At 40.6% G+C, this 130,862-nt stretch overlaps 6 protein-coding genes and 9 non-coding genes across 20 annotated transcripts; 11 read left to right on the top strand and 4 right to left on the bottom strand.

Moving 5' to 3' along the window:
- The first annotated feature begins 5,483 nt into the window (after nt 1–5,483).
- LOC136375673 (high affinity choline transporter 1-like) lies at nt 5,484–13,449 on the top strand. The gene is made up of 8 exons (XM_066341325.1): nt 5,484–5,661; nt 6,648–6,761; nt 8,329–8,484; nt 8,943–9,091; nt 9,599–9,742; nt 10,698–10,851; nt 11,689–11,906; nt 12,334–13,449. The coding sequence occupies exons 1-8, from the start codon at nt 5,484–5,486 to the stop codon at nt 12,853–12,855; spliced, it is 1,635 nt and encodes a 544-aa protein (XP_066197422.1). The 3' UTR covers nt 12,856–13,449.
- A 10,753-nt stretch (nt 13,450–24,202) lies between these two features.
- Nucleotides 24,203–29,574, top strand: VSTM5 (V-set and transmembrane domain containing 5). The gene is made up of 4 exons (XM_066341324.1): nt 24,203–24,412; nt 27,408–27,737; nt 27,835–27,975; nt 29,487–29,574. Exons 1-4 carry the CDS (start codon nt 24,328–24,330, stop codon nt 29,528–29,530), a joined length of 600 nt encoding a protein of 199 aa, XP_066197421.1. The 5' UTR covers nt 24,203–24,327; the 3' UTR covers nt 29,531–29,574.
- A 3,456-nt stretch (nt 29,575–33,030) lies between these two features.
- MED17 (mediator complex subunit 17) lies at nt 33,031–45,668 on the bottom strand. Of its 2 annotated transcripts, XM_066341328.1 has the most exons (12): nt 45,355–45,668; nt 44,883–45,049; nt 44,340–44,559; nt 42,834–42,970; nt 42,651–42,735; nt 41,409–41,561; nt 40,491–40,621; nt 39,246–39,430; nt 38,597–38,734; nt 37,510–37,627; nt 36,104–36,263; nt 33,031–34,143 (listed from the first exon to the last, which is right to left on the bottom strand). In XM_066341328.1, exons 1-12 carry the CDS (start codon nt 45,584–45,586, stop codon nt 33,938–33,940), a joined length of 1,932 nt encoding a protein of 643 aa, XP_066197425.1. In that variant the 5' UTR covers nt 45,587–45,668; the 3' UTR covers nt 33,031–33,937. The 2 variants fall into 2 exon arrangements, with proteins under 2 accessions (XP_066197425.1, XP_066197426.1); XM_066341329.1 differs by lacking the exons at nt 44,340–44,559; nt 44,883–45,049.
- Nucleotides 45,669–46,040: 372 nt separating this feature from the next.
- Nucleotides 46,041–57,497, bottom strand: C2H11orf54 (chromosome 2 C11orf54 homolog). Of its 2 annotated transcripts, none has more exons than XM_066341322.1 (9): nt 57,382–57,497; nt 54,808–54,930; nt 52,697–52,795; nt 51,672–51,745; nt 51,000–51,101; nt 49,900–50,076; nt 49,020–49,169; nt 48,333–48,449; nt 46,041–46,317 (listed from the first exon to the last, which is right to left on the bottom strand). In XM_066341322.1, the coding sequence occupies exons 2-9, from the start codon at nt 54,863–54,865 to the stop codon at nt 46,144–46,146; spliced, it is 951 nt and encodes a 316-aa protein (XP_066197419.1). In that variant the 5' UTR covers nt 54,866–54,930; nt 57,382–57,497; the 3' UTR covers nt 46,041–46,143. The 2 variants fall into 2 exon arrangements, with proteins under 2 accessions (XP_066197419.1, XP_066197420.1); XM_066341323.1 differs by having other exon boundaries at nt 57,461–57,484.
- Nucleotides 57,498–57,829: 332 nt separating this feature from the next.
- TAF1D (TATA-box binding protein associated factor, RNA polymerase I subunit D) lies at nt 57,830–70,579 on the top strand. 2 transcript variants are annotated; one of them, XM_066341320.1, is made up of 16 exons: nt 57,830–57,966; nt 58,177–58,249; nt 59,855–59,914; nt 60,094–60,348; nt 60,441–60,888; nt 61,131–61,306; nt 61,883–61,940; nt 62,265–62,553; nt 64,145–64,200; nt 65,406–65,538; nt 65,893–65,940; nt 66,792–66,828; nt 67,152–67,219; nt 68,921–68,984; nt 69,772–69,844; nt 70,465–70,579. In XM_066341320.1, exons 4-8 carry the CDS (start codon nt 60,107–60,109, stop codon nt 62,418–62,420), a joined length of 1,080 nt encoding a protein of 359 aa, XP_066197417.1. In that variant the 5' UTR covers nt 57,830–57,966; nt 58,177–58,249; nt 59,855–59,914; nt 60,094–60,106; the 3' UTR covers nt 62,421–62,553; nt 64,145–64,200; nt 65,406–65,538; nt 65,893–65,940; nt 66,792–66,828; nt 67,152–67,219; nt 68,921–68,984; nt 69,772–69,844; nt 70,465–70,579. The 2 variants fall into 2 exon arrangements, with proteins under 2 accessions (XP_066197417.1, XP_066197416.1); XM_066341319.1 differs by lacking the exon at nt 59,855–59,914.
- Nucleotides 63,921–63,992, top strand: LOC136358295 (small nucleolar RNA SNORD5). The gene has a single exon (XR_010743056.1). It is a non-coding gene; the product is annotated as a small nucleolar RNA SNORD5 (small nucleolar RNA).
- On the top strand, nt 65,177–65,304 carry LOC136358292 (small nucleolar RNA SNORA40). The gene has a single exon (XR_010743053.1). It is a non-coding gene; the product is annotated as a small nucleolar RNA SNORA40 (small nucleolar RNA).
- Nucleotides 65,631–65,769, top strand: LOC136358283 (small nucleolar RNA SNORA8). Its single transcript, XR_010743044.1, has one exon. It is a non-coding gene; the product is annotated as a small nucleolar RNA SNORA8 (small nucleolar RNA).
- LOC136358287 (small nucleolar RNA SNORA1) lies at nt 66,172–66,303 on the top strand. The gene has a single exon (XR_010743048.1). It is a non-coding gene; the product is annotated as a small nucleolar RNA SNORA1 (small nucleolar RNA).
- Nucleotides 66,996–67,068, top strand: LOC136358282 (small nucleolar RNA Z40). Its single transcript, XR_010743043.1, has one exon. It is a non-coding gene; the product is annotated as a small nucleolar RNA Z40 (small nucleolar RNA).
- On the top strand, nt 67,747–67,878 carry LOC136358289 (small nucleolar RNA SNORA18). The gene has a single exon (XR_010743050.1). It is a non-coding gene; the product is annotated as a small nucleolar RNA SNORA18 (small nucleolar RNA).
- Nucleotides 68,628–68,767, top strand: LOC136358284 (small nucleolar RNA SNORA8). Its single transcript, XR_010743045.1, has one exon. It is a non-coding gene; the product is annotated as a small nucleolar RNA SNORA8 (small nucleolar RNA).
- Nucleotides 69,888–70,017, top strand: LOC136358285 (small nucleolar RNA SNORA25). Its single transcript, XR_010743046.1, has one exon. It is a non-coding gene; the product is annotated as a small nucleolar RNA SNORA25 (small nucleolar RNA).
- A 1,076-nt stretch (nt 70,580–71,655) lies between the features above and the next one.
- CEP295 (centrosomal protein 295) lies at nt 71,656–111,107 on the bottom strand. 3 transcript variants are annotated; one of them, XM_066341318.1, is made up of 27 exons: nt 110,956–111,101; nt 110,031–110,231; nt 108,124–108,248; nt 107,244–107,337; nt 102,333–102,446; nt 101,281–101,421; nt 99,972–100,155; nt 97,996–98,187; nt 96,894–97,118; nt 95,493–95,623; nt 93,449–93,661; nt 92,308–92,399; nt 91,094–92,165; nt 89,962–90,130; nt 89,670–89,822; nt 88,064–88,285; nt 82,589–82,695; nt 80,980–81,094; nt 79,200–79,360; nt 78,809–78,968; nt 77,130–77,758; nt 76,312–76,485; nt 75,054–75,171; nt 74,069–74,275; nt 73,434–73,542; nt 72,827–72,926; nt 71,656–72,016 (listed from the first exon to the last, which is right to left on the bottom strand). In XM_066341318.1, exons 1-27 carry the CDS (start codon nt 111,061–111,063, stop codon nt 71,969–71,971), a joined length of 5,364 nt encoding a protein of 1,787 aa, XP_066197415.1. In that variant the 5' UTR covers nt 111,064–111,101; the 3' UTR covers nt 71,656–71,968. The 3 variants fall into 3 exon arrangements, with proteins under 3 accessions (XP_066197415.1, XP_066197414.1, XP_066197413.1); XM_066341317.1 differs by having other exon boundaries at nt 110,952–111,039; XM_066341316.1 differs by lacking the exon at nt 89,670–89,822 and having other exon boundaries at nt 110,956–111,107.
- LOC136358291 (small nucleolar RNA U2-19) lies at nt 81,341–81,424 on the bottom strand. Its single transcript, XR_010743052.1, has one exon. It is a non-coding gene; the product is annotated as a small nucleolar RNA U2-19 (small nucleolar RNA).
- Nucleotides 111,108–130,862: the final 19,755 nt, after the last annotated feature.

Here is a 130,862-nt window from a genome sequence, read left to right as displayed (position 1 = left end):
GTGCATCCAAACCTGCCAGGTGGCTTAAAAAGCTCATGCTTATTGCCAGTACTGAAGCATGGACAGTGCAACCACATACAGCAGACAGCAAACCAGGAAAAGAGTTAAAGAGGCAGAGGGAAATAAGGATATTCACACGTAGTCAGGTGGAGAGAGATTGCTTCATCAGAACAGGGTCTCTATGAACTCTAAATACCTTGCCCATCTTCATCCCTTAATTTTGACTCCTTGACTGTCTCCTTTGAGATAAAGCCGACTCTTGGCTGTGCTAGAACCAGGAGAGGAATAGATACCCACTGGCACACCTCCAACACAGAAAAATAAGTGTACTGTGCTGCTGCCATCTGCTTGTTCCAGGCTGTCCTGCCCTGGGGATGTCTGTGTGGTCCTGAGAACACCCTCTGTCCTGCCAACTGTGTGACCACTGGCCTCACTGATTTATGTAAATATTAAATACTGCTATTCTGAACTTATTTTCTGGTCTAATTTGTGTGGTCTGAAGGACTTGTGAGTTCGATCTACCTCCAACAGGAAGGGAAATGGAGAAACAGAGAGAGCAAAGTTAAACTATCTAACTTGAATCAGCATGAAGAAGTCTCTTCTAGGGTAGGCATCAAGATACATGTGCTATAGGGAGAGGCAACCTTCCCCAGCCCACACTGAAAGAGAAGCCTAAGGCAAGTGGGCAAGCCTTTATGAGCAAGGTTCAGTTGTCCACCATGGACAGGAACATCTGGTGCCATTTGAAATGCAGCAAAGAACCCACTCACAGATGTCCAGAGATCCAAGAGTCTTATCTGGAGCTAGCCACACAAAGGTGTGGAAGACCAAGGCAAACAGCTGTCTCTTGCACAAAAGGATGATAAAAATTCATGTACTGAAAATACATAAAGGTGACTAAAATTAGATGAAATTATGTCAGCTCACACTTTTTTGGATCCCTCAAATCACTTTTTACATGAGTCAAAGCCTGTCCTCTCAGAAGTGTCATCAGAACCTTCTCCAGATGCCAGCCTGGAGGGCCATTGCAACAGGGGCAGCTCCTCATGCTGAGCACTGCAGGGAGACCTGTGAACCCAAGCTCTTCTGGAGGGCAAGGCTTCAAAAGAAAACATCTACATAATACTAAATATAATAAAAACTTTGATTTGAATAGAGAGTTGGCTTGACTGAGGACAAGATATTGCACTTCAGAATTAAGATTACTACAGATTTGAAGTTATTGGTTTGGGGTTTATTTCCAAAATTGAAAGAATTCTTTCAGGGAAATCTCATAGCAAAGGAAAAGAGCAATTTTGTCCTTGAAATGTTTTTTATTGTATACATTAAGAACTTAGTAAAACTAAGGAACTCATTCTTCTATATCTAACTTTTCTCTGTATACTATCTGTCTATCTATCTATCTATCTATCTATCTAGCTATCTATCTATCTATCTTTTCTCTATCTATCAACTTGAAATAACTAATAGTCAAAAACTACCAAGACATAAAGACAAAAAAATTTGTGTAATTTTGATATTAATTCACTGTGCAATCACACTACACGGACTGAAGGACTTAAATATGCTTGGTTTGCATCAAATTATCCCTCTCTGTCCTGCATTTTAAACTCATGCAGGAGATCAGTCACTTGCAATTAGGACTAACTTGGGACAGGAATAAAACTTCAGAGCAAGGATATCATCTGAAAAAATGTAAATGTCTGGAGACCAACAGTCCTGTGTTTTAGCTGACAGGATCAAGGACACAATCCAAATACCTGGGCTGGACACCACAGATTAGTTCATACCCTCTAATTTCAAGAGGAACTGCCAGTTCATTTTGATGCAAATAGCTTAGATGCCTCAGGCCCTGGCACTCGATGTTCTCAATTTTTTTGGCTTGCAGAGCAAAGTAAACCAGTGAGAGGTCGATCCTTGCAGACCTCAGAGCACCATGGCCTCTGCTCTACTTTCCCAGTCCTGTGCCTCTGCTCCTAGGTGAACTCTTCCGTGCAACCAAACTTTAAAAATTCCCAAACGGAATTTAACAAACCCCAAACCTTTCCAGACTCCCAGAGTGCTTTATTTCATCTCCTTCAGAGCACTAGCCCTTCCAGCTTGTCCCTGTCCAGAGGAGAGACACCCACCCTTCAGAGATGCCCTTCCTCTCACCTGGAAGCACTCCGTTTCTCCCGAGCCATGAGCCACAGAGAACCATCTAAAGCCCATCAGCAATAATGCAGCACATTTAACTCAGGAAGGCAGAGTATAGGTGTGGTCTTAGGCACAGAGACCACTGCTTTGACCATTTTTATTTTTTCCTGTCAGTCAGCATCAAAGCTGAGTAGCTGCAGCCCTCTCACTACAGTGCTTACACTTACAAAGCCGTAAAGTGCTCACTACAGTGCAGATAATTTCTACAATACATAGAAAACTTCACTGGTACACAGCACTCCTCACTTTCTTTCAGGTATTCCTCTGTTCTTATCAACAACCCAGGTCAGAGTCTGTTCCATCAAGGTCAAGTAATAAGGTGTAAGAGTTAAGAGGTCAGCTGAGTATCGTAGAGTCACAGAATGGTTTAAATTAGAAGGGATCTTACAGCCAGTTCCAACCCCTTGGCACAGGCAGGGACACCGTCCCATATCGGGTTGCTCAGAGGCCTGTCCATCACAGCTTTCAGCATTTTCAGGGATGGGGCATCCACAACTCCTCTGGGCAACCTGTGCCAGTGCCTCTCCATCCTCACAGTAAAGAATTTTTTTGTGATATTTAATCTAAACCTGCCCTCCTTCTGTTTAAACTCATTATTCTTTGTCCTGTCACTACATGCCCTTGTAAAAAGTCGCTCTTCAGCTTTCTTATTCCCTTCAGGTACTGGAAAGAACTTGTATCCCCTAAGCTCAGAACTGTTGGAGATACACTAGAATATCTTGGCTGCTATTCCAGGAGGGCCAGATGTCTCTAACAGGGACTGTAACCTCTGTTTGACCAAGTGGACATCTCATAGGTCTTATAGCATCTCATGTGACACCAGCCTATGTGAGCATTCAAATCAAGCTCTGAAACATCTTCTGGGTACAGTGGCACTGCTCTTAGAAGCAACCGTGAGTTTATCAGTCTGAGACTTGTCCTGCCTCACAAGACTAGAAACAAGTCAGTCAATCACCTCCTAAGATTGTGCATTTCTCCCCATGGGTTACTCTGGGAGCTTGAAGTGAACAGCACAGAAGCTGGCACCCAAAGCTGCAGCCCTCCTTCGTGAGCAGGGAGTGAAGCCCACCTCAAAAGTCTCTTCATTGGTGAGATTTCTTTTTTCCTCCTTAAAATAGATGCATTAGCTGAGAGTCATTTAATTGCAAAAGATAACACATTCAGGGAGGAACTGGTCTTCTTGGTATAAGCTTGTATTTTTACAATCTTGGTATAAGCTTGTATTTTTACAATCCTTCCTTTCATTCCACTGTATATCAGCAAAAACACTCCAGATTCAGATGAACTACCTTATACATCCTCTTTCTCTAAGTCTCCTTCATCCCATCATGCAATGCTTTCACTTACATTGTGTCCTACCACATCTGTCCTCCACCCCTCTTGGTCTTTAAATGAAGTTTCTTCTGGAGAATTTTATGCCTGACAAGTTTTTGGGGTTTTTTCCCACGAGATGAAAAACAGCAGGGTCAGTCCAGACATTCTCTGCACATGTCAAAGAACAAATTCAAATCTTGCTTTGGTATGCTGAATTTAGTTGACCCTCACAGGAAGGGTGCAAGGTCAGGTATGTCCTCCCAGGAGTGTCTGATTGCAGAGCAAACTGAGACCTGGCTGCATTCACCCTCAGACACATGCTCCTTCAACCTTTTCCTATTCCTGCCTACAAAATATGCTGCAAAACATTTGTTCATAGAAAAAAGACTCCGTACATGTAAGTTGTTTTAAAGTTTGTGGAACACCCATTTTGAACAAGGAAGGCAAATCAGAGAAACCAATGGCTCCACTGCCACTGGCAATGGAGCTGCAGTTTCTAGGACCTTGTAGCAGGTTCATTTAAGGTGGAAGGGAGTGTTTCTAATTACCATCCAAAGAAAGTGCCTTTAAAATGCATTGTGTCCCTTTCTGTATTTAAAATAATTGGGTCAAATTTAAAAGCCATTACTCAATGAAAATAGCATTTGATTATAAATATAAAATATAAATATTTCTCCTAAGGCAGGTTAAGTAATCATCTGGTTGTCAGACTTTTTCATATCTTTTAATTTTCACTTCTTTTTAAACACTAATTATAGAGTCTTCCCACTAGATCACTGCATATCTTACCAAAGCCTTTATTTCCCCTTGTACAGAGAGGTGTCACAGAAAATATGAAGTCCCTGCACTTCTCTTTTCTCCTCACAGCCATCACCTATGTGCCTATGTGTTCCTTCCCATCCTGCTGATGGGATATGCTTAGCCTGTGCCACTGCCACTTCCATGCACAGCTACTCCTGTCTGTCTGCAGGAGCTCGTGCACTGCAGAAAACCTTCCAAAAGATTTGGCCTTTCAGTCAGAGAGCATCTGAGAGGAAGATGTCTGAGACTTCCCTGTGGAAGGGAGCTACCCACTCCACAGAGGAACAAAGGTATCCAGGAAAGGATATACATGTACCCTAAAAAAGGCAGATTTAACATAGAATTAGTTATAAAGATCCATATGTGGACCATATATGGTAAAGATTGACAGAGCAACTAAAAAGATATCAGTGTGGCAACTCTATAATAAATGTACAATAAATGTAACCAACTTAATTCTGTAATGCATATATAAGGATTTTTTCCAGAATTATTTCTGTTTACAGAGAGCTTCACAAAGTTAAAAAGTCTATTATCATTCCTATAGTTTCATTGAAGAGTCCAACACCACCTCACTTTCCTACCACTTTCCAATGACTGCTTTAAGAATCGTCATGTAGCTCCTTTCATTGGTCAGTGGTAAATCTTTTTTTCTGTTTCCTAGGTTTATTTTGATCACTGCTGAGAGTTTAGTCTAGTCACCTTTAAACAGACAAATTCTTAGCCCTATCTGCTGCTTTAGCCTTGTGCCTAGAACCCACAGAAATATGGAGTACCTTCATACCATTTCATATCAGACAAAATATAACATTTCCCCTACTTTAAGCCAATCTAGTAATACCCCTCACATCAGTGTTCCATTATGCATATCAACACTAATTCCTATGCTCTTAATCTTTGCTCCTCTCAAAAATAAGATTGGATATCTACTGGAGAAGGGGGAAGGCTGCAGAACTGTCAGTGTTTTTCCAAAGACTTACACTGCGCATCTGGTTCTCCAGACCTTTGGGTTTGTCACTCTGTGTCATACTGCTTCTTTCGTTGCAAAGTCCAGCAAATACTCAGCAGTTTCTTTATAAGGCACCGCTATTTCCACTGATTTTTTTCTGATTGTGTACTCAATCAAAGAACATTATCATCACGCCTCTATAACCTAAATTAAGTAACAGAAAATGGCTCTGAATATACCAGGCTTAGTATCTCTGAGTGTATTTTTTACATTAACTTTTGCTACTGGAATTTGGGCTTCTTGGAAAAGCAGAAAGGATCAGCAGAACAGAAACCCAACAGAGATGGCCATGGTTGGAGGCAGGAATATAAATGTTTTCATTGGATTGTTTACTGCAACAGGTAAGTTTTCTTAAAAGACTTTAAAAGATTCTTCTTAAAACACACTGGGTGACTTTTCTTTCAAAGGAAGTGAACTGCTTTAATGTCAGGGTAGATTTTGCCTAAGTGTGACTTTAAAGGAGTATGGTTTCATGAATCATTTTGGGATGGATTCTTACAAACCTCTTCACACTGAGCAGAACCTAATGTTTATGTAGATTCTTTTAAATTAAAGAGATTCATTTAAGAGTTTAGTTAAGAGTTAAGAGTTTAATTTAAGAGTGACAAAAGAATACAACACTTTTCATTAAGGAGGACTGTGGTCTTAATGGTGAACCAGTTTCTGATATCCAACATAACAGAAGAATTTTACTCACAGAGAAGACCAGTTCTGTGTGAAATAAGTTGTCACTCATGATGAGCATTGGTCTCTCTCTTAAAGAGAGAGTTCCCCTCAACTTCTCTTTTCTCTCACTGCTGCCTGGCATAATCTGAAATTTGCTTCCCTGACCTGTTTTTTGTAAAGGCATTCCCCAGTGGCATTTGCCTGGCTAAGACACTTAAATCATTGTTGTAGGTTTGTTATCTGACTGTATTGCCTGTTTGCATTTATTTCCTGAATGTCTATTTTCTTAGACCCTGTATTGCTCTTGAAGGAGGGCAATTATCCAAAGGCAATCCCACTTCCTCTAGCAAAAGTTTTCCTCTGAGAAAAAAATGTAATTAAAAATTACTATATTCAAACTGCCTCTAAATGTTTAAACATTGAGCTTTTCCATGCACACACAAATATCCATTCTTGAAGCTGAAAAATTATTTAGAATGAGATTCTAATACTATTACCTTTAGTCAGCAGCACATCTCTGTATGGCAGAAAAATGCAAATAAAATAGAGGTGTGATTAAATATTTGTATGATAAAAATGTTTACAAGTTCTCAGAATGTTCTGCACAGTTAGTTGAGAACATGTCTCTGAACTCTGACCTTTTCATCTTCCATGATTACAGCCACCTGGGTTGGAGGAGCATATATCAACAGTACAGCTGAAATCGTCTACCTGCCTTCAAAAGGATTACTGTGGATCCAGGCACCTGTGGGATTTGCCTTGTCCCTTGTTATTGGTAAATAATTCATGCAATTAGGACACATAAGCTTTAAAAATATCATAGGAGTATATTAAGATATGTAACAGAATATAGGGTACATTTTAAATATGATTTTGTTTTTATCAGTCTCCCATATATTGAGAACAAGCATTTATAATGCTATCCTCTGAACTGAAACATCAGTTAGGGTAGCTTGAAGTTAGTGTAGAATTTTGTCTTCTTGTAGTAATTTATAGAACAAAAATCATATCCGAGGATTTAGAAGAATGTGTCTATGTGCATATTGCTCTTTTCACAAGGTCGCTAATTCACAGACTATTGAGAATATTGGTATCTCTTTTTTTCCTTGGAATTTCTGTGTAATGAAATAATAGTATCTTGATTTTTCCACTAAAATGCATTCTTCTGAGTAGTCTTGTCTCAGGATGAACATGTCGCGCCTCCAGCTTATGTCACTTTATAGCAGGTCGTTTTTTTGTTAAAACTAAGCTAAGTGTGCAGTGTTCTATACCTGAGCTGCCATTTCTAACTCTGAGAATTACTGGACTCATGCTGAGGCTCAGCTCTCTTGCCAAGACAAAAGTTGCTTTCAGGCCACATTGTGTTATACCATAACTCTCTAGGGACAAAGGATGATGAAAGCAAGGAGACCTGTGCAGACCTTACACAGGAATTTCTAAAAGAACAATACCCTTTATTCTCAAGTCAAAGAAAAGAGTCCAACTGACGTGAATATGAATCAGGCTTGGAAATATATTGCCAGCACTGCTTATGTGAGTAATTTTTACTAATGAAACTGAGGAGTGCAGGTCTGATCCTGCAATCTTTGCTCAGGTCAGTGGTGCCCAGACAAGCAGTCCTGTTGGCTTCAGGGTTAGACACCATATGTATTCTTTGTTTTTAATGAGATGGCTGCACATCTGAGGTTCAATATTTAGGTGAAGGTGAGTGGGACTCAGCTCAATGCGCAGATTAAAACAATATAGTTCTGGGAAGAGACAATGAAGCCACCAAATGAAAAATGTAATCAGAAAAGGACCATATATTAACAGGTTGAATCACATGACCAAGGACAAATCTCTACCTCCTTTTTAGCCAAATCTGAGTCTTCAATGCCTCTCTGTCTACTGACATCTTTCACAGGATGTTTTTCAGAAAACTTTATGTCTCAGATCGGTACGTCTTTGAGAATGCAGAGGAGATTATGTATGGTTATCCACTGAGCTAAATTCCTCTTAGAGTCACACAGGTATTTTGTGCCATTTGGGGTACCACAGGGGGTCCTCTCTGGCCTCCAGCAGCCGCTCCAGAAAGATCTAGGTGTGTCAAAAGTATTTGGTCACATATATCAGCTGTAAGAATATATCCTTTATAAGAGGGGACCTCTCAAATGGATGAAACCTCACGTTTAACAAGTGAATTTAAACTCTGGTGTCTGGTTGGATGAATCATTCTTTAGGGATCATTAAGTACGAATTCACTAAGTGGGTATGATACATATATACCATATTACTCTTACCTTTTTTTTTCCTGGAATATAAAACATGCAAAATTCTACCAAAATGTCACTACTTTCTGATAGGTGGCTGCTTCTTTGTAAATCCAATGAGAGCAAAGAATTACATGACAGTGATGGACCCCCTTCAAGAAACTTATGGGAACATGATGGGAACCTTACTCTTCATTCCACCACTGCGAGGAGAGGTGTTCTGGTTTGCAGCTATCCTGGCATCCCTGGGTAAATACTTACGCTCCTGTTATATTTGTTAAAGGACTGACAGAGTGTCATACACATTTGGGAATTGTGGAAAGCTGAGCTTCATGTCTCCTTTTGTGAGAGGAGCAAGCATTTCTCACTTCTAGAAAATATGTTTTCAGGTTTAAAACAAATAGTGCTATATATTCATTATATTATAAGAGAACCCTTTCAATGCGAGTTTGTACCTTCCTCTTGCCTTTAGGAAAGCAGATGTAAAAAGGCAAAGTGCCTTGGCAATGGCCATACAGCAAGGTGAAGCAGTAAGAGCAGGAAGGAATCATGGCCTCTGGAGTTCCCACTGTGCACACTCTCTGTAGACCGCATTTTTCATACCGTATGTTGTACTGGTGCCAGAGGAATAACATATCTTTATTTATCCTGTATTCTGCACATATGAAATCTGTCTTAAAATACTTGAATGCTGTCCTTGTCTACAGGAGCAACAATGAGGGTCATCTTGGATATTGGAGGCTCTTTGGCTATCACCATCTCGGCATGCACTGTCATACTTTACACACTGCTGGGAGGCCTCTACTCTGTTGCCTACACCGATGTCATCCAGATGGTTTTCATCACCTTCAGCCTGGTAAGTCCTGTGCATTTCTTTAGCACCAGTTTTCTAACTAAAGGGAAAGGTCGTGTTCTTCTTTTCAGCATGTCTCTGACCAAAAATAACTTCCTTGACCTACAGTTCCTCTTTAAGACAACAGGTTTCCTGAGAATGTTACAGTCTTTATAAGTCTTTGTACCTTATGCATTTAAGATTGCTCACACAAGCCACTGGCCTTGCTGGGTGAACACAAAAAGGTCTGCACAAAAGTGAAGTTTGCAGAACCTGTGTAGAAACATTTTGAATGGAAAGTGATCTGTCTACAGAAAGGATTAATTAACCTGAATTACAGACTCATGTTCTTGATGATGCCACGAACCAGAAACATATAGATTTATAGTAAGGAAGGGAGAGAAAGGAAGACTTTAAGGCTAGCCTTAATCTTATGTAACTCTACATTCTACATCTACCTTAACTTAAATATATATTCTCCCAAAACAAGGACACCTGGAAAATGGTTAACAAGTTCCATTTCTATCCTAGTGGATCTGTATCCCCTTTGCCCTGGTGAATTCTGCAATGGAAAGTATTTATTACACTGCAACCCATCAATCTTACCAAGACCCTTGGATTGGGAAGACAGAAAAACAGTATCTTGGAAGGTGGCTGGATGACTTCTTCTACTTGGTATGGAGTATTTCTTGGACAAGTGGTTGGGAGGAGGAACTGTGGGGGGACTGGAAAGCTTGTGAGTTCTAGCAGCCAGTAGCCCTACATTGCAAGGTCAGCTGGCATGAGCTGGAGGTGTAAGACTGTCTCTCAGCACCCCCTCCAGCAATCTAAATGGACTGGGGAGACCCAGGACTAAGCTGTGGGATGAAAAGAAACAGTAGGGACACTCCATCCTTTACCCACATGGAGGAACATACCTCTTGGGTAAGACCATCCAGGTAGCCAGGTCCTCTTCTGGCACCAAAATGAATAATTTCCTACCCTTTGAGATACTGGTCTTGCAACCTCAATAGTGTGCTTTTAACATAAATACGTAAAATTCCCTCTATTTGGAAAAAAAAAAAAAATTACATGACTGCAGGTCATCAGCAAGCACAGTGCGATTGGCTCCACAGCACAACACAACTTTTGAGTTACCAATATAGCCAAGACTCCAGGAGGTTGTTCTGCTCTTACTAAACGGATAATAAGGACACACAGAAGCTTGTTTGGTGAGGACAGAATCTTCAGATTTTATCTGATTATTTTATCTGCTAAGAAAGTGAAAATTATGGTTTTGTTTTTCATTTTAAATGCAGAATAGCTAATTTGGATAGATTTATTTAGAAAAGCTGCATTCCTGAAAAAATTTGCTTTAACTTCCTCTGTGCCTGATTCACAATTCCAAACAACCATTTTTCAGCTTTCTCCATCTGCCAAACCATTAACCTTTTTTCATTAAAATTTCACATCCATTGCAATGAAAACAAAGGAAAAGGGAATTCTCAACTATCAGAAATATTATCCTCAAGAGTTAGAGCTAGGCAACATTTATGCATTTGAAATGAGAACTTGGTAACACTAACGATTATTATGGATGATGCCCTACAGCAGCCTAGTGGGTACCACTGGTAACAGATAAATGTTTCAGGTGCTTGGGAGCATCCCGTGGCAGACTTACTTCCAAAGGGTGCTCTCTGCTGCCTCGACAGGACAGGCAAGGCTCATCTCCTATCTCTCTGGACTCGGGTGCTTTGCAATGGCCATCCCCTCAGTGCTCATTGGGGCAGTCGCAGCATCAACAGGTAAAACAAATTGTTTGTCTCTGAGCAGTCAGTGTGTTTTCGGCAAAGGTGATTAAAATGGGATCCAAAGAAGTCCTGATGGAGACTCTGAATTACCCCCTTCCATGGTCCTTGACACCAAGACAGGTGATCCGTACCAGAAAATGTGGAGCCCTCTGAGGTACATTGCACAGCTACTAACAGATATTGAAACAGCCCCAAGACCTTTTTTAAGCTATTTCCTTATGATGAAATGACTTTTCCCATACTTTGTGTTGAGGAAAGATGAAGGCAGACTCCATAAAACCTTATATAATCCTATTTTGGAAGAAATTTTATGCTTCCTTCTGCTCATGCCTTAGACATGTAAGGCCCAGCAATATTACTACAGTTGTTAATAAGGTTCTTGCTCAAAGGAATCAAGAAGTTCAGTCCTGTAAACTCATGTAGGGAATCAGTCCTGTGTTGACAGTGAGCAAGGGTAAAAGTGCAGCCAGATCACTGAACATTCAAGGAAATCAGGTGGAGTGATGACTTCATCCAATTCCCTTTTTCTCATGTGGAGTGTCTAGAGGTTGACCTTTAATTAAGCCAATTCTGGAATCACACAAAGCACACCTATTTCTGTAGACACTACTGAGGAAAAGGGAAATTTTTGATCTGGTGGGAGGTGCAGTATGCTAAGGGGAATCAGAAAAGTCCACAAAATAACCCAAAAAATCAATCTAAGTCCTAAAACACTGAGTAGATCTCAGTTCTTAGCCCTTATGTGACTGGCCCCTGTGAAAAGGCAATTTCAAAGCTAGCAGAAGTGTCCACAAAGGATTTGTTGTGACTTTTCCTTGTTTCGTTTTAAAGACTGGAATCAGACAAGCTACGGTCTTCCAAGTCCATTTGAGAGAGGGGAGTCAGCAATGATATTACCACTTGTTTTACAACACCTCTGCCCAGCATATATCTCCATTACTGGTCTAGGAGCCATCACTGCTGCTGCAATGTCTTCTGCAGATTCAGCTCTTCTCTCCACTGGCTCCATGCTCGCTCACAACATCTACAGGAAAATCCTGAGGAAAAAGGTACCTGGCTGCAGCATTCAGTAGTTTTGGTGTCAGGAAAAACAGTCATGCTTCAAGGTCATTTCTAAACCGGTCTGCGAGTAGAGGTGTGTGTCCTTCAGCTGCCAAACTGATTTCTGCAGATACAGCTCCAAACATAAGCCAGGGGTGTTCATATCCTTGGAAGGGGTACCAATACCCACACTGGTGAGCTTTGCTCATTCTAACATGACTAGTATGAAATTTGGACTAAGGAATTACTGGAAACAGCATAAAACCATGACCATTAAAATCAGAGGGCCCCTCCAGGGATGCCTGCCTTGCCTGGCTGCTGCCGGCAAGTAGTGCCTGAAAGCATCAGGGGCCTGGGGAAAACCAGCCCAGGCCAGGGCAGCGCTGGCCATCCTGAAAACACTGTGTCTCTAATGCTGCAATCTCTGCTTTACAGGCTTCAGAGAAAGAGGTGTTGTGGGCCACGAGGACTTCCATGTTTGTGTTTGGGGCTGGGGCTGCTGGTCTGGCTTTTTACTCCAGCTCTGTCTACGACCTCTGGTTCCTCAGTGGGGAGCTGGTGTACGCCCTCCTCTTCCCCCAGCTCTGCTGTGCCCTCTTTGCACCCAGCACCAACACTTACGGATCAGCTGCTGGCTTCCTGCTTGGGTTCCTGCTGAGGCGACTGGCAGGGGAACCTGCCCTGAGCATTCCCCCCATCATCTGCCACCCAGCCTGCTCCCTGGTGAATGGGGCCTACAGTCAGCTCTTCCCCTTTAAAACATTCACTGTGCCTCTCACCTTGGGTACAATCCTTGCTGTTTCACACCTGGCCAAGGCTTTGTTTCAGAGAAACCTCCTCCCTCGCAGCTGGGATGTTTGCAATATCATGGGGGGAACTGCCATCCTCATCCCCTTGCAGCAGGTGGAGAAACAGGAGCATTTGCCAACCACTGCACTAGAAGAAAACCACGATTAAATGTGAGGCTTAATTTGAAAGACATGGTGTGTTCAGCAGTTAGAGCATGGCACAGACAGCATCACTCTTTGCCTTCTTCACTAATGGTTTATTTAAAGTCCTCATCGAAAATAAAGAGGCATTCAGTTCATCCAAGCAGAATATGTGAGTTTGAAGTCAGCAGCGATTAAAGTCACACGGTGATGGAGCACAATCTTGTGGTGGTGACCACAGCACACCTTGGGCCCCAGCAGTGGTTGCTTCGAGGTGCTCCTGGTATTCCAACTGAAAGCAAAGCTATAATCCTGCTCCAACTCTTAGGGTGTTCCCAAGTCACATACTTTTCTCACCACAAAGAAAACAAATTAATGTCTGATAGACTGGGTATTCTTGATTTAAGGAAAAAAAAAAAAAAAAAAAAAGTGAGTAGGCCTGTTTCCTTTACACAGAAAGGGGTTTAGCATAATCATCCCTGAAAAAAAATCAAACTTCTGAAAACACAAATTACTGAAAGCAGTGCAACTGCCACAGCAGTGCAGCGGTAATATCAGTCCTGCACCATTCCTTATATGCTTTACAAAGCTTTTTCGTCATACTACAAAAGTTTTTGCACATCTCTCCCCACTGCAGTAGATCCCTCAGCCTGGGAATGTGTGACACCCCCTCTATACAACCTGGTAGGGCTGCAACAGGTAAGCAAGATAAACCAACAGCCCTTAACTATTCACTAACGGAGATTTACACAGCCACTACTTACAAAAATGTAACCAGATAGAAAAACAGAGGTGCCAGACAGACTATTGGATGAATTTTGTCTAAAATCTGTTAAATCACTTCTGTCAAGGTTTTACCCTAGCACAGCAACAGGATGGTGTCTGACGCACACAAACTGGTGTGTGAGAACTCAGAGGACTGTGATGACAGAAGGGTGCTGGAAACTGATCCTAAACTTTCCTGCAGGGTCACAAAATCCTAAAATCCTGAAGGCAAGATCCCAAAAGATTCAAGCCACAGATGAGTACAGAAAAGCCCCAAATACCTTGTTTGCATAAATTCTCAATGGCTTGGAAGACAAGAAATCCAGATAAATAGTGAATTTGGACTCTAGCCTGAGGTCTGATGGACTGAGAACAGTCCCCAGTGAAACGGGATGATTAAGATGTGAGCTGAATTAAAGATTCAGGAGGATTCTATAGCAATGGCTCACAGATGGCTGTTACATTTCCCTCAGTAGCTGTGCAGGATCTTACCAGGGTCAGTTGCAATCCACCCACAAGAGCCAGCAGGAACCACACTCACAGTACCTTTTCAAAGTGATTGTGGGAGCTGCTGTGAGTGGAAACACCTGGCACTATTGAAAGCAAGATATTTACTGGCATAAACAAAATATCCTGCAGCAGAGTAACCCTCACAGCCAAGTCAGCTGCTGAGTTGAAAACAAGGTGCTGGGCTGTGATTTACTTCCAGCATGTGCATGCACAAGGTGAGAAGCTCCACTGGTGCCACTGCAGCAAGCTCAGCAAGGAGCCATGACACTGAATTTTACCAAGGCAATTGCCTTGGCTTGGGAGGAGGACTGTCAGCCCTGCACTCTAGATAGAGCTTTGAAGACACTGCTCCCTGTGGGGAATCATTTATCTCTTTTAAAATATCCATCCACACACCACGGTGGAGTTTCTGCTCCCCATCAGAAAAGTATCATATAATCTTCTGTTTTGTACTAGTGTTAGTGAACACCTGGGCACATTAACCTTCATATGCACAGCAGTCCTGTTAATACACTTTGTTAAACCAAGACCAGAAATTCTCTCCTGTGTCTCTAGAGACTGCCATGAAATATTAATTATAACATGTCTAGAAAAGGGAAAAAAAAAATCCTTGGTTTAAAAAATCAAAAGCTTTGCCATTGACTATGGCCCTAGGCAGTCACCCACGGGAATCCTTCCCACATTTGAGTGGGAGCATGTGAGGTTGTGCTTAGGCAAGGGAGGCACCAAAGCTATCATTACCTCAGCGCCAGGAGAACAGGGCTCTTGTTAAAATCACAGCTGCTGGATGCTGATTCAAGCATACTCCCCTGAGAGATTTAGGGGTGACCTAGTTTGGGGACCTGTCCATCCCCCTATGTGGAGCAGATCAAAGCTGACATGCTGCATTTGAACCAGGGCACCGACCTGCTGCATGACCCAGATAAGAGTGAAACCCGAATGTCCTCATGACAAAGTTATCACCTACTTCCTGACCATAGAACCATAGAATGTTAAGGGCTTGGAAGAGACTTTAAAGGCCATCTAGTCCCAAGCCCCCTACCATGGGCGGAGGTGCCACTTACTATGTGAGGTTGCTCAGGGCCCCATTCAACCTGGCCTTGAACACTTCCAGGGACTGGGCATCCACAACGTCCCTGGGCAACCTGCTCCTGTGCTTCACCAACCTTTGAGTAAACAATTTATTATCTAATCTAAAAATATCCTCTTTCATTTTAAAAATACTGTGTCTTGTCCTGTCACTATCTGTTCAAACAAAAAGTCTCCATTCCCTCCTTTTTATAAGCCCCCTAAAGGTACTTGAAGGCAGCAATGTGGACTCCATGGAGCTTTCTCTTCTCCAGGCTGAGCAACCCCAAATCTCTCAAACTGTCTCTATAGGAGAGGTGCTCCATCTCTCTGACCACCTTTGTGGCTTCCTCTGGACCCACTCAGCACATCTTTCCTGTGCTGGGAACCTAGAGCTGGATGTGGAAGTGCAGGGAGGGTCTCACCAGAGCAGAGCAGAGGGACAGAATCCCTACTCTCACCCTGCAGCCACATTGCTTTTGATGCAGCCCAGGATCCAACCCACACAGCAGCTCTGACAGGCAAATGCCTACATCTGGAGGTACCTCTTCACTCCACTGTTAGGCTCAACTTCTGCTTTTACCCTGCAGAGACACAAAGCTTGACATTGAAGCCTTTCTGTGCTAACAGGCTTGGCATGGCAGGCAATAGATCCACAAGTTCCTGAGAGAGCAGCAAAGGATAGCTGTAGAGTGTCACCACCGCCACCATGTTACCACCCAGCGTCACCACAGAAACTCACAGAGACTTCAAACACGAGAGTCTTTTTTGTCAGTGGTATCTGGCATACTCAGCCATACTTGGCCTTTGTAAAACTTCCCTAAATTTCATACTACTAACAGCGCTCTGCTTTGTGTGAATAGAGGAAAATGGTGAAGACACAATTACTGTAACTCTCATGAATGTTTACCATTTTCCATCCTTATATGACTCTCTCCTCTGAACATCTCCCCAGCAAGCTTAAAAAGAAAACATTCATCAAGGTTGGACAAAGTTTTGGAAGCAATTAGCTGTAAGTAAAATAAATACAAAAGTACTTCTGTCCTATACTTAATGCCCAAATGCCTAGTTGTTCCAGTCCAGCAGACCCAAGGTCCTTGAGGTGTTGCTAGCATTGGGGATAATGACCCAGCTTCCATGAAGTCATTCTGTTCATGGATTACAGCCTCCAGTTCAATATTCTTTTATTTTTCTTTCCCTCCTATATAAAAAATTCACTTGGGCACTGAAGGGCCCTAGTTTACCTCTCCACATGTGGTTTTACCTCCTTTGACCCTTAGAAATGTCCATGACAATGATTCTACACAGTTTCAGTTTTCATTAACTTTTCTCAACCTAGACAGCTGCTATACAAAGCTGCAAACACCAGCATCCAGCTGGTTTTGCCTGGGCTGGCAGGATCCACTGAAATACCCTGAGGCTTCCATTGTCCTGCCTTTCTTTGACATTTTTACAGTTCATCTTCGGAGCATCTGAGATGGTATCAGACTGAAATTTGATTAAGAAAGAAGAACCATACAAAATCAATGTGATGTGCATTAGGCAGATTAGCAACTGGCAGGTTTGAAATGTAATTACAAATAGGAAATTACCATCCAGTACCAGAACCTCTAGTGAGGTGATTCTTGGCATCGTGCTATGGAACTGCACTTACCAGTGACTGGGTGGGCAATGAGAAGCAGTCCACATCATGTGCTCAGCTGGTCAAACGAGCTGCAGGTCAGTGTGGGGTCACAGACAACCTCATGCAGGTGTCTACAAACAGATCAAGTGTATCACACCCTAAAACCGTCCTCAAAGCAAGGTCTGAGTGATGCTATGCACTTCAGTCAGGATTTAGGTAAGATCAGTGTGATACTGATCATGCCCCAAAGCATGCTCCTGCTACTTTGTCTCTTCTTTTTTTTTTTTTTTTTTTTTTTTTTTTTTTTTTTTTTTTTTTTTTTTTTTTTTTTTCCCCCCTCACGGGGAGGGTTTACGACAATATTCGATGTCTGGAAGTTACAACTAGACAAATTAAGACTATAAATGAGGCTCAGCATTTTAAATGTAAAATCCATTAAGTAGAGCAAGTTGGCAAGGGCTGAGGTGGATTTGCCATCACTGAAAATGCTACAGTGAAAGTGGAAGCTTTTCTCAGTTATCCCTCTGTTTTAAGAGGAATCCATTCAGTGTAGCCCTAGGGCATCTGATGTCTGGCCCAGAGTTCAGAGTGACAAATGCCAGTAATGCTGTTCGTGCCTTACTTCTCCCAGCCCTGCTGGAGATGAGCAATCAGGAACCACTGAGGTAATCACAGCCACTTCTGTCTTAACACTGACACTGCTCAGAGCCCTACTTGCACCCTTGAACTCTAACAATGAGAAGTCAAGAACACAGTGTGATTTGGATTTCTAAATCTAAACTGGGTCCTCCATCAGCAGACTCTGTATCCTGGAACCCAAGCAGTCAGTTCAAAGATGAGAGAAGAAAGTCTCCTTCTCTAAGTGGTGGTGCTGCATAACCTTCTCCAGCAGGCACCTACCCATCCTGCACTGAAAAACCAGGTTTTCATCTCTGGTGTGTTGGGAGCAGTTTTAAGTCCTCCACACACATAGGCTGAGGTGGGGCATAAGGCCAATGCTGTAATTGGTGTTGTGACGTCAGTGTGTGGTGTGCCAGGGGGAAACCACCCACTGTGCCTATGCAAGGGTCTGAGTGTGCCTGCCCTAAGTCACCTGTACTTGTTTCCACGGGTGACACCATAATTACACCACCATTGCTCAATCACAGTCATTATTTGAAAGGCCACATGCCTGACATGCTTCAGCAGCTGTTCTGCAGGGCCAGGCCGGCTCAATTCAATTCACTTCAGTGCTCTGTATTCCCAGCTGCCTTCCAGGTGCTGTGTCCAGGCACAGGAACCAGCACAGACAAGGAGGTTGCATGCAGCGAGGATCATTAAGTCTGGCTCTCTAGAGAGCCCTATGGCAGCCCCTGCTTGGTGCTTCAGCAAGCCCATAGTGAGCCTAATCAGTGGTAGAAAAAAAAAGAGTTCTGGTTTTGGCTGTTCAGATGCGATGAGGACACAGCTGTGTCAACAGCTGTTGCTTTTCTTAATTATTACTCATGTTTAATTTTACTTGTTGCCCAATCTGTACATATCAGATTAAGATATAATGTATATGTCCTGCATATTAGGACAGTGATCAAATCAGAGATGAGAGACAGGTTTGAGCACCTGGAGCATCCCAAGATTTGAGATGAAAAAAGCTTGTGCTATTCTAGTAATGGACAGCAATGAAAAGGAAAAAGGGGGAAAAGAGAGGGGGAAAAAGAAAAAAGGGAAGAAACCCTTTTGCATTTATCCCTTCCCTTTTTGAGATTGTTTTCATTCTGCACAAAGTGGACAGACGTGCCATTCACTGTGCTGAATTCTGTAACTGAAAGTATTTATATTGATAATGAACAACAGTGAAAAATACCATGGATCAGCAAAGTTGAACTAGAAACTTGGAAAATGGTCAGGTGAATCTTCCTTGTGATAAAGGCTACTCTTGTATATTCTTTGTATGGTATAACACTAACCAATAGACACTAAATTGGAACATTGATGTGAAGTGAATGGTTGGAGGAATGACTGACCTTCTGGTGTCCAAAGTGGAACATAATTATTTTATTTAATTGGAATTATTATTTTACTTTATTTTTACCACTACAACATGAGTTAATCAGTGACGTCAAGACTAGAGGCAGCCCCGGCTGCAGTGATAATGCACTAGCGGAGTTCACATCCTGAGGGATAACGGTCAGGCAAAGAATAAAATCAGGACCCTGAATGTTAGGAAAAATAGCTTCCAATCCTGCAAAGAGTTAGTCAATAGGACCCCTGTGGAAAACTGCCCTCAGGGGCAAGGGAGCAGAAGAAAGCTGAGAGATCTTAAAGGGCATTTTTCCTAGAGCATAAGAGCTTTCAATCCCCAACTATAAGAAATTAGGAAAGGAAGGCAAGAGATCATCATGGCTGAGTTGAGACCTGCTAGAGAAATTAAAGGGCAAGAATGAAATGCACAGGCAGTGGAGCAGAAACAGGCGTCCTGGGAAGAGTATAGGGACACTGCTCAGGTGTGGAAAGATCGGGTGAGGAAAGCCAAGAAGCAGGTGTAGTAAAAGGAAAAGGGGTATTGGTTTTCAATTGGTTTTAAATTTCTATTAGATATAAGGAACAAAATCTTTACAGTGAGGATGGTGAAATACTAGAACAGGTTGCTCAGAGAGGCAGGATAAAGACCACCTCAGAGACTCAAGATAGTGAGGATTTATTTTCTCTGTTTTGATATAAACTTCCTAGAAAAAAAGCAACATTGTGCTTTGGTTTCCATTGAAAGAACATGGGGATATTCCACTCTCTGTGAATACAGAGGGAGGATGTATTGTCTAGGAAGATATTTACTACCTCACCAGCACCCCGTGGGCTAATGTCAGCCATCCCTGTTCAAAGGTGTGCACCTCCCATTTGATAAAAGCTGTTTCCAAAATGTCTCTATGCTGCAAGATGTTTATCCATGCTGAAAATGTTTCTCTGAGAATGCACAGGTGCTTCTACTATGCATCTGTGCATTCTCAGATAGACATCTCAGATAAACATTTCTGCATCATCATTTGATTTCTTTTTCCCTCTATTTCCCTAATCTGCAAACACACAAGAAGATTTAGGCAGTCTAGATAGCTTAAAAAGCAGATGAATGCTTACAGACCAGAACTGCCCACTGTCTTTCTTCTTAGAGTTATTGATTGATTTGAGGTAAGAAAGGGGCTTTTCATACTCTGCCTCTGCAGAAAAAATAAAAAGCAAAAAGAAAACACTGACATGCAAAGGCAGATTTGACCAGGTTCTGCTTCAGATGCTGAAAAATCCTTTTTCACCTTATACAAATGGAAGACATGTTTTTACACACCAAGACCTCACAACAAATATTCTTCTTACTTCTAGAAGACCAGAATAAGCCAAGCCTGGATGCCTAACCTCATGTGAAAGACGAAGGGCCTGCAGAATGTTACTTATTTTTTAACTAATCCTGTGCCAGGTGCACATTTCTTTGCTGGTTTGGAAGCCTGCAGCTCTCTCCTGCTCTCTGCCAGCTGTTTTCCAGCTCACTGCATCATCAACCAAAACCAATGGTGAGCAGCCTCTGCAGCCCATCAGACCAGGCAGATGCAATGCCCTGCAGTAGCTGTTAACATTTCTTCACTGAGTTTTCTCCTACGGTTTCTTGCAGGATGAAATTATCTCTAAAGGGCTATCTCAGGTCTGTAATCTCTTTGAATATTTAACTCTGGTGGGTTTTATAATTTCTTCAGCAAAAGACAAGGTCAAACCTTTTATCAAGTCCAAAAAAGACATCAATGCAAAAGGGTGAGAAAAAAAGTGCAAATCCTCTGTAAGAAGCACTTCAGTGTACTCACGCAGCATATTAGAGAGCAAAAGGAGCTTTCTGGCTCCTATCTGGCTGTTGTTGCAATCGTTAATGTGGTTTTGTTCCATTATTAATGGCACCAGAAAGAGAAATCAGGCCCTCCAGACAAACTTGAGAGACTGTTGTTTCACATCTGGAAATGAGAAGAAAGAAAAAAAAATTAAAATAATGGAAATAAGCAAAGAGAAGGGGAAGAAATATTAAAATACTGAGAATGTAGCAGTAAAATCTGCAGATGCTTACAGCAGGGTAGGAATGGCAAACTAAATCTTTTACAGATCTTGGAAGTCATTCCCAGAGCCTGGTAGCTAAAGGCCACTTTGTAATTAAACAAAGACAACCTAATTTTTTACTGTGTGTATTATATAACTTGGTACATTTATGTTTCCTAGAACTCTGATTGACAAGCAGAGAAAAATAAAATAAGAAGAGTGCCATTAATGGATAAAAACCCTACAACCTGGAGTGGCATATTATTAGCCTAACCTGAATGTGGTTGGACATGATTTTAATAAAAAACTTTGTTAGGAAAATATATCATTAATATGCCAAGGTAAGTAAAATTAAGAAAAACACTCCAATCTGGCTTTTCTGTAAAGTTACCCTGAACTAGCTACCAAATCCTGCAGAAGAGCCAGGCAGGGTGCATCCCTTCACTCACACCTGGCAGAAAGAGTTTCCTCACTGAATCCTTGCACCAATGCCCAAGCACCAAAGCTCAGGATGTCCACAGCATCCTCTTCCAACTCCAGCCCAACAGCAGGTGCTATCTGTTCAATCTCATCCCCCATTGCCTTTGGGGTGCTGGGAGGCAGGCAGGTGGTGAGGGAATTCAGAGGGGTCAAACATCAAGGTTAAATTCAGTCAGATTGGTTGCTGATCAACAATCCAGCCATCATCAGTACAAGAGGAAATTACTTCAGGTTATACTGAGAACATTACTAAAAATTGCTTCTCTGAAAGGACTGTCAACCACTTGAACGGGCTGCCCAAGAAAGTGGTGGAGTCACCATCCTGGAGATTTTTAAAAGACATGCAGATGTGGATCTTATGGGCATGGTTTAGTGGTGGACTTGGCAGTGCTGGGTTAGTGGTTGGCTTGATGATCTCTTCCAGCCAAACCGATTCTATGATTCCTTGAAGCCAAGTAATTCTCTCTGTAGTCACCTGTTGGGGCTGCACTCCATGGCCTCCAGCACCAGTCCCCACAGTGCAGCTTATAGGGCCACACTTCTCCACAGGTTGCAGGCAAGAAAACTGCCCTGAAAATTGCCCCTGCCCTCTGCTGCTCCTCTGCCTTGCCAGCGGGCCCCCACCCTGCCCAGCTCTCACCCAGCACTGCCATTTCACACCCCAATGCATTTCTGCTTAAGAGAAACCTCCTCCCTTGCAGAGGGGATTTTGCAGCACAGAGGGAGGAAGCACTGCTTCCAAGGGGCTCTCAGAGAGAGAGGAACCAGCCAGCTTTCAAATGCATATGGTTTATAATAGCTGGTTTAAATGCTTTCTTAATGCTGAGCACTTAGTGATATCTATTTCTTGAGGTGCAGTTTTTATTTAAAGAAACCAAACCTCTAGATATTTTATCATTTTCCCTTTAAAAAGAAGGAATATAAAAGTTCTTTGCTCTTAATTATTGATGCAGAACATAAACACAAGACTTCTTTTCATCACAGGACTGAACATTTGACCTATGGTAGCCAAAACTGCAAAATTTGAGAGGAGCTCCAAGCCTGATTTTCAGTTTCATTACTAACACCTGCCTTTCCAATAGAGTGCATTTACTCAATGCAGACAGTTCGACACATTTAAAATATACAGGGTTCAATTAATTTTATATGAGAATATAGCTCATAAGTTGTGCTGCCAAAAGAGTTCACTGGCCCACAAGCTCAAAAGTAGTTTAAATAAAGGCTGAAAGAAATAAAAAAGGAAAATTACACCAAGTCACATCATGATGAGACCTTCTTAAATGCTCTGAAGAATAAAACTGCCATAAAGTGATAGAATCAGGAAGAAACTTTGTCTGACAGAATCACTCCCAGGGGAAGCAGTACACACTTTTTAATGCAATTACATTTTCAGCAAGGACACCCAGGCACACTGTTGATCTGATGCAGCAGAGGGGATTTGGCAAAGCACAGGAGCAACTCAGACAGATGAGATGGAAGGGAAGCACTTCATGGCCTGCATCGGCAGATCAAGTGCAAACACACTTCCAGGCAACCCCAGTACCACAGCAGGCTGCAAAACCTATGTGAGATCAAACACTTGGGCAGTACGTCCTCACTGACCTCTCTTTCCCTGCCCTTCATCTGGATATCATTGCTGAAGCTTCAGGAGATGCACCAGAAGTTGGTGAGCCTGGATATTTTTTTGCACCTGAACAAAATCTAGGCCCTGGCATCCATGAGGATTGCACTGTCTCTTGTCAAGGCCTGACTTAAGTCCTGGAAGTGCCCCCTGAGGTGTGCATGAAAGAAGCTGTAATGCCATAAGAGCATGGCAGCACATGATAGCATCACACTTGATGGAAAAGCCCCAGCAGGAGTGGATTCCCTGAAGCTGAGCCCTGCACAAGCCTCACTCCTGCTAAGCCCCCTGCCCAGAGCTGTGCTTCAGCTGTCCAGAGCCCGTGGGACTCGCCTGTTCTCCTCACAGCCAGTACATAAGGAAACTTGCATTATTCCATACACTGCAGGGGAAAGTGGCTACTCAGTGCAGGTGGCAGCTGTCCCTCGTGGCCTGGGTGCCGGCCCTTTCCTCACTCACCGTGAGGAGCCTGTACTGACCAGCATGCTGAAACACCTCTCTTTGATGCACAACTCTACTAAAGAAAACCTGAGGAGAGGGAAATCCAAGAATGGAAAATCTGCAAAAAGGCTGATCTAGTGTTTAAGTCTTTCCTTGGTCAGCGGGGCAGATTATCTGGGGGTTTATATGGCTTCTGGTAACCATGTACAAGGATGCCTCTGAGCAAGGATAGAATTTCAGGATTTCATGTTTTCTGATCCTGTTTCCCACTATCTCACACTGTCCGGTTCTTTTGAAAGAAGAACAAGGACTGCTGGGGACCTCCTCTGGACGACAACAGAAGGGAGAGAAGAGCACCTAGTGTATGTGCCGGGTACAATGGGATGGGAACCAGGTTCATTTTCCAGAGTGGTCATCTGAGAAAATCGCTGGAGACACAGAGATGCTGCTCTCCAGCCCTCGCCCCATCCACGTCTCACCCGCAGCATCACCAGACTTCTTTAAGCAAAAAAGTCAGTATTAACAACCCGAAGAGAAATTTTCCTTGCGGATGCCAAATGACACTTAAAACCAGCTGCTCGGGCAGGTGTCCCGATCCCGGGCTTGGCTCCAGGCTCCGGCCGGGCATCGGCAGGGCCGGGCAGGGCTGCGCGGCTCCGCGGCCGCCCATCGCGCCCATTTCCCGGCTGGGCGATGGCCGGCGGCCGGGCAGAGCCTTCTCTTCCTCAGCCAATTGCATCTCCAGCCCGGAGCGGAGATCGCGGAGTGTGAGGCGGGGGAGCGCCCGGGGGCCGCTGCGGGGGGACGCTGCGAGCAGCTCCGGCGCCGCGGCGGGAGCGGGAGGAAGAGAAGCGGGGAGAGGCCTGGGGCAGGGAGCCCTCGGGGTCGGGCCGCGCCGGCCGGCCCAGCCACTTAAATGCAACTCCCGGGGCACCGGCTTCCCGCTGATGAGACCGCTGCAGGGCTGTCCAAGTCGGGGCGTCGTCGTGGGGACCGTCACCCTATGCCTGGCCGCCGGGTGGGCTCTGCAGAGTAAGTGTCCCACTCCGTCCCTGCCTCCCCCGCTCCCAGCCTCGGCCCCTTCCTCCTGCTCCTCGCCGCGATGCCCCGGCTCAGCCCCAGCGCCCGCCGACCCCCGCCCGCGGCCAGCGCTCTGCCAGCCCGTCCGCAAACCGGGAGCGGCTGGGGAGGGGCTGGGGACGGGACGTACCGAGACTCGGGCAGGCATCGCTGCTCTCTGAGGGCTGGACACGGTCAGGGGAGGCTCGTTCCCGCTGCTGCTGCTCGGAGGGAGCGGAGGAGCCGAGCGGAACCAGCGCGGCCGCGGGGGGAGCGCCCCACACCCCGGCCTCACGCCCGCTCCGGCAGGGGCGGCCCCAGCAGCCGCCGTCCTCCCGCTGCTTTCCCAGCAACTGAGGGGACGAGGGGTGGAGGGGGAAAGAACTCCGGTTAGAAAACAGCCCGAGGGGTGTCCGGTCACGCTGGGAAACGCTGCGGTGAGGAGGGAAGGTGGGTTCCCACCCGGCACCTCACGGGGGCGAGTGGGGATGGGGCAGCAGAGAGCCATCCGGTCGTCTCCCAGAGGGGCCCGAAGGAGGCTGCTGCCAACCCCACCTCGCCTGAGGACCGAGGTGTCGGGGCCGCCGGTGAGTTCGGTTTGGTCACGGCACTCCACCAACACAAGTGACGCACAGGAGGACACCAGAGGGTGGAGAAACAGTCCGCAGGGTATCAGATAGCCGTTTTGAGCTGTCCCCCTAGTTTAGAGCTGGTGGGTGGAGGCCCCTCCACGGCTGCCAGCCTTCTTCTTTCCCACTAACTGCCCAGCACACTGCAGGCCCGGCTGCGTTGCCACGGCCAGGTCTGGTACACAGAGCCGCACTTCCCGCTTTGACTCTTGGCCAGGCAAATACTTTGGAGTAGAGCAGCGTGCCAGGATGGCAGACTCAGTGAGTGAGCTCTGAGCAGCCCCTTACGCTCTTCTCCTGGGTGTGAGTTTTACTGGGTGTGAAGGAGCTGGTTTTGTGAGCAGCAGAACTTTGTGCAGATTGCTGCATGTGGGTGTGATGTTTGCTCTCCAGCCTGGTGCAGCTCTGTTGGATTAGACTGATTCAGGTGATCTAGGCACACTGCCTACCAAAAATATTTTTGAATGGTTAGATACTGCACTGCTTTTTTTAGCTTTGCATGCCAGATAGGGACAGAACATGTTTGCAAATCATTTAATGGAAAGATCTGAATTTTTTTTTTTTAACCTTGCAATCACATATTTAAAAGAAAGCCTCTATAAAAACATGAAAGGGTCACTGAGGGGAGATACTCAGCTCCTGTCTGGTCAGAAACAGTGGGAAAGGCCTTTAAATAAACACATGGACCAGAAAACAATTGGAACAATTTGCAGCGATTACCAGAGGTTCCCGGCTGTTCTGTTTCTGTAGCTGGCACAAACCTCGTTTTCACAGCTCTGGTTAGTCTCTCCTGCACACAGGCTGAACAGCAGATCACAGCTCAGCTGAGGATGCACCGAGCTGCCTGGAAAACATAATGTTCCTGCAGGGGGACTGAGCAGCATGAGTATGAAAGTGCTCATGAAGGAGGGAGCCCAGGAGTGTTACTTGGAAAAAGACTAGATCCTATTTGCTACTGTACATGAGGGCCTGGGAAATGAATTGGTGTCTTGAGCTCCTCTACCTTAATGCTGACCCGAAGAGTCAGTGAATTCTGCTACAGATCCCAAATACAGTTAAGTCAGGTTGTACTTCATCCATCTCTTCCATTTGCGGTCCCTGTGGAGTTTTGGCCATAGAGGGCTCTTACTTTAAGACTTTTAAATTTTTTTTTCCTTGGAGACTTTTTTCTTTGCTTTCTTAATCATTCTTATCCCTGAAGACTCTGCAGAACATCCAGGATCATCCCCAGGTGTCCTGCTTTGTACTTGGGCAGTGTAGGTGAGGGTCTCATTCTCACTTCCCCACTGGGTTATGGACATTTACAGGTCAGCTTTTTTTTTTTTTTTCATTTTCCTCTTGCAGTCAGCCTGTTCCTACAGTAAGGGTGAGCTGCTCCAAACCAGGAAAAGGCATTCACCCTTACTCTGTGCTTTATCTTGCCTTTGGTCTGCTTTGATTTTTATGGGTAGATAACAGGATTTCAGTAGTTAGCCAAGGGTTTCAAACAAGCCACTTATAAAAAGAAAAAAATGTATGCCAATTAAAACTCCTATGTTGGGATTCATCCAAACCTTTATGCAGAAACACCAAATGTAAGCAGAAATTACTGCAGTTACACATTAAACTAAGCCATTGGTTCAGTTTCACATTGTCATGAACAGCTCTGTAATCACATCAGGAGGAAGTAGATGAGAATTAAGTATTTTTTTATATGCATTTTTGCCCAGATATCATCAGGAACATGAAGTCTCTGGCTTCTCATGAAACTGCGTACCTTTGGTTACATGATTTATCTGCACTGGCTTATTAACTGGCCGCCCTTAAGAAGCTGATATTTCTAATGTTGATTACACATCCTGAAAACACGACAAAGTCCCTGCCAGGACTTGAAATACTTATGCCTACTACAATTCTTGCTTTTGGGGGATGGTAGTTAATGAATATGATAGATTACCTTGGACACGGCGACTAAACTTTCCATGTAAATGCAGGATATTTAAAGAAAGCCAGTTACTGATGAACAAAAGAACATTGCTTAGTTTTCAGAAAATGTTATGCTTATCCAAAGTCCCTTTCTATGTGGGTGTTAAAACATTGAAACTCATGCAATTATGTGTCCTCTATGGTGGAAGCATTTTTGCTATCACAAAGTATAAATGTGTATTTAGTCTTCAAGTATGTACATTGCTTTTATGGAAAGCAGAAAGAAAAAGGTATTTAAAAGCATAACCTATCCTGTCTTAAAACAGATCACTGAGATAGATAGGATGAATTACCAGGATCCAGGAGGTCCCAACCTGCCCTGGACAGCTGGTGCAGCATCACCTCTAGACTCATCACTCTCCTTTGTCTTTCAGCTCCTGGAGGAGTGTCCTTAGTTGTCCCACAACCCAACATCAATGCAACAGTGGCACAAAACATCCTCCTCTCAGTTGAATACTCTTGCCGAGGCGTGGCCACCATTGAGTGGAAGCATGTGTCAAGCTGGGGCACCACCAGCATTGTTGAGTGGAGAAGTGACAATTACGTCAACATATCCACGGTCTACAAGGACAGAGTGACTACTTTTGAAAATGGCTCTATACAGCTTCGCAATGTGGGCATGAGAGATGCTGGCTACTATTTTGTCACTGTAATGGATGAGCATGGAACCAATGCTTATGGCACCATCATAGTCAATGTTTACGGTACAAACTAGACGGGACTTCTTGCCTTTACTGCGTTTAGGCATCACTTTGCTTGTAATCAATTTTGTAATATTAATTCTTTTCATTTTCCCTACAGAGATTATCTATGAAGATTTGCATTTTGTAGCAGTTCTCTTTGCATTTCTTGCTGCGGTATCTGCCATTCTAATCTGCTTCATGTGGCTGTGTAATAAATCTCTGCATCTGTTTCAGAAGAAGACAACACACAAACTAACAGGTATTTCTCTAAAAATGTAGTCAGGGTATAGGGTCTTCAAGCCTGAAATTTGAGCCTAAAATTTGTACCATAAAGGTGTTAAACAGGGCCACTGAGAAAAAAGACTGAAGAGCTCAGATCAGTTATCCTGTAGTAACTCCTTACTAGCTGAGGCAACTGAGTAACAGGTGTTTAGTTGAAGAACAATCCACAGGACATACATCTTATATGTTTCAATAAAATACTTCCCAACATCACTGACTGCAAAACTTGGGGAGAAAAAGCCAGAGCTGCTATAACCCCTGCCATCAAAGGGCAGGAGACAAAGTCAAGAGCATCAGCAAATCTAAGAGAGTTCACATCAGCAGGGTGTATCCTAGGGGAAAATATTCAAAAGACCCTTGGAAGTGGCCCCCGCCCCAGTTCAATCCTCAGTGGAGGGTTGCATCTTCTCCTCTCAAACCCCCTCTTTCTTCATCTGTTCACTTTTGATCCAGTTGCAGACTCCAACAAACACTGAGTAATACCAAAATCTGACACCAAAGACAACAGTCATGAAAAGCAGGTCAAGGGAACACAAGGGCTACAGTGAAGGGACCTATTAGAGAAGAAATTTCCAAGCCACCAGCAGGGCTATCTGGCCTAGGCAGAAAGACTAGGTGCATTTTACAGGCCTGGGATCAAGCTCTTAGGCACATCTTTGAAATGGGAGGTTTCCTTTACCACTTCAAAATATTTCAGATGTTTACCTCCTTTTGTAAGTGGTTGGTTGCCCTCTAGGTAAAGGTCTGTATTTCTTCTGTAATAAATGTTACATTACAACAAGCAGCCTAGCTATCAGTATTTTACTAGACCAACACAGACACTCAAGCATCCTAAGACTCATGGCCCAGACTTTGTGTCAACTCTGCAAAACCTAATAGAAATTAACTTGGTTTGAGCTGTCTCTTCCTTTCTGTCGCTCACCTACAGCTCTTAAGGGTTGCTGCTGTTTTTGTGGTGCATATACCACTCAAGCTTCTGTAGCTAATAAAAACTTTCCTATCATGCCAGAATATACAGGATTTTGTTTAGATAAAGCCTCTTCCTCCAGTTGAAGCCAATCTTCCCACAGAGCTGAATTGAATAGACATATTCATGTAACATACAACAGAGTTCAGGAAAGCAAAGTTCTAGAAACTTGTTGTGTGATCTCCCAGGAAACGGTCCAAAGCAGAAACATAATTTCTGCCCCAGTTCTATCTTAGAAGAGCCCTCCTTTCAGAAGTCATGAAGAGAGTTATAAGAACAGGCCCCATGGACCTAGTTTTCTTAGTGCCTTTAGCCTTGTACTGGAAGAAATCGTCACTTTAAAGATTGTGAGAACCTCTTTATGCAGTTAAATATTTTGAAAAGATGTATTTAAAACCTAATTTTAGATGAGCAAGCTTGAGCTAATATTAAAATGTTAAAAATGTCTTGGTACAGTTAATTTTGGAACGTTGGCCTTCCAATCCATTTGCCAATCAATAACAATATCCTTTTATTTACAGCAAGTACAACAGAAGAGATTGAACTGGAAACCATTGAGTGTTAGCCAAGGACTGTATCATAATGAAAATAACAATACTACCTCAGAAGAAAGTAAGAACAAACCTAGACAATATAATGTCTGTGACTACTGCAGAAACATCCTGACTTGCAAAGTTAATTAAATCAGCAGTGTCTGATGGAGCTGTTTTGACCTGGTAGTTTTTTGGTTCTGCTAGTCAACATCAGAGTAAAAAGCAGTATGCTTTCATGCTGAGCATGAACACATTTTTGTGGCTAGCTAATAAAATCTACAGCCTCTACCACTCTTAAAAACAACCAACCAAGCCTCTAAGATCAACCCATAAAGGAAATTATCATGGTCTTGAAGGACACCTGCATTTTGGATATAGCAAGTCTCCTATTACAGAGTGGTCATTAGCATCCATCAACAGAATAAATTAAATGCCTAATTACAGTATTACATAAAAAAATTAATTGCAAGCATTAAATCCTGTTTATTGCACCTATGCTGCTACTTTTGGGTGTAAGGAATTTCCTGAAGCTCTGAAGATAAACTGCAATTTTTCATGAGACAAAACTGACTTTGAAAGAATGCTGACCTGGTCAAAGTTCTCCCACTTGTGTTTCCAGTTGTTCACACTGCCCCAGGATGAATGTTAACACACATTTTATGACATTACTAGAACAGGTGGTTGTACAAGGAACAGCGCAGGCAAGCACTAAAAAGGACAATGTCTGTAAAGATTAGAGGGAACAGATAAAATACTGACACACAACACCAGTGGAGTGGTGAAGTACTAAATGGTTTTGTTGTGAAAGATGTCAAGTCCTTTGCAAATTTAGCCCAGTGATGAAGAATCTATCAGAGAAGAAAAGTTAAAACAGCATTACTTTGAAATACAGTATCTACAAATACAGTTCTAAAATTTCTCTTGTTGAGAAGCCACCTTTGCTTTCCCTATGTTGTAAGAAAACATGATGTGACCCAATTAATGTTTTCTTGAATCTGTATATTGCACATTTTGCAATTCTCCCCTTGTAGTTCTGTTGGGTAAAATAACATTTGTGTTTGTCAGTGAGAAAGCAGTTAAGTGACCAAATTCCAAATTATTCTGTGTTGCTTTTGTAATGAGTATTTTGCAGTGTGAAATAAAGTTTGAACTTGGAAGACACCATGGACTAGTCTGTGCTTGTAAATTGCCATGTGGCTGTTTGAGTCAAACTGCTGCTACTGCCTTTTTCACACTTTGTCTCACTTGTTTGCAAAAACCTTTTACAGGACAGGCTGACAGAGCTTTCCCTCTGGTCAGGGACTGGGATGCTCAAGTGCAGAGGTACTATGGGCTCCATTTGGATAAACACTCAGGGAAGTTCTCACCAAGTGAATAACGACGCAGGTAGGTGCCAGACAAGCCAACCACCCTGTGCACAATACCTGTAAGCTGGCCATTTGTAGTAAAAATGGACTCTCTCCTACTCATAAATAGATTCAGCTGTTCACTCCTTCCTACATCTGGAACAGGTCAAAAGAGATGAGAAATTAAATAAGTATCTGATACAGGACAGAAAAGCAACAGTTTATTCCAATTCTCTGCTTTAAACATATGTTGCCCATATTTTGTGTCTTTGAGTGAACTAGGCTTTGACAACAGGGAAACTGTAAGTGCATCTGTTTCAATCAGCAAACTCGAATCACTTGGTAGAGCATGCTTATAGAATATGGAAAACATTGTTAGGGGTTCTTTTTGAGCCCCTAATCTTAAGACTTTGAATGGATCTTAGACTTTTAATGCAAAAAGCATTAAAGCACTTTGGATGTGAAGGTAGGTATTAGGTTGAGCTGAATATATAGCAAGTGCTCTGTCAGACTTAGAAAGTACTGGAAGTGCAGCTCACACCTAAAACCGCTATCATCTACTAACACTGACCTGAAGACACTCATTGCCAGAGGAAGTCAGGAAACTTATCCAGACATAAACGGCCATTCCAGTGCATTGCTGTGACTGCAGAGGTCATGCACACATTTAAACGTTTGAAAGCTGGGAAGAAAGTGGGAAATAAACACTTTAAATCCTTCAGTTTAAAATGTACTACTACAAAAGAAGTTTACAACTAGCACAGTTGTTCTACCTCTTTCAGCTTGGCTGAAGTCACTGCAACTTCAACCACTCATCCTTGGCTATTGAACCTAGTGCCAACCTCACTTTTGGGCAGTAACATCCCGTATGAACAGCAGGGACTCAAACAGTATTCAGCAAGAACATCCAGTACAGTCAGCCTGTATAAAGCTTTCTTCATAGACAATTCTTCACCTAAAAATTTTACCCACAATTTAACATGCTTACTCTATACAGGTAACATTACTTTACTCCCATTTTCCTGAAAATTATCTTTGTCAACATGCATTATTAATGTCAATATTTGAAGTACAGAATGTGAGGATAAACTGTAGCAGTTTCTTGCTACCCTAGAGCATCTAAAGTCTTATGGAAGGTTGTTACAGTAGAAATTCAGAAATTAAAACTGTTCTTAACTATACTTAGAGCATTCTAGATGATCAAAGGGATTAAGGCATTTTACTTTCAAACTTGAATTAAAGAGACATTCAAGTTCACCAGACTGCTTTGGCAATCAGTTGAAAAGGTCTTAATCATTCACTAATACTGCAGTTTCATATTCAAAGATGCACTACCAAGTTTCAAGACTGTCTGTTAGATGTCTAATCATTCTGTTTTCCATTAAAATTAGGAATCCTCGTGTATTCAACACCAACATACACTCTCCAGGTCTCTAATAATTCTTTGTTGTTGTTGTTGTTATTATTTCAGCTAGATCTGGCAGTCTTTACTCGTGTTTTCATGCTAACATGCAGAGCTTGCCCTTCTACACAGGAGGTGTCCTTCTTTTCAGGAGGTCCTGCAACCACAAGACTGTAGTACCTCCAGTGATCTGATTACTTGGCAATGAAGAACTTACTTGATGAAAAGGCTATTGCAACATGCAGACCTGTCAATTTAGGTGGAAAACAATATAGTGTAAAAATATGTTGAAGTTTCATAGCCTCATCTTCTAATTAAGAGATTTGTTGTGTTGGCAGGAGTCAGAACAACCTCATCTAGTTGGATGCATGAGCAGATGCATCAGGCTGTTGGCTGAACAGTTCACCAAGGAACAACGCCCCCTCTGCCTGTGATCACAGTGTCTGCTGGCACAGCAATACAGGACCTGGCATCATGGGGGTTAATTAGGCTCAGTCCTGTTTCAAGATCAGGAGACTATTTTCAACCAGGGCTTTTGATTTTCATCAGTTGTCCTGGGTAACACATTGGCACCTGAAAGGAAAACCCTTTCTCTTTCTTAGTTAGGTCACACAGAAGCAACTACTTCCAGGAACTGAAACAAGACGTTCCAATGGCCAACACCAATGTAAGTACAACAACTGCTTTGGATACAGGCTGAGCAGCAGTTTGCTGCTCATTTTCCTACAGTTATTCTTTATACTTGAGAATACAACAAAATAACTGTCACCATGGAAGTCTGATATTCAATTCAAACGTATTTATGTGCAAGAAGTTCATACATATACATATAGACAGACACCTCATAAGTCAATATGGACATAAATATGAACCAGTGCACACAGGTTGCAAAAAGACCCTTAGCACCGAAGTACCAAACAAAATGAAAGCTTTGTTGAACACCATACTGTAAGTTTCAAGAAGGCTACAATTACAACCAAAACTATAAAAAACATGACTTTATTTTGAAAGAATCCAAAAGAGCTGATATTCGGGAAGATATTATTTCCCTGAATGATAATCATGGAGAATGCAGGAGAAAGGCCCAGATGTGCAAGTGTGGAGGTTTACTGCACAAGAGTTAGCTCCTTCTATCCAGTCACTAAGTCATAAGTCACCCAAAACCTCAGATTGTCAGAACTTTGCACGTCAATTAAGACCCTTTCCTCTATATTCTTGCAAAAAACAAGCAAAGTAGTCGACATCACACAGGCCATCAGAGAGAAAAGACTTTTGCCACAGGCAGTGACTTTGTAACACTCAAACTGGCAAGTAAACATTTCTCAAAAATAATGGGGTCACCCTGAATCCCCATCAATGTACAAACAAATTCCAACTCAAGAATGCTTCAACTTAAGGACTACCAAATTTAATTTTATAAACAAAAAATACATTAATTACTCATCTATGTCACTCTGGACAGAGCAATTTTCAAAGATACAGCTGAAAGGAACTTTTACAAAAAATTGTATATATTTTATATGCCACTGAAAAAGGCTTAATTACAAATACCAAAATGGCTATTTCTGTACAGCAAATAAACTTGATTTTGCTTTCTTGTATTGCCCGCAGTTCCCATTTCCCTTTGCTGCACTGGAAGTTATCTTTGCACAGAGACACTTCAAAGCCCTCAGAGGGAGGCTGACGCTTCACTAGCAAGGAGTTAGGGCAGCCATGAGGAGTTCCATTTTATACACAAAGTTACGCCCTTCCATTTTATTCCACTGCACTTCCTTGAATGGTCCCCGGAGGTGATTCCACTTGCTGTCCTGCAGGACATCGCCCTTGGGGAGATCCTTGCACTGGCTCCGAGGAAACTGAACCATGACTTTGCTGCCACTTTCTGGACCGTTGCGGACTGTGGCGAAAGGAGATTTCAATGAGCATTTTTACACTGCATGAATTCCTCATACCAAATATTCTTCCTTGTGTATTCTATACTTTACTCTTACTCAATTCCAAACATGCTGAAAGCAAACAAGGGGAATTCCCTTCCTTTGTTTTTCAAAGCTTTTTCTCTGGATTTTCTCTCTCATCTCCCACTTCTCTATGATTTTGTTGCTTTAGCACACTGCATATTCTTGGTTAGATCAAGACAGAGCAACTTTTAATAAACCCCAAAATGTAAACCTTACAAATGCATTTCTTTTTCCCCAATGATGCCAAGAAGGGCAAAGGCTTCATTGCTCATTCTTTCCTTGGATGTATTCCCCACTATTTTGTTGAAAAATGTATTGTTTCTAGTGGATTTATCTCAAATAGACAGGATCTAAGTCACTGGGCAGTTACTTTTAATCACAAAATTCTGCAAGACTGGTGGAGGGATGGTAGTGCTCCATTAGCTTGGATGGGTTTCTGTGTTTTTATGTTGGGGAGTGGTGTGTGTTGGCTTTTAAATTAACAGTTAGAGGGGTACCACCTAGCTTATCCCTCACCTCCCAACCCAACCTTCTATAAAAAGACGACTATCAGGCTGATTGAATATAATTTCTCTTTCATAAATTGATGCCAACTACTCCCCATCATCATGTTCTCCATAATATGTTCAGAAAATTCTTCTGAGACTATTTTTCTTTTTCCTCCTCATCTTCTCAGTAATTGCAATGAGGCTGATCAGACTGTATCATTTGCCTTCTGTCCTCAGGAGCCCTTCCTGAGCCTGGATCATCTGGATCATCTTTTAGAGATGATCAAGAGTGGCCTTGCAATGATATTAATCAACTCTTTAAGCAGTCATGGATATATATCCCACCTGGTCCCACGAAGTTGTGTATGTCTAAGCCTGTTCAAAGGTTCTCTAACCTGGTGTTCCACTACTGAGGCTGAATCTTTGCTCCAGAATTTCCCATGGGTCTCATAGATCCATTTCTGAAGGCCAGTCTTAAGACCAAAGTAAAGAAAGTACTCAGTACCTTGGCTCCTCCATGTCCTGTGCCACCAGGTACTCTCTCTTTTTAACAGCAGCCCCACATTTTCCCTAATCTTTCCTTTGCTGGTGACATACCTGTTGAAGCTCTTCTTGCTGCCCTCTACATCCCTCATCAGATTGCTATCCTATTCTTAGCTTTCCTATCCTTAGCAATGCATGCTTGGATAGTTTCTCTATATGCCTCCCAGGTCAACTACTTATAATCTCTTGGAGCTTCCTTCCTGTGTCATGAGTTCAGTCATGAGCTCCTTGTTCATACACACAAGTCTTCTGTCACCTTTGCAGAACTTTGTGAACTTTAGGAATGACCATTCTTGAGCTTGAAAAAGGTGACCCTTGAAAACAATAATCAAACAGCACTCCTGGACCCATCTTCTTTCCATCCCATAGGATCATATCCCATAGGATTCTATCAAAAAGATCCCTAAAGAGACCAATTTCTGTTCTCCCTAAGTCTGGGGCTGTGATCCTGTGGTTTATCTTGTTCTTTTCTCTCAGGATCCTGATGGTTTCTGTAATCTCTTTTTTCCTATGCTAATAATAATAATACATATTATTAACTACACATATTTATAAATTATACAAACAAATATTTATAAAATATATAATTATAATAAATAAAAATAAATATATTTCTATGCTTAAATAATCTATTCATATAATACATATTACAGAACATATATAAAATTTTCCATAACTATACAAAATATTTTCAAGCCTGTGTAAGTTAAGTGGCTTCCTGGGCAAGATGTTGATTCTATTTAGATGTCAAGTCTATACACAAAAGAGATTGTCTCTAGACTTTTAGAGCATCATATCAATTTATAGTAAAATATTCTACGAACAGTCTTGGAAAGATCTGACTTCTATTTGCAAGAGGAAACACTACCTGAAATGGCATAGTCTCCATTTGGTGATGCCACAGTTATTGCTGATGCATTGCCAATGCTCTCCACCGGCCCCAGACCAACATGATTACTGAAACTCAGCACATGCCATCCCATAACTTTTGCAAGCTGTTGAACTGCATGTACTTGGTGCTGCGACATCTGAAACATAACAAGAGGTTTGTTTTCTGTTCAATATTTGCAGACCACAGGAAGAATTGCTTATGGTGTTTAGCAAGCCTTTTTTTGTACAATAGTTATTGATAAAAGTGACTTATGTTCTCTAATTCCAGAGGAACTTTTTTTATGACAGTAGAGCTTTGTGTTACTTGAATTTAGACTAGTTCCTCTACAGACAGAGAAGACCACTCTATTGTGCAGTTAAATTAATTTTTCATAGGTATATGCACTGAGTAATTTTATTTAAGTATTGCTTTTAATTTACAAAATTCTTTATTTAGGTGTCAAAAAATTCATTTGTAAACAATCCTGTCTTCCAATAGAAATAAGACTTCTGTTGTAAAATATATAAAAATATGAGAAAGTGTTAGCAAAGAAAATACAGGAAAAAAGTTGAGGTTCTCACATGCATGATTATCATCATTAATGCTCAACTCACATGCATGATTATCTTCATTAATGCTCAAGTGTAAGCACTGAGCTCTAACAGCTTAGGAGTTTAAATGCTACTGTTTTCCTGTATCATGACTTATCCCTTGTAACAAGGAAGTATCCAGCACACTTCAGCAGTTCTGTGTGAACAAGTCTGACAACACTTGACCAAAAACACACGACCTCAGCATGATCTGTTTCGACTTGTCTTCTGTGTCATGGAGTTTTATATAACTGCAACAGGCCAACCACTATTATTAATGACCTGTATTTTGACTGTTTGTAATGCATAGTGGGGAGATTGTTACTTCTGAATAAAACCAGCAGGTTGTTCTAAGCAATTAAGAAAACAGAGTTCATTCAAGTATCAGCTAATTTAGTAATGACAGATGCAAAGTGAGCATCAACAGACAATGTTGAAATGACAGTAATTGTGAGTTCATTAAGAACTTGGCTACAGTAAGATTCATACATAGAATACCTTATTGTCTGCTAGGATTACCACTGATTTTTTCTCCCATAATGAGCAGCATAAAGAAATGCATTTTAAATAGGAAGGAAAAATTATTACGACTACTGACCCTAGTAAAAAAAGGGCTATATATTTTAATTACAGTTGCTAAAGACTCAATATAAACATAGTGAAAAATCAGTCATCCAGCTTCCCATCTTCACTATTTGAACTTTTTTACGTTTTCTAGATAACATTAGATAACACATAGATAAAAGTGAAATTCTAACTTCTTCTGTTTCCCAAACATCATGAGAAAGGGAAGAATAACATACGTGAGTCTACCTGAGATAAAAGGAAATCCTGCAGTTCTTGCTCTTGATGGGACAGTGTAATAACTCTTCCATCTCTATGCACAACTCTGATTTGTTCAACTCCAATATTCAGCTGTAGTTGAATGGATCTTTGAAGACAAGAACCGTATTTATTTGAAAAGCATTAAAACACTTAAAACAGGAAACTAACAACGCAGAATCCCACCCAGTCATTGACAAGAATTCCTAAAACAGATGTTGCAAAGCTTACAGAATATGACAGCAACTCCAAACATTCCAGTTTCATCAGTCAGCACAACAGCTCCCTCTATATGGCAGGTGACATGTTCTGTGGCATACTCCCAGACCTGGCCTACCATTTGCTCAGGTCAAGGAAGCCTCGCAGCTCCCTGCCTGCCCCTGTGCCTAAGTTTCCCTCCAGTTGTGTAGGGGAAAATGGTGTGTTCTATGCTACAGACAAGACTTGGGCAGCTTACGTCCTCTGGAGCCAAGACTGGCAATGTACCAATGACTGCAGGTTGTCCCTCACTGTGGTCACAGCCAGAGCACACTGCTCCAAATGGAAAAAAACACTGTTGATGCATTAATAAATGCACTGCTGGCCAGTTTCCAGGCATTTATTTCTGGAACATGAAATCTCCTATTTCGGTAACAACATGCTTAGTAACTGAATGAATTCCACATTTACATGAGCTACACATTTCAGAACCTATGCAACCAAGCTAGGACTGAGCATTGATTAGCTTTCCAAGGCCAGAATGGAAGTTAAGAATCCAGCACATCAAATGATGTTTAGTATTCAGTCATCTATACCCAAAGTAAATTCCCTCCCCAACTGTCCACTCTCATCTTAATTTTCTTCTTTGAAAGGAAACTATATTAATTAAAGATGTACTAAATATCTTCATTGAAGGGTAAAGTGGGTGAAGTTTTCTTAAGGTGACTGTTCACCCCAGTCAAGTCAGAAAAACAAACACACACAAATCACAGACTCCTACTTGCCTGAAGAGAATCTAAACCTTTAAAGCACAATGTGAATACACACTGCCTTTGCTTCACGCTTCTACAACTGAAAGGACATGCATTCTCATACTTACTTGCATATCTGCTCATATCCTTGAGAAGTTATTAGAACTTTAACACTGGATTCATAAACATCATTGATATTGGACCAGTGAGCCTGAATCTGAGGATCCTCAATACGACTCGCCAGACTGTCAATGGTTCGAGCAGTTCTAGAAGATAAAGCCATATTCCACACACAATAATCCAGGTAGTGTGTGCTGTTATCTTGCTTACAGGAAGCAAGGAGGTTATTAGATTTAACAGAAACATAGGGATTGAAATTCTATTTCAGCACTGTTCTGGTGCTAATGAAGTACACCTGCTTATTCTGGACATTTTTCATACATTCTGCAGCAGTACTGAAGTGATATTACTAAGTTTCAGCTACTGCACTGCAAAGAATACCGAAAAAGGATTTATGCCATTTGAAATAAAAAGGTACAATTATCAGCAGCTTATTTTGAAACGGTCAGAGATCTCAAAGAAATCTGGTATTTTTTCTTTTTACTCATTGAACATTATTTGCTCATATTTTTTTCATAATTCTGGTTCTTAGTACTTACAAAAAAAAGACTGTATTAACCATGAAGGAAACAGCAGCTAATTTTAAGAACACTTTGATTATTCAATTGTATTCTACATAAAGATATATTACTGTAACAAGTGTATCTTGTGACCCACCTTCGTCTCAAAAAGATATGCTTTGCCTGTTTTATGATCTTTTCCAGGAGTCCTTCATTTGACTGTAAAGAACTGATTTCATTTTTATCAAAAGCCTGGGGCCCTGCAAGTCTCATTCTCTTATGGCCAAAAGGTGCACTAGCTGGATGTGGCATCACTGTTGAGCTCAGGGTTTGCTTGTGACACTGCAACAACCAATAGATGTTATAAAACAAAGAGACCAAGTAACATATCTGCAAGAAATACTATGTATGCTACAATATGTTGCTTCACATCAGTTTTTTTGAATGTACATACTTTCAAAAAGTGCAACTTTCTAACTTTATCAGCCTGACAGCACTTTAAGGACAGTTTTTCGTACTTTGCCTCCCCCATTTATAGGTGTCTTTCAAACCTTATAGAAAGCAATTTAAAACGTGCTAGCTAACAAAAATTTGATACTATGGCAGTAGCTCCTACTAATAAGTCTTCTTTATATACATCTATGGAGACAGAAAGAATGGTCACTTAAAAACAAAGGAAGGATTTTAGACGAAAAAAATTGAAGTCCAAGAAGTTTTAGCAACATGTCCAAAGTAAAGAAAGGAAATCCACAGGAAAGGTGGGCACTGAGCCAAAGCTTCATGAACCCTAAATCAATGTTTGAAATATTGGACTGTTCCACATGACTGCATGACTTGCAGAGCTGTGCTCTAAGGAGGTGAACACTCTCTGGAATATGGTTTCAATTCTACTCAGAGATGCAAAACTGTGCTTCTTTCCTGAAGAGAGACAGCCTCAACCTCATACCCTAGGTTATTCTGCTAGATTATACAAGAATCTAAAATGCTGAAGCAGAGAAGTGGACCTTAAAATAAACAAAGCTATTATGGTAACTGACTGTTCCTTCAAGAGGGTATGGCCTGACCAGGTGCTCACTGACAGTGCTTGGTAAGCACTATTACACACGACAAAAAAAGACAGGACTGATGAACTCCACTGGAAAAGCTTTGCATGTCTTTTCTGAAGTGAGTAGCCTGGTCTGATGTTAAGTAAAGAACTAGCATTCCATGAAAGCATTAACTGCAACTCCCAAACCACCCACACCCACAGAAACCAAGCAGTCGGCTGCCTTCCACCAATGGATGGAGAAGGACTGTCCTCTAGTGGCACTCTGCTGTTATACCAATGCCACACACTAGGCAGAAGGCTGAACAAAATCCCAAAAACTCTTCAGTCCTTCAGCCATAGATGATCCTGATGTACCTCTCTGATAAGTTGATGTAAATTATGTTCCAGAACATAGAGATGATCCTCTGGATTCTGTTTTTCAGAAGCAGCCTTTTGTGACTTTTTATCATTGGAAGAGTGACACAGAGAAATAGACAACTGCAAACCTGTACAAAGCAGATGGGAAAAAAAAAGATCTTAAAAAGTGAGCACTGATAATTTTCAAGATTGCTGCTGAGAACTTTTTGTTTTTTTCATGTTTTATACTCCATAGTTTAACAATGGGCAGTCACTGTATCAGAGAAAAATCAAAGAATGATGGTGGAGAGCACAGCACCAAAGGCAAGTAAAACTTGATATTTACTGAAGCACTGACAGGCCAACTGTGAAATCACCAGGTGCATTTCACATCAATTTCTATGACTCAATCCCACACAAAAAGAGAAGTTGCCAGGACTCCACTCCTTTCTCAGAGGAGTGATTAACCATCACACACATTTTAAGCAATCCAGAAATATATTCTTTGCATGATACAATCAGTTGTGTACTTCTTGTAAGAACAGAAGATTCAACACTGACTCTAAGCCACCTTTATGCTGTTTAATTATCCTCATTTAAGAGCATTTGCTTTTGTTCTTTTGAGGACCCATAAAGTCAAGTCCTAAATTTATTCTTACATGCAATTCAGGAGCAATGGCTTATGCACAGCTCTACACTGCCACATGCACGTGGCATTACAGCTTACATTTTTAAGTTCTGCTGAAAAAAAACATAACCACAAAGGAAAGCAGAGTAAATTAGAAACTACTGTGCATTAGTTGAAATTCCATTTTTCAAAACCTTTGAAAATCAAGGAGTTTTTTTTCTTTTGTAAGGACAGAGCATTAAAAAAGGTGACATCAAACAGTATTTAAGCAAATAATTGTAGGTCAAGAGTCTTAAAAAGCTTCCTACCTGGGAAAGGCTGGGAGATTATCTGATTTTTCACTACAATGTGAGGAATCTGTGATTTAATTTGAACAGCTTCTCGTGACAACTGGGCAAATATTTCTTTACATAGAAGAACATTCTGTGCAGTCTCCAACTTTGTTTGCCAGTGTGCAGAACCTGAAAAGTATAAATCAGTGTTTGAGGAGAGAAAAGAAAGAGAAGCCACCTTTTTGTTCAGATGCCAGATACTATGCAGTAGCCACGTGTGATCACTAAGATAAAGCAGTCAGTACCTTATACCCAAATTCTGAGTATTATCAGAATTTTATCTCAGTTAAGCAAGCACTTTAAGGTAAAACTAAAACCAATTTTGATTCAATTTTACATACGTGTATATTGTGAAGTGCAACACCCTTATGGAACAGTGTGCTATACTCCCAGGCCTTTTGTGAATTCCCTTTAAGTTGTAATTTACTTTCAATGATACTTCTGGCTTTATTAAATTCTATGATGAACTACACAATTATGTCCAGTGCATGTATGTGCTTTCACAGGGTTTATAAGCCAAAATTCTTGGGAGATTCCAGAGTGAGTAAGCACATACGCTGTATAAGGTACCCTCAATACCATATGAAACACCTCATAGTACAGCACTCAGTGTTCAGGACAGCACCAGCATCCATATCACAGACAACTGTGAAATAAAATTCTGTCAACTTTAAACTTTGTAACTTTAAAGAGTAAAGGATGGCTTTTTAATCCAAAAGGTTACATCTTCACTTACTGGCACATATTAAATGAATCAATGTACTATCTGCCAAGTGAGCTGTTGGTAATTAACACACCGACCACCAGCACAGATTCAGCTTCAGATAAAACATATGAGCAACAGACACAAATTATGCGTTTTGGGCAGAATTAGGAGTGAACAATCATTAGTTCAGCTGAATTAATGGGATGTACACGACACCTTGGTTGGATTTCAGTTATGGGCTCAAACTTCTAATGTCTAACAAAAGGGGCTCCAGAATACTCAAAATACAACCCTAATAATTTTTTTTCAGAACTGAATAAACACATATGAAAAAGTGAAGGAGCATGCTTCAAAAGTATGATTTCCAAAGCCCAATCAGCACCCAAACAGAAAAATAATAAGGGAAGTCTCATTCATTCTTCTTCCCAGCTGTATGATGAAATTTTAAAACAAGCATCATATGCAAACCCATTTCTTGGGAACTTAGCCAAAAAACAACATACAAGCTATACCTGGCTTTGATTTTGGCAAGGGTCTTTTAAAGAGATTGACTGTCCCAAGGTCACCGATGTCTGGTGCTTGTTTTTGAATAGAAACCTAGGCAAGAGAGAACAGTATTTAATGGTTGTTCCCTGTTGCAATCAGACAAATCCGAAACAAAACTCCACTAGGTTATTGAGGTTTCTCTGACATACCTTGATGTACGCTGATCCCTCTAAATCACTTGGAATTTGAACATCCAAAGGACAATAATCCTCAGGTATCTTTTTATCCAGGTCAATGTCAGTGTTCTTTATCACCTCAAATGTGCCATGATGAAGAAAAAGGGAGCCTGAGTAAAGAAGGACAAAGATATACACATTATATATTAAGCATCTTCTGCAAATAAAAAAGCTCTTATCTCTGTTTTGGAGAAATATGTATGTCTGAATCTCCCAATCTTCAGAGCAGTACTTGACCATTATTTTGTAGTGACTTCTTAAAAAAACCCAGGTCAAACAGAAAGCTCATGCCACTGTATCACTGTATCTCAATCCTCCACTGTGCAATGTGTAGTATTTTACAGTAAGTTAACACAGAGTATTCAATAATTATGGGGGGAAGTCAAGAGTTTTTTTGAAATTGAGTCATTAGGTGCAAGGACGGAGGAAAAAAAAAAGATATTTGGTTAAAAAAAAGACAAAAAGTAAATATGTGAAGTTTTGCAAGCAGTTGGTTAAAGATATAACACCCTTATTGATTTAAAGGAATTCTGATGATGTTTGGCTAGAAGTCTTAAAACTATGAACATGTTCTGACTGTAACTCTATAGCAAATCATTCAGAGACAGATAGGAGAGATGTGGGTATCTGCTTTTTTTTCATCCTGCACACCTTTTTCATCCAAGACACAGTCCACCTAGGTCAGGGTAAATCAACTAAAAAAGAAACATAGCCTGGGGTACATCTACAGCTTTTTCATGAACAAATCTAAATCTGTCCTTTACCTCCCTCACCAATGACAACAGGAACCCAACACATCCAGTCCTGATGCCTGCTTTGTACCTACATCCTAAGTTTTGTGTGATTCTGTATTTACCTCATCACTCCATAACAGCCTCTAGAACCCTGGGCTGATCACTTCCTTTAAATGTAATCCATAAATTAAGGCATATTCTCAGCCTCATTTTTCTGCTGCAGGAATAGGTAAAATTATCTACAACCAATGTCACTCTTCAGCCACATGGTTTACTCTTACCTGGTGTGAATTCTGGGGAGCAAGGGAGTTAGACATGATAAGCCTTTTGGGTCCTTTTCAACTTGAGATATTCTAGGATTTTCTGATCTTTGATTAAAAAAAAAATGTAACCCACTCTTCCCTTTTTTTTTAAATGCTTTACACACCAAACACAGATAAGAGCCAAGGATTTACAAAATCTGCCTGTCAACTGATCACCTACATTGCAAATGGAGTATTGTCTTTGTGAACAAATTCTTAGTAAAATACTACTCATTTAGCCTTTAAAATCACTTTCCGGACTGAAGATGGCAAGATATTTTCCCTGATACTAAAACAAGACTTCTCCCTTTATAAACTCATTTCATAAATATAAAAAATTCACATTAAAATTATTTATTATGAGATAGTCCATCTTTTATTCCAGTTACAAAAAGACAATTTCATAAAATATCTATTCTTGTGAAAAATATCCTACAGTTTACCTGCACTTCTGTAGCTCAGATCACCAAGAATTTTATCTCCCACTTTTCTCAGCTTCCAGTGCTGTCTCAGTCTTAGCAGTTCAGAGTTGAAGTCTCTTTGTCGCTTATTTTCCTGATTTTCAGCAACTGATTTGGATAATCTTTCTGCACCTTTCAACAGGATCTGAGCTGCTCCAGCTAATGACTTCTTTTTTGAAATCAGCTGTAGAAACTGAGGATTCTAGTACCAACGACAACAACGAGATACTTGCACTTTAATTCACAAAAGATCATTATTATTACTATTATTATTATTACTATTATTATTACTACTGTTACTCTCATACCAGCATTATACAACTGGGAGTAGCGTTTTGACTGAGGCTTCTGAAATTGGCATAAAATCCCATTCCCAGCCTTACTCTGACCATCAAAGCACTGCACTAGCACATCAAAAGGAAGATTTTGATAAATTATGTACTGATTACTTGTGAAAAAAAGAATCCTCTGGAATAAAATCTTTAGCATCAAGCCAAACAAAGTGCTCAACTAGGTACAACATACTTGTTTTGGAGGAAGGGGATCCTGCCCGACTGGGTCTAGAGTCATGAACTTTTTATCCTTCACAATGCTAAGAACATCATACAACACACACATCTCAGTCAATGCACTTCTTAAGTTGTTCCTCACTGAATCCCAAGGCCAGAGGGATGGCTGAAACTTTACCAACCCTAAAAAAAACAAAACAAAGGAAGGAAAAACAAAGAACTTTAAAAAGGTACGGCGTAAGGCTCATTTTTAAACCACAGAGAGATCATGACGACAAGAAACACAACACGATCTCATATCTGCTGTTGTCCTTTCCCACTAGAATTTACTGCGGCTCGGTCAGGAATACTCAGACCAGCCCACCACGGGAACCCCTGGGGGAAGGCAGGCCAGGCCCAAGCACCCGCGGAGCTGCAGGCCGGCACCGCCACAGCTCGGCGGGCCTCCACCAGCTGCACCCCGGCGGGAGAGCTCGGGCCCTTCTCACCTTCCTCATCCTCCGTCTCGCCCGGCTCGGCCCACGCGCGGCCCGCCGAGCCCGGCTCGTCCTCCTCGGAGCCGGAGCCCTGGCTGAAGTCGATGCGCTGCGCCAGGCGCGCCAGGTTCTGGGACATGGAGAGCGGCTGGAGGTAGGTCTCGCTGCCATCCAGCCCCACCTCCTGCACCTGCTTCTCGCACGCCGACTCGATGCTGATGCGCACGGCCGGCACGCCCGCCATCTTGGCGCGACCCCCGCCCGCACTCGGCAGGGGGCGGGCCAGCGCCGGCGGGCCCGGGAGGGGGCGGGGCCAGGGCCGGGCGAGCTCGGCCGTTTCCGGAGAGAGCTCGGAAGTGGCCGGGGCCAGCGCTGAGTGGGCTCGGCTGCCTCCGGAGGGGCTCGCGAGGGGGCGGGGCGAGCGCGGGGCGCGGGTGAGGGGGCGGGGCGAGCGCGGAAGCCCGGAGCTGGTCCCGTTTTTTCCTACGGCCTTATTTTTGGCCAGAAGTTGGTTCTGTGTCTCGTTCTAAACCTAATTTCACCTCCCGTCGTCAGCTGTGGCCACGTAGGAAGCTCAATCAAACAAATGGAAAACGTACAATAACATTGCCATTAAATTATAGTTTGATTCGGTCATAACTCCCAGTGACACGTATGCTCCGAGTTCTGCCCTTTGACACAACTAAGAAGGCGGCAACTTATTGTTCTCATATTTATTCTTAAATCTGGAAAGTGTGCATAATTGAAAGCATTACAAAAATCAGCATTTGTCCTTGAGGAAGATTCCTCGGCCCGCGGGGCTCAGTCTCTCCCGACCAGGTGCGTCTCCTGCGGCCTGTCGATGCGGAAGAGCAGCTCGGCGGGCTGGAAGTAGCCCAGGTACTGCACGCTGTCCGGGCTGGTGTCCTGGTGGTAGTGCCCTCCTTCCCCGTGGTGGCTGAAACAGTGCGTGTGCTCCACGCGCAGATCGAAGCCCTGGCACCAGACAGACGCCCGTCAGCAACACGTTCATGGGAACAGCATTTAAAAGGCACGGGATAGTCTATCCTCGTGTGTATTTTCACACATCTCCAAACGTTAAGCAGTGAAAACTTGCAAGAAGCTTGTGAAACCAGTCAGACAAAGGAATTGAGAAACCCTGTCAGCTCCCAGCTTTTGGAGTTAATCTGACCAAGGTCTCCTTTTTAACCTTTTTTTTTTTTCCCCACCTTTCTTTCCATTGGGATTAAATAATGCAGTCACACCAAGGAACCCCTACTGGAAATCAATTGCACTGAATTGCCACAGGCCCATGTGATAAAGGGACTGTCTCTGCTCCAGTTCTGAGAGCCAGCATAGATGAATATGGGAAGAACAGTGACTAAAATAGCAACTAACACCCTAAAGCACGAGATCAACACCACCAGTTTTATGTACCACAGAATGGGTTGGGGTCAAAGGGACTTTCACAGATCATCTATTCTAACCACCCTGTCATGGGCCGGGACATCTTCCATTCAACCAGCTTAGTCAAAGCCCCATCTAATCCAGCCACGAACACTTCCACGGATGGGGCATCCACATCTTCTCTGGGCAACCTGTTCCACTGTCTCTCCGCACTTAGCCTAAAAATTTTTTCCATATATCCAATCTAAATCTGTTCTCTTTCAATTTAAAATCCTTGCCTCTTCTTTTGTCAGTACATGTCCTGGTAAAAAAATTCTCTCTATCTTCCCTTAAAAGCTTCCTTTAAGTACTGGAAGACGGCAATAAAGTCCTTCTGGAGCCTTTTCTTCTCCAGGCTGAGCAATGTCAGCTCCCAGTCTCTTTTCATAGGAAGAGAGCCCTGTGCTCATTTTCATGGCCCTCCTTGGGCCCTGCTCTAATTTCACATCTTTCATGGGATCCCAAAGCTACATGCAGCACTCCAGGTGGGGTCTCATGAGGGAAAGAATGATCTTGCTTGACCTGACCACACCTAGTTTGACATAGCCCCGGACAGGATTAGTTTTCTGGGCTGCAAAGGAATACTGGTGAATAGTGCTATGACATTGGAATGCCATTGTCTAATGCTCTCTTTGTAATGACACTCAAAGATTTCCAAAACCACAGGCCTAGCCAAGTGCTGTTGAGCTTGCAGTGGTTGCAGACAGGAGAAATCCAGAGGCATCCACCAGAAAAGTTGCATTGGTTCTGAATGGAGCAGCTGCTGATGACTGCTTTCAAAGGATGCATCAGTGGGTTATGGGAACATACACACAGTTTGGCCTTAGGCCAGAGACTGCCACATAATGACACAATAAAATCACACCCTTCAACATATTTAAGGCTACAGTATGTCCCACTTACCTCTGGAAAAAAACGTTTTTATATTACTTATGACTCCATTGTTATTTATAAAATAGTCATTTTCATCTAGGGTTTTCTGGTTACTTTTAAACAAATAGTTTTCCTAATTACAAGTACCTTAACAGTTTTTGAAACCAGATTGGGTTTTATCCTGAATTATTTGCTGTTGAATTTGATGCTTGTGAAAGATGCTATGTAAGTTTCCGACACGCGGCTTTGCAGACTTCAATTTACATCAGCAATGGGACACATGCTTCATGTCTTTTGACACAGCATTAGCAAAGGGAGTTCTTATGAAAGCAAACTACATAAACACATGGCTGAACCACCTTCCATGCTCTTGACATTTCTCCCAGTGTGGCCAGCAGTGAATGTAAACCGTACTGTTGGGTTTGGGATGCAAACGCTTGCACACATGCAACTGGAACAGAATGATGAAGTTAATCCACTATGAACAACCACTAGCTTTCAGAATAGATTGACCTGTCCTCAATGATGCAAACAATTCACAGAAATGAGAAGCTTCTCAATCACTGCCCCAGCTCTGGAAGAGTCGAACACAATATATATACACACTCCCATTCTTGAAATGAAAATCACATCCAAGACAAAATTCGTTACAGGTCTCAGTCTATACCTAGATATGAAAAAAAGAGACTCACTGGATCTCTGGAAACTATTACTGGCTGACAAATCAGTGGAGCCTTCATTTCAAAGAATTTGAGCCAGTTATTCACATCCTCATCAGTATTCAGGGGACAGGCAGAAAATTCTGGAGGCTAGAGCAAAAATAAAAGCGTTTTAAGTAAAAGGAAGACAACTGCATCAGGATAGTTTTTCTCTAGCAACTTCGCTTTTTCCCTCCCCACTATTCTGTTCATTTTTCTTCTTGACTGAAAGAAACTCACCAGTGTCCATCGCTCTGTTTCTGCCAGAAACAGAAGCGACCAGAATACTGCATCTTTCATTGCACAGGTAGTGGAAGAACTACTGAAGTGAAAATGCTCCTGTTGCTGTTACATTTTAGAAGCTCAGTTATTTTTTCTAAAGTTTAATGCTTCTTATAAGTATCATCTGAGTTCATGTATTTAATTTCAATTTGTTTTACAATAGTTCAGTTCTTTAGCTGCACACAGATTTCAAAAGATGATAGCATTAATGCCAACTAAAACAGAATTACTAGTTTTGCAACAGTGATTTTGTAATGTCAACTCCTTACTTTAATGCAGTGCTGATCCTAATAGTTTATGCGCACATTTAAAAATACAAAACAAAGTGAAGGAACTAAGATGTTACATCCTGATTTATATTTCTGTTTTCAGGAGTTACATGCATCGGGAACAACGTACCATAATGTGAATCTTCGCTTTCCCCTTCTGAATGACAAACGTACCACCCATCCCAACTGGCTTTTCTCCATAGTGTTTCTCTAAAGTTTGTCTCAGACAGGACACAAAGTTAAGCTCCCCAGTTCTTCCATTGGCTTTCACTTCAATGACCTGGAAGATAAAGTCAGTTTGTCACTGCCATCTCCTGCTGCAACAGTCTAAAAAGGTCTGTGAAAGCTGTTCTGAAACTCTCCCAAGCTGTTAACACAGGATCACTTATTGAAAAAAATAAGCTTCCATGCAAGTCCTGCTGCACTTGCATCTTTCTTTCCAGTATGTGACCAACTCTCTTTTCCTTAGTTGTGTTCAATGCTAGCTTTGCCTGTAAAGGGAGCTGGGCAGTAAAAGATTTACCCATACATGAGAAAGTGACTTGAGCAACTCCCTTCTGTCCACCAGCTGGCTTCCGCTCTGTCAGAAAGAAACACTGGGTAACCCAGAGGACTGTTCAGTTTCCATGCAGCAGTCAGGCTTTCAGCTATTCTGCTAGCACCTGGCTGTGTCAGGAGAAGCACTTGTGCAAAAAAACTACCCAATTGCCCAAGTCTCATTTATATAAGTACATTGCACCATTATCTTAAGTCCCTGATAGTTTGGATTGGATTTGGATGAATGATTTATGATGGAAAAGTTTTAATAAACTAATACCTATCCCTCAAAAATTCAAGTGCCTCTGTCTCCGTTAATTTTTCCCCTCAATCACTGGCATCAGCTCCTTGTTTTTGCCTGTTTCTCTTGTGGAATTACTACCTTACTATTATCACAGAACACTGACAGGAGAACCATGAGTTTCCATTCAGTCACAAAGCACTGCAAAGTCACCTTTGGTCAAAGTATGTACCTTACCGGGTTGGCCCTCGCTGGCATAAAGGTTGGCCAAGAGTCCAAACTCACAGTCAGTGTATTTACTGCTGTACTTCTCAAGCAGGCACCCTTTATCTGCAGGATTTATCTGAGCAACGTAGCTCCCATTTACAGCAGGCTTTTTTTCACTCTTAGTTTTAACAATAGGGATAAACTGGGAAAAAGAACATGTAAGAATAAGTCATTAAGAACATGTAAGAATCACCCACATGAACTGAACTCAAATGAATGTGATTTAAGCTTTGGACCATGATCCCAAGAAAAACAGCTCTGTCTCTCAGGACAAGGTCTGTACTGGTAAGAAAATGCACTAATACTATAATGTAAATTGAAAGGTCCAGAAAACAGGTCTACTTTTTCTGGACAGTTAAACTTAATGTTATATAAAGATGAATGCTAGTATTATAAAAAAGAGGAAAAGCATCTATAGTCTGCATGGAAGTATTGGAATTCTATGTAATATTCTCTCAATGTACAGTAACAACCACTATTATAGTGGCCTAAATTTAATGCTGATATAGACTATCTCATCTGCCAATAAATCCATCAAAAAGAGGCAGCAAGACTAAAGGTTTATGCCCGAAAAAACTGTGACTAACCAAAGTCTCCATAGGCAATGGAGTTTTTGTCTCCTACTCCTCCTGCAGTTTATAATTTTCTATGTGGGATCTTAAAAAATTCACAACAGTGAAACAAAGTCATCCAAGAGGGCAAAAGACAGGAAATATTTCAAAGGTGTTTACTAGTAAGTTTGAGAAGCATTTCCAAGTCTTGGAATTAAAACCTCTAGTTAGGTCTTTGTCAATCAGTTTCAAAAACCATGTTTCTTGCATGCTTCAAGGTAATCACATGCTTACTGAAGAATTACAAGTTAAAAATTAATCTTTTATTATCTCAGAAGTATGCACCTCAGCAGATGCCCCTCATCTCAACTCCTTCCAATGTGTTTTATGTGTTGGTGGTGTAAAAGTGTTTATTAAATACATTGTTGTAAATGGGGAATACCCAGCATGAGCCTGCTCCACTGTTATGATGCTTCCATGTATTCATTGAGAACCATCACACTTACATACTGACCTCAGCATTTATTCCAAGAACTCTGGATGAAACAGCTCCAGCTCCAAGAATGAAAGCTCCAGGCAGCTCTATGTCCTTTGCAACTGTATTTAGATCATAAACCTGCAAAAGAAAAACAATACTTCCATCCCTGGAAGTGTCCAAGGCTCAACTGGATGGAACCTCAAGCAACCTGACCTAGTGGGTGGCATCCCTACTCACTGGGGATGGGTTGAAACTGGATTATCTCTAAGGTCTCTTCCAACCCAAACCATTCTATAATTTTGGTGTGGTGCTCTGATCTGCAATTGTCATTCTGTTCACTGTAGTCCTGGAGGCATTTAATTCACAACACCCACCCTCATGAAAATTTTGATAATTAGGTTGAATATGGCTTCTGAACACAACATAACATTTAGTAATAAAAAACCTGGTAGATTTCCATTTGTTTGCTGAAAGATACATTCTACCTGTATGTTTCCTGCTCATTTTATTCAAAGACTGTGTTATTGTTCTTATTAGATTTTGTGACATACAACATACATCAGAATCAGTCTCATTAAACACTGAAAAGTGTCTTCCAAAAGTGTAGAATCCTAGTATCTAGATCCTAGTATCTCTTAGTCCTTAGTTTTGTTTATTTCTTTTCTTTTGCAAATGTATTAAACCCCACAGTTAAAGAGAAAAACTCACTTTTTCTTTCTTTGCAATAGGTATGAGGTAAGGAACACCTCCCACATCTGCTATCCTAGGCTTTCCACAGATTCCTGGAAAAATACAGCCAGTTAGCTTGGTAAAATCTTTTTTTCCCCAATAATCTTCAATAAGAATACATTCTAATCAACGAAATAACTGGTTCCTCAAACTTCTCAAACCCTTGAGAACACTATTTCCCTAGCATGCTAGATAAGGTGTTGAACTATTAAGAAGTCCAAGCCCTAAAATTATTCACAGTAGCATTTAATGCTATGCAACGTATTGTAAAATAAGATTTTCTAAGCACAACAAAAAAATTGCTAGAGTGAACAACACCTTCCATTTGCCAACTCTCCCATAACACCCTCGCCACACAGTGGAGACCTCTGCTGAGACTCCACTTGCAAAATTTTAGCAAAGCTGAAAGCTGTCTCAGGACAATCATCCCACTTATTTGGATATGCATTTTAATAAGGGATGAATAACTGTCTGGAGGTGTTTCTTTCCCATTGATGCCAGAGGGAACTCAGATGACTAGCACAGATGACATGTCTGTCTTCCAGACAGCTAGTGTCAAAGAAGATTAAACCCATTCAGAATAAGATAGTTTCATTTCATTGACATACATGAATGCCAGGAATTAGAAAATTAATGGAAGCACAACTTAGGTTGTTGAACTTAGGTTCAGATAGTAATTGGCATGGTTCTTAAAAATTTCTCCATCTGAAAGGTAACAACTTAATTTCAAAATCCTTTTAGTATAAATAAAGCTTATGAAATAAGTAGGTACGCAATGATAGGTTAAGAAAAAAAAAGACAAGTACTTAGTAATGACTTGTCCTTGTTCAAACATCAACTAGGAAGCAAATCCAGAAATAAAATTTAGCTCTCCTCTCATGTATATTCTTTACATGAGAGGAGAGCTAAATTTAAAAAAACATTTAAAGTTCTCTCAACATCTTTAGAGGATTGTGCAGAAAGAACTGGAGAAGCCTTAGTGGAAGACAGGAATGCTAGGTTACCTTTGGCAGGAAAATTGAAGGGTTCCTGAGTCAGATCAGGACAGTCTACAACAGAGACTTGAGCATCAGCAAAGTTCTCTTTAAGCCCTTTCTGCAAAACTATAATAAAGAGTAATGGAGAAATTATTGACAATGAAAAATTACCAAGAGTCTGACAAGTTTCTAACAACAATAAACGTATCTGTTTGGGCTTTATTTCTGCAAGATACATTACTTACGCTTACCCTAAATAGCTCCTTTGATATAAATGTCTGCAGGCACTTATCATATTACTCTGAGCTTCAGAGGGGACCAAAACTGTGTTCAGATAATGGCTTGCTACATTAATTAATTTTCAGAATTTATAAAACATTTTCATTGAAATACAGTGACTGCTCCAAGCAGCACTAAGAGCAGCACAATGTGAAGTAACATGGGTAAACTTCCATCATATTCAGCAGTGGTTTTGCTTCGAAGAACAGACAATTACGATCACAGTCAAATATGATGCAAGAGCAAAGAAGGAAGCAAGATTTCGCTGAATCAGTTCTTTACATACATTAACCAGGCAGTTTGCAATAGCCTGATTATAATCCCAAACCGTCTCTGCTGTCTGGAAATTTCTACCACCATGGGATACTGCCTGTCATGTTTATGCTCTTGTTGAGATTTTTTGGCAAGTGCCACTGTCACAGCAAGACAGATAGTGAATGATGTTGGTGATAATGAATCAAATCTAAAAATTTTGGTTTGCGTCATAGCAATGTTTTTTAGGCTCAGAACCTGCAAAGTCACTCAAACAACAGGGAGGATTTGATGAGTGCATTATTTGGAAACAACTTCCAAACCTTTAGTGTGAGACTGTCTTCACATACGCTGCTTCAAATACTATGTTGAAAATTCCGTGTTCTTTCATGCCTGGGGGTCTGCTTTGACAGATGCCTCAAACTAAAGAGCAGAACATCCAGTCTGCGATCTCAAATCAGGTGGTTCCTGATTTACACAGAGGACTTTCCTGTGCCTTTGTTTCTTCCACTTAGGGTTTCAGCCATACTTTACTTCTCAAAATCAGATTTATCAAGCTGTTGACCAAAAGGGTCGGTAGCTGGTACTTGGTACATTTCTAAATACATCTCAGTACCTTCTGATATGTGGACAAGGACAGTAAAAGGGCACTTCTCAAATTATACCCAAAATCTGAACAGCAACACAATTCCCAGCTTACAGGAGATCCTCAGGACAGACGGAGGAAAAAAAGGAAAATTCTGCTTTGTGATGAAATTTTTCTGATACTCTTTCAAGCTGTTCTACTGCATAGCTTACAGGTCTACAGCAGCCCTGGCCTACTGCCACAGTCTGACTGGATGAGAAAAGCACTGAGAACCACCCAGGGCACTGCTGGGACCACACGTTCTCAATACATGGAAATGTCGAAGTGACACAGATTCAGGAAAGTGGCAAACTAAACTTGAGGATCAATCTGAAAGACAAAAAAAACCTTTAGTATATCTGCTGCAGTGGAGAGACTGCCAGAAGGAATAATGTCTTCTTACTAGGGCAAGAAAAGAAGCTCATGAGCAACTGGATGGAATCCAGAAGTCCCTTCCAACCTCAACCACTCTGTTATTCCAAGCACATCTTGCGAAGGCTTTAGAAAGAAGTAAAGATGTTTCCTGCAGCCCTGTTCTAAGGCAATCACCAAAGGAGGAGCCAACCAGGCTCCTTCAAGCAAGAGGATCTGCCATGCTACACTGCATCTTGTCAGTTATGTTTTGAGCAGTCTTGAAAAAGAAATACTAGAGGATAGAGGAGGATAGATGATTCTGTATGTGTGAAGTGATGTGTAGAGGTCAAATATTCATGACCTGCACACAAATCTGCATATGCAGCAGTTTTAAAGGGATTGGGAGCCTGTCTGTGTGTTTTAATATCTTGGGGCCTTTGGAGAGGAGTCACTGTTTGCTTAAGAAAATCATCACATATAGAGAAATAGTGCTGTTCTTTACCTCTCAGTGTGCTTAAAGCAGGAATTCTGTATGTACTGGCTCTAGAAAGACTTTGGTATTGAGCTTTAAGGTAAGTTTGAAGAGTACATTACAAGTTTGTGTAAAGTCACACTTTGCAATACTTACCCCCAGCAAGCTCCTCCAGACTGGGGACATGAAAAGCAAACTTTTCGACTTTGGCCATTTCCTAATCAGTGCTGGTTTCTTCAGGGAAGAAGTTACAGTACAGCACACTGCAGAGTGGCTGGTCTGCCAACAAAGATAATAGTTTAACAATTTAAACATGCTCCTTTCAACATGTTAATTATTTTTCAATTTCACTCAAGAATACACAGAAAAAATAGAACTGTAGTTCTGCCATCACAGGAGAGACTGACAGCTTCAGCAGTAATATTAAATTTCTTATGCACTTTGGAAGAAAATGTGTCTGTCAGCCCTATAGCTGGCTCAGACATTACACGTATTAGTCCTCAAGATGGCAACTGAGTGTAGGGAAAACACATCCTATGCTGAATGCAATTCAAGGAACCAGGGAATTTGGGTGTCTTTTTGTAAGCCTGGAGTCACAAGAAAGTTTTGAAAGAAACCTGAGATTTTTCTGAGCACATCAGCTGCCTCCTAAGGTCTTCCCAACATTAATGTTTACTTTTCCAGCATTGGCTATGGTGGACTTTCAACCCCAACTGTGACATGGTCTCCAATTGATTCTGGGCATGTGTTTTCCCTTCCAGAGAGGAACAGGCTAGCAGCAAAATAGACATCAACAGCAGCAAGTTCTGCAGTATCAGGCTCTGTATGGGTACAGAGCATGTAACAAAAAGTTTTGAACATGAGTTTGAGAGCCTCTTCACAAATGAACTGCACTTCAGTCAGCCTTGCAACAGCAAAGCCAGCTGGAAAGGCAAGTCACTAGCTCAGGGCAGAAACAACTGATTGTACACTACCTAGAAATCAGTTGCAGCAATCATTAACTCCTTGGGCACATACTTGCTGCACACAGCAATAAAAAAATAAAATGGGCTCCATCCATTTACCCAGACCTCAGGTGTTGAAGAAAAAAGCCAAAATCCTAACTGCATTCCTAGGCCTGACTGAGTCTTTGTTAGGAAGGACTACAATGTGAGACAGCTTCTTATGTATAGTTCTTGCTTCTGTTTTTAAAAAATCCTTCAGAACTTTTATGACTGTCAAAAATGTAATTATCCTTACACCATCAGCCTCTTGAGTTTGCATAAAGGAAAAAAAATCCAGTGGAAAAAAAAAAGAAATAAGAGTGGGGAGATCACAACAGTCACTTAACTGAAACCTTTGAGCTCAATGCTCAGCCACCCCAAATTACTGCAGCAGAGAAAGGAACAAACACTGCAACCTGTGTATAGTAATTCCCATCTTAGTTGGTCTTATCTATCTCCACAGTTGACTTCATCCCTCCTCTGGCTCTGGAGTAGAAAGAGCAGGGTGGGTTTGGTGTCCCCGGGAGAAGCCTAATGTCAGATGGAGTGAATCATGCCCCAAGACTTCTAGTGTGCAGAGTAATTAGCCATAGGCAGAAAGTGAGAACACAGCTTTGGCAGCATTGTTTTAGACAATCCTCACCCCCTCACGAACCTTCTGCCACATTCAGAAGGAGGTTGTGCCACCACTCAACACATTAGCTGTCCTGAAACACTCTGAGAAGACAAGCTAGAACTGCTCTTGTACAAAAGGCAGAGGCAAGACTTGTACAGTATTCAAAAAAGTTAGCTCTCCACAACCAAGAAAGGAGGGAAAGACTGTGGAAAAAACTGATGTACCATAATAAACCAAATCTGATTGATAGACAGTAGTTCTACCAGGAAAGACACAAAGAGAGATCTGTGGCCCACCACCGCAAATATTCACAGGGGAGTCAATTGTGTGGTGTGGGCCAGAGAAAATCTGAGACAACAGCACACTATGAAGATCCATCATGGAGGGGTGCAGTGACACTGAACTGCTACAGAAGACTTTCAAAGAAAGAACACAAATGCTAAAAGGATTATAAAATTATAGATTTGGGATGCTGCAACTAGAATGGAGGCAACAAATATGTAAAGACTTAAAAGTCTATCTTGGAAATGGGAAGGAAACATCGGAGAGAGTAGCAAGGTGCCAGGAGAACACAGCTGAAATGTGAACCATGCGATTATGTGTGTGAGTTGTCTAGTATCAAAGCTGAATTGATGGTAGCTTAGAGGGCTAAAGCCAAAAAGGAGAGATTATAGACAGGCTAGACATGATTCGGGGAGGGGGGTAGTGGGAAAAATTGAAGATGGCAGTTGTGAGGGAGAAATGTAGCGATGACACCAAGAAGAGCAAGACATCGACGGATGCAGAAGCCGAATTTCTTTCCTGGGGCGGTGCGTGGAGATCCCGTACGGAGCAGAGGAAGGCTGCGGGGCAGCAGAGGCAACTGCTTGGGCGGCTGGGATTTGGGGAAGGGACGGGTGACGGCAGGGTTATCAGCCGTGCCAGGCAAGGCTGGGTCCGTAGGGACAGAGAGCATCCCGGCAGGCAAAGGCAGCGAAGAGTACTGGAGCAAGAGAGCGCTAAAGCCGGCAGCAGGCTCGGCATAGCTGCGAAGGGAAGGAAGGGGCTGCCCAGGCTGGAGCAGCCGCTTCGGAAGGAGCCCGCGCAGCGCGGAGAACGACAAGCAGGACAGCAGGAACAGGAGCCTGTCACCGGGCGGGAAGCCGAGGGAGCCGGGACCTGCCCGATCTCTGCTACGCACCGACCACCGCTATGGCCCGACCGCACGTACCTACCCTGCCGTCCGCGACTGGCACAGCACGGCAAGGCTCGGCTCGGCTCGGCTCAGCTCGGCTCGGCACCGCCCCCGGGCGCGGCCCCTCCGCTGCCACGCCCAGCATGGCGCCACTCCCAGCATGGCGCCACTCCCAGCATGGCGCCACTCCCAGCATGGCGCCACTCCCAGCATGGCGCCACCCCAGCATGGCGCCACCCCCAGCATGGCGCCACCCCCAGCATGGCGCCACTCCCAGCATGGCGCCACTCCCAGCATGGCGCCACTCCCGCCTTCCCTCCTTCCCGTCGGCCCGCGCGCCTCTCGCGAGCGCCCGGGGCTATTTAAGGTGCGGGGCGGCCATTGTGCGCCCTTTGCGGCCGGGCAGCGGGCGGTGCGGTAGGTGTGCCCGGGTGGATCCGCCGCCATCCGCGCTGCTGGGGCCCGTGACCGCGGCACCGGGGGTGCAGGGACAATCCGCACGGTGTGGAGTCGTGCCCTGAGGACTGGGGCGTGTTAAGGCGGTGGGTGATGGGCCCCGCGGGAGCGGTGCCGGCGGGCTGTCCCCGGCCCGTGCTGACTCGGGTGCGTGCCCGCGTTCGAAATGCCTTCCTGTGGCGCTGCTCCCAGCGCGCTGCTGGCAGCCGAGGCTGGCGAGGGGGCAAGCTCAGGGTGTGCCTGGCGCCTTTGTCGGGTTCTTCAGCGAGTTTAGATGGATGTTTTTCTTCCCTAAGGGATCCGCATGCTGTGCCAGCGCACCAGGCCGGAGCTGCGGCAGAGGCCGCGAAGGATGCTGAGCTGCGACCTGTGAGTACTAGGCGGGACCTGTGCGGTCAGAGTGGCACTGCTGCCTCTGTCCCGGCTCTGGCGTTGCCTGATTTTGTTTCTGGGTATTGTGTTTGTGGGTGGACCGTGGTTCAGGTTCAGGCCGTGGGTGAATCAGTGTTAGCAGCGTGTCCGCATGGGCATAGTGAATCTATTGAATTCATGAGTTTGCGTCTTGCAGGGAGGGGCCCAGAACTGACCACAGGATTTGAAGTGGCCTCAGCAGTGCCCAGTACAGGGGGACGGTCCCTGCCCTGATCCTGCTGGCCACACTGTGGCTGATCCAGGCCAGGATGTCATTTGCCTTCTTGGCCACCTGGGCACACCTGGATCATGTTACGCTGCTGTTGACCAGCACCCCCAGGTCTTTTTGTGCTGTGACCCAAGTGCAGAACCCGGCACTTTGCCTTGTTAAACTCACTAATTTGGCTTCAGTCCATCCATCCAGTCTGTGCAGACACCTCTACAGAGCCCTCCAGCAGATCAACATTCCCACCAAACTTGGTGTCCTGCAAACAAAATGAGAGTGCACTTAAACCAGTTTTTGAGGTCTTCAGTGAAGACATTAAACTGGTCTGGCCCCAGCACTGATCCCTGGAACATCACTTAAGAGCAGCTACCAGCTGGATGTAACTCCATTCAGCACCACTCTCAGGGCCCAATCATCCATCAAGTTTTTAATGCAATGAACAGTGCACCAGCCAAGCCATGAGCAGCCAGTTTCTCCAGGAGAATGCTGTGAGAAATGGTGTGCAGAGCTTTAATGAAATGCAGACAGACAACATCCACAGCCTTTGCTTAATCCACTAAGAGGGTACTTGGTCATAGAAGGAGATCAGGTGGGTCAGGTGGGACCTACCTTTCCTAAATTCATGCTGGCTGGGCCTGATCCTTTGGTTGACATGCATGTGCCCTCAGATTGATCTGCTGTAGGTTGTGAGGACATTGGATAACTTCTGTTATAGTGTCTCCAGATGCTGAAGTGTGTGTAATTACATTTGAAATCTTGTTTGGTATGATGATGAATTTGTAAAATTCTAAAAAAACACAGTAAAATTAGAAAAACAGAGGTCTACAAGGCCAGTAAATGACTTGACAAGCAGGTAAAATAACTTAGGCTATTACAGAGGAAAACCAGGTGCCTTTGCTATATGTTCCAGTCCATTTTGTATAGCCACTGAAGATTTGGATTGTGTTGACTTGTAGATTCAAGTGAAAATTAACATTTTAGTTCTGGGGCTGGTCTCTATGATAGTTAATAACTAGTAAACAAAAGGTGATGGATTGTTAAGAGCAGGAGATTTTAGGTATCTTACAGCTTACAAAAGAAGAAAGGTGGCATTGCTTCTTATGATGACACTGTCTTGGATTAATTTAAAGGTTTTTAACCACAGGGAAGTAAGTATTGATATACGTCTTAAAACTGCAATATCCTTACAAGTAAAATAAGGCATTGGGTACTTGTATGTGTGCTTATTTGTAGGAAAACTTAGCCCTAGTAGGGAGAGGGTTAGAATACTTAGAATTCATCTCAGTAAGTCTCTGAACAATCTGTTGCACTGCTGAAGTTTGCCTTCCTTTGGGCAGGAGCTGGACTAAAAAGACTAAAAAATTTTCAGATCTCTGTTATGCTGTGAATATCTTTAGGTGAGTGGCTGTGGCTTAAATGTTAGTATGAAGAATATAACTAGTCATGGTTCATAGGAAAATCTCTGCTCAAGTTTGCTCAAGATTGATCTTGTAAATTCACCCTGTGATTATGAGAGGAGTAGAAGAAAGTTTGTTACCTGTTTTTTTTAGTTTCTTGTATTCTCATTGCTTTTTAGAGCAAACTGAAACATGACTGATACAGATGAACCCCAGGCTTCTGGCTCTGATTACCCTGATGCCCAAGAGCTGATCAGTCATCAGCAGGAGCCGTCTGAGGTGGTGTATTCATGGCAAAGGAATACAGGAACAGAACATTCCCAGTCAAGGCAGAAGGCAGCTGCTCCTGGGGAGTCTTCACATCGTCCTAACAGCATGTGTAAATCATCAGCAGCTTCAGATGAGGTTTTACTGATCAGCAGTGATTCAGAAATGTGAGTTTTTATGTCTAGTTCAGAATTTTTCCTGTGTAATGTATCATAAAAGTGTACCTTCTTTTGAAAGTGGATACTTTTTTCTTCTTCAGCGATGTCTCTGCTGCTCATCCTGAGTGCTCCATTGCACCTTCAAAGCGGAAAAGGAGATCTCAATCTTCAAGGCACCAAACTGAATCTGTTGCAGGACTACCTGACAATGAAAGCTCCTCAGATTCTTCTCTGTCTCCCCAAAGTCCAGGGAAATCATTGGAAGTTTCCAAGCAGCAGAAGTCCAAACTCAATTTGAAGGCCATTTTTGCCTATCACTTCAGGGGAAGGAAGTTCAAAGCAGCTGCACATCGAAAATTCAATCATCGGGCACAGAAGAAGAAAAAGAAAAAGTATGAGAGGACACATATGCCCACAGGGAGGCCCCCACTGACAGCCTCGCCTCAGGAGCAAAAGAGGCGGCTTCTAGACAGAGGTTTTCAGTTCCCTTTTGTTGAAAAACACTATGGAGAGAAACATATTCCCTTAAAGATGGTTCTTGGCTATGAAGTAAGTCCTTTGTTTTGTTGGATAAATACTTTCTTAGTTTAAAAATTGTGAATTGAAATGAGCTATATTGTGCTTCTACTAGAATAAAACATTGAAATAGGACACTTGATGTTGTAGGTTTAGTACATTTTAAGGCAAAGCAAGAATATATATAGATGTTGATAAATGCTACAACTCAGTTCATAATGTAAATGCTGGATAGTGGTATTTTTAAGATCTTACCTGAGTATTTTTTTGTACAGCAAGCAGCTGCAAAGGGATATTTCAAGTATATTAACATGCTTAAATACGAAGAACATCTTAAAAAAGCTTTACAAGCCCTTCAGGCCAGTGATGACTTAGAAGAAGAGTGCGTGGTGTTACGGAAACACAAATACTTAGATGATGAAGGCCCCATTTCCCCTATTCAGGAAGCAGAGTAAGTTCATATTTCCTTGCTCTTTTGTGCTTAACTAACATAAATATCTGTGTGTATCAAGTTCAGTTGTTCTCCTCTCCTTTTAACCTATGAAAGCATTGTTAATTTTGGGAACAAAGCACTCTTTATACTTGGGGTTCTGTGTTTGTAAATGTGACTTTAAAGTTCTCACAAAAGGAAGTATTTTTAATTTGATCAGAAGACTAATTATTGTTAGTATAAATTAAAATAAAGTATTTCCTGAAATGCATTCCTTTAATGCTATCCCAAATAAAGTACAGTGTTCTAAAAGAAAGCTAAAGGATAATTTTAAATACCTTTTTACATTATTAAAAACCAGAGTCGTTTTTGGTCTTCAGGTCAAGCAATCAGCTTAGTGCAATAAAAAGACCCGTAAACCAGCAAGAATACTTGCTATTGTAAATACACTCATAACCTTTAGAAAGCCTAAAAGACCGTGTAAAGATACAATGCTGTCTTTCAGCTGCTGTTCACTTCAGGGCTTGTAGCTTACACATGTTAAGGTACTATAAAAGTACACAGATTGATTTTTTTTTTTTTTTTTTTTTATTTCAGTGATGGTGAGGACAGCTTGAATTCTGATACTCAGGAACACCTGGATGCCAGAGTAGTGGTAAGTAAGAACTCCTTAACTTCAGAAGTACTCTAGCATTTCTGTTCCAAAGTTAAAGAATCAGTAGTTATATCTTCAATGTTTAGTTCTTGAGATTAGATCAAGAGTTAACTGTGACCTCTGTGGATCCTGATCTGATAATGCAGGAGGACATTAATAGTCTGACTTTTCTTCAGTGACTTTTCTTCAGTGGAATGCTGGAATGTATAGGAATTCTGCAGTTCTCTGTAGAGTTCTTAAAATCTGCAAATCTACTACTAAAATCTTATATTTCAAGTATCTCAAAACAAGGCTTGTGACTACTTCTGTCTTTCATTTCCTTAGGAGAACAGCTCTTTCATTCTAAGCAGCACAATTCCCCGTAAAAAGAAATCAAAGCCAGGAAGAAAAAGTGCAAAACCACCTGCAGTGATTGAAATAGTGGATGAAGAGGATGGTGCTGAAGACAACTCTGTGCCTCTGCAAGGCTCACCTCGTTGAGCAGCAGATGGACACATGAGGTGGCAGTGGCTGTTTTTCAGATACCTCTTTCATCACCTGTTTAGTTTAAAAACATTAATCTGCAGTCAGTGTTGAGCTCTCCACCCAGCTGCCTGGGCACATTTGGCTTACTGTGAGTATATTTGGTTTGTGTCTGAGACAGTTAGAAAAACAGAATAACTTGTCTTCATGCTAAATGTTTAAGTGTCTTCTCTGCTGTTTTCTATCAAGAGTGTATTCCTGGTTCAGTGGCTGACAGTCTTGGTGAAATTCTGGCTTCTGTAACCTGACTTCTGTTAACCAATGAATCGTAGAATTTACATAATTAAAAATGGGAAGATAAATTCCAAATATTGTAAGGGAACAACAGCACAGGACAGAAAAGTATGTGTATATAGAAAAGCATGCGCACATCTGTATGCTCAAGTTAAAAGTGCAGTTTAGATGCCTTTCTTTCATAGCTGACTTCTTTGTGGGTGGTCCTTGAGAGATTGTTTTTCTGTCTTAAAGCTGCAGGTTTAAAGGTTAAAGGATTGAAGATAAAATTGAAGCTTAATGCAGGTCAGGTGCCAACAATAAAAATGCAGAAGTGGTTTGTCAACTTTGACAAAAGCCTACTGCAAAATGTAGTTAATGCATTTGAATGATCAATTTTGTATGATGGAGGTTGTCTATTCCATGTGGAATAGCATCTCAGAAAACTAATTCCCTGCTCCTTAATGTAATACAATTATCTGAAGTTGTAAGTATAATCTGTAGCAGTACAGTGAATCTTATGTTAAAAATTATTTTTCCCCTCTCGCCCTTCTCTGTCCAGAATGGCTTCTCATGTGAACATGCCTTAGCAGAGGCTAAAAACTCTTTCTTATCAGTACTTGCCAAGTCCCAACTGCAAATATTCTTCTCAAAGGTGTTTTAGTCAGTAGAAAACATGGCTAATGTTTAGAAGTGGTCTGAATATCACTGAGTCCTACTGCAGCAGTTTTGGTAGCTAAAGTAATAAATGTTTAAAATGTCCACTTGTGTATCAACAAGATGTAAAAGTCACCTCACAGCCTCACTCAGGTGCTTTTAACCAACTGCTGTCAGCAGCTGACAGCTGTTCAGGATGTAAAAGTAATCTGCTGAACAAGCTTATTGTCAGAAAAAAGCTTTGTCTGCTGGCTAAATTTCCTTCAAGTGCAGCTGATAGTCTGAGCAGTAGGTGCTCAGTATTAAGAGCGAGTCAAGCTGTGTTATTTACATGCTTGAGTTAAGGTCCCAAGCTTTTGTAAAGGAAGTTTCCCAAATGCAGCTTGAGAGCTCTAGGACTGCAGAAGTTACTCTTTCAGCATTTAAAGATCACAACTAAAACTGGTCCAGAATTAATGGTTAAATGTAACTTTTGGTTGTCTCTCTGAGACATACTTAATGGCTTAAAAGACTCATCCTGGATCTGGGAGTGGGGATCTTGCTTGGTAGGCCATAGTGAGAGATATGTGGAGTCCTGCTCATTCTGCAGTTCATGTGATGAATTTGGCTGTTCAACTGCTGAGTGACTCAAAAATTAACTAAATTTCAATTCTGATTAGAACTGGATAAATATACATGAAAATCTGGATAAACACATGAAGCTTATTACAGCTGTTAAATTTATTGCTGAAATCTAGGTTTGACTTCAGGAATTTTCAGTTATTTGACTGTATATGACAGTTCTTAGCATTTTGCTTCTCTTTCCCTTCTAGCTTGTTTTTGTTGCTTTTGGAAGATAAAACACCTCTTGGTTTTCTTGCTGCACAAGGTAAGCTGTTACTTGGGTGGTTTTGTTTCCTTCAGGTAGCTGCTTCTGCATTATTTCACAAAAGGTTTTGAAGAAGCGGTGTTCTGTAGGTAAAATAAATACGTTACAGTACTCCACAGCTGAGCAGCTTCTGTGTGTGAAGCTTCCAAGGTGTGAGTTCAGTGCTACATACCTTTCAGCAGTCTGACCAGAATTAGTCTGTAGCCTCTCTTGAAACAAAAACTTGAGTTTTTGAATACATAAAATTGCAGTTTTTGTTAAAAAACAAGTTTTACCTGATGTCGAGTGCTGCAGGAAAAGTTCATCTGATTTGATTTGGACAACACTGCTGGGAATTCTCTCTGCTGAAGATGTTGAGGAACTACTTTCCCATCAGTGTCTTTGTGGTGCCTCATCCACACTTTCTGTACCAGGGTATATCACACAGCTGCAGCTTCTGGTGGCTTCCCTGTGGTAAAGTTTCATCTTGAATCATAGCCCTTGCAAGAACAGGAGGAACAGCAGAGAGCAGCTGGTAGTCTTCACTGTACATGGCTGTGAATGTACATTGAACTGTGGGATGTTACCAAGTTTGCATGGCTTTGGAAGTGTAGGAAATAGCATGGAAGAAAGCACCTTTTGAGGATACAGCATAGGAGAATCCCTTTGACATGAGAAAACAATTTGCTGAGGATGGGCAAGTACTGAAACCTTAAAAAACATTCTTGTGTAAGAGGATAGGAAGAGACACTTCTCACTTGGCAGTTGCTGTGAGGAGAGGAGTGCACTAGGAAGCACATCAGGTTGGCACAGGGGGAGTTTTTCTGTGGAGAGTATGTGACTCTGAGCTCATCACAATTACCTTGGTTCAAGCTGTCTCTAGAACTGGAAAGTGTGGTAGCTCTCAGCTTCTACTGCTAACACTTAAGTATATAGTCAGTTGGGAGGTAGCTTCGAATGCTGTCTCAGAAATAGTAAAATAATAAATGTCTGTTCCAGCACTTGATCAGGTTTTGTCTTTTGCCGTAGACAAAATACCTGGAACCTAGTGCTTAGAAAAAACCCTTCTTCTGCAACCCACAGCTGATAATTATATTAGTTGTGTTACATTTATGAAGGGACAATATTTGCATGGCCTCCAATAGCAATCATTCATTGGAATGGTGATCAATCTAGACTTTGGTGTTCTAAATTTTCAGAAATGTAGTTTGTTTGTATCTTTGCAGATGAGCATGCTCGCACTGCAGCAGCAGTTGTAACTTCTTGGGGATCTCTTGAATTCTTATGGCTGTTTGCTGACCTTCTGATTCCCAAATCCATTATTAAAGTGGACATCTGTGCAACATGGTAGCAAAAGAGGTGAGCTTTGTGTTTCTTCTGAGCTTCAGCATAAGACTACTGGATTTCTTCAGTCTAGTGCTATTTCCACAGCAAGTAATCAGACTAATTTGTGCACTGTATGGTATCTGCACCCAGCAGTGTCTTCCTGATGGGGTGTTCAAAGAGCAGTGCTACAGTATTTCAACAGCTGGCATCGTTGGTTTCCATGCAGATGTGCTGGTTAAACTTGGTATTTCTGTTGAAACAAGTAGATTTAGTGTTTTCTTAGTGGGAGGCTTTTCAAATACAACATCAAAAATCTGCTAAATCAATATAGGATAAAAGTGTAGTTAAACTATTGACCTTGTTCCAAAATGTTTTTTTATCTTAAAGGGGCATTCCTGTGACGTGTGGAACAGAGTGGAAAGCCTCTACTCAAGTGTAAGTATAGAGGAAACAGTTGGTTTTTGTTTTTTTCCTAGGTAGAGGTAGTGTATGAAGGTAAAAGCTCAAGCTTTAAGTTCTTGGCTGCCTTTTGAGAAAAAAAAAAAAAAAGTATTCCATTTTGAAACACAAATCCAAGTTCCAGATGACCACTAGAGAAGATTTCTTTCCAAGTTACCTGGCTAGGCTTGAAAACCAAGCTATTCTAAAGACATTGTGGAGTTTTTATGCCTCGTTCTTCAGCAACTGGACACAACCTGCTGTGTGTCTGAATTGGAAAACGTGGCTAGAAGAGTAACAGGTTTTGCTTTCCTCACTGTACACTTAATTGCAGTGGTGACAATGAGACCTGTAACAAGTTCACTTAGTGGGACAGTTCTGCAAACATACTTAAAAATGCAGCTACTATGAAATCTTAAGATAAATTTGAGTTGATGTGCCTCAATTCTGCATTCTATTCTATGTATTATTTGCAGGTAGAGGAAAAAACACTTCCAGTGCAGAATTCTTGTAGAAGGTTTATTAAAAAGCATATTTTTAAGGTGTCTTAAAATGGTCTCTTCCATGCTTTCTTTGTGAGGTAACTCCCTTAGTAGTTTTACCTTCTGTGGCACAGTGCTCCAGTTTCTTTCAACTGCAGATAGACCTTGCTGGTAGTTGTGTGATAAACTGGGCTGTAGTTTGATTGCAGATTAAATATATTGTTGTGTCATCAGCATTCAGCCAGTGTGACTGGACTGTCTGCCTGGCTTCATACTGAGATAAAAGCACACAAGTCTTGATGAGCTGCTAAAATACTGAGGTGACTTGAAAGTATTACTTAAAAACAACAATTTACTTTCTTTTAGGAAGTGCACCTGAAGTCCAGTCTGAACTAGCAGCTTGGTAAGTTTGTGTGACTGTTTTTTTTACCCTTGGCTGTTTCAGGTCAGCCACCTGTCTTTCACTTGATGAGCTGGTTATACTGCTGCTCCTTTCTTACTCAGAAAATGCAGTGTTGTTCCATAAAACATGAGAGCTTATCTTCCCCAAACTTGAGAATGCTGTGAGAAAATTGTTGTGATGATTGGCAAAATGTTCAACTGCTCTGAAGAGAGTGAGTGAGAAGAGCCTTTCTGAACAAATCTACTCAGTGCTGTTGGAGGTTCTGCTGATTTGTATGCACATACATGCTGGTTTGTAATATTACTTGTTTTTTCTGGTGGCAGGTACTTGGAGAAAGTGAAATAAGAAATGCAGGATGCTGTTTTCACAGAAGTCTGAAGCTGCTTCGAGGGTCAGTGTGACATCTGATGTTCTGCCTATACATTAATGACTGAGCAGCTGAGTTGTCAGTAAGCCAGAAGTCTCTCAGACCAAGCTTATTTGTGAAGGTTTCAGGGGCTGTTTTCAACATTACACCAGTATATCTAAATGGATCATTCATTCTGTTAAGGGAAGAATTTATTGTAACTTTAGTTTGCCCAAGGAATATTCATATAAATTCCTCAGTCATAACTAAGGTGAACAGGTTAAGTGCTTAAACTGATTGTTCTGTGTGGACCAGTAAGTTCCACTTAGTAGGAAATTTATAAGGGAGGATTCTGCAGAGTTCTGTAGTTAAATCCCTTTGATGTTTGCCTCTCAGTTAACTTGTAATTAAAAACTTGCTAATATGAAGGAGGTGCTAGTGTATCATTTACCTTCCTTCCCCCAAATGCCTCGAAACAACATAAAATGACACTTGCTGGGATCTGTACCAGATACCTTTCCTATCTCCTTGATTTTTATTTATCTCTTGTGTTAATTGATAGTACCAGGAGTGTTGAGGTCTATCCCGATGGGATCTTTTCTGTAGGTTCATGTCGTTGGAAACGCCTCACAGAATAAACTTGTGGTTTGGCTTTACCCACTTAACTACCTGTTAGCTCTGTGGGATAAAACTGCAAGACAGATCTTAAGAGTAGAATCCAAGGAATGGGGATGCTCAGTGTTCTCCTTCAGGTGTACTGGAACATGCCTGGAATACAAAACAAGAAGTAATTCAAAAGTGGAAAAGCTTGGTTGGATTCAAAAGTCAGTGTGTTCTGGGACTTCAGGTTCAGCTGAGATTCTGAATTACATGGGCTGCACTTATTCTTTTGCCCAGGTTTTTGTGTAGGCACCTGACTTACAACACAGGTTTTTTGTTTCTTGTTTTCTGGATGGCTTAAAACAGTCTATTCCCCCTTAAATATCATGCAGGAGTGATTTTTTCTTTTTCAGTGGCTATAGGTAAGAAGAGACAGCACTGTGATGTCTGTTAGGAAGTAACTTCATAAACTTGCTGCATTATTTTTTTTTTTTTTTTATCGAGAGCTGCTCCACAGTTTCATGCTGAGCAGCAATATTTGGGTTATTTCTTCAGGTATGGGGTTTAAAGAGTTAGTTTCTGAGCAGCTCAGCCAGTTTATTGCTGTACTGTTGAAATCCTTGGATTCTGTTCTGTAGAATGAAGAGTTCAAAGTAAAAGAAGCAAAGTATTATGGAAAAAGTATGAATCTTCACATAGGAGACTTCTGAAGCTGCTGTTCATGTTAGTCTGTTTCTCCCTCTCAGCTGCATGGCAGTTTTGTGAAGAGTTCCTTTTGCTCCCCGATGCCCACTGGTGCATGCCAGAAGCTCAAATGTAAAATGAGTTGTTGTGGTTGAAGGTCTGTAGCTGTTGCAGGTGTTACAGTACCTGCAGCCAGCAGCCTTTCCTGGTGGAATATTTAAAAAGCAGTGCTACACCAGTGCAGCATTTGGCATCCTTGGTGTTCATTCTGCTATGCTTGTTAAACCTGGTATTTTTGCTGAAACAGCCTTGAATCTGTTAGGGGATTTCAGTGTACTTAATTTCTATTTTCATGTAACAAATGAAAATAGATGTTTGCCTTTGTCTTCATTTTGATTATCTGTGTGAAAGCTGGCTACTGGCCTCTGGAAGTCAGCAAGTGCATTCCATTCTTTCTAACAGGTGCTTCAGGACACAGAAAGAAGTGAACTACCCTGAGTTAAAAAGGAAGCAATCTGTTTGACAGGTAAGCATTCAGTTACTAGTTCCATACTATTTCAGAGTTGGTGTGTTAGCTTTGTGTGACTGTAAACATGGGGACTACTAAACCATTGTAGAACTAAGTGTAGAAATAGCTGTGTAGTACCAGATTACTGGGTAGTGACCACTGCAGATCTTGGCAATATCTGAGCAGATCATTCATATGTGAGTCATTCTTGTGTGTGTATACATACTTGAAATTGCTGTCACAGTTGCGCAGCTGTTTGTAGTTAAATAGACTGCTGCTGGTTGTGAGCAGTTCCTCAGTACTTGGAGCTTGTGCCATATTTCAGGCTTGTATTGGCAGGATTAATTTGTCCTTCACTGGAAAAGACTGGCAGCTGGGTTATTAAGTGAAGTCCCATAACAGTGAGAGGAATATCTGGTCATTACCAAGGCTGCTGGGATGTTCCTGTTTCTGGTGAGCTGTGGACATGACCATAAAGCAAATCCACCAGACTCCTGTGTTGCTGCACAATGTGGCATCAAGTCTGCTGGGAATAAATGTCAAGGACACAATATTCCTTTCTGCTTTTAGGAGTGAGTTCTGCTGAGGTGTAGGGATGAATCCATGGGCACCTTCAATGCTTAAGCTACAAGGGGACAAAAGTTCCAGTTGAGAGATTTGTAGATTGGATTGCAGAGCTCCTGCTGAGAGGATGGTTCTTTGGAACAAGAAGCAGAAAAAGGGAGACAAAGGCTGTTCTGTGCAATTCACACCCAAGGTGCACTTTCCCCCTGTACTAACCAAACCTGACTTTTTAAATCTTTAGGGACTGCCACCAAGTTGCTGCCTGTCAGAGGGATGAGAAATACTACGTGGGAGCTACCAAAGTGCCTGTAAAGGTCAGGGCGCTTACCAAAAAGGCTGATGCTGTAAGAAAATTGAAGGTCACTTCAAAGAGGGTTTGCATGGCTGAAAAACCAGCAGCTCTTAACGCGGTGACCGCATATTGAAATCCTCTGCAGGATGCTGTGGCCACTCCATGTGTGCTATGGTCTATTTGTGAGGAGATAACACCTCGTGTAGTTGGGCCTCCTGGGCTGAAAAAGGGCCTTGTCCTGCTGCCTTTGGGTTATTTGAAACTGTTGTGGAGGAGAGGCTGCTGAGTTCCACTCTGAAGCAAGAACTTGCAGCAGGGGACAGGGTTGCTACAGTTGTGGTTTGAGTAGTTGTGTAGCCCAGTTGCTGCTTGTGTCCAGAGAAGGGCAGTAGAGCTGAGGAAGGCTCTGGAGCACCAGCTGGATGAGCGGCGGGGGCAGGGGATGTTTAGCCTGGAGGAGGAACCTTCTGCTTTGGACAACCACCTTAAAAGGAGCTTGTAGTGAGGTGGAGGTTGTTCTGCCAGTTAACAAACAGGATGAGACATGACATCAAGTTGTGCCAGGAGAAGTTTAGATTGGATATTAGAAAAGTTGTTTTTATTTGGACTGAAAGAGCTAATAAAATATTTTTCCTGTCTTAGATCCTGGTGATGTTGCTGCAAGCCTGCTGCAAAGAACTGCACAGCTGTTCCAAATAAAGAATCTTCTCTAGAGTGTTTATTGCAGTGTTTTGGAATTAAACATTTTAACTTATTACTGCTTTGTCCAGTGCAGTAGTGCATGTTGTGACTCACCTCTTGCGCCCCTGGGAGCTGTGGTGAAGGTGCCTGATGAGTGTTAGTGCAGGCCCAGCTAAACTGAGAGTAGAGGTGACTGGAAGTGGCTTTATCAGTGGCTTTCCCTGTCACTGAACCCAACTGCACCAAAGCCTTGGACAGATGTTTATTCTGTACAGAATATCACAGCATTTAAGTTTGGGGCTCTGGGCTGCAGCTTGGGGATATTTCCTGTTGCTGCACCGAAAAGTCAGCAAAGGGTTGAGGAAATTTTGAGAGCTGTTAAGTCACCTGTGAGTTCCTGGTAGCAGAATGCAGGCTTGGTTTCTGGATACTCAGAGAGGAACAAGAATATTGATATGTATGAGCACCCCTTGCAGAATTGCCATGGTGAAGTTAAGACTCTCCATGCTCGACTGGTCATCCCAGAATTGCAAATGGCCTCCACCTTACTCCATGGAGTTTTCCAAACTGGTTCTGGCTTATGGTTTGCTGCTGCAGTACATGCAACTGCAGCAGACAGAAGGAGATAAGTGAAAAGCAGTGTAGAGTTAATTCATCAAATATAGCTTTGTAAGAGTTCCCATGGAGCAGATTTAGAGGAGGCTGCAAAAATGAGCACAGGACTGGAGCACCTCCTGTGCAGGCGTCAGCCTGGAGCACAGAAGGCTCCAGGGAAGATCTATATAGAGGCTTGAGCACTGATAGGGGATTGGAGCAGAGGATCTTTAAAAATGTCTTCCCCACACCTAACCACTCCATGATTTGCTGGGTGCATTTAAACCAAAATGAGCAGTAATGAAAAGCCCTTGGTACTGCATCTGTTAATAACTAAGTTTACAGCAAAAGTGGACCTTTGAATTTGTCCTGATAATGTGTTTAGCTCAAAAAACGGATAGAAAACGTCTTTAGAAAAAGCAATAGTGTTAAGATTTTTAATTCTCCCAGTAAAGTGCTTTAAGATGTACACAGAAGGCATATTTCTAATCTTAAATCACAGTGCAAAGAACAGATTAAAAACCATCTTTACCAAAGAAATGTCCTGACATCCAAGGATTCAAATAACCTTAGAACTTTATTTGAAAATATTTTTTACATGTATATTACAGAACTTATGACCTCTTTAAAATATTTTAAAAAGGCCTTTCAGGCCAGTAACTCAAATCTGAGACAAACAATGAAGAAAGCAGCACAGTCCATCTGCTGTGGTGGGTTCTGAACAGGGGACTGCAGTGGTTTGAGGTACTCCCTCTTTTCCTACAGCTTTAAGCTGAGTGTTCCCAAGTGGCTTCACAATTGAGCACTGAGGCTGCACCCTCAGTGGCCTGGATGGTACCAATACCACATGTCCTTATTGCTCAGTCTTCTGTCATGGTGCTTTCCAGGTCGTCTTGGCTCGCAGTTTTTCCAGCATTTTCTGCAATTAAAACAAACCCTGAGACTACAGTACTGAGGCTGAAGTGACTGCCCTGGTCTGGGCAGCAGTGAGTGCAGTGCCTCCCCTGTTCCAAACAGCCACAGATTACAGGGAAGAGGGGAAGGTGTGTTAATTTTTCTCTTAAAAGATGGGCTCTGTAAAGCAATGGAACAAGAGCAGCAACTCATTTCACCACTAAGCAGGTGAGGTGGTCAGGGCTAAAGGCAGGAATTAGACCTGGATCCCCCATAGTAGTCAGAGCCTGCCAGGATTATCAAGCATTTCCTTCCTTTCGGTTGCCTCAGGGCCAGCGAGGGAACGAGGGAATTGACAAGTCCACGCCATTGTTCAACCCTGTTCCACAGCAGCTGCCATCAAAACCCCAGCAAGATTCTTGCACCTTTCAAGTCTGGGCATGCGCAGAATCTTACCCTACCTCGAGTAACCAAAGCAGCCCGAAACCACCAAACCCAGAATGTTGCCTTAAAATAGAAATTTGGTCAAGCCTGGACTAATGAAAAGGGTGCCATTCTTTTGCCACAGACTGTCCAGCACCTGGGGCCTTTTTGCTCAAGCTCAGCCTTGAATAGAAAAATTCAGCCTGAGGCAAGACATGCTTTTTAGAGAGAACTTGAGCTCAGTTGTTGACAAGGAAATTCTTACATGGGATGTACCAATGGCATCACTTAACCTCCAGACTGGTTGGAGGGTCTCCATTTCAGCTCCATTCACACCACATCTCAATTACTCTGATTCAAAGCTCAGTGTAATGAGACCAAAGGGCAAGAGGATTCTGTAGCAAAGTATTACCTTTTGAAACTCTTTAGCCTTTTCTCTGTTTTTAGCGTAAGTTTCTTGCCTTGTTTTTTCTTCATTTCGGATTTTTACTTCTGCAAGCTGATTATAAAGCCTGTGAAAACAGAAAAAAAAAAATCAGTGGGCAGGAAGACAGTGGCAAAGAAGGAGAAGGTTAACAAGCTTAAGGGTGTGCCATGGCTCAGCTGCTAGCAATTGGGAAAAGTGACTACAGAGTCACTTCAAATTCTTTTCCAGCTGAATCAAACAAACCCCCTCCCCACTCAGAGCTGCACTTGTTGCCTGTTACTGCTCCTAAGTGCCCAAGTGCAACTGTGAACTTGGCATCGAATTTCCTCCCATGTCAAACATTAAGTGGCACAGCTGCCTCAGCAGGGTGACACCAGCACAGTGACCTTCCTCAGTGCCACCTCTGCAAGGGCATTTCCCAGCAGGTACCTGAATCAGACACACCTGGCTCCTCCCCCACCTGCTCAGTGTTAAGCAGCGCTGGGTCCAGCTGGAAGAACAGACTGAGCAGCAGCTTTCACAAAACACAGATCAACTACTTTTCTGGTTGTTTTTCTTAATTAAACTTCTATCCCTTGTGTTCATGAAATACCTGGATGTACGCTGATGCATTTCAATTTCTCCACACTTCCTATCCTCTGGAGAAGATACTTTCACTTCTCCTACTTTTTTCAACTGATTGAAAAGTGCACCATTTTTTCCTAGGGGAAAAAAAGAAGCCAAACACATCTTAAATTTAAATCTCTAGTTCAGCTACCTCAAAAACATAAGAGATTTTCAAAGATTTTTAAATGACATGACAAAACCCAAAACAAGCTAGCAGAACGGAAGCAATAGAGATGACATTCTGAGTTAAAATAAATCCTCCCAGTCTCACTCTCCAGGTTGCTGCCTGTGCTTTACCCATGGCTCTCCACAGCCAATCTGCAATTCCCCAGGACCGGGCACTAGAGATGTAAACGTGGCTGTTTTGTGAGAAGCAGCTGTTGTTTGCAGAGGCACCTAAGGATGATAAAGGTGGGCCGATTGTGAAATATCAAGAGCTCCTGTAAGGGCCTTTACAACACTGAAGAGGCAGTGGGGGAAACAAAGCTCCCTGATAAAACAAGTTTAAGAATATCCCAGTCTGCAATAGCAAACACGTAGCAAATATAAAATCTATTCTTCGATATAAAACAACAATTGAAGGGATACCTAATGCTATGTTTTGCCCCCAGATAAACCTACCAGAGAGAAGACCAGACTTCTTCTGTCTGCTTCTTAGATTCTCAGATTTTCCTCCTCTAAGCTTTCTTGCTTCCAGCTTTTCGTTTCCTCTCTCCTTATTTTTTATTGCTTCTACTCTTTTCTGAGATTCCTGGATGAAATTCTGCTTTCTTTTTAAAAAAGATTTCTGTAAACTTCCAGGTGTTGCTGCAAATTCCAGCAGCATCACTGTGAAAAAAAAGAAAAAGTCCTCACATTTCTCACTGTTAACAATGAGCAGTAAGTCATGCGTTTCAAGGTACTTTCCCTAAAATGCCAAGTTTGAGCCCTCTTGTAAAAGGCATGAGGACAATGGCCTTGAATGATGATGCAGAACCAGCAGCAGTTCAGACCTATGGAATCCAGTAATGGTCAGCAGGTTTGCCCAGACAGATGCTGTGAGAAATACTCATCAAAAGCATCTGGATGTATCAAAACATATTGAAGACCTGACAAGTCCCTAACAGAATTAAGTTCTGTGAATTCCTCACCTTCACATTACTGCACTTCATCTTGGACAAAAAAAAAAAAAAAGGTCAGCATTTTACTACTCCAGACTATTAAAAAAAAAAAAAAAAAAAAAAAAAAAAAAAGGATAATTTAGTCCCCCAAGTCCTGCAGCCACAGAATTAACAGAAATTGAGAAATTATCAAAGGTACATAAACTATGACAACGAATCAGAAAACAACACATATTTTTTCAAAATAAAATTATTACAACACCAAATTAGTGTAGGGTAGAGATTCTGAAGTTTCATGAGAGAGAATCTGGCCCAGGAAGAGACAAATCAATGTGACACACACTAAACCTTGGTCAAAGGTACTACAGACCAAGCCTGAACAGCAGGATGCACTTGCCTAAGTAAAAGCAGCTCCAAGTTTTCCAAATGAGAGGTGTATTTTGTTGATGATTTTAATACTATAAAACCACTTTCAACTTCAGTGTATTCAAGTAGCACATAATTACCTGCGCTCTGATGTGATGGACAGTGACTCTTGTTGGGACTCTGGGCTTTGGGAGAACTGTCAGACCTTATGCATGCTGAATAATCTGCATCTGGAGCTAGTGGTAAAAATTCTCTCTCCTGTTTCAAAAGGATCAGTGATTGGATTGGAAATGCTTAAAATATAGAACAAATTTGAGCAAAGCAGTACTACTGTACCACTAGCATAGACCCACTGCAAATAAAACACATGCTTTTGCCTTTATGCCTGATGCAAAGAAAAATCAGAAATGCATCTTGGTAATAGGTATGAAAAAGCTTTTTTCCAAAAACATTTTAAAACTTAAAAAAAAACCCAACAAAAAATAACCCTCAAAAAAACCCAGAACATCCGTTAAAGACTTCTTGCCCACCAGATTTCAATTGCGTGTTTTTAATACAAGTCTGCAAATCCAGTTTTTTTTTCCTTTCCTCCTGTTCTTCCCATCACTCTCTTCCTGCTCTGTCTTTTCCCCCCTTTTCCCAGAGGCAGGTGACACCCACTGCAGCACTGCAGCCTCCAGCTGCCAACCTCCCCCTCACCCATGTACCAAATACTTGATAAAAACCCATCCTTAGACATGTTTAGGAATTCTCTAGATGCCTCTTGCAATTAGTGTGATTTAATCTAATCTGTTGATCTAACAGACACAGATTACTTGCTTCTACATGAGTGCTTCAGCAGCCAAACTATTGGCTCATTACAGCCCAGCCCCTCTGCAATTTACGGCCTTTGCTTTATACAAGCAAGCAGCAAAAGGAACACCATGGGTTAATCAAGTATGGTAGTTATGAAGGGCTGATTCATTTTCCCCATAAGCCTCTACTTGCTGTGTCAGCCCGGTATGGCTCAAGCCTCACAAGGTGAGGGGTTTCTTTTTTTTCCTGTTTAGTTTGTAGTTTTCATTTTATTCCATGCTCTCCTTTTGTTCAGTTTTCATCTAATAAGATATAATTCAGTCTTGCAAACATCAGCAAGATGGTTTTGGTTTTTGCAGCAAGTCTTCCCAAACTCTAATAGATCAATATGACAAGGTAGTGATTTTAAGGAATACCCCAAATTTAGAATCTATTTTATCTGTCTAGAAAACACAACATCAAACCAAGATGATCCAAAGCAATTACAAAGCTTGGAGAACCCAACCATCTCGTTTTCCAACAAGTGGATGAACTGCTACAGTGGGGCCTCTCCTTATTGTGATTAATACTAAGTTCAAAACAGTCACATTAGATAATGCTCACCTCAGTAAAAACCTTACATTCAGACTGATCCACACATGCTGAGTTATCCATTGCATCCTCCTTCATTTTCTCTTGGTTAGGAAGTCCAGTGTCTGATTCTACAATACTGATGTCATTGGAGCTTATCAGAGTGAGCTCAGGTTCTTCCATAATACCATTCCCTGACTCAGTCTCCTAGAAAATAAATTATCAAGACATCAGTAAGGAAAAAAAAGTAAAAACTCAGTATTTTCAGCAATAGCAGCAACTGCTGTCAGAAAAAGGAAGCTCTTTTTAACACATAGAAGAAAGAAAACCTTCTCCAAGCAGTAAATGAAATCCAGAAAGAATTTTAATATATCAGAATTCAAAAAACTGAAACAAATAACCCAAAGCAACCACTTACAAAAACTCCCCCTTGCCACAAGTTTAAATAATTTAGTTCTAGGGTAGCTTTTTTTTTTTTTTTTAAGCTACATCAACACTATTTCTTTAAGTTTGCTTATGCTTTGCTTGATTTATTTACTTCCTTCAGACTTCTGTATGTTCAGTGAGGCATCCATGCCATGTAACCCCCTCCATGAGCTCTACCACTTGGTGCTAAGAGAAGGAGATGCAGTAGGGATGCTACAGCTCCTCCAAACATAATGGGAACTCAGCTCATTTAAACTACTGCTACTTACCTCAGTGCTACAATCTGGAAGAAGGAGTAGGGCAAAACTCCAGGAAACAGGAATTAGAATTGTAAAATCAACACTTGCCAAGCTTTCAGATATTAAAGGTCTAAGATAACTTTGTGCAACAACAAAACCCTGCTTTTGGAGATCTGTTCTACTCACCCAGACTGGAATACGACATGAGCTCCTGGGCACAGGATGAGAATGCTTTTCATGTCTTTGGAATAAAGAACTGTTCTGTTGTACAACAGTGTGCAAATGGATGTGTGAGTGTTCCAAGCTGGTTTCTCTGAGAACCCTCAGAGATTCTTGTCCTTCTGGAAAGCTTTGATCTGGGTCCTTTACATCCATATTGCATTCAGAATGCAGCTCCACAGCTTTATTTACTTCATTGACATGAATTGATTTTCCAGGAAGCGTCACATGCTTCTTCTTATCAAAAGCCTCCAAAGGTAATTTTTTAGAAGACATGGTCTCTTTTAAAGTTTCACCCACTCTAACTGGTGCAGGACTTAGCTGATAAAATGATTTTTGCTCTTCCAGGTGAATCAGACTTTCATTCTGCAGATCTTCCACTGAACACTGGAGACTAATACATCCCATACTTCTTGACAGCTCTTCATATCCACTTGCAGGTGAAATACAGTTCTCATTGCCTCTGTTTTTAATTCCAGGGGTTTGTTCAAAAGGTCTCTGTGACACAGTGTTAAGATCCCCTGGCTGATCAGCATTCTGACAGTCATCACTCAGAGTCGAGTCTAATTGCAGTGGGTGAAAAGATTCTTCAGATCCTGTCTCAAAAATTGTCAGAAGTCAAACTCCTTGTTAACAAGACAATTTCCACCTTAAGTCTCTCTCTAAGGAGACTTTTCAGTAATGCATAACAAGAAGTCTAGTAAATAGGAAGAAACATTTTGTTTCAAAAACTGCTTAAGTTTCCTCCAACATAATACCATTAACATTACAGAAAATTATTCCATCACTGTACACAAAACTTCAAGAAACAACACTTTTTGCTGCTTCTTAGAATGTTTAGGAATGAACTTTGTGGTGGTGCTGACACAACTAACTACAATGGAAGTCACAACATTTTACAGCTTACACTCTGTAAACGGAAGTCCTCTGAGTCTCTTTTGGGCCTGCAACAAAGTGTCTAAACTGGACAGAAAACAGTCAAAAATACCATTACTTGGCCAGAAAAATCTTCAAAGTAGAAAGAATGGCAACAGAGACTACTGTTCCTACACAGTACAGTGTTGCACCCTAAATTATCTTTCTTTATCTGAGCATAGAAGTCAAGATACCATTTTTCCCCAGAAGAGGCTGGGCAAAGAGAAAGACTGGGTAGCAACATTAATTACTGAGGAGGCATTTCAGTGGAATAGCATCTGCCAAACAGACAACAGCGTTGTTTAAATTACTGTTTAATTTTTGGAATATCCTTACCTTACTCAAACTACAAAGTAACGGATATGCATTAACAAATACTTGAAAAAGGACAGTTTCAGCCGGAGTTGATATTTCTTTGCTAACCAAATCACTGCAGAAGGAGTAAGTAACATAATATCCATTACAGCAACTTGAATATGCTGCTCTGCTTTTGTATCACAGTCCTAACTGCTGAATGAATGAACTTCAAAAAATTTAGTTCTACCATTAAAAGGTGGTGGAGGAGACTGTGTGTGGCAGTACAGCAGAGTTAAGACATTTCTAAGCAGGTCTGAGAGAAGCCACATCTGTCCCCACTTCAACACAGCAAACCCACACTAAGGGCTGGTATTTATTTATACACTGACACAAAGCTGACTTTGAAAACACTGATGTGACTACACTGAACATACCTGGAGTAGCATTTTCTCTAGCAGACCCTTCTCCTGATGTAATGTTTTGCCCATTCATTCCAGGACTAGAAGGCAGACTGCTTCTTTGTCTGTTCAGACTGGAGTTTTTTGCTTCTAGAAATGTAGACATGTCTGGACTTTCCGTTGAAAATTCTGAAGTCTAGTGGCATAAAAAATAATTTTGGTTTAAGATTAATTTTCTCAGAAATATGAAGGATAAAAAGGAAAAGGTAGTTTTTAATTTTTGGATCACATTTCTGCTACAATCAGCAATCTACGTATATAAAAAATATTGCTGTGTTTTTTCTAAATAGTATAAGGATTATCCATTTAAATCTTACGAAAACCTTCAACCAAAGCCTTTTCTCCACTAGAGTTTTTACTGCAGTACCTTGCTAAATTCTCTACTGTGTTGGGAAATTCTGTATTGAGAACAGGATGATGATGATGATGTATCTAAGTCAACACTTGGTTCCAAAGGCTGAAAGATCTGGTGATGGAAGTTTGGAAAATGTCTCTCCATTTCAGGACAATAGAGTTCAATTGCTAGAGCTATAAGAAAAGAGGTAATTTTAAAAACAAACTAACATCACTCACACCCCCAAAAACAACCCTCCATAAAAATAAAAACAACAACAAAACCCCCAAACCACGGACATATCACAAGTTGTTTCTATATGCAGTAAATAAAGCCTATAAAATTCTGCAGATATACAAATACCTTTTGCATTGTCTCTTTAATTGTCTCCTGTCAACGCTCCTACAAACCCTACCACACATTTTCACAAATCCAAGTTGCTAATATCTAATTAGGGAGCAGTCAGTACATAGCACTTTCACAGCTTAGCACTTTCACAGAACGTAGACTTAGGAAATAATGAAATTATAAAATCAGAGAAGAATTAATACTTCTGTTTTATGCTAACTAGCACATCTTTACCTCCTACTGCATATAAATGTGTCAATCCTTTCATGTGATCTTGAATATCTTTATGACACCCCACAGTGGTTTTATTCGTGCTCAAACAGAAATTGCTTTATACCAACACTAGAAATCTGAGGGATTAAGACAACCAAAATCATGTTCCTAAACAATACACCAACCCTTCTTTATTCATAAGCTTACAGAAGAATTGCACAAAGCTACCAGAAAAGGTCATTACTAAGCACTGAGTGTATGGCAAAGATACAGCTAGACTTGAAAAAATTATTCAGTCAAATAAGAAAACTTCTCTTTCACAGCTAAAAAACAAGAGAGAAGAAAAACTACAAGAAAATGATCTTCGAAATGGCTTTAGCTTTCTTACATCAATAAAACACAGATATGTCTTCTGAGTTATAAAGTTTACTACTAAACATCTGTTTGAAACATTAGGGTTAAAATGAGCCATTTAAATCTCAGGCTGTAAAAACTGTAATCTTCAAAAATTGATTTATAGACATGGAATAACACACATACATATGTTTCTTAAGAAATCAGATGCATATCAGAATAACAGAATATTAAGCTTCAAAGGAAGTAAATCCAAGGGCCACTATCTGATCGATTTCAAACTCACTTCCATGATCACAAGTAATAATGTCAGGAAGGAGCACTTATGTATTGATTATAAAGGAATTGGGTTTGATTTTATGAAAAACTAACAACATTGAGAGGCAGACTACAGACAAAAAACAGTAAGAACACATATTTCCCAAAGAGCTACTAAAAGTCAATATGGCATGCAACTGACATTTTCACAAATAAGTCATTAAGAATTACTGTGGTGACAAGCAGATACTGGAACAAGTATCTTAACAGCAAGACAATCATAGCTCTGCAATAATCTATGATACATATTGATCTGGAAACTTTTATCAAGGTATCATTTGAACATAATTTTTAAAACAAAAAATGCCACTTGGAAGCTGCTAGTGTTACAACTGCAAAATAAAACTCAAAATAGCCTTTGCCAAAGCAGATGTATAATAGTATTACTATAAAAGTAAAAAATCATGAGCACCTAAGGAAACATTCTGGTTATACTCAACTCTGTAAGACGTATTAATCAACCTTCAGTGAAGTCTGACAGAAGCTCATTTCAGAACATAGGTTCAGTGAGTTAGACCCATTCTGCCCTAAAATTAAACAACAATTTTCCTTTTACAAGAACAACAAAATCTGAACTCACCACTGTCAACAGGGCTTGCATTCAATGTTTCCCTGGTTGAAAAGCTGCCAGTGGAAACTGTTGAAGTTACATCACAGGGTATTCGTTGCATGAAAGCCTCTGAACCTGGTACTTCCTAGGATAAAGTAACACACCTATTACCATGTATTCACATGTTCAAAGTAAAACTTTAAATCCAGACATTTCATCCTGAGCTCAGTTCAAGTGTAGCAGCCTTCATGTTTTGCACAGTCAGGCAAATACTGATTCATCCTTGCTCAGTACAACACACTCACACCCCATGTCCCAGGCACATCACTCCCCAACACGACCCCTCCCCTCTCTCTCTCATACAGACACACACTCACTCTCATACAAAGCCTCTCAGAACTGCATACAAATCATGACACCAGGAAGATTGTTTTATCTTCTGGTGGTCAGATTTGGCTATTTCTCATCACAGACCCACTTCAGTAGAATTGTGGATCTCAGAGGGACATATATGTAAAACATTAAAAACTCATGAACTTTATAAGTACTTCCAATATTGAGCTTTTTGCTTACAGAAGACTTAAAATCTACTTCTATGAAATTAAACTAAAATACACAAAATCTTCTAAAGCATTATCTTCTTTAATTTCAAGGTAAGCTCTACAAAGTCATGAAGCGTATAATGAGGGTTCTTGCACTTCAAGATTTTGAAGAATTAGATGTGAACAGTTCTTCTCAAACTCTGACTTAAAATATGCCCTAATAAAATAAAAAATCTAGGAAACCCTTCTGCTACATTTTTCATTATGTACTACTATATACATACATAAATATATATATATGTATATTTAACATACACATATAAAACATTTACATCCTAAGGTACTTATATATATCCATGTAATACACAGCACATTTTAAATACTGTTTTTATCTGCCAGCAAAATGATGGAACCTTTGACTGGGAGAAAGGAGGGAGACTGGTGCTAGTTTTGGCTTTTAACACTCTCACAATATTCTATGATCCCAGTTTGGATGTTGCAACCTGCATGGATGGACAGTAAGAAGGGTAAAAACCTGGCTGGATAATCAGGCTCAGAAGTCAGTGACTGAAGGGTTATAACCTCTGTGAAGGTGAGGAACAAACAGACAGGGGTCTGTCCTTGGCAATGACCTAGAGGAGGTGACACTTCACTTTTATCAAATCTGCAGATACATTAAGACAGGAAGAGCATCCCATGCAGTGAACAGCAGGGCTGGAATCCAAAAGTACCTCTAAGGCTGCCTCTACAGGAATGGTATGAAACTCAGCAAGGGCAAAGTCCAGCACCTGGGAAGGAAGAAGCCAGAGCACCAGTCCCAGCTGGGTGTGCCTGGGGAGCAGCACTGTGAAAAAGGAGTCTCAGCAAGCTGAGTGTAAGCTCACAGTGTGCCCTGACAGAGGGGCAACAGCATCCCATGCTGAATGAACAGGAACAGAGCCACCAGATGCATCACAGTGATTACTTACCTCTTTACTTGGTGCTTGTATTACTGCTGCATCTAAAATAGTGCCCCCACTCTTCACTACCCAAAATGAGAAAGATGGATTCATCACAAAATAAAAAATTACTTATATGACTATTTTGATATGACCAACCGTATTATTAAGCCTGAATGATAGTCCAGAACTTGTTCTAAGTCTCTCTCCACCTTCAGCAGCAACAACTGGTGAATCTTCAGACACTTGAGAATCCTGGGACTGGGCTGAACATAAAAGTAACAGAAGCAATAAGGAACAAAAAGCCATTTTCGAGTTCCTAGTGAGCAATGCACAGCAGAGGGCAGTGTCACTCCACTGCTGCTGGCCTCACTCTTTGGGCACTGATTCTGCCCATCCTTAACAACTTTCTTCTCACCTACACAACAGCTTTTGCTCCACCGTAACACCAGTTTCATCAGCAACCTGTGGTCCTTGACACGCCTCCCTAAAATGTGTAACTACCCTGAGTGCTGTCCACAGAACAGGCAGGAAGAGCTCGAAAGTCATGTTTTGGCTTAGCAGAATGAAACGTGGCTTTGCCAGTGTTACAGCAATCATTTCACTGGAGTGAGGGGAATCCTTTACAATCTACCACTACAATGATCACAAAGAAAAGCAGACATTCCAAGTGAATCAGAGAAACCAGAAACACTGAACTGCTTAACTACAGCATGACTACTACCATGGAACTGAGTCACTTTTGCCATAATGCTCTTACACATAAAAGTAAGATCAGTATCTGTGCAAAAAAACTACTACAGCAGCACCCAAAAAATGCAATTTCTGTATTCAGTGCTGATAAGCACCTTCAAAGTTTGACAATTCTATGATTATAAATAAATTGTCACAAACAAATACATATTCTTACTTCCAGTATAGTTACCAAGAAAGAAGTGCCAAGTATGAAACTGAAATGAAACACAAGTGAAGTAGGTGTGTTTTCTCCCAATTCTAAAAAGGCTGCTAATAACAGACATTTCAAATCCCCAGCTTTTATAAGACTCTCTATTTAGGCAGATCTAACTTCTTCTGAATCCTAACTCTAGTTTGTACTTCGTATATGCTGAAACTCAGTTTCTTACCAGATGGCAAACTCTGATTGTTCTAATTCATACTACAATAAAAAGGGAGATGTTTCCTCTGTAAAGCAACAACAGTAATGGATTGATAAGATGTCATAATAATAAAGATTGTGTTCTCAATAAATGTGAATCATTTTGAAAATCATTTCAGAGAGAGGAAAAAATTCCAAGATTTCTTACAGCCACTATTACCCAGTAGACATCTAGGAGAAAGTACAAAACATGAAAAGAATTGCATCCAAAAAACATCCATTTAGAGACCAAGTACTCTGCTCAAGTCTCCCCTCTTCCTTGGAGCAGGATACAGAGGATGCTGAAAATTAGCAAGGCCTTCAAGAAAATTCCTTGAAGTATGAAAACTGTGATCATCTAATCAATTGCTATTTAATTATCTCCATAGGAGAAAAAGCGCATAGTACAAAAGATTGATAAACCTAAAGTAATAGCAAGAAGCAGTGTCTAGAAATGGCTGTCAGACGTTCAGAAACAAGAAATAGACTATATATTCTAAATTTTAATAAAAAAGTAAATGCTGGAACAAGCTACCACATAATTCTCCATTTCCTGATACCTTTCCATCAACATTAGAGATATTTTTCTAAAGGAAGTATTTTGTTTTCTCTAGAATATCACCATGACAGGCAGTAATTCAGGATACACTAGAGATGAGATTCAAGCATTTAAGAATCTCCTGTATATAAATTCTATGGACAGCTATGTTACAAATGTTTCATTACTGAACTGTAATAACCTGCATTGTTCCTGTGATATTAATACCAGGGATGAACAGTATCCATTTCATGCTACAAACCAAATTTTTTAATGAAAAATCCATGCTTATATCCCATGACTTTATGATATTAGTATCCTTAAAAATCCTGTACTTGGTGATTCATAAAGGAGGGTTTTTCAGTCTTCTCTCCCTCCTCTAAAATCATAGTGCGAGGTTCTTGTTCCTCACAGCATCCTGACATCAACATGGGACTTCCATGTTTTAACTTCCTGGCCACCATAATGTCATGAAGAATTTATGTTTAAAAGCTGAATCTGTAATATCCCAAATGCTTTTTTATTCTCCCAACAGAAATGGCACTAAAATAGCAACAAGTATTTTAGAGTGCAATTTGAAAGACAAATGACTGAAAAACCAACCACTCAGTGAAGACAACATATAAACAGGGATTAGTCCAAATCCAGCCATGTAGACAAACAAACAAACTCAAGCTAAACTGGTAATGGAAAAGACGGTCTGCTGAAATGCTGAATTATGAACAACTATTTGTGATTACTGAAAATAAATTGAAATCTTAAGTTAGCTTGAATCACAAAAAAACCTCATGCTTGGAATAACATCCCTGTACAGAGTAGCAACACATGAAGATAATCACATCTGGAACACTGTTCAAGGGAACCACTGCGGATGAATGCAGAGAGACAAGCCTGTTGATATGTCCTCAAGGAGAACTGTGGAAGAGGTGCATGTATCAAACCTAGTCACTAGTTCCAGGCTGCCTTTCTCAGGAAATTAGATTTATGGCATCAAACTGCCTGTCTCACCTGCAGGGTTACTCTGCAATTCCCTATTAACAGTTTTAATTCTATTAGCTCATTCTAACAAAATAGGATTAGAAAGAACATAAGTGTCCAAAGTTCCCAACTCATCCTATCAATGCATCAGTAACATGTAAAAGAGAACTCAGATTTAAGGCTTGCTGGTGGCACCCAATGCAACATCACTTCAGCAGTTACCCATCCTCTGACTGCAACCAGCTGATCAGTTTGAGTAGCTCTTGCAACCACTCAATACTGAGCACAGGGATTCACCCCCCTAACCACAAACAGTCCTTAAGACCCATTTTAGAGACACTGGAGGCAGCTAAATTTTAGAGGCAGCTAATTATAGACTTCTAAAAAATTTGCCTGCTACCCAAGGCAACTCCCCTATCAAAGAAAACTCACCTTTGTTGATAAAGCATCTGCATATATGAAGCAGATTTTCCAACTTTCTCTTTTCATCTTTTATGTCTGATTTGAAAAAGCATGTGAGCTGTGACTAAGGATTTGTACACATCTAGTGGTTCTGCAATCATGAAAGCAGCACAACTTGTGAATTGTAGAGACTTACACTATTTGGTCAAAGGTTCAAATGACCAAGACTAACTTCAAAGAACAAGGTCAAGGATCACACAAAGTACTCATGTGCTCTTACCTGTAGAGATATAATTGTATCTTGAAAACATGAGAAAAATGCAAACATGTTCTGGTAAGAATCAAGTAGAAAAGAAATTTAAAAACTAAATTAAATAAAAAATCATAAGCAACAACCTAAAATGAACCTTAAATTTTCCCTTCATAAACTTTGTATTTAAAGTGCAAGGGACTGTAGATTTTCTTGCTGAAATACCACACTAGTTACTGAAAGTACCAGAGAGCCTCACAGCCTAGACATTATCAAGATTATTGCTGGCACTTTTGGTAGCTGATCTGCTCAAGAGGGCAATCCTCTTAAACACATAATCACAGAATTTTGGGTTTTGGGTTTTTTTTCTTTTAATATAGATGGTTCACATGAAGTTTCCTAATCCTCTTACATAAACTATTGCACTGTTCATATATAATATTCTATAGCACAAAAAGACACTACACCAAGATATATTAATTTGGTAACTGCTGCTCTAGCAGTGATTCTACAACTTACTCAGAAAAATACAAGTCTTTTCTTCAAATATTGTTAAAAGAAGAAGTGTTTTCATGATATTAGAAGTTCAAAGATAGATACACTTCAAAAGGGGCATTCTGAGAAATAAAGAAATGGCTGAAGGAAAACGAGCTTATATGTACTTATTCAAAACAACTCCAAATCCAAGTAAATCTGGTTGAATTGGAAATGATGTCTCAGTGCAAATTACATGAAAAATTAAAGCTTAGGGCCAGTGGTGAAACTTTTAGCAGAACCAGGAGATGTGTACTACATAGTTGTATTGCTTTTAACAATGGGCATACAAAACCTGCCAACTTTCTGAGAACTCCTCTGCAGCTCCAATAATATTTTAGATGGATCCTGAAAACTGTACTGGACCATTCAATCCTGTCATCTTATAATAAGCTTCAAATTGCCTTAGTGAATGTTTTACAAACTAGTAATCTTTGTTCTTTTATAAAGCCAGTCAAGTTACCCATAACATGTTTAGTAGGTTTCAATGTCCCTGTAACAAAATTATTTTGAACATTCACAAAATTTTGTAACAAAAACTTTTCTTGATAACGAAAACAACTTGTTTTATTTTATGGAATCAGAGTAACTGCCACCTATGAACATGGCCTATCCTCAAAGCTGTTCTTGTTCAATAAAAGCTCTTCACAGACAGACAAGAATAAAGCTAAAGCAGTCCTTACAATCAATATTGCACTGTTGTTCCTTTTGACATATTCAGTGGAGCATGTGAAAAGCCTATGATGGCTACTAGAAAAGGTCAAAGTAGAATGGACCTCTCTTGAATACTGGCTACACATGGACTTTTCCTAGTCAGGAGAGCTGTCACAGCTGCTTGAAAATTCCCGGTGTCTGGCTCAACTCTAGCATTGTGTTAGTCTCACAAGCTGAGAGTCAAGGCTAATGCACTGTGAGCTGATAGTCACAACTTCTTAATTACATAGAAATTGCAGATACAAAATAATTACTTGACACTAAACAAGGCAATGGGTCACAAGGAAATGGAATGCAGCTGCATTAGGGCAAGCTCAGATTGGACATTAGGAAAAGGTGTTTCACTGAGAGGGTGGTCAGTCACTGGGACACATTTCCCAGGGAAGTGATCATAACACCGAGGCCATCAGAGTTCAAGGAGCAACTGGGCAATGGTTTAGTTTTAGGTAATCCTGGGAGAAGTTTGACTTAATGATCCTTATAGGTCTTTAAATTTGAAACATTCTACAATTCTCAATTTTCGTGTCTGCCACATGATTCTTTCAAAGTTTTTTTGAGCTGACAATGACCTCAGCCTTCTATTTTTTGTCTCAACCATATTTTTAAGTCATTTCTTATACACACTGATCTTTCAGTGGACGTCTACATCTACACATTAACACTCCAGAGGTCTTTTTAAGCACTGATCTCCTTTGTATCAATACAAGAGCCATTGGGTACTAAATCAGGAACATCACTGGTCTGCCCAAAACAGGTTCCCACCTGGAATACCTGCAAACCTGTATAGTTCTAGAGGTTACAGACGAAAAGCACATGCCCTGGACAAGAAACTCTTGACCAGCAGTGAAGTGTACTGCAGTGTGGACTTGTTACCAGAATGGTAATGGATCACAAAAACCAAAAAGATAAAAACTCATTCATTCTGAAACAAGCGCTTATTGAAACACCCTTTTTTACACTCAAAATTCAATAGCATTAAATAGCACTGCATGTTCTTTGACAAGTCAGGTCATATTATACAAACAAACAGCAGCAAAATCAGCAATGCTGAATGGTGCTCTTGAAGGAACAGGATTTCCTCACCTGACTCATATGAAGTTTCAGCAGCCATCATCAGCAATTCTTCTAATAATCTCCCAGATGGACTAGTTTGCCTTGGACTTCCATGGGAGGCTTTTCCTTCAGAGTGTGTTATGCCCAAAGGAAAGGAGCCTTCATGAGGAGCATGACCGTGATGTTTCACACATGCAAACTTCCCAGAGGTTGAAATCAGAGAAGTTTCTGCAGTACCATCATCTGTTTTATCTGAATTTGAAACATCTGTAATCAGTTTAGGTATAAAAAGGAAGTGTTTTGCACTTCATGAGGAACATTAAGATGCACATTCTATTCTACGGAAGTAAACTGCTCAGTTTGTATGGTCTCTATTTTAATGTTATGGCTAACCACATCACATCACTCTATGCATTATAAAGGCTAAAGGATTATACAGATGATGGACTTCACAAAAACTAATTCCTAGCTCCTCCACCAAAGCATTTCTTAAAAAAAACACTCAAATTTTTTCACACAGCAAATCCAAGAAAACTTGCAGTAACTTCTCCAGATCCAGAGGTAATACAACTTCTCTGCTCTGGTTTAAAGATTTTTTCTTTACAACCCAGCCCTTTTTGGCTATTCAATCCAATAAAAATCTCAAGTTTTGACTACCTACATGACCAATGATTTGATAATATAGGAATAAATCACCTGTGGATCATAATAGTATTATACAGCTAAGTGAAAGTTACTAAGCCAAGTGCTTTTGAGAACAAATATATTCTTCCATCAAGACCTTCCCCAACAGAACTTGCTGTCTAATCAGGATATCAAATTGGTCCAACAAGAATTTTTCTGCATAAACTGATGCTGACTAGCATTAATTACTTTTCTTTAATAGAAGGATGTCCCATATCAGCTGTTTCATTATTTTGCAATGAATGCCAGCCTGATGGGCCTATAATTACATACATTGTTCTGCTGAGCCTTTTTAAGAACACAACATAAAAACTTTGTAAAATACGCATTACATTTTAGATATGATGAGACATTGAAAAAAATTAAATGTTTACCTTCGGGAAACATGACTTTGTTGTACTTGTTAAATAATATTCCTTATAGAGAATTACAAAGCATTGCTTGCAGATGGTAACAAATGTATTTATAAAATTTTTATTGCTCTCCAAATTCTTTTTGCAGCAAGTGCTTTTTAACTAGAAAAAATAACCTAAAAAGATGGTCTAGAAGTTTCTGTAGAAGCTGGATATTAACACCTTACTTGAAAGATTTCAAAGTCACTTTCTTGGTATGATCAAAAGGTAAACCTTAAAACAAAATCTACCAACTTCTCTTTAGAATTACAACTGCCTATTAACACAGGTCCTACCCAAAAGAAAAATCAACAGGGAACTAAGGTCATGGAGTAACTGAATTTTCTTTTCCCGGTGAAATTTTAAGTTACATTTTTCTAGACAGACACTCACAGAATAAACTTTTCTGAACTACAACTTTGCTAGTATATAAGTTAAACTTTAAGAAAGGCAACAGCACCAGCTATTATTTCCTAATAATCTCAAAGATGCCTCAGAAAAGATTATATTCCTCCAATCTACTACTCATAACAGCACTTATTATATATTTTATACATTACCTGCCAAAGAGAGGCTGCAACTCTTCGGTGTGTCTACCTCTGGTATAACACTAAGTTCATGTTGCTCCAAACCAAGCCCTAACTTGACTTTTGTCACTGGTGGTTTGGAAGACCTCCATTTCTGCTCTCTACAGAGAACTTTCTCAGGCTGCTCTGCAAAACAAAGTTTAGTATGATGCAATAATATGTGTACACACACACGTATCTCAAATTAACTTGGAGAGATAAAGAGAACTCCATCTCAGCTGTAAAGCAGTAAAAATTGTAATGAAAAGTAACATAACAGCCTTACCAGTTTGCTCAACTGGACCAATGCACCGTGAAATTGTTTCACTTCCATGAGATTTATTCCTGCCACTCTCTTGGTGGTAGTTTTCTGAGACTTGAAAGAAGTCAGTTCTCTCAATCATGACAGGTTTTTGTGCCTTTGTCATCTCTTCATTTGGGTACATATGTCTCACCTTAAAAGGGGGAAAGCAGCCTTATATAAGATTATATTTAAACTCATTTATCAAAAGAGTATTTTCTCATGTGTGCATTCCATGCAGGATAATATTGAGCAAGTTGAAAAAGTAGTTCAATTATGCACAATACCAGACAGATCTGGCTAGCTCACAAAAACACTTGGACATGAAGGTATTTTATTGAGCTCTACAAATCTAATGTGCTAAACCACAATTAGACATTTTCAAGGCCTTTGTGAGATTTGATCAAGACTACTCATCATTTTTAACAGGAACAATTCCTGAAAAATCTGCTTTTAGTTTTTCAGCTCCTGAATTCAAGAATTTTAGCTGCTTGGAGGCTGCAAAATCAAAAGACAGGAACTACAGGGAACAGTTATTCTTCTATGATGGCTTCTGTTAAAAAAAAAAAAAAAACACCAAAAAAACACAAGGAGAGGAAAAAGGAGGCTCTTTAGAAGCTCAAAAATAAACTTGGATTTTTCTTCTGTTACTGAGAAACAAGCAAATTACAGCTCAAGACTGTAGCTGCCAAACCAGTTTCCTAGTGGGTACACACAAATAGATAAGCTTTAAAAATTATCTATTCAAGATGCCTATGATATCCTTTCAGGTATTACTTAAATATTTTTAATACAATGGCTGTTCTACACATAGAGCTGCATTTATAGATATGAAGACAACCCTATCTACACATATTTCAGACCACATAAACAATTTCAATAGGCATTATGTTCAGAGACCAAACACAGACCTTCCCAGTATTTTTGTTACACTTAACAAAACTGTGCTCTTAGAGCTTTACAGAGGAAAAGTACTGATTACAAGTTAGAAGTCCTAATTAAAACCTTCAATATGGCAAATCACCTAAAACTATCAACATTCCATGGTGTAAACCACTGACTTCAATTTTGATCACCTACTAGAAGATTACCCATCCAAAGTGTTTATAAAGCTTACCTGCTTGTTTAGCAATTCTTTCAAAGCCTCTTGCTGTCTCTGCATCTGTTCCTTCAATTTATCTTGCTTCTGTAAAAGTAGTTTTTCTTGTATTCTCTGTTTAAAAAGAAGAGCTTCTCTTTGTGCATCTAGCTGCTCTTGCAATTCTTTCAAATACTTCTGCTGAGCTTGGATGCTTTCTGATGAGGCCAACACTTTGTCCCTTAAACTCAGTATATTAGAATAATCTAACAAAGATGCATTTCCTGCTTTTGATATCAAGAACTCCTCAACATTCTGGGCTTTAGATTCTTCACGTACTAGAATTGTGGGTTCAGAAAGACTGAGGATTTGATCAGGGCTTGTTTTGATGCTGCTCTCTACAGATCTCTGCTGACAGACCAAATGATCAGCTGAGGCTGATCTCTTTGTTGCTGGCATGAGGGATGTCTTAAATGGATGCTCCTCCCCAGCTTCTGTCTTGGTTTGATTGTTAGGTATCTTCTGAGATAACTCTTTAGAGTGTACTGTTTCTGAAGACTCAGAAGAACTTTCTGCAGGCAAAATAAATCTAACATGTTGCTGGCGTGCTTCTGGTTGTGTTCTTACTGCAGTCACTTCTTTCCTGACTGACCCTGACAGTAAATGGGACTGGAATGGCTCTCTCATGTGATTATTTGCAGTTTCAAACATTCCCACTTGTTCCTGTGAAGGGTAGCCACAGGGCAAGTGAAACTCTCCATGCTTCAATTCTGATGCTTCTGAAAACTGCACTGATTTTCCAGCACAAATATTAAGCACCACTTGCTCTTCCTGCCTCGGAGAGGATGGCTTTTCCAACATACCCAATGTTCCTGAAAACGCAGGTAACGACCACACATGTTCCTGGGCATGAACCTGTTCCGATGCCTGGTGCTGTGTGGGCTGTGCTCCTCGCACCTGTGGGAGCAGCTCTGAGACAGGCTCTGAATTAATGGACTTTGTTTCCCCTGTGCTCAAAGGTATTTCAGAAGTAGACAAGTACCTTTGCTTCAGTGTATTCTGATACTTCTGCAGATTCTTTCTAGCTTCTGCAATTGTTTGTTTGTGCAACCTTCATGACAATGAACAGAGCACAAACATGAATTTTTTCAGAGCGATGCAAAAAGAAACATCAATTTCAATAATCAAGGCAATTCAAATTACTTGGAAGAGGAATCCCATAAAGACACTTTACATTTCATAAAGACACTTACCTTTTTTGCTGCAGAAGGCGTTGCTGAAAATTATGTATCATCTGTCTGTGACTGTCTTCTCTTGGACTCCTGGTTTCTGATACATTTCCAGTCTAATCAAAATAAAGTAATTTTAATTGCACATATACAACTAACTCACAGAAAAGTGTTATGGCAGCGACCTTAAGCTGTGTGCTCTTCTGCCTAAGTTTACAGAAGCCGCTGGGTACCACATTTGAAGTCTGTGAGAATTCAGCCGGAGGCAATGAAGCTAAAGGAGTTTCTAGAACAGATGGCCCACAGCTACAGCCTCTCTCTGCACATACCATCAAAGTCAGTGGTGCTTACAGCAGCTCAGCCTAAAGAGGTAAATACACCCTGCAAATTCAGGGAACAATAAGCCAATGTAGCTGCACTTCCAAGGCAATCACTCTCAAAGTAGTACCAGTTGTGCAAATGAAACAAGATTTTACATATAAAAAACCATCCTTCAACATCCTCCATAAATTTCTCTTCTTTGAGCAGCTGTTTGAGATTTAACAAAGACAGAGGCAGATTTTGTCTTTTTTTTCCCCACTATTTCTTTTTTCCTTCTTGAGAAGGGGCTATATCTACATGCACAATCATTATCTGACTACAATCCGATTTTACTTAACAGGTATTATAAACAGATGTGCTGCCCCTCAGACTATAGAGAGACAATACAACAGCAAAAGTCACAATCATAAAATCACAGAATATCTCAGTTGAAATGGACGCTGGTCCAACACAGGACCATCCCCAAGAGTCACAGCATGTACCTGAGAGAGCACTGTTCAAACACCTCTTGAACTCAGAGAGGCTTGGTGCTGTGACCACTTCTCTGGGAGCTGTTCCAGTGCCCAACCATCCTCTTAGTTAACAACCTTTTTTTTCATAGTTTTCATAGTTCATAAATCTCCCCTGACACAGATTCATGCCACCCCTTTGGATCCAGTGATGCTATGTGAAATAGAAGCTTGAACACTAGAAAAGGAAGCTTTAATACATACAAATTTCTATTTCACAGGCTAAGAAATAAAAATTGTCTTAATTGATATAGTTTAGAATTGGTAAATGGTGTACTTTAGTTTTATTATAATTGTAAATAAAAACCTACACACAATTTTCTGTAATTCTTCACCTCATGTTCCATTTGGTCCTGTTGATCTGTGGAAGGGAGCCTGTGGCTTTGCACAAGCTGACCTTGCTCTTCCTCTTCTTTTTTTTTCTTAGCCTCCTCCAAACAGGTTTGCATTTGGATCTTCAGATAATCAGCCTCTAAAAGAGCTTTCTCTTCCTCAATTCTTTTAATCAAGGCCAGCTGCTCCTGTTTCTGTTTCTCTATTTCCTTATTCTATCAAAAAGAAAAATGAGGGGGAATCTCTAGAACTGAATGACAAAGAAACCAGACTGCTTGCACACACCACCACACACAAACCTTTGTTCTAAATTACAGAAGAAATTCTATTGTTATTCTACAGGGACAGGTATTTCTAAACTGCAATAGGCCTTTAAAAGTAGTTCCAAAATCTACAGGAATAACTTTGTTTTGCTAGCTCAATATTTCTACCAATCCCTGAATCCATTTACTATTGCATTATCATCTGTTCTCAAATTAATAAAATGGATAAAATCATAATCCACTCAAGATATGTTGTCATTTTCTACAGACTGCAAAAGAAATCCTTTCTTGAACTTACCTAAAAAATCTATTTTGCATTTTACTCAGTTTTTCATCAGAGTCCAACACATCTGAACATTAATTCAAGCTTTACAAAGGCTTCTGAAATAGCTAATGTATAACTGCTTTGAGAGCAGTCCATAAACCTTTGAAGTAGTCTGTTTATTTTTCTTCTCTTTCCATGTACCTATCAGCTACAATTCACTTAGATCCACACTTATCGACAGCATGTGTGCTTTTAGAATGAAAGCAAAGAAAAATTTCCAAGTACTGGCAAAGATGAAGTGGACAACAGCCTCTAATGACAGTCTGAATGTGGATGTCAGGAAAAGCAACCCGACACAACGCCAGACCTGAGAACAGTCAATGTGGACACAGAAGTACACACACCTGGCCAGGTGCAAAGTGGGAGGAAATGAAAGTTCAAATGTTACAAGTTTTCAGGCCCAAAAGCATAAACGACAGTGGACTGAAGAGAGAAAACAAGAAGGAACAGGTTTCATAACCTGAAGCTGTAATTGGACAATTAAACCCTAATATGCAAATGGACCAAAACTTATAAAAGTGTGAGAGAGACCTTGTGGCTGGTTGTCCATTTTGTGACTATTTTGGGTCCACCTTGGGTGTAGCCCCAGCCAGGCTCTTGTACTGCCCAAGGTGTATCCTTAAAGGCCCTTTAATAAATATCTACTTTATTCTCTTAGCTCTGTCCAGTCTCTGTTCCAGGTCAGCCTTCCCAAGGCATCAAAAGAAAGTAGCCACACTTTCATAAAGGATCTGTTGCTTTTATTTTTCTTTAGAATATTACTATTTCATCAGTTTTTGTTTCCTTTATTTCTGAATTTAAACTCTACAACTGGAGGCTGCACTTAGATCCAAATTTCAAGTTCTTTTTTAAAATTGGTAATCCACCACATAACAGCTGGTAGGTCTCTAGGGATACAACAAAAATTAAAATACAACGAAACAAATACACAATAGATATAATGAAATAATGCATAAAGTTATTATTTTCTAAATGTAATAAATATAGCATTCCCAGAGACACAAAGAACTTTCTGCATTTGCTTCCTAGATAACCTTCCTAGATAATCAAAATAAGAAAATTACTCAAAGTTCGTATGCTTTTCCTCTCACTCTAAACACAATCCCATAGACTTTCCTACATTATTACACAGGGTTAATAAAGTTTTCAGAGTTGTGTACTGCTGACTATATCCTTCCTTTATAAGAAAAAGGTATTAATGTACAACTGGGACTCTCATTTGACCATGATCACCCTTGCCTACAGGACTTGTTAGATTTGAAGAAACTGGGGGTTTCCACTCCATTCTAAATCCCAGCTACATCTTCATCATTTTTGAGAAGTATAGAAAATGTTACAGTAAAAGTTTAAATGTTAAGAGCACTTATAGCTCCTGTACAACCTGAAACATTTTCAAATCTTCTGTAAATCACTTTTTTACACCACAACTGAGATAAGAATAAATACAAACACACTTACCCGCTTCTGTCTCTCCTCTTCTATTCTGATTTTAGCTGCCTCTTCCATTCTGATTTTAGCTGCTTGTTGTTGAGGATGGATTTGAGCTGATTTTTCATTTGTAGCTGTATTTTCTAGCATTTTCATTTGGTCTACAATATACATGTTATTTAGCTGTAAGTGCTGTCAGAGTCAGCCTTGGATCTTCTTTACATCTTGCTTTACAGATTCCCAATATCTCTCAACAAAATGCATAAGCCGCTCTTAGAAAGATCTATATCCTACTACTCGGCTGGTCTCCATAAGCCAGAAAATCAGGTTTTTATTATCATTTAAGTCTTTATAGTTCCTTATTGTGTGTCTTTCTTGAACTTACTGTAATGACCCAGCTTCAATGGGACTGAAAATTACTTCTAATATTACTGAGGAGCCCAAGAGCAAGTTCATCCTAAGAATCAAAAGCTACACATTACCTCTTGGAACAAAGAGGGTCTAAAACTGGCAGTACTGGGCAAATGATCTAACATTTGGCTATTGCACAAAAAGCAAGTCTCAGTGCTGTACTGTTAGCTACAAATAGCAGCACATTTTCCCCAAGGCATGGTTTCACTCATGCTGCACGCTCCAATCCCCAGGCATTATGTTGGCATAGTCCTGTACAAGATGGGACTAAATCACTTGATCTTGTTTAAAAAAACAAGCACCCTATGAAAGCAAATAACCCAAAAGCAAAAAACCCAAACAACCAAAACACATCCCACGACTTCATCACTTTAAAACTTCAGAAATCCCACACAGCATACAAGATCACAAATTCAGCATTAGCCTAACCAGAAGGGCACCAAGGACAGACATGGGAAGTCACCCCAAAATGATTAGGCTATCAAACAAATTGCAATGTTCAATTGCCATAAATTCCAATTTTACAAAAAGGCTTTTCAGAATGGTGCCTAAAAGCAGAAAAAAAAAATCTCATCAGTTTATGCTTGTCCTGGGCATTTATAGCTGTGAATCTCCAAAGGAAGTGGCTTTTCCAGTTCAACAGGTACAGAACTTCAGTGCTGACCTCTGCACTGAGAACTCTATCCCTGGAGGCAAACACCTATTGAAGTACAGCAACACCAAGTGTGACAACAACTTGAGTGAGATTTAAAACATAGAAAGGCATTTTGAACATCTGTTCCTCTCAAGATCTTAATGGACAAGTTGGACATAGGAGCAAAAACCTCTCCTATTTGTGGTTTCAACAAACCCACAATGCCTTGTTGGCACAGATAGGACACTGTACTTTCATTCAACCTGACAAAACATTTAACACTGAAAGTTCTTTAAACAGTTTTGTCACAGTTACTGTCATAGTCCCACTGTACAAGTCTTTTTGCTCCTACACAACAAACTTTGATACAAGTATGTACTGAGTACCTTTGGCTTCAGACACTGTATTCTTCTGCTGCTCCTCGTTAAGTTCCAGATCACATAATGGTCTCTTTTCACTAGGAAGTGTGCCTGATTCAATGGTATCAAATTCACTTTGACTCTCTTTCTCACTTTTTGATGTCCACTCCTCTTTTTGGCTTCTAATTTTGTTCAACAATTTCTTTAAGGCAAGTTTTGATCGAGGTTGGCAAGTCTTTCCTTCTTCATGCCCTATAAAGAATATATACTGTTAAAGAGTTTTGTGTAATGAATATCTTCATATCATAAAAAAAAATACCTCTGTTTTTTTATTGCTTACAGAGTTGGACAAATAGCTCAGGTGTATTTTTTAAATCTTAGCAAAATTTTCTCTTACCTGAAAGAGAGAAACAGTAATTTGTCCCTGCAAGCTATAAAAGAAGGACTAAGCTGGATGCAGCATTTTATAATCAAACTGTACCAGAAATATGCAGTACCATCCCCCCTCTGCTTTCTATCCGGACTGGCAACACAAGGCACCACAGACAAAACACCAGACTGCCACCCAAGGGATGCAGAAGTGCTTGGCCAAGCAGCAAAGTTCACTGAGACACTTGTGGCTCACACCACATGACCCTGGACATGCCACGAGCAAACAGGACACACTCATGCATCCTTGCCAGCCTACTCACAATATGCAGCAGCTCAACCACAAACCTGAACATAAAGGACACACAATAAGCAGACTATAAAGCTTCAACTTTGAAATATCTTGAAATGGAAAATATTTACGTTCCCGCATCAGTCCATAATTTATACTAATTACACAGGAATAATTATGGCTACTAACACTGTAGTTCTTACAACTGAAAAGTATTCTCACCATACTAATGAACTGAAGCATATCACAAAAACAAGTCACATTTTCCTTTTTAAATTCATAATCATTAGGGTATTATCATCTAAGCTAAACATAAACCAAATTATACTGAATTACTCTACTCACATTAAGAATTTTTACTACTTAAGGCATTTTATTTATTACTAAAATTTATTTGATATACTAGACTAGTCTTTTCTAATATAAAATGAAAAGGTTTAAGTTAAATATGAAGCTTAGAAGTCTTACTTTCTGGTTCATTAGGGACCTCCTCTTCTATAACATGTTCTGATTCTGGTTGAGTATCACAAGGAAGTTCTGGTTGAGTGTCACAAGCAGATTCAGGCTCCAAGGAGATATCAAGATCATTATCTTGAGCTCTGTCAGAAGGGGCTGGCAAAGGTTGTGGCTCAAACTGCAAAATCAGGTCTCCTTTCATGTCTAATTAAAAGACCACAACAAAATAAAATGACCATCTGGAATACAAATCAAACAACATTGTAAGAATACACTCACATAAATCCCCAGGAAATCCAAATATCAATAGGTTATTTCACAATAGATTTAATCCAACTTTTTTCCCCCCACCAAAATGTAAGATTCAAAACCATTTAGATCAACAGCCATTTATTCATTCAGAACCCCCACAGCAGTTTCCACTAGAATATGCTATGTTTTTAAAAATAAAAGTTGATGTGATGAAAGGCTCAGCTTTACACCAAAAGTAGTTCACAAGAAAAATTACACGATCCCAGTAACTTTACTGGGGAAAAGACACACCCTGACCTGGCTGTTCACAAGGCTGCCAAAGGAAAGTGATTGCACAGTCTAGGTGTGAAATCCCAGAAGACTGCAACAACAGGAATTCTCCCATGATCACCGTACTGAGGGGGTTACTGCCCTTGGAATTCTATGCTTGTTCCATATACTTAGGGCAGGAACCCAAGGCAGGGAAAGGAAAGGATCGAGTTAGTCAGGGGCAGAACAATTATGAGATAAAAATGCAAAAATAGTGAGATAAAATGAGATAGTACACTTGTCAGTACACTGTGCCTGACAGTCTGTTCTGACTTCCCACAAAATTCACTTGTAGCTGTTTTCCTATGTGAGGAATGCTGTGTTTTGTATCCATGTGTGTGCATAGATATATAAAGGCCAGCAATTGGAACAGGGACCAGAAGTCACAGGTGCACTTGTGTCCAGAGCACTGCCAACTGTAGAGGCCATAATGAGTACATTTACGTGGTATGAGTATCAGCATGCAGTGGCTAGCAAATCACAAGCCAGACTAGCCAGCAAGAACACTCTAAGAGGCTTAGGAGTTACACACCAGAAGTTGTAAGACTGGGCTGCGTATTGCAGAGGCCAGGGGACCTACAAGTTGTCCAGTGAAGGGATCAGGAGATCCGAGCATTCAAGCCAGCTACACAGGAGAGGAAGGGATCCTAAGGAACCTGCCAGAACATGTGTGTGCATCTCCAAGACTACAAGAGGTCAGCTACCAGGTAGACCAAGTATACAAGGTCAGTTCCCAGAGGAATCCATAGCATGCACATGTCTGTGCATACATTCACACGTCCAGCTGGGTGTGTGCAGCAAAAACTGGAGTTGAGCAGCAGATCTTGGGGGTTCACATCCCATGAGCCAGCAACTGGGAAGACTAAGGATCAAGGGCCAGCTGCCAGCTAAGAGCGAGTGTCTAAAGCTATTCACCAAGTGATCCACAGCTCCTATTTGAGCACATGTGCATTTGACTGCATACATGAATACGAGAGGAAACTCTAAGGCTCCAGGCTCCAGCATGAATCACTGGATAGACTGGGTAACACCTGAGGAGGATCCATAGTGTAGCAGAAAGGAAACCTGGGATACAGGGGACAACGCCTGGATAGACTGAGTGTCTAAGACCAACTGCTGGAGGGATACATACAATATTACAGACACATATCCCACTGAAAGGCCTTCATCTTGATCAGTCAGAGCAGTAGACAGAGGGAAGTAATTTGTGCTGTTTGTACTTAACGTGAGTGCTGTGTCTTCCCTGCTGGCCTGCACAGCCAGCTGTATGGATGTGCCCTGTTTGAGAAGCCTGGAAGGCTGTTTGTGTGTGTGCCAACTATGAAAACACACATGGCCTTGCTATCAGCTGGACCTGGGAAGAGGCAGCTGCAGCAGCCTCTCCTTTACTGGGTACCAGATTCAGCAACCTCCAGCAAAGAACTTACTCCTGTCTTCACTGTACATTTCTTCAAATGCATACTCCAGTTCTCTCTGCCATTCTTCTTTTATTTCCATGCGTTTGCACGGTGGCACTGAAAGCTGAGGTGGCATCTGTGCCACAACCTGTCTCCTGCGCATCCGATCCTGAGCTTGCATTTGCTCCAGTTCTTCCAGGAGTCTTTCCCTGTCCTTCAAGAACAAAGAAGGGATAACAAACTTCAGTGTTCACATTCTGACAGCCAGATATCAAGACTGATACAAAGTGCTTCCCTTTGGTCACCATGATGTTTGGTTAATATTCAGAGTTAATCCTATTCTAGGGAGAAAGTGTGTCCTCAGGAGAAGGCTGTATCAGCCCTTTTAGGCACAAGAGTCATCAATACTACCTGGAAGATCTGATGTTATTAAATAAAGGATCAGACTCTACACCTGTAGGCCAACTTTCCTCAAGAAAATTAAACCTTCTGTTTTATAAGGTAAACGAGCACTTCTTTTGCCAAGTGACTTTTGTAAGTATATTATTCAGCAGTTGCTGCTTTTTAAGATGCAAACTAAACAGTCTTTGGCACACTGAGTATATGTGAGTGCTATATTAAAAAAAAAAAAAAGTTTGTTGGTTTTTTTTTTTCTGTTGCTTTCAGGAGCACCAGTAGTATTTCCAGAAATCCCCATTTTAGTTTGGTTACTTATTCACAGCCAGACATATCCTAGCTGATAAAAAGCAAGCTTTTCTTTCTTAGCCACCAAAAATACTTGTGAATCTATCAGATAATAACATTTTTTTGCGTGTAGATCTCAGTATAAAGACTTTTCTAAGTAGTTCAATTTTTATTTCTTAGAGAAAACTATTTCAACATTTCCAGATTTGCACACAAACAGAATATCAGTCTTTAAGCAAAAACTTTGAAAGGTTTTCAAAAAATAAAAAAAATCATTACCTTCTTAGCAATAATTTTTCCCCTGAATTACAGAATCACCAACTTCAACTAAAGCTAATGTGGAAAAGTAGAACTCAACACCTACTGAATAGGTTTTGCTTGACTATTACCTATTGATTAATAGCTGGTAAAACATTCAGATAACAAAAATTAAGAGGATGTTCTTTCATTCCCACTTCTTCCCGATGCCAAAACAGGCAAACAGATTTTGACTTTTTTTTTTTTTTTTTTTTTTTTCCCCAAGACATTCTGCAAACTTTATTTAGTTCATCAATTTCCCTCCTAAAAATGTATTTTTTTTTATTAATCACCTACCTACGACTTATTTAACAGTGGTCATTCTGACACTAAAAACAGGCATAACTATTTCGCCTACCTTGGCCAATTGGATCTTCTTCAAGGCGTGACTTCCTCTAACATGTGCTTTTTCAAGCTGCTTTCTTCTCTCCCTCTCTGCCTCCCTGTGCAGTTCCTCCAAACGTCTCCCTTCTTCTTCAGCAGCTAAATGAGCATCTGGCTGACAGTCAATCAATAGTTTAGTTCACAAAATTCTTTCATAGTTTAAGCGTATGTAACAATAAATAAATGAACAATTCTGCAGCAAAAGCACTTTAAAAAAGACATGCAATGCCATATGAACATCCTTGAATGTTTATGTCGCAAACAGGACAAAAATAATTTTTACCTTTGGAAAAAATTCCTAGTTATGCATTTTTTAAGCTTAGGTGACAAAGTGTTCCAGTTTTAAGCTGTACCAGGGACAACTGTTTATATGATTTATCTGTTAGAGCGTGGTTATAGAGTGGTTATTTTTCCTACAATACATGGAAAAATGAATTATATGGTCAACAAATTGAGTATTTCTATAACTTATTTCTATCCTCATGGTTTTGTTTTAAACAAGGGGGAAAAAATCCCTGAAATATTTTCAATCTCATTTGGGAAACCGGAAACAATCTGCAACTTTCAAAGAAGAAAATTCTTACTAGTATAAAAGTAAAAATATACTTAGGGGAAAAAAGGGTCAGTCCACATAAACAAGGCAAATACAAGGCAAGTCTGGGAGCACATAGCTAAAAAGAGCTAAGAGAGAAAAGCAGAGCAATTGCAGCTATCAATTCCGTTTAAGCCACAAATCATCCAGTTTGAGTGTTTGAACATTATACCAGTCTTGTGATCTGACCTTCTAATAAAAGCCTGTTCACAAGGGACTGCCAGGTGTGATCCACTGAGTGACTGAGCACATAACAGGCTTTATAAGCCTGCGCATCTGAGACTGTCTTTACTAAGTAGTGTAACAGCTACTTTACATAAGTTCATATCTTTAAACAAGTTCTAGAAAATCCAACAGCTGATATCCAGACAAAGTATGCAATGTAAAGAAACATATATGTAAGACTGTAGCACAAACACTTGCGAGTTAATCACCTGCTCTCCATCCACTTCTCTGTCCACCAAAGCTTCAGCAATATGGTAACGTGTAACAGAAAAGTTGCCAGCACCACAGGGCTTCATCCCAATGATCTTCTTCACTTCAAAACTCTAGGAAGAAAAGTACAACTACAGCTGTATCACAGAACAGTATCTCCACCAAAGCAACTAAACAGAAGTGATCTGTACAGCTAAATAATTATTAAAAGAAACTCACCCCACAAAATTCTGAAAATATTGTTTAAAACCTTATATACATGTAATAATTAATAAACCACATCAGCACAAGGCTGATCTGGAGGGTTTTAATAACTGAGAGCATCCAACAGTCTTAGGCAAACCCCTGCACAGAAACTGACGCTCATCAGTGTCATGTTTCAGAAGCACTAGTCTAAAAGCACTTGAGTTTAATGCATTAATACAAATCCCACTAACAACAGCTGTCACATTCACCTCAGAGCAGGGCAACCACAGACTCACCATATAATTATACCCAACAGCAAAGCAACACTTGTCAAGTACAGCCTTGCTTCGGGACACTCAGAGCCATTATGTCAAATTTATTGGTTCACCAGAGAAAAGAGCATTTTCTGTAACTCCACTGAAAAGTGTCTATTCATAGAATGCTAAGTTGCTCTGGTTTTTTAGCAGCTTTGGGTACACTAACACATTTCAGCTCTTTTCTGGAAGTTTGAACAATGAGTCATCAGACCCTCCCTCTTCTTTGGCTTAGCGTCATGTTCTCAGCAGCAAAGTAGCCAGGTTAGGAAACTCAATACCCTGTAGGACCTGTCTTTGTACTTAACATCTCCTCCACTAATTTTCTCTCAGCTTCCTCTTCCCTTAACCGTCTCCTTTTTATCTAGCCACATCAATTAAACCAGAAAGTATCACAGCTTGAGTGGTCTAAAACTAACATGACCATTAAGAAATGCACACACACAAGCAGCAGCATTAAGTCTCAGGAATATCTTAAACTTATCTCCGCATAAGAAGAGGCATACAAAATTTCAGTATTGACTATTGCTATTTTATGAAGACTGTAGAAAGTAAAGTCTTTAAATGAAAATCAAAGAATCATAATCATTTATACTGGAAAAAGCCTTCATCAAGTCCAGCCATTAATTCAGCACTGCCAAGTCCACCACCAAATCATGTTCCTGAGTGCCACAACTCACATCTTTTAGATACCTTCAAGAATGGCAACTCCACCACTGCCCCAGGCATCCTATTCCAGTGCTTGACAAGCCAGCAAAGACTTTTGTTCCTAATATTCAGTCTAAACTTCCCCTGGTGCAACTTGAGGCTACTTCCTCTTGTCCTATCACTTATCACCTGGCTGAATGGAACAACTCTCACCCTACAATCTCCTTTCAGGCAGTTGTAGAGAGTGATAAGGTTTTCCCTCATCCTTCTTTTCTCCAGACTAAACACCTCCAGCTCCCTCAGCCACTCCTCATCAGCTTTGTGCTCCAGACCCTTCCCCAGCTCTGCTGCCCCTCTCTGGACACACTCCAGCCACTCAATGTCTTTCTTGTCATAAGGGACCCAAACCAAATAAAACTACTTTTAGCCTTACCAACAGAACTTAACTAACTTATTTTATAGACATTAAACAATATCACTGCATGTTATTCTAGGAGGTAAAAAAAATAAACAGCTAAATCTCTTTATCAATAAAAATCATAATAATTGTAACAGATCAACATTAACCAAAACACTTGATTATAGCTATGAAAACAGACAAGTCCCATGCCTAAACCTCATTAGCCAGATTACCAGTGCTGGCCCTGTACTGGGTTACTTTCAGAATGTACAATTAAACATATCTTCTGAATTATTAAAAAAAATTAAAATAAACAAATCAATAACAAATAATTATTAATTACATGTAATCAATCAAACCTCCAGAATTTTATTCAACAGCTGCAAAGATGTGAAAATTATGTTGGAGGCTGCAATTTTCGTATTAATGTCAAAAGCAATTTAGGCTGAAAAAAATACCACGTTTCCATCTTGTAACTCCTCTTTCTTTTTTTTTTTTTTTTTCTCCTTCAAAAAAATAATAATTCTGTATTAGAATCAGGTGAAATTGGAGCAGCAAGGTATCATGAAATGGGACAAAAAATCCATGACCCCAACTCGACAAATGCTATGAGTACTCAAGCAGCGTATAGTAACACTTCTTAGGTTTCATTTTCACTCCATAAAAATCTAATAGATCATGTAAGAAAAAGTAAGTTCACAAGAACATTTCACAACATTTCAGTTCACAACATTTTTCAATAAAATGGTGTTTACAGTTTAATTTCAAATTAAGTAACTTTTCATTTGGTCTAACTAAATATGGCCTCAGCTCCTAAAATCCACAATTCTGAGAACCAAAATGGGTTATGACATTAGAGTAAAAACACTTCTTTTCTAACTGGGTAAAATAACAATAATAGAAGTATCCTTAGGGAATGTTTCTTATATTCTAAGTAACCATGCCAATGAACAAAAGTGCCCTAGCTCCTTTTTATGAAATTATAGTCAATTGTTATTGCAACAGAGCATCAGAGTATGATTATAGTTGTATTTAATAAGCTTCTTATGCAAAGTGATTCAAAAAAACAAGCAGACTTATTCAGATGACCCTGTAATTTGCTACAATTCACAGGATTTAAAGTTAAGCAATTTAAATTCAGTGCCTTTTGAGTAACACATTTGCAAGACAAAGCCCTAGATTTACCTTCCCCCAACTGACAGTCAATATCTTTTGTTTTCTCTCTTGAAGCAGAAACAGGAATAAATATCTCTCAATCTTTCAATTACTTTACATTTTCCAGCATGAAAACATGAATACATGGCACCCAATAACTCTTCGAAGAAAGTAACTTTATTCTTAGCTCTGTGCCCTCCCAGCCATAGGTCTACAACGAAAGGATTAAAATCTATACAGATATGAAAACTAGAAAAAAGGCTTAAAGTCAACTAGACTTTACATGGAACAAACTGACACACTGTGCTATGCTGAAACACAGCAATCTGTTTCCTCAACAAAAATTCAACAAGTCTGCAAAATTACTGATTCAATCTGCCATTATCACAACTTGAACATCATAACAGAAACAAAACTCACATATTGTAGAGAATCCAGATGTTTGCAAACTCTGCTACAACCAGTTACAAACGACATTTGTTGAAAAGGTGAGAAAAGGACTTTTGCTAGTGGATGGAAATGTGTTAATTTTTGGAAAGAAGCAATACTTAAATAGAGCACTGACTCGGACATATCATCCAACACAATTGTATATGCAACTCTGGTTTCACCAGAACCTGGAAACAAAAGCCTTCTTGCTTCCCCTGGTGATAAAATATTAAAGATCGAGGAGAAAATTATGCGTTTATAAAATGGAAAGGAAGATGCATTACTGATGTTGCTATATTAAAGTATTATATATTAAGTACTTTCTCAGTTGTTATGGAGGTTAACTGCAGTGACTATCTGTGGGGAAGGGTTAAACAAAATTTGACATAAGACATATCCTAAACTGCAAATGTTACTACAAAGCAAAGCCACAGCATCTCATGCTTTCCCAACAATGCCAAACTGAGCAAGAGAAGCACCTGAAACCCAGGAAATAAAAGAGTCAAAGTTTGGACTGATACAGACTACCCCTGCTCTACACCAGACACACCAGGAACACACCCTGTGACACAACACAGAGGGGAACAGCAACATGAAAGGGTGTGTGAATTTATGTGAACAGTACCAGACAGGATCTTATTCCAGATGTACTAAATTCCAATATTGCATGTACTTCACCAGAAATAACCCCAAACTTTACTACTCCCTTACAACACTCGCTTTAATCTTCATTCATATCCAGTTTACACAACATGAAAACCCTTGGGCAGCAAATGAGAAAATATAGAGAGAAGCTTGTACTAACGAAAGGCCATGGGTACTCCTTCTAATCATTCTTAAAACTGGGAGGGTCAAACCCGTTACTCAGTTTTTCCAGATACGACATCAAACCTCTATCATCCTGCACTCAAACCTGTACATAATGTGCTGGGATGTAGCTGGGAAAAGTTTCACTGGCTCTGAGAGGGGCTAGCATACCTCAAACCTTTCTTTTATCATCAGTAGTTTGAATATCCCTGAACTCAGATGTCTAAAAGGGCACAACACCACATGAGGCAACTTAAACATAAACACTCTGCACGCACGAAGTTCTATACATTAACTCCAAAGTAAAAACGCACATTATGTTCTTTCTGCAGTTCAGATCTGCAATCCTACAGGAAATTCTACGCACCAGCCCTATGAAATCAAAGCAGCATGAACGGGGTACAAAGCTGTACGTCAAAAGCCTGCAGCCTCCCCAACAGACTTGGGTGATGGTTTTGGTTTCCTACCAGAATTAAAGAACTTCCCCTTTATTTAGTACTGCCTACAAGAAAAAGCAATTGAAAGGAGAAAAAAACTCTAACAAAGCTGCCCTATAGCTAAAAAGACATAATTGTCTTTATTACAGAACTAAACTGCATCAGTATGACAGAAGGCTGAGGAGGCTTGTAATGCACACGCTGAGAGAGATCATTTTAAAGTCTCATACCACTAGTGCTACTAAATGAAAATGAGAAATTATGAAAGTTGAAAAAGCCACATTAACTACATAATATGAGTCTGACTACAAGAAATAAAATTCACATATAACAAGAGATCAATAAAGTACCCAAGCTTAGTAGCAAGAAATCTGCTAATATATAATTAATTCATTCTCTTGGTTTTTGCTGAACCACTCTCCCTATAGTATGCAAATACCAATTCTGGATGTCCTGTTGTGAGGAGTCAGACCAATAAATATAAGTGGCATCCCTGAAATTGTGATCATTGTTGTGATACATAGAGATACATACCTCAAAAGGACGTGGTGGAGGAGGTGGCAGGCTTGCAACTTTGGCTGCTCTTTGTCTTTCCACTTCCAGAGCACGTTTACGTGCATCTGTTCGTCTTGGGGGACAAAAACAAAACAAACCACAAAAGAGAAGAGAGACGGAAAATTATTCAAGCAACAGTGACAGAACAGTGCAAAATAAAAGGCAAACGTAAAATGAGATTCCTCCTTAAGTACCTACACTGAATGCTCAGGCCATAGAGATGGGGAAGCATATTAAAAAGACAACAGAACTTAGGCTGGAAGGCAGCATTAAGAATTACCTTCTTCAAGTTATGCAAAAACGTTAATATATACCAGCACCCCAAAAGCAACGCAAAATCTCTGCTTTTGACCTAAGTTTTCAGAAAGTATTCTGCACTTCAACATACTTTAATTGCTTGAGTGTAGATATACTTAAATACTTAATTTACAGGTCTTAGCACTACTCAAGAACAACTATGCCCATGAGGACACAGACCATTTTCCATGCCAGCTCAAGTTTGGTCCAATCTGCTTAATAAAAAAAAAAGCCTAAGAAGGAAGACCATGACAAATGCTCCAGGGTCCTTCTTCTAGGTGGTTAACTCTCCATCAGGAACTGGCCTGACAATGTTTCATTTCATATGTCACTGAACTCCTGGAGAGTCTGTAAGGCCAGCCTGAATATCTGACATTCTTGTCTTGGTTTTAAAGCTACAGTTTTTAACAAAAGCCGCAAGCTTTGTCCATAAGCATTAATTCTCTAACCCATAAAATTTCAAGACTGAAAAAGCTTCTAGCAAGAAGCATCAACATTTTTGCCTTTCACCTTGTGACACTATGAAGTTAATGCTTAATAAAGCAAAGTAACTATTGCATACCTGGCTTGCTCACGAAGTAATTTTTCTTTCTGGTGCTTCTGCTCTATCAGAGCTTTCCTATGTCTCGTCTCTGCTCTTTGCTTTCTTTCCTCTGCTTGCTTTGCCAGAGCTTCTAAATCAGGTTCCTTAATATTAAAATATTGTAATCACATAATACAGTATTTTAGTCACATCTCATACTATCAGTATGATATTTCAAACTGCATACTGCTGGTAAGAGGCACAAGCACAGAACTACCTTCTACTGTATTAGCATAAAAATACTCTAATAACTTTTTGTTCTCTGCCATCTTTATTTTCTTCTTCTCCACCAACAACAGCAGCAAACCTGCCACATCCCTCAGCCAATTTAACCAAATATTGATGCAGACATCTCACTTCCTCTGCATCAGTTTGATGGAAAGGATAATTAAACACAGTTATTTAAACACCCTGTAGCAAATGCAGACTAAACTGTGTAGAAGAAGCATGTTACTACCCTTCAGTCATCAACAGAAACATTAATTATTAGTTCTCTGTTCCTGTAACACTGGTTCCAGTTTTTTGCTAACTCACCCATCACAGCACTGGAAAGGACTTTATAAAGAAATTGATTTAAAGACACTGGGATATGGAAAAGCATAACGCTATTTTACTTGGGTTTAAAGACACTGACTAATTCAGCAAGTAAGCTACTCTGAAAAATCCATGTAAGAAATCTATAGCTGATTTCTATAAACCTGATGCAGAGTCAAATCTGTAGAAAAATTCTACCCAGCAATCTCAACAATCTCTCAAGCAGAGCCTACACAAGTTACAGGATTTTAAAGAAAGTGAAACCAGTTTACAGGTGCAGAATTAAAAAGTGACGTGTTTGCAGTCCAGGCAAAGGCCTCTGAAGCCCTCACCAAGGCTTTCCATGTCACTAGAGCACTGAAGGGGAAAAAATGTTCAGTGTATTTTCTTAACCATAGAGAAGATCCATGGTGGAGAAAAAACTACTGTATTACTGGCATAATTGAGAAACTGAGTAATTATGTACAATTTAGTCAAGTACAAACGTACATGAATGTACAAGCTAATACAAACAAAGTAACTTTAAAGTCTGCCCAGCAAAAGCCTTTACAGGCCCATAGACTATCTCGTGGGAAGATACCGCAAAAAAAGGTACATAACCACTTCTAAAAACCATTCTTAAAAAGTTGTCTATTTAGGTATCAGGACTTCAAATAAGGAATGTCAGAGGAAAAACCATTAGTCTAAAAGCACTTTAGTAAAAATACCATTGGTATTTTTAAGGCATCAAAATTATCTCTGACAATACATGCTGATATTGGCTGGGATAGAAACTATTTTCTTCACAGCAGCTGTTACGAGGCTGTGCTCTGGACTTGTGCTGAACACAGGGCTGGTAATATAGAAAGGTTTTTGTTATTTCTGAGCAGGGCTCACACAGAACCAAGGCCTTTTCTGCTTTTTGTGCTGCTACACTGGTGAGGAAGTTGGGAGGGGTTGGGAAGGGACACAGCCAGAACAGGTGACCCCAACTGCCTAAAGAGATATTCCAGACTATATGGCATCATGCTCAGTACATAAAGAGGGGTAAAGAAGGAGGAAGAGGGCAGTGTTTGGAGTGATGGTGTTTGTTCTTTCCCAAGTAACCATCACACATGATGGGTTCCTACTGTCCTGGAGATGGCTGAACACCTGCCTTCCCATGGGAAGCAGTGATTTAACTCCTTGATTTGCTTTGCTCTGTGCGTGGCTTTTTGCTTTTGCTATTAAACTGTCTATATCTCAACTCTTGAGTGTTCTGGCTTTTACCCTTCTGATTCTCTCCCTGATCCCACTGGTGAGGGAGTGAGCAAGCAGCTGCCTGGTGCTTGGCTGCTGTGAAACCATCACACAATAACATTAAGCTCACTTACATTCTCCTTGGCCTGTCGGTGACCCTCCCCAATCGCTCTTAAGCTTGACAGATACAGCTCTTCCAGGGCTTTCATCTTCTCATCCTGGGCCTTCTGCCATTCAGCTCTCAGCACCTCCTCTAACTGATGCAGGTGCTCTTCTCTCCTCTGCTTTACCTTCTGCCTGATCTGGTGGGAGATATACTTCTGCTGCTCTCTGACCTGTAAAAATAGCATTTATGTTTGTCAGCAATTCAAGAAAAGCACAATGCTTTTTACAGCAAGACTTTCCACGACATAGTCTACCCTCCTTCCATCTTTCCCTCTCATCTATTCCATTCACAATCTGTCCAGAAAATACTTTCAAGTTGCTGTCACCCTTTTCCAAAATTAACATAAAAATAATAAATTTAATCTTAATTAAACACTTCATTTAAAGTCCAAGAAGTGACATGCAAATGACAAACTGCAAAAGCTGCTTGGAATATCCTTCCCTCCAAAAATACAACACAATAATTTATGAAAGGCTCCTATTACATTTCAATGTGGTTAAAAAAAAAAATCAAAAACTATACCGAAAACTTAGAAAACATAGCTTATTGTTTTCCACTTTGTATTTTAGGCACTTTTTTTTTTCCACAGAAAACATTGCCAAGCACTGGAACAAGCTGCCCAGGGAAGTGGTTGAGGCACTACCCCTTGAAAAGCTCAAAAGACATGTAGATGTGGCACTTAGGGACACAGCTTAGTGGTGGACTTGGCAGTGCTGGATTAATAGTCGGATATGACGATCTCAAGGGTCTTTTCCAACATAAAAAATTCCACCATTCTACAATACTATTACCTTGAAATTTAGCTTACAGGAAATAATCTTCTCAGTTACCTTTCTTAAATTATATGCTATATCATCAAATGAAATACAACAGATGGAAAAATACAGGCATACCTGTTGTAGCCTCAGTTTTCTTCTTCTTTCATATTCTTCTTTCAAAAACATGGCCTCTTCATTAGGGCTAAGCCTCAATGTCCCAGCTGTTGCAGGTTTCCTCTTCATCTTTGGATATGCTGAATAAACTTCTATGTGAATAATGCAAAGAAAAAGAGAAATTGTGCATAAATGACACTGGCAAAACAGCTATAAAACCAGGACACTGTCATAATGTTGTCAACTCTACCATGGTATCTGCGTGTGAGAGCTGCAACCGTTCAGTCTGTCACAACTAGAGGCTGGACTTGATGATCTCAGAAGTCTTTTCCAACTTTACTTAACAGCATTGGCTCTGAGTTTGTCACAGCCATAGAAGATAATGCTTTTGAACTACTTTGAGTCACATACCAAACATTGCAATAGCATCACATTCACTCCGTGGACCAGCCACGAACATTTGCAAAGCAAAGAGTGAACATCACCCCACTGCTGGGAAGATTGAAAAACAAACCCACAAGCTACTGAAAGACATACCCCACAGCAAAGCAGGCTGGTCACTCAGGTGATTTGTACTGAAATACCCTCATAACTGTTGTAGATAAGACATAACAGCAAATTTGTTTATGTTTTTGGCTGCACTCCAAGGTTTTCTGCCCTACAGGCTCTGAAACTCTAGCAACAGCCTGCATACCAAGTGTTTCACTGGAAAGCTGAAACTGCTCACTAACGATATTTTATTCACGTTTTCCTAAGAAGGCTAATTTCAAATTATGTTTCCCTCGAGATTTTACTGTGAAACAAAAATCTCCTGGTTCTACAGACTGCTTCTCATTTTCCTTGTAATTACGATTTCCGTATGCACAAAAAAAACCCCAAAACAAACTTCTTCCGTCTGATACAAAGCCTAATTTAAACTTTCCCTAAATCAAGCAAGATTTTTACTGGATCTTTAAATACTTACAACCCTGGAAATATTCGCACAAAACAAGCAAACAAAGCCTTTCAAAAGCCACTGCTTAGTTCTAAAAAGAATAGTGAGCAATTCATATAGCACTAACAGTTTAACCAACATGCCACACCAGGAAACAATTATTTTCAGCACCGTGTATAGTGATCTTGGTACATTTAAAGACACAGTATCACAGATAAAACAGCAAGACATAAGAGGTGTAAAGCCGAAGATCCATAAGATACTTTTGGTAAAGAGTTATTAAAGTAAAATATCCCAAGCTCTTTACAGGATAAAGAGAGAAATTAGCATCCTCGTTTTTGTCAGTCCTCCCTTAGTCACCCGACGAGGTAAAGAAGTTTATCACGGCAGAAAATTAAGTAGCAAATTACTACGTTCTCTTTCTCGCTCACAGACACTCCTAAAGAGGAAAAACGTGGAGCATGACCAACGCAAAGCCTGAGTCTAAAGGATAAGAGCAGAGGCAGAGACCGCAAAGGCCGCGCCTGCCCGGGCTCAGCCGCAGTACAACGCGGGAGGTGCGGGGCGGAAAGGGCCCGGCTCCCGCCAGTCACCGGGAGCCCCCGCCGGGGCTGCACCTGGGCCCGCCCGAGCTGGGGAGGGACAGTGCGGAGGGAAGAGGAAGTAAAACAGCGGGGGAAGGGAAAGCGGATAAGGCAAGAAGCGGGGCAAGGGAAGGGGAGAAGAGAGCGGAGCAGACCGCACGCACCCGCCGCCGCCCGGGTCCTCCCGCTCGCCGTGGCGCCAACGGCCGCCGCCCCCGCCACGTGACCCCGCGCCCCGACGAGCCGCCATCGGCGCATGCGCCGCCGCCCGTCCCGGCTGCCCGAGCCCCGCCCCACGGCGGCCAATTGGCGCTCGGGACGGCGGCGAGGGCGCGCGCGCCCAATATAAAAGCGCGCTGTGGGCGAAGAAGGCGTTTGGCTCCCAAGCGTTTCTCTGCGCCATTCCCCATGACCGAGCTAAGTGCGGAACAGGGCCGTGCCCGCCTGACAGAGCAATCACAGAGCGCCCATGGAGGCCTTAGTCACCACGGCTCCCTCACAACGCCGCACCAGGAGCCCGCAGTCGGAGTGCCCAGGTGGGAGGGGTTCCCATTGGCCGAGCTTGAAATGCTGAGGGAGCGGCACAAAAGTGAATCCTGCTAGTTCTGCCTCATTAGTGTTATTTCTATGCAACTTCCCTGTTCAGCGCTCTTTTTGGTTGCACTGCGTCTGTAGAAGGAGTATCACAGAATCAAAAAATGGCTTGGCTTGGAGGCGGACCTCGAAGGTCATTTAATTCCAGCCCCATCCAGGCTGTGGCAGTGCCCCTGTACTTGTAGTGATGCTCTGCCTCTCTTCTAGGCTTCACATGGCTTCTACAACAGGCACATCTGTGCTGCTGCCTCAAACTTGCAGCTAAACCTTTCCTTTATAAACCTAATATTTAATCAACATGTGCCCCTTGTAAGTCTGATGCAATGCTTGGTTCCTTGTTTGTGGCATGTAGTGACAAGAAAAGGGGGGTGATGGATTTAAACAAAAAGAGAATAGGTTTAGATTAAACATTAGGAGGAAGCTCTTTACTGTGAGGGTGGTGAGGCACTGGGGCAGGTTGCCCAGAGAAGCTGTGGCTGCCCCATCCCTGGAAGCTGGATACCCCAAGACCAGGTCGGGTGAGGTTTTCAGGACCCTGGTCTAGTGGAAGGTGTCCCTACCCATTGCAGGGGGGTTGGAACCAGACGATCTTAAATGTCCCATCCAATCCAAACCCTTCTATGATTCTTCCCACGCTTCACCTTTCTTTCTAAAAGGAATAATTTATCATATGTGTAAGATTTGCAGCAGTTGGAATTTGAAAATCGAGACATCAGATGTCCTTGATTTATGAGGAATGTAAATGCTATTTGTATTGAGGGAAACAATTCTGCCACACATACTGATGAGGCAAGAGAGGCTGTGTTTGTCTGTTTCTTTGCATGGAGCACATTCCAAGGGTCTGAGCTACTTCTACAAAAACGGAAGAAATGTTTGTGACTTAAACCAGACCAGGCCCGAAGAAGATAATAAATTGTCTTGTGCTGAAACCTGAGTGCAAAATATAGCTACTTTCTTGGCAGTTTCTTATAGAAAAAGGAAAAGAATTTTTTATACTAGGACCTAACTGTCATAGTAACCCACCGTATAGTGCCCTACAGGATTGAAACCAGGAGGACTGAGATTACTCAATAAAACTTAGTGTTTTTTATGTGCTTTCTTCCCTGCTTTCTGCATTTCACTCTTAAACTGCTTTCTTGTTCACAGAGTTTTGCTTTCTGACAAGTGCCTGCAACTTGCTACAAACTACTGACTGGAATAGCTGGTACCAAGTCAATACCTCTTTGTACATTAGAGACACAGTTGTTTCACAGTATGCATATTGAATAAATTAGACTTGAGAAGTGCACTTCCAAATGTGTTTCCTAGTCTCCTTATTGGATTTTTTGTCCTTCAGCATTTTCATTATGGCAGTGCTCTCCTCAATAACATCACTTGTAAATAGCTTCATCCTGCAGGTCAACAGGTGAAAAAAAGTCAAGACAGTCTATTAAGAGACTAATTGAGATTATGGATTTTAGAATCCTCTACTTATAAAATGTGAAAGAGGTCAAATATATGCCCCTCAATTATACTGTTGAATTAAAGGGATATTATTAAACCTACATGTGCTGTGTAAGAATTTTGTTTCAAGGGTGTTTTCTGTCATTGTCTTGCAGAATTATTTCTGCTACTGCTTAACTTACATACATATACTGAAAACCAGGAATTTCAATACTTGTAATGTTTTTCTACTTTTTTCTATGCACATTTGAATTACACTATTACAGACCTGCATTAATTCCTTGCCCCTGTGAAGTAGATGGTATTCCTTTTATAAAAGGTGAATAGAGATGCAGCAGTACTGGTGCATTTAGTCAGGGTTATTTAAAACTGGATGTACTGAGCTTCAATTTTTTGTCACATTCCTCTTGAGGAAAAAGAATTATACTTGCAGGAGTTATCTACAAAGTCCCGAGATAGCCAGCAGAAAATCTGAATTTCTTTTCAGGTATAGAATGCTTTTCAAATTTAAAAAATGTCTCAGAGTGAATCTATGTGAAAACACAGATTTGAAAGAAATCATATTAGTTTCATGCATTTGAGCTTGAAGAGGGGTTGTATGACTGTGAAAGCCACAGATGGGTTGGCCTGCAGTGCACAGTCAGGAGCTCAAATCACACTTACAGGCCTTGTGCTGTTTCAGAAAACGTCTTTTGAGAGTGGACTGTTTGTACTTCCCTATCACAGAGGAGGCTTATTCTATCCGTAGGTAAACCATTGCAAGAGATTTTGGCACAGGCGTCTTGCTTTGGTGTGCTCTGTGGGGCTGTTTGGTCTGAATATGAGATCTGTGAGGCTGGAGATGACTTTGTGTGGCCTGAGAGAAAATATTCCCTGTCTCACAGGCAGGTCAAGCAAACCAGCATAAGCAACTTATATCATTTACTACCACATAGGAACACTTTGCTCCTTTCTTCATCAGAAATTCTCCACTGTCCATTTATGTCTCTCAGTTGTACAAGGGAAAGATGACTTTATAGGCTTTTCTGCATCTTTAGCAGGGAAGCCCTGGTTTTAAAGGTTTTCTGCCAGCTAGTAATGGAACACTACAAACACCTGACAGCTCACCCTTGCACAGGACTTGGCACCCTGCATGAATTAAATATTCTCCTTGAAAAACCCTGAAGGAAGAGCTTTAAAAAACATGTCATATTCAGACACAAAATCCCACTGCCCTGAGTCCTCTAACACATCATTATACATTACTGCAGTTTTCTGCTTCTAGTCTCCTTCTTGCTGATAACTGAAGTATCAGAATGAAATGAGAATTTATCTCAGTCTCAACTGGCCTTTCCCTGCATTCAGTATTCCTCAATGTCACATCTCACACTGTCATATAATCTTAAATGTTCCCCTATGGTTCATTTTGGTTTGCTGTGTGATGACTTCTCCCATGCTGTGTGCTTTTAACACCTGGTACCTGATCTCTAATTATCGTGACCATCGGGAACTGACAGGATGTGCTTTTACAAATGTTTGTAATCCTCCAGTACATGCATTTTCAAAACTGCAAAGTGCTTTTGTTAAATAGTTTGCAATAAGTGTGTTCATGTGAAAGCTTTGCAAAAAGGCATGGAGTTTCCTAAGAAGGAAGAAGGGCTAATCTTTATTTTTAAGGCTGACTAATCTACCATGGTCAGCCTGTGCAAGCACAGCCTGTAATAGTTTCTGCCTGAGACTGATTTGGAGATAAATTTTCTTGACAGATGTGGAAGAATTGCTTTTGTTATTGTACTCCGTGTCATGTAATAGAAAGCTGCAAAGCTACGCTTTCCAGTACCAAAGCAACTGTATCCAGAGCTGTGCCTGTATAAATTCTCAAGGTGCAGATTCTGTCTGAAAAAAAAAAAAATAAATGCTGGAGTTTAAAAAAAAGAAAAGAAAAAAGAAGTAAAATATGAGGCATAAAAGGCTATGTATCTGGGAATAGGATAATTATGTGTCATTAAATACAGTGTACATTCTAAAATTATTGTTCTGGAAGGAAATGTCTGCAAATTCAGATGTGGTTTTGGACATACATGGTGTTTGTCTTACAGACAAAAAGAAAGGCACGCTGTCCTATGACATTGATTCAGAAGCTCTTATTGGGGAACCAGGCTCATTCTCTGTCACAAATGCTCCTGGGATTTCACCCAGCATCCTCTGCCCAGCTTAATGATTTGGGTCTCTGAAAAACAACCAGCCTTGGGGAGGTAAGAGCAGCAACAAGTGACTAAGAACTTATCATTCATGCATAAAACACAGTGCTGCCTAAGGTCATTTTAAAATAGGCTCTCAAACTCTCCAAGCAAATGAACTCTCCCAGAGCTTGAACCAAACAGAACCGAGCTAGATTCAGATTTTTACAGACAAAAAGGAGCCTTATGTACTTGTTGTATATCCTCAGAACCAGTCTGCCTAATTATTCAGTGATGCCAGCATGTGTAGACTTCTACAATGCAAACTTGGTGTGGGCACATTCATTTGCTAAAATTCTTGTAACCTTTGTTCAGCCTTCTAAAATATATGGGAACCATACACAGAATTTTCTCCAGTTCTTAAAATATGCATAGTAGCTATGTGCACTAATAGGCCAATTATGCTCGGTCCAGTGAGTTTACAGCTGGTCTTTGCCAGCTTTTCTCAACTACTGTGCCATATCTTGTTTGGCTAACCTTCCTGAGCTTCTTCTTCTAATATCTACTTCTATTCAATTTCAAAAACTGAACATTGAACATTGAACATTCCTTTCTTTATTGCAGGTAGTTCCAAGCAGAAACCTGGATTTTCTGACATTTTCTTTAAATAACAGATTCTACTCAAGCAAGATCTCTTAAATGGCCTAAAATTTTGCCTTGTAGGGAAAGCCCTCCTTATGTGATGAAAAATGCTTTTTTAGTTTAGTCCTATATTAGTAGTAAGCATTTTATTTTCAGCATGTAGCAAAGGTGAAAGGAGAAAACTAGGGGTCTTTTTCTAATTTCAAAATGATTACTTTTTCTCCAGCCTAATTTGACTTGTTCCATATTGTTTGTCCCCTCCATTTGGTGGCTTATGTTTATTACATTTTATACAGGAGGCATGGGAGTTTTCACAAGCTTCAGTTACTCTCAGATGGGGGTCCAAATGCTGTGCCATAAACAAAAAAATTAATGCAAAGACATCCTGAAGAATAGCTTAAGGCTTTAAGTCTACAAGTCTCCAAAGAAGAGGTTTAATTAAGGTTCTGGATAAAATCATAAAGAATTATATCGGGACCTGCCAATATATTGACCAATATGAGCTCAGAATCTCGGGATCCTTTATGGTGTCTTAGTATTCATAAAGCGATTAAAATGTGTGTTAGACACTCCCTTTAGTTAATGTTGGCTTCTGCTATCTCTCTGACAACTCACCTGTACAGTGGGTGACATACAGGATGCAGGTATCCTCTTGGGAAAGTACATGTCATTTTTCTTGGATAGCTGTTACAACGTGTTAATATTGCTTAGAAATACCAGCAAAAGTGTTCACAGTGTAAAAGAGTGGATCCTGGTTTGATCAAGACCTTCATGCTGTAAATCAAAGAGACTATATGATCAGACAGACTTGTGATATAGCAGATTACACTTCTACTGCAGATTAACTTTGATGTTTTCTTTAGTAGAAAGAAACTGATTATATAGATGAAGTCATTAAAAGGCTTTATGGATATGTTTCAAAGAGAATCTTACAAAAGGGATGGGTGGTGGAGATAAATTTACAAGAAGTGAGAACGAATTTGCACCAAGAGAAGAAATTTAGAAAAGCTGAAGAGTGAACAAATGAGTTCAGAACACAGCAGTGAACATGGAGTAGTGATATACTGGTTCTTACTTCTCCCATTTCACTCTTTTTAACAGAAACCAATCTCTCTAAAGACATAGAGAAATTTTCTGTCATCGTTTTGGTAAATATTATAGAAACTAAGGAATAGTGAAAGAACAAAGGGTCTTTAGTGATTGCCAAGACTTAAAGTGAAGTCTGAGGAAAACAAATGTGTAAGGAAGCTATTTAGATGCTAGTTTGGTAAACTGGAGTTTTCTACAAGATGAGAGATTTTTTTGTGCCTGTAATGTTGGCTTAGGCATTTTGGGATAGATCTGATAAATGGAACTAAGTCCCAGAATCCTGATTCTGAAAAGCCTTGCTAAGCTACTTAAGTCTAGAAGCTGTTAGCATTTTTCGATCCTAAGGACCCATGAGCTTCTAGACGTGCTGATCTTTATTTGCCCAAGCTCTTCTGATGGTGACAGGACTGAAAGGCTCAGAATCTAAACTTGAAAAATATTCAGGCATTATGTCTTTTTTAATATGTAGATACACATACATATATATACATCAACATCTAGTGTACTCAAAAGGGCTTTTTTTTGTTTTTCATGTGGATTCCAATATTTAGTAGATGTTTGAGCCTAAAGATACATATTCTGAAAATCATATCCCTACAGACCTGAGAGATCTGAAAGGTGGAATTCAATATATATTCCTTTTCTCAGTATTTCCTATACGGCAGCTGGACAGCTGCACCTTTGACTTCACATGGTTCCCTAATGATGTGCTCATGTCTTTAGATCATACCTCGAGGTCCCAGCAAAGCCCAGGTGATGTACCCACCAATATGAGGCTACATCCTGAGCCCTAAAACTGGAGGCATCTATTGAATCTAACCCTTTGTTTCAGATATTAAAGTAATACTGAAGTCAGTAAAGGGGACAGCAGTAGTAGCAGAGACAGACATAGGCAGCAGTATCATTTGCCCCAGCAGTGTCCTTGGTGGAGCAAAACCACTTTTTTCCCCCTGGTCCAATAAAATCGCCTCAATCTGCTTCTTTAGGTAATCAATGCTCATCTGGAATTTTATCACTGTCCTTTTTAGAGGATAATTTAATTGTTCTACATTTATAGAGGCAAGGTAATAACCTTAGATTTACATACAGCTAGTTTCTTTCTTTGTGAGTGGGTTCTGCAGGATGTGAGCAATTAAGTTTCTGTGGGAGGATACAGGAAACATGATTAATGGATCAAAGAAAGACCATCTAAGGGAAATGGGTATAATACGAAGGGAGATAATGCTCTATTTCATAATACTTATGCAAATATGCCAAATGTTGGAGAATTCAATTAATATTTGACAAATGGATTCTCTGTGATGCAGAGTAAACACATACTGGGGAAACAATAAAGCTTTATCGCACATTATCTGTCAGCTTCCTCTCTGACAGGCTGGGTTGCCTGGTCAGGCATCTCACTCCAGTGCAGGTGGCAGGGAACAGCCAGGCACAAATTACTGAAAGATACTGGGATTGTTTGGATGGAAAAGACTGACCAAGGTTGAACTCTTTGCATGCATGGCCAATCAGTGCTTGCCAAGGTGCTTAGGTCTGCTGTTCAGTACTCAGCCAAAAGTTAAATTTTAGTATTTTAGTCCATGGAAATGAACACTGGTTTAAGAATGAAAGAGACACAATTAGACAAGGTTTATGTTCTTGATTTTATTTCTATAAAAGCAACACTAGCAGAAAAAACAATAATCAATTAAAAAGAGAATGCCTGAGCTCCTGGAAGAGACTGGACTGGGACTCAAAAAAGCCGAGCTTCAGTGACCAGTATAAAATTAGGCTAATACTAATGCTATATAAAGGCAATGAATCCTTCAGGTACTGTAGTGATGGGAGACACACAAATATCTAGATTTACTGAAAACATAAGTTTCTTGGTTTTTTGTTAGCTTCCATACTGCATATGGTATTTTAATCTCTATTCTAAAATACTCAGTTCCTCTACTAAAGATTTAATAGGACATTTTAATAGGAGAAATCCTGATCCACAGAGGGAAGGCATTAGACAAGTCCATTTGCAGACCATACAGACTGGGCGCTGAGCTAAGAAAATGTGATGAGAGTTATGCATGTAAAGTTTTAAGTACAAAACTCAAGTTTGCCCTTTGGTTGCAACTGCACTATAGCTGGTATAATGCTACCTAGCCAGGAGCAATTCTAGGGACATCCCTTCAGTGCCCAGAGACAAGAAGTTGGTAAGAACAGAAGAAATTCATCCTCAAAATCCCGTGTTCCACAGAAAACCTACTCTTGGAGATTGCATGCCTCTACTTGACTTGGAATCCCTCTCAACACTTGAAATGAGACTTGTGTATTGCTCTTTTCTGTGGAAGCAGGTGCCTGCTTGGTGAAAACAGAAGTCCACACAGATGCAACCAGAAATGACTGTGTGAGCTATAAACTTAAATATATATCAGATAAGGACTGTATTGTTTTCAGTGTAGAGCATGACTGCCAAGTTACTCTCTACAGAAGTGATGCTGGTTTTGCTTCTTCAGTGCTGTTGCTTAGTGGTGAAATCAGTTACCTGGGCAGTGGAGATTTCAGGTTAATCCTTATCCTGAACCTGCCCTGTCTCAGGCTAGAGAAGTCTCTTAGGGGCACATCCTGTGCCAAAGGGGCTGCTGCACATCCAGGAATGAGACTGGAAAGAAAGCAGATAGGGTAGTGCCAGGGAGAGAGGTCAGGGATCTGGAAATCAGGCAAAGATTGAATTCTCTGCTATGCTTTCTGAATGATCATTGCATTTTACGTTAGGCAATCATGAGATGAGATAAGAAATGAGTCGAGACTCTAGGTTAGGTTTGTCCTTCAGCCATTCCATTCACCTGGGAAGAATGGGCCATGCTCAGTCAGGCCATTGCAGTGGGGGGAAGGCTCTGTGCAGTGTGTCCTGAGCAGAAAGAAGCTCCAAGGTTCAGGAGCAGCAGACTGCTCAGACACTTGTTATCCTGAGGATCTCATACTGGCCAGCCACTAAGCCCTTGTGTGGCATTCTAGGCTACCCTGCACAGGCTCTAATTATTTTCTCTGGGAATACGGAGTTGACATGCATAATTTAGTATTTGGGTTCCCCTGCTAGGCCCAGACTTTTGCGATGCATAAATAGGCACTCTGGATCTCATCCTCACTTTATTTAGTTGTGCATTTTCCTTATTAGCCCTATATTCTACTTGCAAGCCATGTGTTCATTCATTTCAATTCACTACAGTCAAGTTATAAAATCTTAAGATATCTTAATCTCTTCTACTAAGCCATCTGTTTAAATCAGACATAATAAATTTTAATAAAAATCAGTATTTTCCCAAGTTTATAATTTCTTTTCACATGCAATTTGGCTGTGATCTTTGAGTTATTGCCTCTAATAGATGACTTCCCTGTTGTAGGGGCTGATTCTATCTCGAAGTGTATTAATTTTAGTTAAATGTATCTTGGCAGACATCCACCACTGAAATCAGTGCTGAACACCACGGAGTGTTATTCTAATTGGACATAAAATTCAGAGATATTCTTTCATACAATTCTTTGCTATAACAGTATGTGCAATTAGATTCAATGAGCTCATTTTCAGGACAAGTTGGCCATACCAGTGTTATAGAGGCTACAGAAAAAGTTACTTGATTATTTTCTTTTCTAAATTAAAACTTTATAGGAAATATTGTTGCTGCTTTTCATTTTAGCATTTGAATATACAAACCCCTAATTTTGGAAATAAATTGTTTTCTCAGTATATGATTTCCAATGATTGCTGTAGAATTTTGGTTTTTCCTTGCAAATGTTTTGGCAACAAAGGTAAGTCTAGCATGTTCTTATGTCATGTTAATAAACCCAAGCTGTGTATTGTGGTGACTGAAGAACCAGTAGCAGTGTAGATCTCACGGCATGAATGGAACAAGCCAGCTTGAAATCCTGTGTAAACACTTGGCAGCTGGTGCCCAAAGCCACTCTATTATACTGCCAGCTCAAGAGTTCCATGTAAAAATATTATTAACCAGTTAATACAGAACTGGTAAACAATGTTTTTCTCTGGAAATATTGTCTCACTGGACACAGTCATGTGGCTAAGACAGAAGGAAGCTTTAATCATTACTGTCTGCTTTCACCAGTAGTTGCAGACTGAACAGAAACCTGAGCTGGTCTATGCTGGAAAGCTGGGTCCTGTCCTACAGACTTGATTCAAGAGACTACAGCTGAACACCTGGAAAGACTAGAACATGAGAGCTGTTCAATCAGCCTACTCGTCATTGCAGCACTGGTAGAGGGGATAACAGAAAGAGACTGGCAGGTTGTTAGTTGTAGATGCAATGCAAAACATCAGTGTTAACACACTGCTGAGAAGAGTAGTGCCTGAAAAAATCCAGGAGATCCCAATATTGAGTTAGTCATTCATAAGGAAGAGCTCTTTGATGCTATTTTATGTGGTATCCTTCTGTCCTATACCTTTAATCTAAAGTCAGTGGATGGATGATGGAAGCTGGTAGGCCAAGTTTCTCTTTCCATATGAGAAAGTGGGTATGGGAGCAGCTCTGTGGGCTGCCTACTGCTGGAAATGTGACTCTCACTCCTGCCCTTTTCTTCTCTGCACACAGCTGCAGGGCTTCCTCGCACCTCCTTCACCAGCTGCTTTTTTCAGGCAAGGCACTTGCCACAGGGCCATCCCTTTCCACATGTGCAAAATGGGAATAATGCACCCATTTTTGAAAAATGCATTGAGAAAGAATTACCAGCATGAACCCCAGAACAGGGGTGGAAATAATTGCTATTGCAGTTTTACGTGCTTCTACTTGCTTTGTGACAGTGTCCCATGAGTGCTTCATAAATTGCTAATTCTCAGTTACTGAGAATTACAGTCATGTTTCTGTTTGCATTGGATAGATGTATACCACGGCTTTCATGCCTGGCATCCTTGCTGCTTCTGACAAAGACACTTCTCATTTATATACAAAAATAATGAGATGGAAAAATGTTAAAAGGATTGCCTGAAAGCTGCAGATCACTTCTGGCAGTAATTATTTATCTGTCTACCATTTTGTCTGTCTACATTTTACTCTCTCTCAATCTATATATAACAACAAATTAGTTAGCAGAATCAAAGCTGCCTATGCTAGACTTAAAATGCTCTCTTTGGACCGGTACACAGGCAAGCTGCATAGTGTAGGACATATGCACATGCTATGCTTGATAATCCTTTGGTGTTAATTTATCTACATGCTTTCCTAATAGAATGGATCAGTATTCCCTCCCAAATGAAAGACATAAAAGGAAAATTGTTTGAGATGTTGTAATGAAAGGCAATATATCTTTAGCAGAGTAGGTTAAGCATGAGTACCTTGTGTGCTGTTTCTTTCACCTGTAAAGTACAAATTTTGCACTAACAATTAATTAGCATTTTACAGAGTCAACATTAACTAAATATCCTTGACATATTCCCCAAGAGAAAATAATGTCATTAACCTCTTTTACAGATGAGGCAACAATATTGGATTTGCATTGTGACTCCATTGACTTCTGCGGAGTTATTCCATATTTACTCTAGTAGAAATAACACTAACTTTAGTCCTTGATATATGAAATCATTTTTATGGTTATCTAGTCACAAAGCTGCACACTCAGGATGAGAAACTGAAAACATCCACATTTTCTTTGCTGCTATAGTAAGATTTTCTGCTGATATAGCGTCTATAAACCTTTATCTAGGATATTTTTAAAAAACCGAAACAATACACCACCACAGAATCTTATATTTTTCTCCTACTCGTGTCTAGAAACAATTGTTGTGTCTAGAAAGGTCTTCACCCTGTGAAAATTAATGAACAACAGTAATTTTTTAATGAACTTCTACTTCCCCAGAAATGTGGATTTTTTTTCTGAGTAAATTTAACAACAGAAAAGAATGATGGGCTTCTAAAGACTGCCAATGAACAAAGAATGTAAGTTAAAGGTCTTTTTATATGCAAATACTTCATTACATTTGGGGGAATTTCTTATTTTCTCTCTCTCTCTCTTTATTTTTTTAATTGAAAGCAAAAGAACAATGGGACATCAGTTGCTTCAATTTACTTATGACTATGCAGAATTCACTTTCACCTTCCAGAGTGCCAGTGCTACCTGTCAGCATTTGAAGTCTGGAGCAATGTGGGAGTCTGCTGACTTCTCTGGACAGAACACTCTGCAGAAATTAGTGGTCTACACTATTTCTGATAAAACTGAAATTTTTTTTCCAACATGTGTTCACTCCAAAATAACTGGTGGCAACAGCATTATTTCTGAAATGGTGTAAGTTCAAAATGCTGAAAATTACAACTTTCATGTCCCCAGTTAAATTAGTTCTAATGTATTAATTATAAAAATGCTCAGCTCTCATTTATGATGGACTTGCTGCAAGTGTGAAAACTAGAGCTGATATTCAGCCTTACACGGAGAATCACTACCAAGCTTCTTCCCTAAACCCCATTCAGAGCAAGGTAAAAGTCCCACTCATTAATCTCCTTTCCTGGACTGGCCCTTATGCACTGGCCAGTGTCACCTTACCACATGTCAGTGGTACCCTGAGAACTCAAACTCCTTTTGAAACCAGGTTAGGAGGTAATTGTACCCAAACCTTGAGTATTCCAGATGAAATAGTATCACAGCAAATGCTGTCCCAATCTCCTACACCTTACTATTTATGCAGAATTTTTTTGACAACAAAAGACAGCTGGGAGCCTGGAAAAGTTCTATGATAAAGTAGTTCTCCTAGTTGAGAAACAGGAGTTTTCATGTCTCCTGTCTTCAGAAAGTCTCATGGCTGCCACACTCTTCCACAGATTTTCTTTTTGGATTTGGACACAGCAAATGAGAACTGCTCCAACTCTTTCTGTATAAAATAGGAACAATTCAGGTTGAATTCAATCAAATTGGCTCAGGACCAATCTCCCTGAATGTACTGGAATTTGAACAAGCAGCAAACACTGATACTTCCAGAGAAAAGAAGGATGACATAAAATATTTCCAAACTGAAGAGATTTACAGGACAGCTGGAATTACAGCACATTTATTTTCTTTAAAGTTAATGAGCGGCATGACTCAATAATATTTGTATCTTATGCTTTTCATAAAGATCTCAAGGCATTTCACAATCAATTAACAGCTCAAGCACGTCATCATTACAGAACATTTTGCAATAAACCATTAGGAATTAATGTAGAGTGAGCTTTCCATCATCACTAAACAAACCACTACACAGCTAGGATCCATGCCAAGCAGGCTTTGAATTTTTTTATGAAGATTATACACATTCCCTGCAAGCAGAGGATAAGTCTTTGTGCCAGGACTTTCTATTTGCCTCCTCCCCACCACCTGCAAATTTTTTATGTTTAGCCATTTCTATGTACTTTGGTGAGATTAATAAAATCCAGTGCTCTGTGCTGCATTACCTTCAATTCAGATATTTAGTACAAGATGGATCACAGTAAATGCAATATGGAGGAGTTAGTTACACTCCTGGATTGAAAATCAGTCCCTACAGTGATTTCATGTATCTCCGAAACATTCCTTAACAGATATGTGGGTAAAAATTCCAAATAAACTTTTTCTGCCTCCTCACAAGTATTGCTACTCCCATTTTTTCTGTCTAATAATTCTGGACATATCCCTACCTCCTCAGATTAAACACAGTGAAGAGGGAGACAGCACCTATGTAGGCTTTTCCAAGCTGTTGTCAGACCTAGAAACAAAGTGCCTGGCCCTCGCAGGTATTTTAGGGCAGCAGTTACAGAATTAGGCTCCTTATATTCCAGAGATAACGTCTGGATCTAAAATTCAAGCCTGTACCTTGGCAGCTCCCTCGGCTGGCAATAGCAGGCTATTCCTTCTCCACCTGAAGCACTCCCAGCTTCCCCCACTAATCTGCCCAGCAACAGTTTGTCCCTTCCTATCTGCAGCAGCAGTCTCGTGTAAGCATCGTGCTCCGAGATCAGCTGCAGCAGTTTATGGTATGATTTACAAGGCAGAAAAAAAAAAAAAAAAAAAAAAAGCTGCTTCTTCAAAGGTTCAACTCTTTAGACGTCTGACTTTTGGCCCCCACCCTGACAGCAGCCCACAGGATGTAACTTTTAAGCTGTTTAAGCGAGACGTGGTTTTGTTTAACAAAGACAGCTCACAGTCCATGATTAATCTTTTGCATGAGAGACATGGCAGTTTCCCCACTGTTATGCAAGACAATATGGTTTGATTGCTTCTGCCTCCTGTCAAGCCTCCAACTGGAAATGTGTAATATGTAATGAAGTGCAGTAAAACAGATAGGAAGCTGCTGAGGTAGTTAAAACAATACTGGAGTAATTAAGGCTCTGTATCTGTATTAGAAACAAAATAAGCCCACTGTTTGGTTTGATTAACACTGCAGGACTGTAAGGCTGCCAATGACAAATCTCTATACAAAGTAGAAGATGTGAGAGTCCGACAGTTGTCCCAATGGGAAGATGTGAGATTCGAAAAGCTGTACCAGTTGGTGGATGAGTTACCAAGAGCTGTCCCAGTGTGAAGGTAAGAGATACCAAGAGCTGCCCCAATGGGGAGCTGTGAGAGTCCAAGAGTGGTCCCAAAGGGAAGCCAACAGACCAGAGACTACATCTGGAAGTACAGGGGCTGTACCCTGCAGGTTCCAGCCAGTTCCAGTTGGTTCCAGCTGTTTACAGCCTCTTCTGCTCTTGTTGGGCGTGGTCCTTTCTGACAGAGGAGCAGCCCAGCCCCTCTATTACATACCATGTTCACAACAGTGTCCTGCACGTTCACAGGCCGTAAAGTGCCCTGAACACTTGCATACTGCCCTAAAAGCAGGAAAGTTTGCAACTATGAATATTTGATTTATTTAAGGGTTTTTAGGAAAGGTTCTCCCCTGAGCAGAAACAGGAAGAAAAAGCTGTTCTTGCAGCAGCTACAGCAGCAAGTTACATAGTGACAGGTCACTGGATTTTTGCTAATATGTATTGTATTGTTATTATGCACTTAGAGCTGTGGCAAATGCAGCAACAACAAAGACTAAATGCTAGAGACAGAAAAAAAAATCTAGCAGCAACTGACTATATAAAACATGAGGGATTCCTCCCGTGCATGACACATTAAAAGAAAGAAGCCATGAGCTCATTGTTTCCCTGCACCAAAGAAGATTAGGTACTGCCTAGAAGAGCAGTTCTGAACTGTGAATTGTTCCTATTTATACTATATCATGCAACCTGATATAAAAATCAAACCAAGCAACCTGCACTCCTCCACATGCCTCAGAATCCAAGCAATGAAGTGAAGATTACTGCTAGACATCTGGTTCATCAATTCTGTTCTTTTGCCCTTTGTACCCTGTAACCTTATGGGGATTGGTCACCTCCTGTGTACACTGCACTTCTTTTACTCTCAAAAAAAGTCATTAATTCCTCAGTCTTTTGCGAAGTAATGGTCCCTCTTCTTTGGAGAAGAGATGCAGTCTGTGCACAACTGTGAAGTTGCACCCATATTACATCTATGTAGTGTATGCAAAAAATGGGGAAAGGGCGGAAGCAGAGTCCCTTTGGCTACAAATGGGGTACATGACAATAAAGGAAAAAAACCCCAAACCTTCAAAAAATCAAGGGAAAATGAATGAAACTATTCTGTCCAAAAGATATACTCCCTCTCTTTCTCTTGCCTCGTGCTAATCACGCCTTGTCCTGCATGCAGCCTTCATCTCTCCTTCTGATGAGGGATATACTCAAGCAGTGTAGCCTTGCTCAAACTGAGAGTATTCTTACTATATCTCCCAAAGTGAATGTGTCAATTGACCCAACCCATCATCTGGAGATGGCTGTGTGTGAGGCAACCCCAGCTCTGAGTTGTCAGCTGAGCGATGCTCATTGCTGTCAAGCTCGGCAAAGCCGGCCCTTTCCCAGTGGTGAGCTGCAGAGTGATGGAGCGGGAGCTGAGTTCCAGCAGTAGCTTTCCCAAAGAGCTACTGCTTCACACTTCCCCTGTGACACAGCAAATACGAGGGCTACTCTACTCTCATTCCTTCTGGCTGATCAAAAACCAAGCCACTGCAGCCATTATTTCTAAATAATGATTAACTCCAGAGGAAGGCATACTAGTACCAGCCGTGGTCCTGTGACAGGTGTACTGCTACCAAACTGCTTGGGATTAGGTTCAAGGCTGAGCTCCTCTGGGCCTGCTGGATGCTTCTGATAAGTGTTTTTACCTAACAACTCACTAATAAGGATTTGAGTTTGAATGAAGCCCAGGACAGAAGTGCCCCAGTTACTTCATTTGCCTTTAAGATTTGAGCTTGTTTTCCCACGGAAGTGCCATAATGTCAGAGTAATAGAGCACTCTGAATGTCTGTCTCATCACCTTTGCTGAAGCTGTTCCACTCTATGTAGAATAATTGATCGTCGCAGGGACCTGAGAGAGTATGACTTATGACTCAGTGATTAAGGTGGGAACTGGAGAAGGAATGGGGTTTCTTATCTGTTCTCCAGGGAGTATATGAGTTTTAATTTACTAAGTATGTTACGGAAAACTTAAGATGAATGTTAAGCAGGCAGTCCACAATGGCACACACTTAAATTTGCTCGTAGCACCACATGGAGATGAACAGCTGTGGTAGAGTAGCATCTTTGCCACTCACTTCTCCTATGTGGATCACAGTTGGATTCAGGTGCCTTTTGAAGTGACTTCATACTGTGATCAGTGTGGCACTCTGGAATAATCCACCGTTTTGGAGGATCAAGTGCAGCCATACAGATGTAGTGCAGTGGAGCAATGCCCTCTAACTACAAGTAAATGGGAAGAACCAACACCTCCACGCTCCTTGGATGCAGAGTTTAAATCACCTCCCATTTCATTGCTCCTGGGCAACAATGTCAGGCTATGGTAAACTCCAGTAGGTCCCTAAGGTGAAATTAAATCTATTTAAAGTTGTTGGGGTGTTTTTTTTTAAAGAGCTTGACACATAACACTTAGCAAAAGTATCTCCAGAAACTAGAATATTCCCTTTGATTTCAGAGGGTCACAGATATAGCTCCAAACCAAAAATCTTCATTTTTAAGAATTGTTGATAAGCTAGACTAGTCATACTTTTTAACATAAATATTTTGTTTGGAAAGCATCATTTCTACAGAAGTAGGGGAGTTTATGTGAAATTATCAATTTCAAAGCAGTTTCTATTAGGAAATGGTAAAAATCTTCCTCTTTCCATATTCTCCAAATTAGAAATGTTTAACCTCAATATGGTTGGCCATTTAATGATGAAACTAATTTTAAAAAATTGAAGCAAAACATTTGGAATAGAGTAAGGTAAAACATGAGAAGTCATCTAGAGTTATTTTTTAATTAAAAAATTTAATAAAGACAATTTTCATTCCACTCATCTCCCTGCCCCTGGAAACCTTTGTCTCACTGGGAATAAGGAAAACTTTGGTCCCACTGGAAATAAAGAAAGGTTATTTCAAGATTTTGACAGACAAAAAAAAAAAAAAAAAAAAAAAAAAAAAAAAAAAAAAAAAAGATTTCCCAGCTCTACCAAATAGCCCACTGTGTCTCAGAGCTGTAAATGTAGTTTGCAGATCTTGCTTTTTTTTTTTTTTGTTTTCCAGTGATGGTAAGATATCTGTGTAGGTAAGTCAGGTTTTCCATGACAACAGTGTGTACCTCTACATTTCTAGCTACTGGTGGTTCTTGAAAACACAAGAATAAAAGCATACAGAAAGAGAACCTTAATAAAAAAACAACCTAGTGAGTCTCTCAAAAGACAGAATTAGGTAATGCATTGAGTAACTGAGCTTGTTCAAGTAGGTAATTGTATTAGTATTGACTCAGTGTAACCATCTCTCTTTCATAAACGAATGCTTTGCATGACTGGTTTTCTGTGAGTATAAATGCATTGGATTTTTTCTTGTTATTGAATTTTATAGGGAAAAAAACCTCCAGTTACAGAGATGGAGGTGAAGAGAACTAATCTCTAATATTTTGTATGAGAGGAAGTATCAAACATACGTAGCAGTGAATCCAAATGTGACTAGAGATTATATAATATCTGCTAGGGTGTATAATCATGTTGATCTCCACTGGGAAAAGATCCAAATCCAGAACTCCAAATCTGAAGCCATCAGGAATGTACTATTTCAAATACCCCCACCCCTGACTGTGGGCTTCTATGTGGGTCCAGTTTCAAAACAGAATTTCATGCCTAGCCCAGCTTGGTGGGATTGCTCCCACAGTCCCTCATCCTGAGTAGCACCTACTCATGGAAGTTATTAGACTGTCACAACACTGAAAAAAAAAAAAAAAACAAAGGTGCAATATATATCTTTGCATTAGAAGTATAGAACCTTGAGGGGGAAAAAAAAGACAGTTATGAATTTGGCCTCTGGAATCCAAGGAACTGAATTATTAAGAATGTCCACAGATGTAATATTAGATATTATATTCATGGATACAATGTGGAGAAAGACTTTGGAAATGAGCCCAGAAAGAACTGCTGATACAAGA

The sequence above is a fragment of the Sylvia atricapilla genome, chromosome 2 (genome assembly GCF_009819655.1).
Source record: "Sylvia atricapilla isolate bSylAtr1 chromosome 2, bSylAtr1.pri, whole genome shotgun sequence".
Classification (NCBI taxonomy): Eukaryota; Metazoa; Chordata; class Aves; order Passeriformes; family Sylviidae; genus Sylvia; species Sylvia atricapilla.
The sequence above is the reverse complement of the archived record's forward strand: the minus strand, read 5'-3'. Positions and strand labels throughout refer to the sequence as shown.

Bases quoted from the DNA above. Each gene is read 5' to 3' on its own strand.
- LOC136375673 (XM_066341325.1), top strand. From the start codon at position 5,484: ATGGCTCTGAATATACCAGGCTTAGTATCTCTGAGTGTATTTTTTACA. The intron at 6,762-8,328 runs GTAAATAATTCA...ACTTTCTGATAG, and splicing joins TGCCTTGTCCCTTGTTATTG to GTGGCTGCTTCTTTGTAAAT. The intron at 10,852-11,688 runs GTAAAACAAATT...TTCGTTTTAAAG, and splicing joins GGCAGTCGCAGCATCAACAG to ACTGGAATCAGACAAGCTAC.
- VSTM5 (XM_066341324.1), top strand. From the start codon at position 24,328: ATGAGACCGCTGCAGGGCTGTCCAAGTCGGGGCGTCGTCGTGGGGACC. The intron at 24,413-27,407 runs GTAAGTGTCCCA...TTTGTCTTTCAG, and splicing joins CGCCGGGTGGGCTCTGCAGA to CTCCTGGAGGAGTGTCCTTA. The intron at 27,738-27,834 runs GTACAAACTAGA...TTTTCCCTACAG, and splicing joins CATCATAGTCAATGTTTACG to AGATTATCTATGAAGATTTG.
- MED17 (XM_066341328.1), bottom strand. From the start codon at position 45,586: ATGGCGGGCGTGCCGGCCGTGCGCATCAGCATCGAGTCGGCGTGCGAG. The intron at 44,560-44,882 runs GTATGTTGTACC...CGTTGGTACTAG, and splicing joins ATCCCCTTCCTCCAAAACAA to AATCCTCAGTTTCTACAGCT. The intron at 41,562-42,650 runs GTATAGCTTGTA...TATACTTTTCAG, and splicing joins CTTGCCAAAATCAAAGCCAG to GTTCTGCACACTGGCAAACA.
- C2H11orf54 (XM_066341322.1), bottom strand. From the start codon at position 54,865: ATGGCCAAAGTCGAAAAGTTTGCTTTTCATGTCCCCAGTCTGGAGGAG. The intron at 52,796-54,807 runs GTAAGTATTGCA...TCTTTATTATAG, and splicing joins TCTGGAGGAGCTTGCTGGGG to TTTTGCAGAAAGGGCTTAAA. The intron at 50,077-50,999 runs GTCAGTATGTAA...TCTTTTTCCCAG, and splicing joins TTCTTGGAATAAATGCTGAG to TTTATCCCTATTGTTAAAAC.
- TAF1D (XM_066341319.1), top strand. From the start codon at position 60,107: ATGACTGATACAGATGAACCCCAGGCTTCTGGCTCTGATTACCCTGAT. The intron at 61,307-61,882 runs GTAAGTTCATAT...TTTTTATTTCAG, and splicing joins TCCCCTATTCAGGAAGCAGA to TGATGGTGAGGACAGCTTGA. The intron at 61,941-62,264 runs GTAAGTAAGAAC...TCATTTCCTTAG, and splicing joins ACCTGGATGCCAGAGTAGTG to GAGAACAGCTCTTTCATTCT.
- CEP295 (XM_066341318.1), bottom strand. From the start codon at position 111,063: ATGAAGAGGAAACCTGCAACAGCTGGGACATTGAGGCTTAGCCCTAAT. The intron at 110,232-110,955 runs GTATGCCTGTAT...CTATTTTTACAG, and splicing joins GAAAACTGAGGCTACAACAG to GTCAGAGAGCAGCAGAAGTA. The intron at 79,361-80,979 runs GTGAGTTCAGAT...CTTTTCTTATAG, and splicing joins TGCAAGCCCTGTTGACAGTG to CTCTAGCAATTGAACTCTAT.